The sequence below is a fragment of the Lepidochelys olivacea genome (genome assembly GCF_965140295.1).
Source record: "Lepidochelys olivacea isolate rLepOli2 genome assembly, chromosome: 2".
Classification (NCBI taxonomy): Eukaryota; Metazoa; Chordata; order Testudines; family Cheloniidae; genus Lepidochelys; species Lepidochelys olivacea.
The window spans coordinates 210037923-210151893 of NC_140412.1; the positions used below are offsets into that span (position 1 = coordinate 210037923).

At 42.6% G+C, this 113971-nt stretch overlaps 1 protein-coding gene across 5 annotated transcripts; it reads right to left on the reverse strand.

The window, feature by feature from the left end:
* Nucleotides 1-31113: 31113 nt before the first annotated feature.
* STK31 (serine/threonine kinase 31) lies at nucleotides 31114-111269 on the reverse strand. 5 transcript variants are annotated; one of them, XM_084621981.1, is made up of 24 exons: nucleotides 111199-111269; nucleotides 109883-109921; nucleotides 109751-109803; nucleotides 107820-107918; nucleotides 106946-107020; nucleotides 103538-103696; nucleotides 101638-101996; nucleotides 98818-99013; nucleotides 94593-94708; nucleotides 93246-93405; nucleotides 83164-83286; nucleotides 76614-76793; nucleotides 71719-71835; nucleotides 70488-70607; nucleotides 69898-70029; nucleotides 59936-60037; nucleotides 55098-55178; nucleotides 54142-54267; nucleotides 52887-53012; nucleotides 52536-52622; nucleotides 51644-51793; nucleotides 50132-50257; nucleotides 37084-37152; nucleotides 31114-32775 (listed from the first exon to the last, which is right to left on the reverse strand). In XM_084621981.1, the coding sequence occupies exons 2-24, from the start codon at nucleotides 109908-109910 to the stop codon at nucleotides 32548-32550; spliced, it is 3012 nt and encodes a 1003-aa protein (XP_084478107.1). In that variant the 5' UTR covers nucleotides 109911-109921; nucleotides 111199-111269; the 3' UTR covers nucleotides 31114-32547. The 5 variants fall into 5 exon arrangements, with proteins under 5 accessions (XP_084478107.1, XP_084478106.1, XP_084478105.1 ...); XM_084621980.1 differs by having other exon boundaries at nucleotides 111102-111211; XM_084621979.1 differs by lacking the exon at nucleotides 111199-111269 and adding an exon at nucleotides 110917-111046.
* Between the last annotated feature and the right edge of the window lie 2702 nt (nucleotides 111270-113971).

A 113971-nucleotide genomic window follows, 5' to 3' on the forward strand; every position in this document is an offset into this window, starting at 1 on the left:
CTAGCTATTCCCCAAGAAAACGACTTAACAGCTTTTGTTCCAAAAGACCATACTTGTCTGGCACATTGTTCAATATAGTGCTTTGAAACACAGGTTTCACATCTGTCATCTCCCCCTTTGAGAAGTTACATACAATCCCAGCCCACAATAATACATAAACCATTCATTCAATACAATGGACTCCACAGACACTTTAATTTAATTTAATAAGATCTCCCAAGGACATTGCAGGACATTGCCATATCTGTCACACACGCACCACACAGCAGGAGCCAGAGTTAGAATCCTTGCTCTTTAGCTCCAAAAGCATCCCACATGAGCTAAAGGAGGACCCCATGCAGTGCTCAGATCCCTGTAGAACGCACTGGGATGCCATTCTGGCACTTTTGGAGGGAGCTGGAACAGCATCTCATGGCCCTCCCAATATTTGTGTTCCGACACTTTCTCAAGCACACCACTTGCCTGCTGACTCCACTATCTGCGCGAATCAGTGGCCAATCCCAACCATTTGCTGTTGAAGCCCCCAGTTTCCAGCAGCTCCACGTAAAAGGCCCTGCCCCGGTGACCTACACGGTTATGATTCATCTTCTCTCCTCTCTCACTCACCACAGATTGGTTTTCTATGGTTTTTTCCTCATCTGTATATTCTTTCAGGTTTTTCCTTTTTCTTTTATTCTTATTTTTTCCATCTCCAGGCCCCTTTTCCTCACCTCCCACTTCACATTTTCTCCATCCATTCCCTACTTCCCTTCAAGCCCTCTCTTTCCCTATTTCTCTTCCACTGTCTCCTTCCTCCTCCTAGTTCCCTCCCTACTTCTCTCTCTCCTTCCCTTTCTGCCAGTTCCCACACTCAGTCCCTTCCTTAGTGCTTGTAAATGTGACTTCTCAGCAACAAAGCAGAAGGGGGAAACCCAAGCACCAAGAAAGCCTTAGATTGCTCAGGTCTAACATAAAATAGACTGACATGGGAATGATTAGAATGTAATTTTATGTAATAATAAAATGATTTATTCATTAGTACAAGGCAGGGATAAAAGATTATGGCTGATAGAGCAGCGGGTTTGTTACAGCTGTCACTTCTAGCATCAGAACAAATTAGTCATTTCATTTAACTTTTTTTTTTATAACAAAAGCATCCTACAATTATGTGTATACACCCTTGCTTACCAAAAAGGGTTTGAAGAGAACTCTTTATTTTCAGAATGAAACAGCAACAATTAAAATGTCATGAGATGACTGGATTGTCAACTAATTTGATTGACCCATGTATTCCTAAAAAAAGAAAACAGTCTTTGGCTCAGGAAATTCAAAATATCTTTTAAAGCCTTCACATTGGTAGGTTAGCAACTGCTAGGTATTTCAAACACTATTTACCCAGGATGTGTTACAGTCTCTATTCTGTAGCAGCTGTTTGGCCATGACTCCAGCTGTCTCCTCCGGCCTGTTTTTGAAGCCATTTCAGAAGAGATACCAAGGATTGAACAGATATGGAGATGAATCAAGGACCTCACAGCCCATTTAAAGTTGTCCTTCCAGGTCAGAGCTGAGGCATATTGATGAGGTAGCATTGCAGAGCTTGCATTGCTGCTGCCCTGCTTGGTGAAGAGAGAGGTCTTAAGACTCTTGGGCGATCAATGTCACACGTAAGCCTCGAGGCCGGGAGCTCTAGAGAGCAAGGAGCTCTCTGCTTTCACCTGCTTGTGAATTGAGCGGGGGAAGGGGAAGAACAGCCACAGAGCTGCTTCATCTGCATAAGCTGTTTACCCTGAACTCCAGATGCTCCAGAAGGAAATAGCTATCTGACCTCATTTATTGGTGAACAGAGGGTTGCACACTAAGTTTTGCATAAGCTTTCTATCAAAATCACTCCAGAGATACTTTGGGAGTCTCCACAATAGTAGACAAACTCAGAATTTCTTGGGTAATGGAACTGAACTGAGAGGCATGGAAGGGATACGTATCTTGTGGTAAGGAGTCTGCTCAAGGGTCCTATATGCTACTAGTTCCCCCTCCCCCTGAGACTTATGCACTGTTGAGAGCACTTCACTGCAAGAGCTGCTGCAGAGAACTTTGCAATGGGAGATAACAGAGGTGGCTCCTTGATGGGGTAGACCACATAGAGGGCTCTTAACTGAAGCTGAGCAGGACAGCAGCAGAATGTAACGTTGGTACCTGAGATGGCTGCTAGGAAAACTGGAGTGTGAAAGGGCAAGACAGTTGGTGCTTCAGTGAATGAAGTGGCCTAAAAAAAGCTGTTAACTGTGAGAACACTTCCCACTGGCTGTGGAAAAACTAACATTTTGGGAGGCAGTAACTCCCCAAGGAGAGAGCTACAGTTTCTGAGAAAGGAATTAGTTGGGGAAGGAGGGAGGTCCTCTCCGAAGTGGTCAGGAATAGACTCACTCGTGATTCCCGTGCCCTAGGAGAGGCCAAGCTATTGTTCTCATCCTGACACGGTCAAGGGCAGACAGACAGAGAGCAAGATATCAGGAGTCTCGCAAGGCACCCTGAGATCAGAATAGAAGAGGTACAACGTCTGAAAAGCAGATGCCAAAAGTGATCCTGTTGGACGAGCTGGACTTTAAGTCTGAAGAAGTGCAAGGACGTGTGTGGTCCAGGGGAATTGCGGTCTTCTGTAAGTGCCATTTCTGCAAGGGAAGAACCAGTGACTAATTTCAAGTATAGGAAAGTAGAGTTCTTGGGTTTTTGTTTTTACACAGTATCTGCAAGTTGTGCATGAGCGGTTGTGAGCTGCTGCAGATGGTTTATATCCATATAAATGTGGATGGATGGCAAATATTTTTCTAATTCTCTTTAAAATCATTTGTATTGTGAAGTTTTCTTACCTAAACTTGCTTTACTAATGCTAACTTTGGAGTGGGGAAGCCAATGTGGAAAAAACATTGTACAGTCTCTTGTATTTCTTCTCAGTTCATAAAATCTTCTTTTACACATGTTCACCTTTCCCTTCTCATCCACTTACTCCTGCTACAGTAATGTAAGATCGGAAAGTTGTCTGAAGTCAACAGGAGCGGATCCACCGATGATGATGCATATCAGCACTTACAATGCTGCATTGCAAGATATGCCACAGATTATACATGACTTCAGGGAATCCAGAAGGGTGTGGAAGGAGAGGAATGTCCAAGTGGATCTTGGAGATCCTTCCTGTCCTGCAGGTGAAGGAAGATGGAAGATTCTGGAAGCAAAGATGAGACAAGGGATACCAAGGGGTAGCAGGTACTCCTCAAAAATATTTCCCATTCCCCCCTTCCACTATCCCACCTGACTAGAGAATTGGAATAGCAACAGAGGTGATTTGTTCCCTTACTATAGTGTGTGAGCTGTGGCAATGATTAGTGGAAATACAACCAGGTGGTTCCTTACTTCTGAGATCAAGAAGATTGCTGCTGAAATGCAACCTACAGGACACATGCCAGTGGAAGTGAGATTCAAACTGATGACCATCCTTTGTCTCTGCTTGCTTGGGGAATATCCCTTAAGGTTATGTGGTTAAAATGAACAGTCATACCCACACATACATTCGGTCACACTCTGTCTCCCTCACTCCTTCCCTCTCCCCACCCCAGCAAGCAAGATCCAGTGAATGTAGCTGAGAGGGACCAGCCAGGCCAGGTTCTCTAGGCAGGGAAAGGGCTGGGCGAGTCCATGTGCAGAGGGGTGTAGTGCGTGTATCCTTCCTTTTCCAGGTGATTTCCCCCTGCAGCCTTGGACTATGGGCTGGCACCACACACACACACACAGTCTTTCCTGGAACATGGACTCAGCCAGGAAGAGGAAGCTAGCTTGGGAGGTCTGGCCTAGACTAGACCAAAACAGTACCGTGCAAGAGAGGCCTGGCCTGGGCCCCTGCCTAAGAAGCCCCCCATTTATGAATACAAGTAGTTCAAAAAAAATGTCAAAGTTGTCAAGCAATCATTGACAATTTCAGAAATTTTCAGCAAACAAAATGCATCAAAGAAAAGTAAATACTCCAAGACTTCAACAAAACTTCCCTCAACTTCAGAAATGGGCCGAATTTTGGAAAAATCAGTAGGAAAGTGCTCTACCAGTATTATCTTCCAACTCTGTACCTTACATAATGACAAAGAAGATTGTGTCATAGAAGAATCAGAAGTGGAACATTCAGCATCAGATTCTTCATCAGCTGAAGAGGTGGAAGGAAATGACTGGGCGATATGGAATCATGAATGGAAAGTGGAAGAGAACCCACCTGGCAGTAAGTTAAGGCCAGGGAGTAAGATTCCACAAAGGACAAAGCAAAATTGTATATGATGGCCCAAACAACCACAGCTAAGATCTTATCCTTAAATGAAATGAAGAAAAACTAGAGAAGTTTCAAAAGAGAGTGGTTCTGTTTATACCCCTGGCTTGAATATAGCCAGATAATGAATGCGGCTTACAGCTTCCCATTAAGATTTTTTTCAACATCCATTGCTGTAGAAAAATCTGTGTTTACTGGTAATGGCTTCAGTAACTGGAAGAAAACTCTGGACAAGGAGTCAGGATTCTGACAGCATGAAAACAGGCAGAATCACAAGAGATGTCAAGCGATATGGGAATATTTATTCAGTCAAAAGATGATGGTCTCTCCGTTCAGTCACAAATTATTGATGCATATTTTGCAGTAGTGCACAAGAACCACATGTACACTGAAGTTGTGGCAGATGTCCTGTGACTCACTGAAGTTGAGGGGACTGCTCAAAGAGGAAAAGATGAGAGTGAAAGCAGCAACAACAAGGCCAACTTCCTGGAGCTCCTGAGTCTAACAGCCAAAAACAACAACATGGATAAGAAAGAATATTGCAAGTGGACCACACAATGCAAAATACACCCATTTGTCAATATAGATGATACAAAATCATCCACATTATGTCAGAAATGGTACTTGAATACATAAGCCAAGAAGTGAAAGAGGCTAATAATTTCTCTGTAGTGATTGATGAAAATAAAGACATTTGTGAAACAGAACAAGTGTGAGTTGTGTTGAGACATTATTTGCATGGCATTGTATATGAAAGATTTCTTGCTTCCATCCTGCTGTCACTTGATGCAAAGTCTCTCCTTCAGTATGGTAAGAGCTCATGGTCACAGTATGATACAGATATACAGAACTGTATAGCCCAGACTTATGACAATGCCAATGTTATGAGTGGAAACCTTAATGGTGTGCAAGTTCTCTTTCAGGAAGAAGTACCTCAAATATTGTATGTTTACTGTTTCAATCACAGGCTCAATTTAGTTATTAGCAAAGGAAACAAACATGCATTGAATTTTTTCACTATCCTGGAGAAACTGTACACTTTTCTCATTGGCTCAGCAATACACACTAAATTCATAGCCATTCAAAAGAAAGTACAACCCAAAAATAAAGCCTGAGAATTGAAGAAGCTCTGAGACACTTGATGGGTATGCCAACTTTCTGCTTGTAATGCTGCGAAAAAGACAATTTCATCCATCCTCGTCACACGCACTGTACTATCTTGAGATATGTCAAAAGGTGACAGAGCAGTAAGTGCACGAGTTCTTAGTTCAATATTGGACTGACTTCATTGTCCTCTTAGCATATTCACAAAAATTCTTCAACTACTTAAAGCAGGGATGGGCAAACTTTTTGGCCTGAGGGCCACATCCGAGTATGGAAATTGTATGGTAGGACATGAATGCTCACAAAATTGGGGGTTGGGGTGTGGGAGGGGGTGAGGGCACAGGCTGAGGGTGCAAGCTCTGGGGTAGGGCCAGAAATTAGGAGTTCAGGGTGTGTGAGGGGGCTGGGGCAGGCTTGAGGGCTCTGAGGTGGGGCTGGGGATGAGGGGCTTGGCATGCAAGAGGGTGCTCCAGGCTGGGATTGAGGGGTTTGCAGGGCAGGAAGGGGATCAGAGCTGGGGGGTGAGAGCTCCAGCTGAGGGTGTGGGATTTCGGGTTGGGCAGGGGATTAGGGGTTTGGGGTGCAGGAGGGTGCTCCAGGCTGGTACCGAGGGGTTCAGAGGGCAGGAGGGGGATCAGGGCTGGGGAGGGGGATGGGGCACAGGAAGAGGTCAGGTGCAGGCTCTGGGCAGCGCTTATCTCAAGCAGCTTCCGGAAGCAGCAGCATGTCCCCGCTCTGGCACCTATGCGGAGACACAGCCAGGCAGCTCTGCACGCTGCCCTGTCTGCGGGCACTGCCACTGCACCTCCCACTTGCCACGGTACAGGGCAGCATGCGGAGCCCCCTGCTGCCCCTACACATAGGAGCCAGAGCAGGGACACGCTGCTGCTTCCAGGAGCCTGGTGGAGTGGGACAAGACCCCAACCCGACTCCCCAGTGGGAGCTCAAGGGCTGGGTTAAAAGGTCTGACGGGCCAGATGCAGCCCATGGGCCATAGTTGGCCCACCCCTATAAACAGGGAATCATCATCAAGCAGGTTTGTTTCTAGTGGGATCCCACAGGGATCAGTTCTTGGCTCTACACTAGTGAACATTTTTATCAATGACATGAAAAAAAACAAAATCATCACTGATAAGTTTGCAGCTGAAACCAAGTGAGAAAGATAAATACTGAAGAGGTCTGGTCACTGATATAGAGTGATCTGGATCACTTGGTTAGTTGGGCACAAGCAAAAAATATGCATTTTAATACAGCTAAATGTGAAAGTATATGTCTAGAAATAAACAATGTAGGCCATACTCATGCAATGGGAGAGACTATCCTGAGAAGCAGTGACTGAGAAGGACTTGCAGAAAAATGGTGGATAATCAGTTGAACAAGAGCTCCCAGTGCAACACTGTGGCCCAGGGCTAATATGATCCTTAGATAGATGAACAGGGAAATACTGAGTAAGAATAAGGAGGCCATATCACCTCTGTATTGAGCACTGGGGAGACCTCACTAATATACTGTGTGCAGCTCTCGTGACCACATTTTGATGTCGATAAATTAGAGAGGGTTCAGAGAAGAGCAATGAGAATGATTAAAGAACTGGAAAACATGCCTTATTGTGAGAGACTCAAGAAGCTCAATCTATTTACCTTAACTAAAGAAGGGATAACTTCATTACAGTCTAAGTACCTACATGGGGAACAAACATTCGATAATGGGCTCTTCAATTTAGCAAAGATACAGGGTATAACAAGATACACTAGCTGGACACATTCAGACTAGCAATAAGATTCAAATGTTTAACAGTCAAGGTAATTCGGGGAAGAATTTTCCTCCAGGGCAGATTGGCAGAGTCCCTGTGGGGGTTTCACCTTCCTCTGCAGCATGGGGCACAGGTCACTTGCTGGAAGATTCTCTGTACCTTGAAGTCTTTAAACCACAATTTGAGGACTTCAGTAGCTCAGACATGGGTTAGGGGTTTGTTACAGGAATGGGTGGGTGCGATTCTGAGGCCTGCATTGTGCAGGAGGTCAGACTAGACTATCATAATGCTCCCTTCTGACCTTAAAGTCTATTATTCTAATTAACCATTAGAACAATTTACCAAGGGTTGTGGTGGATTGATCATTGCTGGGTTTCAATTAAAACTGGAAAGGAACTGGATATTTTTCTAAAATATATGACTTACTTAAAACAGGAATTAATTCAGGGAAATCCTATGGCCTATATTATGCAGGACATCAGACTAAATGATCACAGACGCCCCTTCTGGCCTATCTATGAACATAGTAGGTCATGGTGGGTTATTTGAATCTCAGTTCCTGTGAAAGCTAAGTACTCAAGGTAGGGTTTCTCTTGGCAGCGGATCTGGCTAATGGGTACCAATCACAGCATACTGATCCATCTCCCTCTCTTTTTATTTTGTGCCAGGTGAAAAAGGATTGGATTGCAATACAGTAAGACAAGAAGTAACAGAATCTTTTTATTGAGTGACAGGTTTCAGAGTGGTAGTCGTGTTAGTCTGTATCAGCAAAAACAACGAGGAGGACTTGTGGCACCTTAGAGACTAACAAATTTATTTGAGCATAAGCTTTCATGGACTAAAACCCACATCCTCATTTTTATATTGAGTGTAATCAATGATATTACCTACAGCCCAGATGGGCCAAGGTCTGGGGCAACAGTGAGTGGCAGTAACCAGTGCTCAATAAAGAAAAGATTTTTCTCAAATGTTTCCATTTTCATAGTGATCTGATTCTACCGTGTGTTTTGCTATGGCTCACTGGATGCTCTCTGGTAAATTAGACACTGTGTCCAATGCATTCTCATGTGTATCATACACACTGGAGAATGGAAGAGACTTATTTAGGTGACCCAACCCCCCCGTTAGTGTGAGATTGTTCTCTGATCACACACTATTCTCTAGTGATTTGTCCAGGTAAGTTCTAAAAGATGCAGTGAGTGGGCTGCTGTCATATCCCTTGAAGGACTATTCTACAGTCTAACACATTTCACTGACAGGAAGTCTTCCTGATGTTCAGTGTAAGTTTCACACCTTCACTCCTACTTATACCTTCCACCAGCTAGAGTAATTCTTCACCCACTCTTGCAGTGAAATCCTGGCCCTACTGAAGTGAGAGCTTTTCCACAAAATTCTAAAGAGACCCAGATTTCTCTCTCAAGGTTACACCCTTCAAATATTTGTCAACTGTCATGTCTTCTCTCACCCCATTTTGTTTTTCTTAACCAAGTTACACATATTTAGCTTTTTTAGTCTCTCCTCATAAATCAGTCTTCCAGCCCTGCCCCACTTTAGCTGAATCTTCTCCAAAATCTCCTATTTCCCAATATCCTTCCTGATACGCATAACTGAACACAATAATTCAGCTGTGGTTACACCAGAGCCAGAGAGAGAAATACTATTACCAGCCTCAAGTATGTGACATTTTACAGGTACTTGCTCCTTCGACATGATGTCCAGACACCTCATTCTCTTCTCACCCTGCTCTCCTTGACACGCCATACTGCCTAACTGCCTTACAATTTTCTCTCCTGCTCTTCCCTCTTCTGTTGGTGGCTCCCATCCCTGAGAGTGGCTCCTGTTTCCTCTCCCTCTCCTCTTAGGCAACAGGAGGCTACAGAACAAAATCCTAAAATGGCTCATTTTCCTCATCATTCCCCTAAAAAAGATTCAGAGAAGAGCAATGAGAATGATCAAAGGCCCCGATAAACCCTCATATGAGGAGACTGAAAAAATTGGGATTATTTATCTTAGAAAGGGGACATGATGAAAGTATATAAAATAATGACTGGCCTCAAGAAGGTAGACCAGGAACCTGTGATACGAGTTAGGGAGAACAGAACAAAGAGGCATTAAATGAAACAAAGGTGGGAAATTCAAAACTCATAAAATAAATATTTTGTCAAACAACCTCAAATTCACTTCAGGCAACTACTGCAGAGTATAAGCTAGTCACCACTCTATTATGCTACGAAAGAGGACAGGAGTTCATCCTTTGCTGTTACTTACCACAACCACCACTGCAAGTATGTTTCTCAAGGAATTCCTAGGATGTCACAGTGTCTGGGTGCCATATACAGAAGTTAAAATTTTTTTAAAAACCCCAGGCTGTAGATCCTTGTTCTGTCACCCTAAAGTTGTATTTCTTTCAGCAGAACCAGTGTACTTCCTTTGGCTTTGTGTGAAATAAGAGCCAAATCTGACATTGTTTCAAATAAGTTCCTTTGGCAAAAGCAGTCTCTTTCTCAAGATCTTTCAAAACCGATCATTAGCTACGTTTGGTGCAAAGCACCAGGTCTCTAAAACATTGGGTTCTGTGGCAATAAACTGACAAAGCAAGTCATCCCAAGTGTCAGCATTGCTGGTGCTTTTCTGCATAGATTAACCTTGGAAGCCTGATGTTGTCATGACTGAGGACAACTACTGAGTTTACAGCAGGCTGCAGTATGTTAGCCTGCAGATATAGATGTGAATGTGTTGCAGTTCAAATACAAGACAGAACAAGGCTTTAAGCAAGCAAGCAGGCTGGTCTGCCGATAGGCTGGTCCCCTGTCAGCTTTCCACCCTCTCTTTTATTCTTTCTCTCCCCCCCGTGCATTACATACTCCAACAGATAAAAGGAATACACTGGCTTTGTTTAATATTCTTATTTACCAATTTCTATCTACCACTTTCCTTGCTCTCGGGCCTTGAGCCCAGTCCTGGGAGGCTTCCCACGGTTCATGTCATCTGGGTGAGATTCCAAGGTTCATGCCCTTGAGAGGAGCTGTGTGTGCACAGCTCCTACACAACACTCCGGGTGTGCCCTGAATGTTGCCAAGTGCATGAACCTTGAATGTTGCCAAGTGCATGAACCTTGAATGAATGCTACATGTATGTGTCATAAATACGCTTTTTCCGGCAAACAGCACCTAAAATGTTTCTTAACAACAAGAAAAGGGGTTGATCAACATGAAGAGGCACTCAGATACCACACTGAGGGTACAGTATAGGAACCTGAATAGAAGGCCCAAAGGAAGGTCTTTCAAATATCCTCCAAACCTTAAAGCTAAAATAGTCAAAAAAACTAAGAAAAAAAACAACAAAACTAAAATTGTGACATGCTGGATGCATAAAAATAAATTAAAGGAATATAAATTTTATATTGTTGGAGGGCGGCTTGCTCTATTAAACACAGAAGCCTCCTTGGTTCACCATCATTGATATATAACCTGACAAATTTGTCTCAGTTTCTCTCACAGGTGACATGCTTTAGAATGAAAGCACGCACTGTTATTGAAGTGAACAGGTGACATATTGAATTACACTGAAAATGAATAGCCTCAACCAGCCAGAGCACAGGGCTATTAGGTAGTTTTCAGTATCTATGCAGCATGCAAGCTATTATTATTTGTATTGCAAATAGCCCCAGTCAGATTCTGGGGCTCCTTGTTTTGGGTGCTGAACAATACACGAGTCCCTGCCCCAGAGATCTTATGCTCTAATTTCAAACCGATGCAAAAAGTAAGAAAATATAGGAACGGGGGGGAGAAGAGTAACCATAAAAGGATCATACGGTTAGTCTAGCTGCGTGCACAGCCTGCAGATCTACATCAATTGTAGAGTGTATAAATAAATATAAACGTATTTTGAACTGCTGCTCAGCCGAGCCATCATTACTTGTCTGATTTCTCATAGATATCATGGAAGAACCTGCAGTAAATCTCTGTATTCTTATTCATTACAACCTTCAGAATTCCTCATCCAATTGCCTACGTCACCACCAAAGCAGTTTCTCATTTCAGGCAAGTGACAAAAGATAATACATTTTAATCCAATTATGTCTCAAATATTTAGGGCTCAGTTTGTAAACCTGTGCATGTGCAGTTACCAATATAGCAAGCAGAGTTAAAGATTACACACACAAATCAGGTATTTACACACGCAAATGCTCGTCTAACTAGCCAACTGTGTGCACAAATACCCTGATTTTGGATGTCTGGAAATGGGTTCTCTCTTTATTTGAGTGGGGAATAAAACACTCCTGTGGCAGGATGATATATTTGTTTTAAATGTCAGCTGTTGAAGGCTGCTCAGGGTTTTGGAATATTAGACTAAATCCCAGAATGGGGGATTAGCCCACACATAGCCACAAAGGCAGTCAAAGAGGCATGATAAATTAATTTATTAGAAGGTTCCAAATTTGTCACATGCCTATCACCTCCATATTTTTAGACAGACAGAGTACATACATACACATGTTTGTTACTGTTGTGATGGCTGCTTTGACATCCCCAGTGATGTAAACAACTGAGGGTAAAATTAAGCTGAAATGTCAGCTTTCAGATTGGATATTTTTGAATGTCTCACAGTGTCTTTGTCAGCAACTGAGCTTGGAGTTGACAATCTGAGGTGCAAATAGGCTTTTCCCTAACATTTAGGGACTCCTGGAGGAGAATAGCTATATTGAGTCACAGCACAAAAACAGGAGAGAGACATATACTCGTGGGTTCTTAAATTGTCACTCAGTGTGTGACCATGTTTTATTTTTGACATCCTCACTTGGCAAATGCAAAAGGAAAAATGAATTCCCTTCTCAACCCCCCCGCCCCCAAAAGAAAATCAACACTGGTTACAACAAAATTAAATTGCCATTGGGCATTTTATACACATTAAAGCATAGCTGAAAAGATACCAGCTACTGAGGAAATTAATTAGTTCTCTGAAAAACTGTACCAGTGAATCCATGAATAACATTAGTAACTAAGGTCCTGATCCTGCAATGAAATCTGCACCTATGCATAGGCCCGTTTAAGTTAATGGAACTTTGGTGGTCATCTGCACACATGCAGAGCTCCTCTTTGTGCGGTTAGAAATAGTAAAAGAGAGCTCCTGCCCCTAAGAGCTTACAATCAAACTAAAGGTAAGAAGAATGTAGTAAACAATGGCAAGAGTTGCCAGCTACGGGGGATCTCCCAGACGTCAAGTAATCTAAGCCTGTGTTTTTAGAGTCCAAGAAGCAGAATCCTAGTCCCAGCCACACGTGCGTGACACATTTAGTGATTGTCTATGGTCTGTCACACACAGACTTTGTTCACATTGAAGCTAACTTCAGTGGAGGTACCCCACGTTGTCCAGGATTGGGTCAATAAGCCACATGCCTACAATTTTAAAACACACCAGAAATTTAAAACTACTTTCTGGAACCACAGCCAATGGGAGCTGCTGCAGCAGCGCATGTGCATGGGGCAGCGCGCAGAGCCCTCTGGCTACCCCTATATGTAGGAGCCGGAGGGGGGACATGCTGCTGCTTCTGGGAGCTGCTTGAGGTAAGCACCGCTGTAGCAAGGCGATGACTCACCTCTGTCTGTTGTCCTGGGAATTAGCTCTGCCACCCCGGAGCACCCTCTGCATGCCAGTGTCTCACCTGTCACTGGCCCCCATGTCCCTCCTGGACCCCGGTGCCCCTCTACAGCAGGGTTCTGCCCCCTGAAGTAACCCCACAGCTCTGGGTCTCCCCTCCCTGGGGAACCCCCAACCTTCTATCCCCACTTCACCTCAGTCTATGGCTACTGCCAGTCACCATCTAGCCCCTGCTCCCTGGGGCAGACTGCAGTGTACAAGCCATTCATCACTGGCAAAGAGGGTTTGGACCTGCTGCCTTTGCCTACCCTGGGCTGCACCTCTCCAACCCCAGTACCATTCCTGGCCTTTAACAAGGCCTGCAGCCTGTTGGGGGTTTCCAGGCCGGAGCTCCTCCAGCTCCTCTAGCCTTCCCCCAGCCCTGCTTCACTCTCCATATCTTACTCAGCTCCCAAGCAGCCAGCCCATCTCTCTCCACAGCTAGAGAGACACTCCTAAGCTCCTGGCTCACATCCTTTTATAGGGCCAGCTGTGGCCTGATTGGGGCGTGGCCCCAGCTGAGGCTGCCTTCCCCATCAGCCCAGCCTTTGGCTCACCACCCAAGCCCTCTCCCAGGGCTGGCTGTAACCCTTTCAGACCTGGAGCAGGTGACCACCCCGCTACAACCACCCAGAGCCTGCACTCCTGACCTCCTCCCGTGTCCCAATCCCTTGCCCCAGCCCTGATCCCCCTTCTGCCCTCTGAACCCCTCAGTCCCAGCCCAGAGCACCCTCTGCACCCCAATCCCCATATCCCCAGCCCCACCCCAGAGCCTGCACCGCCAGCCAGAGCCTTCACTCCCCTGCCTTCACACCCTCCAAACCCCTCAATCCCAGCCTGCAGCACCCTCCTGCACCCCAAACCACTCATGCCCAGCCCCACCCCAGAAGCCTCAACCCCTCCCCCGCACCCAACGCCTCTGCCCCAGCCCAGAGCCCCTTCCCGCACCCTGAACTCCTGATTTCTGGCCCTACCCCAGAGCCTGCACCTTCAGCCGGTGCCCTCACCCCCTCCCACACCCCAACCCCCAATTTCGTGAGCATTTATGGCCCGCCCTACAATTTCCATAACCAGATGTGACCCTTAGGCCAAAAAGTTGGCCCACCTATGTCCCATGGGCTAAGTATAGGGGTGTCCAGGGCAGAGGAGATGTATTCATTTGAATACCAGGAGATGATTGACAGATTTTAACACACACCATACCAGCTGGCAAGCGTATGGTTATGATATGACAAATATAAATCATAGAATGAACATCTTTAGCATTAAACTAAAAGAGGCTTCAGAGCAGCTATATAAAAGTGTACAAGGACTTAAAGGAGTTAGTAGGGATGTGTGTCCAGGTGAGGTGCTGTGAGACCCACACTAATCCTAGTCTAAAAATGAGACTGACAGCTGTGATCTCTGTACAGAAGGTTTCCAGGTCAATGACCCCCACAGAAAAAAAATATTAAAAGAAGCTCTTAATGCCTAGAAGTGACTTCTATAACTTCTGCTTTGAGGTTCACTCAGTGGCAGCTTGGCTAAGGATAACTCGTTGTCTGAGGTCAGGTCCAGTAACAGGACCAATATTGAGTGGTTAGAGCATTAGCCTTAGACTCGGGAGAGATGCAGGTTCAATTCCTGTGTCACCTTGGACAAATCATCTAGTCTCTCTGGGCCTCAGAGGGAATAATTGTACTTCCCTCTCTCATTCGGGTGTTGTGAGGATAACTAAATTAAAGATTGTGAGATTCTCAGATAATATAGAAATGGGATACACTATAGGCACACAAGTGATAGGTAGCAGAGCAAAGGGGAAGCCTACGGATCTGAGGAAAATGGTCCCTTAGCTGTAACTTGCAATTTCTTGACCACATTTTAGCCACAACCTATGTTCTCACTGGCTAGTCTGCAAGAAATGTAGACTCTGCATGCTTCCCTGGAGTTTCTAATTATTTTTTTTTTTTACTGATAATCTTTAAAGCAGACCAGACAAAGCAAGAGACAGGAAAATAGTTTAGAAAAGGATTGACAAAAATATCAGCAAGAAACCTCCTTTTGAACCATTTTAGTTATCAAAGGTGACAATTATTTACATCAGCTAATTGTTTACTTAAAATTTTTTGTTTACTTATATATTTCTTAAAATTTTTTTAACATTACATAATTTCTCATCCTACTCCAGGTATGTCAGATAGTTTGTTTAAATTACTTGAGAGGCATAACTCAATTTTCACTCTTTATTCCAGCTTTGGAAACATCATAAGAGATCTGGAAATCACCTAAATTATTCCTTTAGTATATTTTCATGAAAAAAATTAAAATTCACCTTTTTTAATCGTCACAAACTTTTTCCAAAATTGAAAGCTTGATCACTGGTGTAAAAAAAAAAAACAGAACAGAAAAATGTTGACAAGTTTCTGGCAACGCCACTCACTGAAATTTGGCCTGGCAGCCTCTCTGTTGTGTTCAGTTGGGTGTACCACCAAAAAATTTCCAGGGGTGCTCCTGCCCATGGACATTAGCTCTTCCTCACCTTCTCCATATAATGAGGCTCCTAAAGTCTGTCAGAGAGGAGTCCTGCTTCTGTTAATACCCAGGATCTCAGGATGTCAGCAGGGAGGGCTGGGGAACTGACCTTGGAAGTGGGAGGAAAGAGATCAAGTGGCCCTCTCCTCTTCAGGTCTGCAGGAGGCAAGGATTCCCAGCAAGGGGTAGATAAATCTTTTACATGAACCTCAGAAGGATAGTAGGGTCTCTCCCACTCCCGAGTAGTGGGAGACACGGCAGCCCTGCATGAATGTGCTGATAGAAGAGTTCCCCATGTTGCCATTGACAAGCTTCCCAAGTGGTCCATTATACTTTGAGGATGGTCTCTGCAAGTAAAGGAGACTACCTCATTTAAAAGAGTGTAATAAGCCTCCAGAAGTTTTTTGATGTATTAGACTTAGCTTGCCAGTGCCAATGTTCCCCAACAATACTAAAAACAAACAACCCTAAGTGTGAATAATTATCATAATTTGACATTCATCAACTAAGCTTCAGTCCTGGCCTCTGGATATCAGCTACAGGTGTCCAGTAAGGAGCAAAAGAAGTTAGACCTTCACAGCTTTTGTCTGACAGCTGGTATTAGACCATCAATGCTCAGGAATTTTGTGGCTAATTCACTTCAAATCTGGCAGAATTTTTTTTTTCTGCAAATCTACCTCAGCCACAGATGTAAGCTACCATCGTGAGGCTAAACTATTTTGTGAACTTTAAGGGGTGGAGCAAAAAATTGGGCTTCTAAATGGAAATTCATTGCAACTATAGCTATGGAGTGATTGCTATTGGTCCACAGTAAAAATCTCTTCCCGTGCCAACTGCTTCAAGTCAAAGGGCACATTAATGCAATCCTATTGTCAAATTGCTCCATTGAACTACGTTTCCATGAAGAGGAGTAAACTGTGGAAACCTGCCTGGAATAAAATGGCAACTTAACATTTCCAGTTTTCCTTTGATTCCTGATGCATTTCTGCAAGCTCCTAGGTTTGGTATAATTAAACCTATTCACACATTAAATGGGTTACTGCAGAAAAAATTAATCCAGATTCAATCTGTTTCACTTATTACTTTGTTGAAGCCATATCAAAGGGATTCATATACAGGTGATAGTTACAGTCTCCAAATCCTTGGAAACCACACAAATAGTATTTTGTTTAATTTGAGCAGAAATTTCATTACCAAGAAGCAGCAAACGCCTGTGGTTGTATGTAGATAAGATTATTACAAGTTCATTTGAGAAGTGCAGCAAAAATAACGTAATTTTAAAAGCTGGGTTTGTTACTTTCCATCTACATATTAAGTATGTTTCATTAGAATCCAGAATTTTTAAACCCGCTTCCCAAGCTTAGATGAAGTTAGAGCAATATCAGAACAGTTGTCCAAATACTGTAGGTGAGAGAAACCCCATACAATCAATTCAAATGACTAGTTTGGAACTGAATACTAACTGAAACGTCATTTTCAAAGATCTGTAAAGGAAGATGTGCAGCTACGGAATGTATCCTGCCCCTATAAATAATTCTAGTATCAATAAAATACTTGCATGTACCTAGGAACACAGACATTTATATCAACATAAAGAAAGATTTTACAGGTTAACAGTACTCTTGTATCACTACACCAGAACCTCCTGGCTGATAACATACAATACTCCCCCCAAAAAGGATTTTTAAAATGTATTTAGTTAGCACCCCAGATCTTTATCACCATGGCCCTCAGTTGGCTAAGGGGAATATACACAGTCCTCACTCCAACTCAAAGATCTTACTTTAGATTTCAAAAGCATTTTTCAGCATAATAATGTTCTCAAATAAGATCAAATGTACCTTTTCTGAATAATAATAATAATAAAGAATGACGCTGTATGAAGTGCCTTGCACAGAACACATCTTCCTTGTTATGATAGTCTGTTCTATGAAGAATGTTACAGAGAAAAGGATGTATTCACAAAAGAGACATCATATTGTATGAGCAGCTCACTGCACGAATGCAAAATTTCCTCTCTGTGCTTTCATCAAGATTATTCTATTTCAGTATGGTATTTTAACAGGCATTTATTGGTAGATCTGCTGTAACAAGTTTAAAGAAGGAGACTTTCCAGCCTTAAACCCCCTTTCCCTCCAAGCACACAAACTTATCCCATGCTGTTTTCTATTAACAGCATGTGAATTTTCCATCTCCTTTTCAATGCTTCGCTTAGTTACCAAGCTTTTTGCAAAGAAGGTAAGAAAAATTACAAGAATGCTGTCTCACTTTTAATCCACACCTAACACCACTAGATTAGCAGCAGAACGATACCAAATCCACAAGAGATGCTGTCCCAGGACTACATTTTTCCTATTTATTGGAGGTAGTGAATTTTAACCTTCTCCAACTCTCAGTTTGATGAGTTGTGATGACAACTCTCAGTTTATTCATTGCTTATATGTGATAGCAAAGTGTATAAAATTTGGAAGTGATCAGAAGAGCCATAGAAAGCACTAGGCTTGATGGGAAAGAGCACATGCTCTACCCATATTGCATTTCACTTTGGGTCAGCAATACAACATCCATGCTACACTCCAGTCCAAAATCCTCTTGAGCTGAAAATGCCCTCACAAACCAACCAGACATCCAAAAATACCTGCCCCCACACTATTAAAATGTAATTTGTAAGGGACTGCGGAAGACTTTGTTATGGCCTATCTAGGGAACTTCCGCTTTCTCGAGGACTGTAGGACATGGAGAACCAGCTATAACCGGCTTTAGGCCGGTTCTGTCTGCCCTGTATGGCCCTTTGCCAGTGTGCGGAAAGCCCCTGTTGGGAAGTACCTTATTATATATTCATGAGCTGCTTTTGTGTACTGCTTATTAGGGCTCGCTGTTTACCCCTTCGTTGGACTCAGTCCCAGGCAAAGCTCCGGTGTGCTGGGTTCTCCGCCTCCGTGACAGCAACGCTTGGAGTCCCCGTTGCGGGCGTGTCACTAACCTTCAATAAAGCCAATAACTCGCTGCTTAGCTGCGTGTGGGTCTCGTTTTTCAGAGTGCCTCTGCCGGCCTTCGGTGCTTTGAACACCTTGGCCCAGAACACCATTTTAGTTCAACATGTTTATGTACGAGGCAGAGGTACATGCTCCATGGAAGGCTACACACAGAGAACTTGGAAACTGATCTAGCATGGAATGAGTTCCCCACTTATTAACGACTGCATCACACAGAAAGCAAGTTACACTGGCACTCCACCATCTATCTGCCCTGGCTAACAATAGGAGCCCCAGGGCAAATCAAGGGACTCATTTTAACCTGCTAGTATAAAGCCTAAAGACCAGAAAAGCAGTCTCTCTACAAGTGTGATACAATCACAACTGCAACGCAGCTGGAGTGGCGACTACCGCAATGAGTTCTCCATGAAGGCCCCTTGATTTTGGGACTCCTTTTCCTACCTTGGTTCTCCAGAGCCAGAATGTGTTAGCCCTCCAGGTACACCACAAAACTGCCATTTTGTACTGAAAATTATTCCACTGTGTAAAGCACAAAAGTACAAGACTGGTGCTGAAAGTCTAAATAAAGAAATGGATGCAGTGTGTAGAGTTCCATACACATAAGATTCAGCATTTTGGGGGCAATTTACAGTAAATTTCGTGTAAAGAAAAAGGTAGGTGAAATGCATGGGAGAATGGGCTGAGTTCATAATACAGGAGACATTATTGGTCTCTGAAAAAATGTGAGTACTACCTAGCGTAGGGCTGGAGTTCAGATTAAAGGCTGTGTCAGATCTCCCAGCCACAGGGCTTGCGTTGCCCAGCTGTGAGCACATGGCATGGAAAAGTGCGGCATAGGCCCTGATTCAGCAAAACACCTAAACCACATGTTTACATCCATCTCTGTTCCACAAGGCTTTTATGTACATACTTAAGGGCTTTGCTGAATCAAGGCCTTAATGGGAAGGAGGAAGAACACTGCACATGCTGCAAGGACGTGGTATGTGGGAATTAGAGCATCCAAATGGTATTAACCTAAAATCTGAGTCACTAAAAGGCCCCATGGCATATGCCCTATTGAAACTCTGGAAAACTTCTACTCAAATCAGTGAACCGCAAAAATCACAGCAGCTATATTCTGCACAGACTAGGTAAAAGTAGTGTCTACAGCAGTGCTTAAGGTTCCCATTAACCCGTGTGTGTGAGAAGGAACCATTTTCAGTTACTATTCACAACACTAAGATACTTGAAAATGACTGAACAAACAGGGCCTTTCCTTCTATCTTTTCTTCGTCCAACAGTTCCCCACCCCTGCTCCTACCCTTGAGTCTTTCAAGCTTTGATTTTTAGACCTCCTGAAAATGAAAAACTAATAGCACTGAGTCAGGCCAGAGATAATAGTTCAAAATACGTTATAATTGACCTCCTCTGGAACTCTTAGCAAATCATTCCATTTAGAAATCATTCTGTTCCTAGATCACATTATGTTTGTGTTGTTTTTTATTTTTATGTGGCTACTGGGAACAGTTGAATGAAAAATAGGATGAAGGTTTCTCAGAAGTTCCTCTCCTGCTGTTCATTTCCCACCTGAAGTCAATTGTGACTAGAGCATCACAACCATCTGAGTTATGCTGTGCCAAACAAGCTAGTTATATCAAGATCGGGGGGGAAGGGGAGATCAACAGCAGAGGCTGATGACCTAAGGAAAAAAAGATCTTTCATATAAAATAGACTTTGTCGTAAAGAAAGGGAATAAAAACAGTCAATATTTTAACAGCTTCTCTCTTGGGACAGAGCTTAGTCTCTGCTTTGATGCCTCTTCACCATCTTTTTTGTTCTATGATCATATTGTTGGATGGTGCAATAGTGATTCAGGTGCACGCCCCCGCCCCAGTGACTAGTCATTGCAAAATGGTGGGATTTTTGACAATTCTCCCCCATGGGAGATTTGATATGCAGGCAGAATGGTCTATAAATAGAATGTTTCCCTAAAAGATTTCCATGAGGCAACATTGGGTGTTTTAGGCACTGCATCAAAACAGGGCACAATATATTACTAATCAAATATCCATAAAATTCTGGCCACAGAAGACAGTTATTACTTGTAGCCAGTCATTTGATAACTCAAGAAAACAGACCTCTGTAAAGTAAATTAAAATGCTGTACAACTGATTTACAAATACATCAATTGTTCAGTCTTATTCAGTGTCTTTACTAAAGTCATCCTGTCAGGCAGGATGTAACATTCAGAGAGATCAGATCTGGGGAAATGTCAGTCTGCCTTTGAGACAACACAAGTCAAACAAACATTCAGTTGCTAAGAAGAAGAGTAAGAAGCTAGACTTAGCTTAGGCTTTTCAGGGCTGTGACCATCTCTCCTGATGTGTTTGAAAAGCACCTAGAAAATTGTGGGTGAAATCCACATTCTAAAACAAACAAACAATTTTGGATTAAATTAAGGAACGATGGCCTACCTAGCTAAAAGGTTACTGGAGTAATTATTCAAATACATGGTTTTGCATACATCTCTGATATAGACAAAACTTGCACAAATGGCAACTTGCACAAATGAGAGTAAGCTGCTGTGCTAGGTTTTTATTTATTGAAATGAGTGAAAGGCAAAAAGATCTTGGTCAGAGTAGCTGGCATTTTGTGGACCATTTCACAGTTAAAACAGAAGTCATTCTGATTGCATAGTTCAATCACAAATTCATACAATATCGCTGGAATGGAGGAAAAAAGTTGTATGAAATTAAAATTATAAAAATAAATCCTATTAACAGAATTTGAATTCACAATGTACACGTATAAAGGGTACTGTCTGAGCTACACTAAATGTCACTAAACAGATGATAGGAGATGGTCCTGACTGTATTTTATAAAACTAGGTTGGTTTCAGTGTAAAGTTACTTTTTGCTGGCACTCTATGATTACATTGTTACTTCTGGCTATCATGGTGTCTGCCAGTGCCTACAGCTAATCCTCCAAGGCATTAAGCTTATATAACAGATTTATATTAACATAAGCTTAGAAGCTTAACAGAAAGGAAATACAGTGACTTTATAAACCTGCCAGAAATATACACACACTATAGACTTACCATGTCTGCCTCCATAAAGTTTACCTTACTTCCCTCCTCACTCCATCCTGGGCTCCAGAAAAAAACAGGGTGCAGCCCATGGCAGATGCTTCTCCTGAATGTAGTTTTCACTTTTACAATTAAAAACAGAGGCCATAATTTTCCAAAGTGACAAGTGATTTTGGTTGGCTCCATTTTTGGGTGTCTAACTTCCTAATTTGAGACACCCTAATGGGAGCCTGATTGTCAGAGAACAGGTACTTGGCATCTTTAAGGCATCTCAAGTTGTCTGAAAAATCTAGTCGCTAGTCACTTTTGAAAATCTTAGGACAAGTGTGAACCAACAGAGAGAGACAGAATATGTTATTTACTTAAAATTTAAGATATTAGCAGCAGCTATTCAAGGGTCCATCTGAACTTTTTCCACAGTGCAGACTTAGCATTAAAGCAAATGTGGGCTGCTTCAAGCTTAGATCTCCACTGACTTGTTTTACATGGTGCTGCCATGCTAATCACTAGTAATAACCCATTTGAGCAAGTGTAAAAACAAAAAGGTCTGAAAATTTTAACAAGACATTTTAAAATTGAATTAAGAAGATCAGTCACTTCGTGCTCTGGAAAGAAAGTTATTTTAAATGAAAATGCCTTGCTGTCCTTGGAAAATGCTATTTTCGAAGAGTTTACAGAGTGACTATATGAAAGCTGGACAGATTTACTGAATAAACAAAGGAACAGGTGAGAACCAAATTCTCTCTTGCCAACAGAGCTGCACACAATACAGTTTTACCATTCTGTAGTTGAGCTATTTATCTGATGACACACCAAAAAAGAAATGAACAAACTTATGAATCATAAAATCATACTAACTGCCGTGGATGATGCAATCCATGACTCACACTACTAAGATTACCATGTTCCAAATTACACTACTTGCATCTTTTATGCGTTCCTTTGCTGCTAGTATAATTTGTAGTTACCACCAATTAAATGACAGCCATAAATGGAACTCCTAAAAGATAAAAATGAATCGTGATGTTCAACAAAATAGCAAATAAAACTGTCAAAAGATTAACTTTGAACTGTACCTCAGAGCAGTTATAAAGACTTCAAGGTATTAACAGAACAGATAGGTCTGCTGATGCTTTTTGACTAGAAAATGTTTTACATTTCCAATAATTTGTTGAGTTCAGCAGTTTGGCTCTTCTGGCAGCAATAAAATGCAGATTCTCACCACAGAGTTCTTGTGAAGGGAAAAAGGATAACTCCTGGGAAATGAATGGCCATCGTAAGATAATCACACTTTCAGAGAGCAACATTTGGCTGCGCATTGAAAGTCTCTGTTACGAGTTGCTTAAAAATATGTTTCAGTGCATATTTCCCAATCTCACTATCAAAAGATAACCTCCCTTTTTAGGGGAACTTTTATAAAAATGGCAATACTGTACTAGGAAGGTATGAAAGGTATTCTAAACCCAACTATTGTGTACAGGTATCCAGAGTCTCCTCTGGTGCAACACGGCATCGCTCTCCCAAGCACTGGGTAAGGAGGCTATAAACAAAGGAGGTTTGAACTTTACAACCCCAATTTTTATTTTAAGATTAGTGGCTTCTATACTATAAGGTGTGTCATAACAAGTGCATAGCACCACACACAGTGCATATCCATCCCATGCTGAAAGCCCGGCTCTCCTGAACTCAGTCTACTATTTACCAACTAGGCCAGACAGCCATCTAAACAATGAATCAGAAATCCACTGATCATTTGTACATTTAACTTCTTCACCACAGTATTCGGTAGCTGCATTCCTGAGATATGAGACAAGCTAAGCAAATAGGGGCAGCTCAAAGTGATGGACAGCACCACTCATTTTGGTCTACGAACAGGGACATCTGATAGGACAACGTATATAATGAAATAATGAAATACTGAAATATAATGTGGTGAAGGAAAGACCAGTGGTATCACAACTATTGCACCTAGGGCTGCATTAGCAACTTGCCAGGAGCCCAAGAGTTGCATCTAATTTCTATATTCTCACACACAAGTAATGCCCACCTTCCCATATTTTATTGGGATCCTAAGTGGAAAAAATAGATATTTCACTGAACATTTCAATGTGAGCAATGCCATGGTGGTTTGGTTAACAGAATTCTGTAAATACACAGTGCTTTAAAATGAGAGAGAGAAGTGGAGGTTACTTACTGTAACTGGAAGTTCTTTGAGATGTGTGGTCCCTATCTGTATTCCACACATGGGTAGGCAAGTTTGCCATGTGCCCACATCCAGAAGTTCTTCAAGCAGCGTCTTTGGCCTGCACATGTGCAGTGGCTCTCCACATGCTCTCAACTGAGGATATCAAAGGCAGCACAGGCTGACACCTCTCCAGTTTCTCTTCTTACCACAAATCCAACAGGATCCAAAGCAGAGGGGATGGAGGGTGGGTAGTGGAATACAGAAATCACATATCTCAAAAAACCTCTAATTACAGTAAGTAACCTCCACTTCTTCAAGTGCTGGTTCCTATGTGTATTCCACATGTAGGTGACTGGCAAGCAGTGTTCAGACTAGAGACAGATGCAAGGAAGCTGGCAGCAAAGATGCTTGCTCTACTGCCAACCCCACCACTTTATCTGCAGCCATGGCATGAACAAGGGAATTGAACAGCATGAATGTGTGGATCAAACTCCAGAGGCTACTGTATAGATGTCCTGCAGTGGAAGGTCTGATAGGGATGCCATGGAGGCAGCTTGTACTTGCATGGAGCGAGATGTTACACTCCCAGAGAGAGGCATGTTTGCGACCTTGTAGCACTCTAATATGCATTCTGAAACCACTTAGAAATTCTCTGGGAGACTATGGCTTGCCCATGTGACCACTCTGTTATGGCAATAAAGAGTTTCTGTGATTTCCTAATAGGTTTGGTTCTTTGCAGGTAGAATGCCAGGGCATGCTGGATGTCCAGGAAGTCTCTTGTCTTCAGAAGAGGCGTGCGGTTTGGGGAAAAATACAGTTTGAAGTGTATCACTTGATTGATGTAGAACTCGGAAATAATCTTGGGGAGAAATCTGGAGAGTAGTCGAAGAGAAACCTTTTCTTTGTGAAACACTGTATAAGGAGGGTGATAGCTACTAACACCGCCACCTTCATGGCCAGATGGGCCATGGTACAAATTGCCATGGGTTCAAAAGGCAGACTAGTGAGCTTGGACAGGATAAGGTTAAGGTCCCATTAAGGGGTAGGTTTAAGCACTGGTGGGAAGGTCCCAATCAGGCCTTTCATGAATTGTACTGTGGCTGGGTGAGTAAAGACAGCTCCCTTTCACTGAAAGGAGGAAGTCACTAATTGCTGCTAAATGTTTGGCTGGATAGAAGGTTCTAGTAGTCTCTTTTTCTATTCTGGTTAAGGATTACCTGAACAGGGGCTGAACATGTTCTATTTCTGATGCTCAACCAAAAAACAGGCCATGACATGGTGTAAACCTGGATTGGGATGCTTGGTCCCCCCAGTCTTGGGCTAGGAGATCTGAGAACAGGCAGATCCTGATTGGTGGATGGGCAGATATTGCTAGAAATTGCTTGAACCAAAACTGGGCTGGGGGGAGCTAGGAGAATAGTGTTGACTCTGTCATGACATATCTTCCCTGCAACCTGTGGAAATAGGAATGGGAGGAAAGGCGTATCTTGGGCTGTTTGTCCAAGACATCAGTGGAGCATCATCTTTGGAGTCATAACCCATGGCTCCCCTGGAGCAAGACAGAGGAAGCTCTCTTTTCATTTGGGATGCAAAGAGATCCCATAGCAGAGTACCCCACTGTGTAAATATCTCGCTCACAAACATGTTGTGAATCTCCCACTTGTGGTCTATCAAGAAGCTTCTGCTTAACTCGTCTGCCAGGGAATTGTCCATACCGGGAAGATATCCGGCTTGTGCATCAATGTGGTTTCTGATGCACCAGTTCCAAAGTCTAACAGCTTCCTGGCAGAGAGGATGAGAGCTTGCTCCTCCCTGTATGCTTACATAGACCATTGTGATCATATTGTCTGACATTATGTGAATATGGAACAAGCATATCAGACAAAGGAAGGCCTTGCACACAAGGTGGACCATCCTCAGTTCCAGTAAGTTTATATGTAGTCTGGCGTCTCGCGGGGGTCCAAGTATCCTGAGCAGTGTGATTGTCCAGGTGAGCATCCCACCCCAGAACGGAGGCACCTGTCACAATGATGGCCCTGAGGGTACAAGGGGCGAAGGGAACTCCTACTATGACCTTTCCTAGTTGAGCCACTAAGTTATAAGAGTGACAACTTTGATAGGAATGACCACCCTGGAGCTGATATGGTACTTGTTTGTTTGATAGGTCAAATGGAGCCAAGCCTGCAGGCACCATAAGTGGATTCTGGCAAAAAGAGTTATGCAGGTGCACATGGCCTAACAGTGAGAAGCACTTATGCACTGTGGTTCATGGTCTGCAAGTGATGTGTGACATCAGGGTGCTCAGTGCATGAGGAGAAGATGCTCTCACAGAAGTCAAGTCCAACCTTCACCCTACTCAGTTTATTGCCTGTGTGGGTAACAAAATGGACTTTTCTTCATTTATGCAAATACCTAGTGCAGTTAAAAGTTGTATGAGAAACCTTGTTGCTGACCTGACCTCCTGACAAGATCAGCCTCCCAGGAGCCAATCATACAGGTATGGGAATACCATCTAGCCATAGTGTCTCATCTAAGCTGCTACCATGGAGAAAACCTTTGTAAATAGTCTGGGTGCTATAACTAGCCCAAAGGGAAGGACTTGAAACTGGAAGTGTTCCTGGCCTACCATAAAACACAGGAACTTCCTGTATGATGGGTGAATATCCACATGGAAATATGAGTCCTTTATAGCAAGAGCCATGAACTACATCCCTTCTTGAAGAGAGGGGATTACACATGCCAGCCTAATCATCTGGAAATTCAGTTTTCAATTAGAGATGTTGAGTTGCCAAAGGTCCAGGATAGGTCTCCACCTTCTGCTTTTTTGGGGAACTAGGAAATATGGAGAGTAGAATTCTCTCCCATGGTAATGAGGTGGGACACACTCTTGTAAGAAGGATTCTGCTTCCCTTTGAAGAATTACCTCATGAGAGTGGTCCCCAAAGGGGACCAGGAAGGGGGTTTGTGAGGTGGGAAGAGGAGAAACTCTGTGGAGTATCCTTGGTGGATTATCCACAGTGATCTTGTTCCAGCTGTAGCCAAAGAATGCAAGACTGCCCCCAAAGGTAAAAGGGGACGAGGTGGTTGGCATCAGTGGTGGTACATGGGTCTCCACCATGTCAAAAGTGGCTCTTGGCTAGTGGTTGTGTGAGAGTAGAGGCTTGAGAGTAAAGAGGACTCAGAAGCAAGGCTGAATCTTCTTACATTTGTGTGACGGCTCAGCTGTGCGCTGGTACTAAAGTGCATAAGAAGGGGATGGCCTTGGTTTATAGGGCTGCCTCTGGTGTTTTATCTTGAGGTCAGAGAAATCCCCAGGGAATGCAGAGTCAATCTTGAGCGTTTTAGTGAGTGCAGGGATTTGTCCATTTCCTCATTAAAGAGACTTGACTGACTATTGCAGCTAGGAGTCTCTTCTCATGACTAGACCAGTGGCCAAACTTCTGGAAGCCATGTCTACCACACATCCACTGCAGCCTAAAGGGCTACCTTTGCCACTAGTTTCTTCATATTAATCACTGAGAGGCCACATGCATTATGAAACACAGACTTGAGTCTCCTACAGAACTGTTGACTTTTAATTTGAAATAAGTTATAAAAGAAAAGATCTGTTTGCAAATATAAGCACTTTCAGAGAAGCTTGCTTAAATAGCCATCTCATGCAACTCTGGATATCTATAAATTGGCAGGCATGTATTTGGGGAAATTCATCATGTTTCCTTCATGACACTTGGATCAAAGCATTGTAGAGTAATCTGTTCTTGCAAAACAATCCCATAGTTTCTCCTCCTTTTCTACAAATTGGACACAGCAATAACAGGTTTTAATTCTTCTCAGATGATACCGTTGTTTTAAGTATTTAACTACGAAGGAAAAATGGTTTAGCTACAGAATTTCTTTCAGTTTCCCCATTTCAGATATTTGATCATGAGCAAACCAAAGAGAACAGCTACAGAATCACTTTGATGTACTGAAGCATCCTGTATCATTGACATCACAAATGAATGCAACCAGAATTTACAAATATCTTGAACAGGGAGTCTTGGACAACTAGTGTGAAGTGAACATCAATTTGCCTCCAGAATTTGTCCCCAAGCATCAATTTGCCTCCAAACACAAGAACTGTTTCTAAACTCCTCCACATTATATTCCTCTGTCCACCTTTCCACAGACGAGTGCAAGACCCAGAAAAAGAGAGAAACTGGAGATATATATCTGGCTTACACTTCCTGACTGTGTGTGAGAGCCAATGTCATAGCTATAACTAGGGCCCTACCAAATTCACAATCCATTTTGGTCAATTTCAGAGTCATAGGATTTTAAATATAATACATTTCATGATTTCAGCTACTTAAATCTGAAGTTTCAGTGTTGTAATTGTAGGGGTCCTGACCCAAAAAGGAGTTGTGGGTGGTTGAAAGGTTATTGTAGGGGAAGTTGTGGTACTGCTACCATTACTTTTCTGCTGCTGCCGGCGGTGGCACTGCCTTTAGAGCTGGGCAGCTGGAGAGCAGCAGCTGCTAGCTGGGAGCCCAGCTCTGAAGGCAGAGCTGCCACCAGTAGCAGCGCAAAAGGAAGGATGACGTGGTCTGGTATTGCCACCCTTACTTCTGCACTGCTCCTGGCAGGGTGCTGCCTTCAGAGCTGGGTGCCCAGCCAACCGCCACCGCTCTTCAGCCGCCCAGCTCTGAAGGCAGCGCAGAAGGGTGGCAATACTGCAACACTCCTAAAATAACCTTGTTACCCCCGTGCAACTCCCTTTTGGGTCAGGCCCCCCAATTTGAGGAACACTGGTCTCCCCCATGAAATCTGTATAGTATGGGGTAAAAGCACACAAAAGAACAGATTTCACGAGGGGGAGACCAGACCTCATGATCCATGATGCGTTTTTCATGGCCACGAATTTGGTAGGGCCCTAGCTATAAGTCAAGTAGTAATCCCCCAGAATTGCCCTGTACCCTTCTCCTGTCTCTAGCAATACATCAGTATCACTCTACAGGTATATACTCACCAAATAATTCATAGTGTCAGATATACCATGGCAAGATACTGTAAGAGAACCCATATTCTGTCTTCATCTGTTGGCGTGTCAGTTCTTGGACATAGCAAACACAAACATTTTGATTGTTTGAATTTAAATATTTTTAGGAGAAGAAAACCTCTTCAAATAGCTTTGACAATACTCAAATTCTTTAACTAAAGCTACACACACATTTATTACAAGAAAGAAAAAAATGGGAAAGACCTGAATCTCCAGCTCCCTAAGAAAACAGTAAAAATGAGTAAAACAAGATCTTGTGAAAGTAACTTTTTAATTCCGTATCAGTTAAACTGTATGGACTATGAAGACAAGATATGTAACAACGAACAATACCACCACCACTGTCTGGCTCTTATATAGCACTTTTTCTCCATAGATCTCAAAGCACTTTACAAGGCAAAGCAGTATCATTATCTCCATTTTACAGATGGGGAAACCAAAGGCACAAAGAGATGAAGTGATTTCCCAAAATCACCCAGCAGACCACAAGCTGAGCTGCGCATAGAAGCCATTCTCCTGTGTTCCAGTCCAGTGCTCTATACACTAGATGATACTGCACAAGTACCTACTTATGGGCTTCATTTTTTAAAACACATCTTACTCAGATTCTTACTATTTTAAATTATAGTGCGTTATACATAGTGTAGCAATTCAATTAGAAGTTGACTGTGCAACTCACTTGGAATAATTTTTTCCCCCATATATATTACATTTCTTTCCTTCATATAGTTAATGTCTATGTCCTTACTGGTGAATCTGGATGCCTGAATAATCATACTAAAAACCCAAAACATCACAGTAGCTGCATAATCAAACGACAGGTAGGAGAATACAATATTCCAGATATCTGAGACTGCATCTGAATTTCTTTTTTTAAATGAATTGCTAACAAGATTCTGTTCTGGTTCTATTTCAGATCTGATTCTATTGCTGAGTGGTCACTGGGGATTAGCAGACAGGTACTTTATTCTGAAGGTTGCTATCATGAGCTCCAGAATCTATGCTTTCACATAGAAAATAAAGTCAGGAATTAAACCAGGCCCCCCCCCCCCCCCACACACACAAAAAGAAGAAAACAAAAGGAGAAAACAAGAGCAATAATACTCTCCCACAAACCAAGTTCCACTTAGCCAAGATGGCACAAATGAGTTGCCACTCTCACTAGATTGTGTAAAAAGTTCTAATATGATTATGCACACTGGTGAGCTTATTAGGCATAGCCCTTTCTTGATCGGGTAAAAATGTTAAGGCAGGTGTCATCAGGTGCTGCTGTTACACAGTCTACCAAGTTCTTCTTAATGTGCAAGCAAATGTTCAGTCTTGGGAAGACATGCTATGTATTACTTTTGGTATGCAAGGTTCTCTGTAGAGGGAACTGAGCAAGCAGCAGAAGACTCTGCTCTCTGCCTAGGTCTCACGGAAGTCAATTGTTGAGGCAGAACTTTTCTGAGAACAGGCCATTGGTGACAGGATGAGATTTCTGAAAGAAAATATTACCAGCATGTTGTTTGTAGCTACCGCTGTTCCAGGCTTGGTATATGTGTTTAAATAAAACAAGGCACATTTAGAATATACTCAGACTCCACATCATTGGCTTCTGCCTCACTGTGATGCAGACCCAACAACAGCTTCCACAATAAGTCGTGATATTCTTACAAGTACCACTCCTCATGGTGCCAGAATGAGATGTTATGCACAATAGATAGAGAATACCATCCAGCCTCTACTCTCTTACATGCCTTGTTCATCAGTGAACTAGTTAATGACATTTAAATTATCATTAGGCATTGATGCTAACTTTCATTAAAACGAACAGGAACAGATTCCCTTTTTTCATACCTTTGTTTCAGGCTAGCTGCAAACTCCATCACCACTACATTGGTCACACTTGGTTCATATTTTGAAGGTTTTCTTCACAACCACAAGGCCTAACAAATTTTTTATTCAAGATGCAAGCTTTAGATTGTAAGTTCTTTGAGGCATAGACCATCTTTTGGTTCATGTTTGTACAGCACCTCACACAACGGGGTCCTTCTTCATGATTGGGGCTCCTAGGTGAACCATAGTGTAAGCAATAATAAGATTACAGTTTAGATTCTAGGGCACAAGAAAGCATGTTGGAGGGAGTTGTGTATATTATACCTCCCCAACCTGAACTCTAAACGCAGTATCTAAAGTAAAACCCAAATATTAGGTTAGCTCTCTAGATGATGCTTACTGCTGCATGTATTTAAAACATACCCCTGAATTAATAAATGCTTTATTCAACAATATGAAAGTTTTTAAAATGTTGTATATTTTGTTGTTTTACTCTAATGATAATACACATTTTAATATACTATGCATCTGTGACTTTTTTGTAATCAAAATTAATTTGTCAACCCTAAACAATTTTAAAACCAAAACCACTTTACAAAGATTTTTCTATCACTGATTTTTATTAGACAAATGTCTGAAAATCAGTGTCCTCTAATCAGAAAAATAAGACAACATTTTAATCAAATATTCTGTAACAAAACAAAGTCAAAGTCAAATATCAATTAAAGCTGAAATACCACCTCCAGCAAAACATTCTTTAACGTTACAGAAGCAATTCCAAGACTGCATCTTAAGTCTAGTATTGACTGTATCATTGTACCTGAAACTTCCTAGTCTTTCCCCAAAACAAAAACACAACACTGTACATTCTTCAAATGGTAATGGCCAATTCTGTTAAAAGTTCCCCTACACACACTAGTCTCTGGCTAAAACGCTGTTCAAGAGCAATATCACCAGTCAAGAGCAACACCCTGTGGCCAGATATATTCTTACAGGAATTATGTCTCTCGCCCTTCTTCTTTTCCATTGCTGCTCCCTCCTTCCCATTTCAGTCTCCAAATACGCCACTGAATGAAAGAGTGACTCAGCAGTGGCTTCAATAAACATGCAAGTCAGGAGTGACTTCTTGCACTCCAGTAATTATAAATAGACTTGTTCCAAATTTTGCATAAAATTGAGTTTTTATTCTTTTGTTCATTCAAACAACCCTCCCCTCCCACCATGGTAAGAATCTGCAGTCTTCAAAATATATTTAGACAAACATTCAGAAATCTTATTTATGTTTGTCATGCATCAAAACCTGAAAGATATTAAATGATTTCCTATAAAAAACACGCCCACGCTCCCCCTTCCCCCGCTTTTATAAACAAACAAGCAGAATACAAGGCATAGTATTTTATTTGGCCAGGCAGGTGGCATGGTGGCAGCACTGCAAAGATGAGACAGACACAATGTCCTCGGCCTTTTGCCAACTCAATCAGAGGAGCTCAAACATACCTTGCTTGGATTCTGGGGAGGGAAAATAGGTTTGATAGCTCTCTCCACTTAGTACATTCTGCTGACCAATTCTCAAGGCACCACAGGTGGTTTTTGTCTTGGAAGCAGCTGCTGTTGGAATATCTGCTTGGCTATCTGACAAAACACATCACTGGCCCCTCAGTAAGAGCAGCAGTCATCTATTTTATCAGGAACATCTTGGAAGGGAGCAGAGCAGAAGAAAGAGGGAGAGGACAGTGGCATGAAAAGGGGTCATGATTTCACACGTCTGATCTCCTGGTATCTGGCTAACAGCTCTACCACCAGTAGATAACATCCCCTCGAAAGGTCCTCAGAATGTCAAAGTGATAAAGCAAAGCGTTGCCAAACTTTAGAGCATTTCTCTTTGCTATTGCCTCAATTAGCATCATCATGCTCTTAACTTCAAACAGTTATTCAAAGAGTTATTCAGCAACATACTTTTTTAAAAGAAATCCCAAGAAAGGGACCACACCTGTAATTACACAAAAATGGTTAGGCTTACCAAACCCTTTTATATTTTGAATATTTGAGTGTAGGACAACTACTTTCAGATCCCATGCAAGTTTTTATTTTTTTTTAGAACTCAAACAAAATAAAAATAACTGAAGCAAATGGCTGGCGAGTCCTCTGGCCTACTGAGAAGGGTCAATCTCCTCATTGTCATCTGTCTTGTTGTCAGAACTGATAATGTCCTCGCCTTTTTCCTCTGTCTTTTCACATTCAAGTTCTTCACCAGGTTCACTCTGCGGTGGAGCTGGGATCACATCCGGGAACAAGAAACACTCATCATTCAGCACCTGCTCAGCTGTCATTCTATTACTGCAGATCAGATTCAAGAGTAGAGATTTAACCTTATTATCCTAAGAGAAAATAAAAGGGAAGAGGGAGGGGAAAGCGAGTGAAAAGAGTTACTTAGCAGGAGAAACACACAGGCCTCCAACTCCATAAATGTCCATTAACAAATCAAATATTTCCTCAATGCTTCTTCCAAGTACTTGGAGCCCAGAGATATTACACATGCAAAAAACAGTGCTAACCTAATATAATTCCAATACTGAACACATTAAACAGAGGTGGTACTTGTTAACAACTTGACAAAAACAAGCACCGTTAACCTTTTAACGCTTGTGAATCTCACACTCGGGCAATTTCTTCAGTAACATGTCATGGCCCACAGTGCCAGTTCCCACAGCCATTATAAATGGATGATTTCTACTGTTTTTATTTGCCATCATCGGGGAAATCCTGAACACCAGTAGGGCAATTAAAAGGGCAATTAAAACGGTCTTGTGTCCTCCACTACATTCATTTTAGTTACTGTAATTTTTGTCATGTTCAAGATTTACTTTTCCACTTGTTAGTCCCACCTCTGACAGATAAAGAAAAAATGGAAAGTAAACCAACAGTGGCTAAATTTATACTCAGCCCTGCATTTATACCTTAGACTATTTGGACTCTACAGTCCAAAGCTTAACACATTAAAAGTTGCTGAGGAATAGAACAGAGTCTTAGGTTTGAGGAAGTTATCGTCTCTGGCTTGCTGAGTGATGGCATAGTAAGTTGCAAAGGTACAGACTAAAGACCACATTGTTGCTCCACAGATATCTTGGATGGGAACCTGTGCCACAAATACACCTGAAGACGCTTGGGCCTTTGTGGAATGTGCCATCAGGATCAGAACAGGGACTTTCAGCAGGTCGCAGCAGACGCAGATACAAGAAGCGATCCACAATGAAATTCTCTGGGTTGAGACTGGGAGGCCTTTCATCCTGTCTGCCACCGCCATGAAAAACTGAGTAGTTTCCTGAATGATTTAGTCCTTTCTATGTGAAAGGCAAGTGCCCACCTGACATCCAACGAATGGAGCCTTTCTGGCTGTTAGCATGCGGCTTTGGGTAGAAGAACGGGAAAAAAATGTCCTGACTGTTGTGGAATTGCAACACCACCTTTGGGAGAAAGGCTAGGTGAGGGCGCATTTGGACCTTATCCTTGAAGAAGACCATGTATGGAGAATCTGACATAAGAGCCCTGATTTCCAAAACCCTTCTGGCATAGGTGATAGCCATCAGAGCACGTTGCCAAGGGCTCCAATGGGGGATCCTTGAGTCTTGACAGCATCAGGTTAAGGTTCCAGGGCAGGATCAGCTGTCACCTATCCAGCCCCTCGAGAAAGCAACTACCAGAGTGAGTATGCAAAGATGAACCTGCTCTCCCATGGGTGAAAAGCCGAGATTGCTTCTAAGTGGACTCTAATTGAAGACGTTGGTAGCCCTTGCTGCTTCAGGTATTCCAGCAAGTAGTCCAGAATACACAGTACTGATGATCACATGAGCGAGACCCCTTTCTGGCCGGATTGAGAACCTTTTCCACTTCGCCAGGTATGTGACCCAAAGGGATGGTTTTCCGCTCCCTAGAAAAACCTCTTGAACCGGTGCTGGTGAGGTCAAGCTGCACTACCTGTCTCTCAGAGAAGCCAGTGCACTTGTCACCAAAGTAGAGGTGCTCAGTGCCAAGATGGCTTGGCTCAGCTCTGAGGGGTGGAGAACTGCTTCCATAATGAGGATTTTAAATCTCTGGTCTTTGTCCTTGAAGATACAGTGTTTGAACAGTTTACAAATCCTACAGCAGTCCCGTAGGTGGGCCTCCCCCAAGCACTTAGGGCAGCTAGAAGGGGGATCAGTAATGGGCATGGGCTTATGGTAAAACACACATAGTTTAAACCCCAGGCACCGAGGCATGTCCCGGTACCGAGGTAACCACATTTACCGAGGTTCTAATCTAATAACTACTAAGTAACACAAAGTTGTAAATTCTAGTTACTATAACTAACTATATACAGGAAAAAAAGACAAAATCAACTGAGGAGAGTACTTGCGTGAATGCAAGGACGAGCAGAACTTCATCGGCGGTAAGAAAAAACTCAGGGGGCAGCAACTCGACAGGACACTATATACCAGCACTATGAGAGTGCAACTCCAGGGGGCAGCAGAGCCGACCCATTGGATACCACAGGGGAAAACTTCCCAGCAGTGGTGCACACACCTTCATTAGAATAGACATGAGCAAGCACTCGAAGTTTTCTTACTGAAATTCTTGTAATCCAAGAGCAGCATGGATGACTTTCCCTCTGGACTCAGATGCCTCATGTACAAAACACGGAAGGGATGAATCTCAAACTGCCCATGATAATATACCGATTGGAACCATATTGCCTGGTGCATTCTAATTTATTCACTGATGAAAGGAAATCTTGCTCTCTAACAGCTAAAAACTATAAAAGGAAATTATACATTACTATTCTCAAGGATTCTTAATTGGTTTTGGGTAGAAAAAGCATTTCTTCACATCTCCAAATGTATTTAAACTATTGGATCAGAGGAAAGCAAACAAAGTTTGGCAAGCTGGAATCACCCATTTGAGTCTGGATGCACGTAATTCAGAGTACATTTGATAAAATTAGTATTTTATTACAGCAGATATCATATGACAGCTACTGTTGACCCAGATGATGATACTGTTGATCTCTTGAGGATTTTGTTATTTCTGTTTTCCTGAAAAATTAAGGTTTTTCTGTACGCCTTAAGTAGCAAGAGAGAAGTTAATTTTTTTCAGTATTTAAGGATTAAACAATGTTACAGGTTTTAGAGAGGCTGGGATGATTCTCCACTGCCTTGCACTCTGGATAATCATGTATTTCTGTGCAAAGTGAGTGCAACCTGATACAGAATCAGAATTCTCCACTCATATCTGTGGTAGCGTTTTTCCACAGATGCAAGTGATTATGCAAGGTGCATGATAGTGGATAATCATGCCTGCTATGTGTTGAACTGCAGACAGATTTCTTTATCCTGCTATGTTAGCCTTCCTGACATTGGGTGTGAGGTGTTTCAGCAAACTCCCATCTCAAAGAGACTGTCTCCTCTCGCATAACAATGTGCTGAAATATACACTGGGCAAATGGTTCTGGGTAAACTCTGGGTTTTGTTTTGCTTTTTAAATCCTTGGGCAGTCAGAACTGATATTTCCATGTGAAGTAATCAGTTTTGTTTTTGTCTTACAATATTGTTTTCACAACAGCCTAATCGCTTTAACTGTAATAAATCTGCACAGCTTTCACACATGATATGCTAAACTTGTTAGTTTAAAGAATGCCTTCTCAGCCAAAGTGAAGTTTTTATTATTATTCCCCAGTTAATGTTTCACATCTGTAATAAACACTGTATTGCTAGATGACAGTCACTTTTGTACGCATAATCATTACATAAATACAGCGTGAAACTTTTTTTTTTTTTTACTTTTACTAAAGCTGTGACAACAGCAAACAGGCTATTGTGAATCAGGCACAGTACTTTGCTGGGAGGATGTTGAAAACTTAGGTAAAAACAAGTATATGGGGAAACAAATGCATAGGAAAGAGCGGAAACAGAGGGACAGAAGGAAGGAGATCAATGAAGTCTTAAATTGAATAGGGCCAGGCTATTTCATAGACCACCTCTTCAATTCTGGTTTGCAGTTTTTCAAATAGATAGTAACGGTTTGTTAAAATTGACATTACCAATAAAATAGTTGAATTCCTGTTTATGGCTAATATTAATAAAATATTAATTTAATATTCATTTAAATTAGTGTGTGTTTGATAGTGACAGCTAAATTACATGGTGAAGGGCACAGAATAAATTTTTGTAACAGCAATAAACATTTTTAAAAGATTAGGCAATGTCCATTAGAAGTATGGGGTAATCCTTCAGCATTAACATGAGAACATACTTCTTAGAGCTGTCAGGAAGCACTAAAGCCAACATTTTCAAATGTAGGTGTTCAGCACCTCTGAAAAAATCAGATCCTTATTTAGGTGCATAATTTAAGGCATCCACATTTGAAAATTTTGCCCTAAACCTGTATGTATGTAAACTAGCTTTATTAGATTAACACATTTGAGGCAAGTGTTTTACTTCTCATGGAGAACAGGGTCAAATATGAAGAGAACTTCAGCCTCTTCCACCTTTTCAATAATGATTCCATTTGTGTATGCTATTGAGAATTCTTACAGCCAATTAAACATTTTATAAACATGGCATTTTAAACAAACATTTAATAAAACCAGCTAAACAGCACTGGCCTATATTCTGTATGTCTCACTCAGCTGCCAAATAAGGAAGTTCACATACCATATTAAGTCCATCCACTTCAGGGGTTCCATTTTCCTTAATTTTAAATTCTTGGTCTCCAACAAACAGCTGCAAGTTAAAAATACAATCCCTGCATATATTCAAATGTGACTGTGTATTGTTCAGAGAAAAAAATTTAGAGTTCCATCTCTAAAACATGCTATGCTAATATCTCACCTCTAGTTTTACAGAGGGGTAAACACTGGTCAAGGAGATCTTTTTTTCCAAATGAAGTGAGAATACTAGCTTTGGAATTAAGAGTCTCCAAAAATCTTAAGTACAGATTCATAGTACTGGAAAACCCACACAGGGGCTTCCAAGCCACCTACATTATCTGTAAAGATATAACAACCACTAGAAATTTTACTTTTAGTATCAAAAGTACATAAAGCCATCAGAGGCTCCAAGGAAAGCTGAGCAGAGCCTTTTAAAAATGAGATTCAAACTCCAGAGTCCTGGATCTGGTTGTATATGTACTACTAGAAGAAGCCTTACTAGTATATTGTAAGATGATTAGCCCTGTCTGCCACCCCTCAGTCACACATATATCCTACCCATAAGAGCAATAAGATTCTTGTCATGACTGCCTTGTAAAGACCCCTGAAAGATTTTCATTTCGTCTTCATTTCCTGCTTCATTTCTCTGGACTGGATTTCTAACAAGGAAGCTTTAAACAAGGACTGGTGATGCCCAATCTGATTAGAGAGTGACTTCTGCAAGCCAGTAGTTTATTCCATTACTGCTGTGATCCTGATCTATGAACACTGAAAATCACTTGTATGTCTATGATCCTTTAACTATTCAATAACTCTCTTCTTTTCCCTCTTTTTTATATTATTAAACCTTTAGTTTTTAGCTACTAAAGATTGGTATCAGCGTAACTGAGTAAGATCTGAGTTATATATTGACTTGGCTATGTGGCTGATACCTTGGACTTGGAAAGGCCCTATATCTGATAAAACTGGTTTTCAATAACCACTCATCATGAATTCCAGCATCTGGGTGGTGAGCCAAGGGCTGGAATGCCCAGGGCTGGAATGCCCATGGAGTCTGCATTTTTAACCTCTTGTTAACCAGTCTGGTGATACAGAAGTTCACTTTTGTTATTGGCTTGTGTCACGGCTGATTGCCCTCTCTGGCACTTCGAGTGCAGAAGGTGGGGGCCCACAAGGATTTTTAAAAATTAATACTGGCCACTCCAGGCTTGTATTAAACTCCCAAGGTTACAGCTTTTTTCTGACCTTGGCTTGGTAAACACTGCCACCACCCAAATGCAAAACCCATTTTTTTGGAACCCAGGAAGGCACACTTCGGAATTCCTTCCTGTGGGGTACCCTCAAGCCCTTTCACACACACCCCTCTGGGAAAGAGCTGAGAAAGAAAACAAAGGAAATTAGCTGTTGCCACCAACTAATTAAACAACATATGCAGAAACCTCTTAGGACACCAAAAATCCAATTCTGTTCTTAAAAAATGTAAATTTTATTAAAAACAAAAAGAAAGAAAATACATTTGGAACTCAGGCTTTTGATAGATTTTAAAAGAGCAATTCCAAAAATTAAGTACCCAAAATAGGTTCAGCTTAAAGGTTACAAGCAAACAAAAGCATCTGGGGTTAGCACAGAGGAGTCCACTAGCCATAAGAAACAAACAGAAATAAACCTAATCGCGTCTTTCTAAACATTCCTGATCTACTTACACATTTGGGGGTTCCAGATAAGTAGTTCTAGGTATGATCTGATGATCTACGATCATACCTGTTGTCAAGGTTCCTCCCCCACTCTGAACTCTAGGGTACAGATGTGGGGACCTGCATGAAAAACCTCCTAAGCTTATCTTTACCAGCTTAGGTCAAAACTTCCCCAAGGTACAAAATATTACCCCCGTTATCCTTGGAATGGCCGCTACCACCACCAAACTAATACTGGTTACTGGGGAAGAGCTGTTTGGACGCGTCCTTCCCCCCAAAATACTTCCCAAAACCTTGCACCCCACTTCCTGGACAAGGTTTGGTAAAAAGCCTCACCAATTTGTCTAGGTGACTACAGACCCAGACCCTTGGATCTTAAGAACAATGAACAATCCTCCCAACACTTGCACCCCCCCTTTCCTGGGAAATGTTGGATAAACAGCCTCACCAATTTGCATAGGTGACCACAAACCCAAACCCTTGGATCTGAGAACAATGAAAAAGCATTCAGTGTTTTACAAGAAGACTTTTAATAAAAAAATAGAAGTAAATAGAAATAAAGAAATCCCCCCTGTAAAATCAGGATGGTATATATCTTACAGGGTAATTAGATTCAAAAACATAGAGAACCCCTCTAGGCAAAACCTTAAGTTACAAAAAAGATACACAGACAGAAATAGTTATTCTATTCAGCACAATTCTTTTCTCAGCCATTTAAAGAAATCATAATCTAACACATACCTAGCTAGATTACTTACTAAAAGTTCTAAGACTCCATTCCTGTTCTGTCCCTGGCCAAGACGACTACAGACAGACCCACAAACCCTTTGTTTCTCTCCCTCCTCCCAGCTTTTGAAAGTATCTTGTCTCCTCATTGGTCATTTTGGTCAGGTGCCAGCGAGGTTACCTTTAGCTTCTTAACCCTTTACAGGTGAGAGGAGCTTTCCCCTGGCCAGGAGGGATTTCAAAGGGGTTTACCCTTCCCTTTATATTTATGACACCTGGCTTCAAGCTTCTCATAGTATAACTGCTCCTTGTTCCCCTCTTTCCAGGAGAACCACAACAGAGACAAGGGGGAAGGTTTTCCCTCCCCCACCCCATTTTAAAAAGTTCTAGCCTTCCCATTGGCTCTTTTGGTCAAGTGTCCACTCTCTTTCCTTTGCCTGGGGGACTTTATTAACCCTTTACAGGTAAAGCAAGCAGAGAACAGCCACCAAGAGGGACTTTATAGCTAACTGGCTGGCTGGGTGTCCATAAAAGGGAGCTAACCCCCCGACCCCTTCATTTATCACACCTTGGTATAATCTAATGATAGAATAACCATCAGTTTGGGATGAGTCTGCCCTATTTCTCAGAAGTCTGTCCTGAATGTGGTATTCTCAGCTGTGATCCAGTGAGTTATAGTGATACTACCATACCAATTTGAATTACAAGGGGGCAATGGTATGATTAGATGTGTATTAACCAACCTGGAATTTGGGCAGGAAACAGATAGCTGTACCTATGGAACTGATGAGATTTCAGAGGGCTGCTATTGTCACATCATATTACAAACCTTTCTTTATGCAGAGCCAGCCTTCACCAGCCAATTCTGCACCTCTTTATTCACCTTTCCTTCTCCTCCCATATTGGTCACTTTTTCCTGCCTCTTTCCAGGGTCACTGGTACAGCTGCAACTGTTAACCATGTTACAATCTGTCTGCCACTCTTCAGCACACACACACACACCTTTTTGCTTCACCCTGCCAGCCACCACTAACTCCTGCACCCACTAGGAACACCCTAGCTGATTTTTCCTACAGCTATGAACAACATATTTAAGTGATTAGGGAGTAGAAGGGTTTCTTTTCTTGTGAAAAGTACCAGGCGATTTCCCTCCCCTATATACACTCCCAGTAGTTATGCAGGCCAAGGACACAGAATTTACAATTCACCAGGAAGAAACATCGCCGGTACCAAAATTGTTCTTTAACAACATTCCAGTGGCCACTGGCACTGCTTAGCAGTCAGTGCTGGATAAAGGCACAGTAGATGTTACCCCTCCATGCTTAACTCCATCAATGACCCTCTTTCCACAATACTGAGAAATAGGGGCAACACCTGCTTACGTCAATGATGAATTTAGGATTGAACTTGTTTTGGCCTAAAGCTTGTGTTGCATTCTTTTCATTTCTTCTAAGAATGGTGTGTTTTGTATACAAAATTCACATTACCCCCTACATGCAGGAATACATGTATTTAACCTATTTATTATGCCAAGCGCCCCCAGCCCTCCTATACAATGAAAACTATTTTTTCAACCACCTTTAATGTGACTTTAAACTCCTGAAAACATACATAAGCCCTATCGCATTAATACATTACAACTAGCTGCTGTCATGGTGATTAAACATTTGTTAGTTTTGGATTTAAGAATTTCTTATTTTACTAGAAATAATCCCATTTACAAACATGGAGACTGCTTCATTTTTACCTATCATTTCCTAAATAAAATCAAGAAGAAAACATATTGAAAAGTGACATTAACTAACCAGTCTAACCACTAACAGCTTTGTATTAATCTTTTACCTGCTCAGCACAGGGAATTAAGATCTCCTCATTGCAAGCATCCATGCAACAGGTCCAGGGTCAGTTACCAAAGTGAAGTCTATAATTAAGTCCTCTATGATGCTCTGGCATAGAAGCTATTATCAAACCTATCACACTGCAACTGATGGAGTGGGACCTCTTTAACCTGCTGAGAGTTGTCAGGAATGCCCAGTTATTTACCGCCAGTTGTAACTGGCTCCTGGTGAGGCAGTTATGAGATGTCAGGAACGTTCCTACTAAAATCACAGCTTGGGAACGTGGATGCTTGAAATTAACCCACAGCTGTTTAATGTCATTTTTCATATTAAATACCTGACCATTGCTGCAATAATCTTGGGGTTCATTAAACAACAAACCAGTGAATGAGACAGAAAAAATAAAGGTTTCATTAAAGACAAAGTAGAGAGCTTCTGTGGTGGACTGCTGAGCAGAGCTACACTGTGTTCTTCATGCTGCTTCCAGGGCATGCCTCCAAATTCCTATATTCATAAAACTGACCCTTATGAGGGAGCCTTGCACAAACATATCTCTACATCTTCCCCCTTTAAAAAATTAGCTTTATATATGTGTATATATATGTATATGGCTTTATGTATATTATATATAAACACACACACACACCCCAACTATCTAACAACACATACATTAAATAAGCCATCTAGTACATTTCCATAAACCCAACAACCCAGGGGACGTTATCAGCACATCACTCTAGAGTGAGTCTTTACCACTCACTTTCCTCAAATACTCCTTTTTTGCAGGTTATCAAGTCTCCACAAGTCTTTTAGGACTTTAAAATCTGCCTCTCTGATCTTCTCTGTATCAGCCTTTCATTAGAGTCTGAGTTGTTCTCTTGCTGATTGTTTATCATCAACAGATAAAGGAGAAATTGGCAAAAGTAGGTTTGGGAAATGCCAGAGTCCACATCTACTGTCGATGTTTTGTAACTTTCTGGGATTACTTTTAGCTTCCTTTAATTATGCTGAAATGTGTCCCCTTGGTCTTTCTGGACTATGTAAGGCCTTGGATGCAGCTGCTATTTAATGGTACCCCTTTGGCCCCAGTATTGTAAGTGTGATTCCTCAGGCACACTATCACTTAGGTTAAGAGATAGGACATCATGGGTCCTTTTGTCAAAATAACATTTCTGCTTCCTCTTCTGATTTAATCTTCCATGTGATTTCACTGTTATGAGATTTCAGCAAGATATCAGTACTTGTTAAATTAGATCTGATCATTCTTCCCAACAACAGCTGAGCTGGAAAAGAGGCATTCTTCAGAGGTGTACTTTGGTAAACCAACAAAGCTTTATACAAATCACCCCCATTGTTAAAAGTCTTTCTTTTAAAGTTCTTTACCATCCATACCGACCTTTCCACAAGTCCATTCGACTGGAGGTAATTTGGACATGATGTTTTATGATGAAAATCCCAATCCATGGCAAATTGCCTAAAATCTGCACTGGAAAACTGCATTCCATTATAGCTAAAGACTTCATTTGAAATTCCATGTCTGGAGAAGAGTCCCTTCATGGCAGCTATCACTGACTTAATATTAGTACTATGCAGTGTGCAAAATAATCTGTGACTATTAAATAATCCTTTGATTGCCCGCTAAATAAATCAAGGCCTACCTTCTCATAAGCTCTTTGTGAAACTGGTTGAGGTCTTAGTGGCTCTGCCTGTTGGCATGACTTATATTTTAAGCATGAAAAGCTGTTTCCTACCACATTAGTAATGTTGTGATTGATCCACAGCCAACACATCACCTCTCTCTTGCTCGTTGTAAACAATTACACTTCTCAATTCCTAAATGATCCTCAACAATCTTCTATAGCATTTCTTCCCAGGAGGGAAGGTGGTGGAATGGACGTGAACATCACATCTCGAAGAACAACAGTTACGAGAAAGTAAGTAATCGTTTTTTCTTCTTTGAGTGCTTGTTCACGTCCATTCCACATTAGGTGAATCACAAGCTTACCTCTGGAGGAGGGTAGGAGTCACGGAACAACTGCTCGGAGGACTGCTCTGCCAACCGCCACATCCTCTCTGGCCTGCTGTTTGACCGCATAATGGGTCGTGAAGGTGTGCACCGAGGACCAGGTGGCTGCTCTGTAGATCTCCTGGATCGGGACCTGTGCCAGGAACGCCGTGGAAGTCACTTGCACCCTGGTCGAGTGGGCTGTGACCGCCAGGGCCGGAACACTTGCGAGCTCATAGCATGCCCGGATGCAGCTTGTAATCCAAGACGAAATCCGCTGCGCCGACACTGGGAGGCCTTTCATTCTCTCGGCTACAGCCACAAACAGCTGTGCGGATTTGTGAAAGGGCTTGGTGCGCTCCAAATAGAACGCCAGCGCTCGACGCACATCCAGGGTGTGCAAGCTGCGGTGACTCGGGTCCATATGCGGTTTCGGGAAGAACACTGGCAGACAAATGTCCTGGCCCAAATGGAATTGGGAGACCACCTTAGGGAAGAACTTGGGGTGTGGCCGGAGCTGCGCCTTGTCCTTGTGAAATACTGTATACGGTGGCTCAGAAGTGAGGGCCCTCAGTTCGGACACCCTTCTGGCCGAGGTAATGGCAACCAGAAATGCCACCTTCCAGGAAAGGTGGAGGAGAGAACAGGAAGTAAGGGGCTCGAAAGGAGGTCCCATGAGTTTAGAGAGGACCAAGTTAAGGTTCCATGGAGGGACTGGGGGGCGGGAGTACAGAAACACCCTCTCCAACCCTTTAAGGAACCATCCCACCATTGGGTGGGAAAACACCGAGCCCCCCCAAGAACCCCAGATGGAAGGCGAAGATGGCTGCCAGGCGTACTCTGAGTGAGGACAGGGCTACTTGAGGTATAGGAGGTACTCCAGGATGGCTTGCACCGCGGCCTGGCATGGCTGCTCCTGTCGGGGTTCACACCAACAAGAGAACCTTTTCCACTTGGCCATATAGGTCACCCTGGTAGAGAGCTTTCTACTGCCAAGCAGGATCAGCTGCATGGGAAGGGAGCACTGGCTCTCCAGGGCATTTAGACACAAAGCCTCCACGCCATCAGGTGCAGTGACTGTAGATCGGGGTGGAGAAGCCGCCCGCCGTCCTGCATAATGAGCTGTCGGTGTAAGGGGCAGGACTACTGGGGCCTCCACCGACAGCTAGGAGCGATGTGTACCAGTGCTGGCGGGCCCAGGCTGGGGCAATGAGGATCACCATCTGCCTGTCCCTGCACACCTTGAGTAGGACCTTGTGTACCAAGGGGAGCGGTGGGAAGGCATACATCAAGCCCCCACTCCACGGGATCGCAAATGTGTCCACAAGCGAGCCCGGACTGCGGCCCTAGAACGAGCAGAACCGTGGGTACTGGGCGTTGGCCCTGGTGGCAAACAGGTCTACCTGGGTAAACCCCCACCTGCGGAAGAGCGAAAGCACGACATCCGTCCTGACCATCCACTCATGCATGTGGTATGACCTGCTGAGGGAGTCTGCCAGCTCGTTCCATACCCCCGGGAGATGAGACTCCTTGAAGTGAATTGCATGGGCTATGCAAAGATCCTAGAGGAGGAGAGCCTCGCGACAGAGTGGTGAGGAACGAGCCCCGCCATGTTTATTTATATTAAACATGGCAGTAGTGTTGTCTGTCAGAACTGTCACGCTGTGACCACTCAGAGTGGCGTGAAAGGTCTGGCAGGCGAGACGAACCGCCTGAGCTCCTTCACATTGATATGGAGCGATCGCTCTGCTCCGGACCACAACCCCTGCATCATGAGGTCCCCCAGGTGAGTCCCCCATCCGTGGTCTGAAGCGTCCGTCACCAGCGTCAGGTCCGGTTGGGGATAGCTTTGCAAACCACAGGCTGGGACTGCCACCACAGCAGGGAGTCCAGCACGTCCCTTGGGGCTGTCACTACCAAGTCCAGGGCGTCCCTGCCTGGGCGGTACACCCGAGCAAGCCACGCCTGCAGAGTCCTGAGTCTCAGTCTGGCATGCCTGACCACGTGCGTGCATGCTGCCATGTGGCCCAGCAGCCGCAGGCAGCACCTGGCCGTTGTCGTCGTAAACTGGTGCAGGGAGGCCACTGCTTGCTGGATAGCCTGGAATCGGGATACTGGAAGGCTTGCCCTGGCCTGCACCGCATCCAGGACTGCCCCTATGAATTCCACTTTCTGCGTGGGTACGAGCGTGGACTTGGGGACGTTGACCAGGTGCCCCAGCTCGCGGAACAATCTCAGGCCCACCTCCACATGGCCCCGCACTTCCGCCTTGGATCAGCCCGCCAGGAGCCAGTCGTCACGGTATGGGTACACCCGGATTCTCTACCTCCGTAAGAAGGCCACCGCCACACACCTCAGGAACACCCGTGGGGCCGCAGCTAGACCTAACGGGAGAATCACAAACTGGTAATGTTCTTGGCCCACAGTGAGGCGTAGGAACAGCCAATGTGCTGGGTGGATGGCAATATGAAAGTACGCGTCCTTCATGTCGAGGGCAGCGTACCAGTCCCCTGGATCCAAGGAAGGTATGATGGTGCCCAGAGAGACCATGCGGAACAGGGCCTTGACCAGGAACGTGTTGAGCCCGCGCAGGTCTAGGATGGGGCGAAGACCCCCTTTGGCCTTGGGGATGAGGAAGTACCGGGAGTAGAGCCCCTTCCCCCTTAGGCTGTGCGGCACCACCTCTACCGCCCCCACCTCTAGCAGTGAGTGGATTTCCTTCTCTAGGAGATGCTTGTGAGAGGGGTCCCTGAAGAGGGACAGGGAAGGGGGGTAGGAGGGAGGCGAACTGCAGCGAGTACCCGTTCTGCACCGTGTGTAAGACCCAGCGATCTGACGTAACGGTGGACCACACTCAGGAGAAACGGGACAGGCAGTTACATAAACAAAGGGACACATCCGGTGACTGGTCTGGTACGCTGTCCTCGAGCACACCTTCAAAAGCCTGGCTTAGTGCCCAGCTGGGGTTTGTGCTGGCCTTGGTTCTGGCCCGGCGCATTATTGTTACTGTTGTTGCGCTGCTGCCTGTTATCCCTGCCTCACCTACGGTAAGGCTCATGCCCATGGCAAAGCAGGTACTGGTGTTGAGGGGGAGGCTGCGGCTTAAAGGGCTTCCTCTGGGTCGCCGGGGTGTGCATACCCAGTGACTTAAGCGTAGCTCGCAAGTCCTTAAGGCTGTGCGGCCTCGTGTCTGTCTGGTCTGAGAAGAGTCCAGACCCTTCGAAGGGGAGGTCCTGGAGTGAATTCTAGACCTCGAGTGGCAGGCCTGACTCCTGGAGCCATGCCGAGTGCTTCATGACCACCCCGACGCGACTGTTCTAACCGCTACATCTGCCGAATCCAGGGAGGCCTGGAGAGAGGTCTTGGCTACTGCCTTGCCCTCGTCCACCAGGGCCATGAACTCCTGTTGGGAACCTTGTGGTTGTCCTTAAGGTTGTCCTTAAACCTCCCCACCGCCGCCCAAGAGTTGAAATTGTGCCTGTTGAGGATAGCCTGGTGGTTCGCAATCCTTAATTGAAGGCCCCCAGATGAGTACACATTTCTGCCAAAAAGGTCCAGGCGTTTCGCCTCCTTGGCCTTAGGGGCTGGGGCCTCCTGTCCATGGCGCTCCCTTTCGTTTACCGCTGAGACCACTAGGGAGCATGGACTCGGGTGGCAGAACAGAAACTCAAAGCCCTTAGATGGGGCAAAGTATTTACGCTCCACTCCTTTGGCCGTTGGAGCGCTGGGGTCTGCCATATGGTCTTATAGTTGGACTGAATGGTCTTAATGAGTGGGAGCGCTATTCTGGATGGACCTTTGGGGCTTAAAATGTTCACCATGGGGTCCTCCTGCTCAACCATCTCCTCAGCCTGCAACCCCAAGTTCTGGGCGACCATACGCAGGAACTCCTGGGGGGCTCTATGGTCTACCGGTGGAGGGCCGGACACCTCTGTACCCGCCACCGCCTCATCCGGGGATGATGAGGAGATGAGCTACTGCTCGACCCCCTCTGGTTGGTCCTCCTGCTCCCCTCCTCCTGTGGGAGGGGCCTCCGGCTCGGGCCGGGACTCCATAGGACGGCACCAGACTCGGTGCTGGTCTCTCCGGTTTATCCTAGGGGGATGCTGGAGGCCTGGATACTGTAGCCTCCGCCCAGGGTGTCCAGAAGGGCCAATGACCTGGCAGCCCCCATTGGTGTTGCCAGCCCACCTGAGGGTCCCTGCTGTCTGGGGCCCGGTGCGGGTAGCTTTAGTGGCCGGAGTCTGCACCGGATTGTGGCGACGCTGATCACAAAGGCCACGGCAGTACCAATGATCTGCGCCAGCAGGAGAACAAGCGGCTCCTGGCTGAGAGGGAGCAGTACCGGTATCCCCGGGACCTGGACCGGGACCATCTGCAGGAGTCCTCTGGCGAGGGCCGTCTCAACTCCTCCCAGTGACAGTCTCTGGGTGGTGCCGGAGAGCAGTGTGCCCTTTCCAGTGCTTCCTTGCGCGGACTCACTCCCGGTGCTGCAACCTCCTTCTGGGCCGCTAGCAACCGTGAGTCCGCAGAGTCGGAGCTCAACCAGGACCAACTCTGGGAGCAGTGCCGGGATGGTGTCCTCGAGCAGCACACCATTGCCAGCTTACCCCTCGACGGCACCCAAGGCATGGGTGCCAGAGGGTTCTCCCCATACGGGAGGGGGCTCGCTGCCAACAGGTCAATGAGGTCCTTTGCAGCCTCAAAAGGTGCCAGGTGTAGAGGGCTGATCCGTTATGCCCTCAAGCCCATCATCCACACTGAGCTTACTTAGGTCTGGGCTCGGTGGGGCTTGTGCTGCCGGGACCGCTGGTGTCGGCACCAGTACCACAGCCTTCCCGCTCTGATCAGCGCTTGGGGCCTTGGAAGGCGCCAGCCTCCTGTGCGGAGCACGACTGTGCCTTCCTTTCGGCTGCACCGGGGGCTGCACTGGGGAGGACGAACGGTGCCAGGACCTAGCCTGGCGCTCTGGGGCCGACAGTTTACAGTGCTTAGCTGGTGCCGGGGCACTACGCACCGAGGAAGCCTTAGCTGGCGTCGGGCACTCTGGGCCCGGTGGCTGCAATGCAGCCTCCATCAACAGCTGCTTTAAATGAAAGTCTCTTTCTTTCCTTATTCTTGGTTTAAACGCCTTGCAAATCCTACACCGTTCAGTTTGATGTCCATCCCCCAGGCAATGTAGACACGAGTTGTGGGGGTCACTAACTGGCATAGGTTTGCAGCACATGGCGCAAGCCTTGAAGCTGTGGGCCTGTGGCATGCCCGGGGTGGGTGCTCGAAGCCTCCAAGCACCTAATCACTTAAGCGTCCACAATAAAGGTATGTTAACTAACTGATAACAGCTACTCTGAAGGCTAAGGGACTACTCTTCTACGAGAGAGAGAAAGAGAGAGAGAGAAGTTGTTCCAACGCCACCACGGACGGGAAGAAGGAACTGGAGGGGGTCGGGCCAGCAGGGGTATATACGCACGGCACAGTGGCGCCCCTGGGGGGGCCCACAGGGAGCCGCTAAGGGAAAACGTTTCCAACATTTGTGCACACAGCGCGCGCACACCTAATGTGTAATGGACGTGAACAAGCCCTCGAAGAACTTAACATTGTTACAAATATCCAAAGCATCCTCACCAACAACCTTTAAAAATGGATGATTTCACTTCATAATTTTTGGCCTCTGCCTCTGTGGCTGCTTAAGCAAATCTGTTGGAATTTTTTTCAGTTCTTTGAAGCATTGCCTGTCAACTGCAGACTGGATGGAGGTTGCAACACATCCAGTTTTGGCTTTCTTCCCTTCTTAAGCTAGCTGAGCTACTTTTGTGCTCATAAAATACATACAATAGCCTTTATTCTTCTCTATTTGCTGCTCCACGTGTTCCCCTTTCTGTTTCAAACACAGGAGTAAACCTCAAAATTATTAGTGTCTCATTTTCATATAGCACTTCTGACACCATGTAATAATCTTGGGGTTCTCATTAAACAGAAAATCAGTGAAAGAGATAGGAATACAAATTTTATTAAAAACAAACTAGAGAGCTTCTAGTGGTGGATTGCTGGGCACAGCTACACTGTGTTCTCCACCCCTGCTTCCTAGACATTTCTCCAAATTCCTATATTCATAATACTGACCCTTATGACTGAGTCCCTCTAAAGTAGAATTTTGCACAAACCTCTCTCTACAACTGCCACATTTATGTCCTTAGAATCCTCAGAACCCTAAGCAAGGGAGCACAGAAGTAAAGCAACAGAAAACCAGGGTGGATGAGGGCAGCATGAGTTACTGCAGAGCATATTACCTAACATAACCCAGTAACTAACTGAAAATGGGGCATTTTCTCTTCCTTGACTTAATACCAGAAGATGGAAATCCAAGTGATACTGCAGGAAAAACAGCACCTGACAATCCCATTCTTGATTCAGATCACAGGAGGGATGGAAAATGATGGCAACTATCTACTGACTTGCAGATGAAGCTAGAGAAAGCAGCTTACATAGAAAGGATGAGAAATATAATACTACTGACAAGCTGCAGTGTACAGAACAAAAGCCTCATTTTATTAAGTGCTGCTGTTTAGGGAGACAAGCCACACTGTAAATTGTACTGAAAAATGCATTCTTCTGCTCACAGATCTAATTCCCATTCCCTCTGCTCACAGCACTCAATTTAAAATATGAGCATTCATTACAATAGGACAGATTAAAATAGAAGAGGGACATAACATTTATTGCTATTTATAATGCCTACTATATTTTCATTATATTAACAAAATGTCATTTTCATGCACAATAACATACCCAGAATAGAAGGCAGCCATAGGCATACATGTCAGAGGATGGAGATGCCAGGTGTCCCATTCTTAATTCAGGGGAAATTAAGTTCAAGTTACCAACTACCATAGAGTTCGCAGAGGCACGTTGATCCTAGAAGGGACAACATTACAATCAGCAATTTTAAGCCGAACTGGCAATCCAGTAAAATGAACATTCCTTCCCATTCCCCATGATCTCACAGGAACACCTTTGCCTTACATTTCTTCCTTCAATGATGGCCCAAACGGGATTGTAAAGGCCTCCTACTACGAAAAATGGAGCAGAGGGGGAATAAAGGCAATGAAGTATCACTCTTAAAACACAGGACTAGGCGATTCTTGCTCACACGTCATGAAAAATAACAATTCTAATACCAGGTTTCGGAGCAGCAGCCGGGTTAGCCTGTATCCGCAAAAAGAAAAGGAGTACTTGTGGCACCTTAGAGACTAACAAATTTATTTGAGCATAAGCTTTCGTGAGCTAAACTACACATGAAAAGATACTCCAGTACCATGAGAAACGACTGCGATGTTAAGGTTGAAATAAAGAAAATTTGAAAAGCTACTGTTTTCCACTGTTTCTCTAAGCCATTCTAGACACAGACATAACTTTGATAGAAACATACAACTCCAGAACAAAGGGTAGGTAACCACAAAGCAGATTAACAGACTACAGAATACAAGACCCACTCATCAAAAATGTAATTTGCAGAAATTTGAAGAGGTATGTAGATATCCAGCTGGCTGCCTTATTGTATATAACTCTAGAGGGGCAGCATTCCTTCTCAGCCCAGAGAAGGAAGGTGGGCCTTGCAGTAAAGCACTGGACTGGGACTCAGAAGAACTAGGTTCTAGTCTCATTTCTGTCAGGCTTCCTGCTTTTTCTGTCTCAGGTCCACATCAGAGTCAGTTGCATGTCTCCTCCTCCTCCGCCTGGACTCCAGGATTAGCTAGAGCACAGCAGAGACAATTCCTGCTCTCAGTTCTTGTGCCCAGCACAGGACTCCATGAGTGCCAGGAGTAATAACTGCAGCTCCTGCAGCCCCTGGATGGAACATGGTCAGTGCAGACACAATCTTCAGGGAATTTAACTGCCACTGTTGGAGACTGGATACTGGACTAGACAAACCTAGACCTGGACAAGGCTGATCCAATACAACAATACCCATGTTCTTTTTTAACTGCTTTGCTGAACCAGGGCCATACTCAGTAAAGATCATATTTTTTCAGGTTATAGTGCCTATAGAAACTTATTCCACCAGTACTTATAACACTATATTGGAATTATTCAGAATCATTGCATACACCATGCTTTCACATTTGAAGTAGTATGCAAAATACACTGGCAAATGAAGAATTTGTCAATAAAACCTACCTTTAAATTGTCACAATAAGGGGTACCAAAAAAAATAGCAAAGGCATTCATGCTATAACTCATAATGAAGAATTCTGAGTGAGATTAAGGAAACCCCTGAATATACTTGAAAAAAAAAATTACCACTGATTTGGTGAAGTCAAAATCTCCAACAATTCCTTGTTTTCGATTCAGAGCAAACACATTATTTGTATGCAGAGATCCATGAACTATATTAGCTTTGTGCAGCGTATGCAGACCACGAGCCACTCCTTCCATCACTTTCAATATTTCCTGATGAAAAGAAGAAATTTTAGAAACTGAAGGAGCCAAGTGAAAAAACTCAGCATGCTTCCACTGCAGAACCATTGCAAGTATTCTGAATGGGAAACTACACAACACTTAGTAAGATTCTGAAGAGTTGCAGAGCCAGTCAAAAAAGAACCCAGGCACACCTGAATTAATCATTTTTAACACACAATGTAAATACCCATTTGGATATATGGATTCATACCTGGCTCTGTCCTGACAAGCAATGCAAGAGAAAAAGCCATTCACAAAACTTATGACCACTTATTTAAAAAGAAGGCTATGCGTCCAAATGGCTTGTTTACAGTTGGAAGTCATTTTGGGGAAGGAAAGGTAAGAAAGAAAATGACAGGATGAAAATGCAGACAAGAGTAATCATGATCATTTTAATCATGATTAGAATTTGCTTGCCAATATTTTTTAAAGGATAGCAACAACAACAAAGGCTGGAATATTGAAAGGAGCGTGAGTTAGGTCCCCTCCTCCAGGGTCCTTTGAAAATCCCAGCCCCAGTGACTGGACACTAAATTGAGGTATTCATAAAAACACAAACTGGCCTATTCCTTTGCAGGGTTTTCTCAACAGTGCTCACCGTGAATGCAAGTTACATTGCCATATCACTGGCCAGCAAAGAAAAAGGTGAAATAAGAGAAGAGAGGATCAAGTTGGTTTAAATATTTGTTGAAAAACTTTGCTGAGATTTTGAATAAATTACCCTATTACTTACTTCTGAAGTTAAAGGTGTACTAGCTTGCAGTGCTCCTAGACTTGCTCCTGGGTAATATGGGACCATCAGATATACCAAAGGATCAGACTTAAAAAACAAAAAAAACTCAAGGACAATAGACTGATAAAGAAGGGGATTTCAGTTAAAATATCTATTTACTGCGAAGTCAACATATAGCACATATTAAATCCTCACTAAACCAAATTAATTTTATTTGACTGCTTATGTAAATTCTGCATGGCAGTTTTTCTATGCAAAGCTTTGGTTAAAAAACAAAAAGCTTTAACAACAAATTATGAATCTTCTAGATGAAAAATAGCAATCAAAGAAGGATGTCAATCTGGAATTTACCTTGCACAAAAAAAGGAACATCAACTGTAATAATCCAGATTTCTCCTTAAATTCACTCCAAGCTCTGTGATATTTGGCTGTTCTTTCTATCACTTTTGCCTCTGTGTTCACATCTACAGAATAGCCCTGAAAACAAAGAATTTTCAGATGATTCCTAATTTAACATTGTTAATGTGGAATTACTATATTTTATGTTTTAGAACAATTACAAGACAAATTCTATTGAGTGACCTCCTGTTACATTGTATTATAATGCTCAACCTGGGATCTGAGAGATAAGTCCCAAATTTTCTTTGTAAACGTTTAAATTGTTGGACTAGCAATACAGGTCCAGTGTTCCCATTGCGCAAACAGTATCATAGCCAAGTTAACGAGCAGTGTTTACACCAGTGGTGGGCAACCAGAGGCCCATCAGGGTAATCCGCTGGCGGGCCATGAGACAGTTTGTTTACATTGACCGTCCACAGGTGTGGCTCCGGTTTGCCGTTCCCAGAAAATGGGAGCTGTGGGAAGCAGCAACCAGCACATCCCTGAGGCCCGCACTGCTTCCCTCAGCTCCCATTGGCTGGGAATGGTGAACCGTGACAACTGGGAGCTGTGGGGGGCCGGGCATGCAGACAGTCTATGTAAACAAACTGTCTCGTGGCCCAAGAGCGGATTACCCTCAGGGGCTGTGTGCGGCCCATGGGCCGCAGTTTGCCCACCACTGGTTTACACTGTTCCACATTAACTTCATTACTTCTTGATCTCCCGAACGCTGGTGGGTAGGAGGGGGAAGCGTGGCAGTGGAAAGCAGAGGAGACACCTGGAAATCAGTAGGGAAGGTGTTAGTATGAGTAGGATGGAGACTGAAGTTGGTCCTGCTTCGAGCAGGGGGTTGGACTAGATGACCTTCAGGGGTCCCTTCCAACCCTGATATTCTATGATTCTACGAATGCACCAAGAACAGGGAGTGATAGCCAGTAAGAGGAGGGCCCACTGACTCACAGGAATGGCAGTCAGCAAAAGGAAGGAACACGCTTGCAGCTGCTCCCAGAGAAGTGAAAGAGGAGAAGAGAGATGGAGACAAACAGTAAAAAACTAACACTGCTTTGGTTGTGATCCAAGAGTCTAACCCAAATTAATTAGCATTTACAAGGGTACTACTGAAAGTAATAAAGAAGCAGTTACTGAGTACAAGCAGATCAATATACTCTTTAAGTTACCAAGAGCTCCACATACAGCTAAGAACTGAAAGTCAGTGACAGAAAATTACCTTTAAAAGAACCTTCTGTTCTTGAACTTCTGAACACACTAATGGGTGCTTCGTGCTCAATTTCTTCAGGGGTTCAGCATCGAGGAGGTCCCGTTCTAAGCTGACTGTCAGAAGTCCACCAGAGTTCTGGAGTACACATGCAAACACAACTGAAATGCCACCAACTACCTAAATAATCCAGACACTGCATATATTTAAACAATCTTGGCATTGTTGAATGCTTAATATTTATCTGCCACCACAGATAATGCAGGACACTGACCATAATGTAAGGAAGGTCAAACTTAGGTTTAAATTAAGTACTCTTTTTTAAAATAAAGAGAGATTCCATTTGGTGATTTTTTTCCTCCCCTCTGTGTTAAACATATTAACGTGACCTTCATTCCTTCAATGCACATAATTTGGATTTAATCTGTCAGTGTCATTTACATGAGCCACTGACCGGCCATCTACTTTATAGACATTAAAAACCTACACTCCTGACATGCATAACACATGGTTTTTGTTTTCTCCTCCCTTCACCCTGCCCCAGACACTGCCAGTCTCAGCATTTCAAGCTGGGCCAGCATTTAGGTGTTACTGTTGGTGAATTAAACCATAACATGACCAGTAAAGCTGAATGTGTAATGTAAGTAAATGAAGTTTGAACACCATATTTGAAATTATTTTCTAGTTACTGGCATGAGTGGGTGACATTGCAAGTGTGTGTGAGACAGAAGTCTCTTTGGGATGTGAATAATAAAATCTCTCATTTATTGTTTAAAGTTTTCATTTGGTCCATGACAATACGTTCAGTTGTTTAACTTGTAATCTGACTACTGCCCTTAAAGACTTCATCACTTACTAGAATCTTTGGCAGCTCTTGCTTTAAGGCATATTTAATGAAGCTACTTCCCTTACTCTCAAATACATACTCTCAGTTCCCTGCCCTTAGAAACACAGCAGGGGCTTCTTACCATATACTTCAGAATTCCTGCTTCCGGGTGAAGGAGTGGCAGCTCAGGGAACCATTTCTGTACCAGGCAAGTAAGCCTCTCCTGAATTAGGGATACATTCATCAATGCCGACCGCCTCCGCATGCAGTACATACAAGTATATACCAAAAAAATACATTAACTGAAGTTTGGACTGTATGCCCACAAAACATCGATTTCTGAAAATATGAAGAGTGGAATCTACCCTCTTCCAGTCACATCACTCAGAATGCAACTGGCTTTCACTTTTTCACAGCATCAGTACTATAACAGCCCAATTGGATGTATTTTTAAAAACAGGGTTTGTGTGGTAATTTTAGGGACTTCTGGATGCCCCCATCCTTTAGAAAAATATGATCCACCCCCTACCATAAACTGAGCTTCCTCATCAAAGTAGCAAGGGGAGGGCAGCTGGACTTACTCTCCTCTCCTTCCCCAACCTGAAGATAGTTCAAAGGACAAAGGGGGAAAAACAGTTACTCAATTCTCGCAACTGTTGTTCTTCGAGATGTGTTATTCATGTCCATTCCAATCAGGTATGTGCGCGTGCATGTACACATTGACCGGAAGATTTTTCCCCAGCAGCATCTGTCGGGTCGGCCTGGGCACCCCCTGGAGTTGCGCCTTCATGGCGCCCAATATAGAGCCCAGCTGACCCAGTACCCCTTCAGTTCCTTCTTGCCACCTACTCTGACAGAGGGGTAGGAGGGTGGGTATTGGAATGGACATGAACACCACATCTCAAAGAACAACAGTTACGAGGAGTAACCATTTTTTCTTCTTCAAGTGCTTGTTCGTGTCCCTTCCAATCAGGTAACACCCAAGCCAAATTCAGGAGGTGAGGTCTGAGCTGTCCACTGATTGGAGTACTGCTCTTCCAAAGGCCGCATCGTCTCTGGACTGCTGGATGATTGCATAGTGCGCGGTGAAAGCGTGTATGGATGACCATGTCGCAGCTCTGCAGATTTCCTGGGTGGGAACTTAATCCAGGAACACCATCGATGAAGCCTGTGCCCTGGTAGAGTGCGCTCTGACTGGAGGCGCAGGAACCCGTTAGATTGTAGCACTCGCTGATACAGGCCACAATCCATGATGAAATGCGCTGGGCTGAAACTGTGACCTTTCAGCATGTCCGCCACTGGCACAAATTGTTGAACCGACTTCCTGAACAGTTTTGTTCTCTATGTAAAAGGCCAGTGCTCTGCGGATGTCCAGTGTGTGGAGTCTCTGCTCCCTGCTGCTCGAATGAGGTTTAGGGTAGAAAACTGGGAGGAAAATGTCCTGGTTGATGTGGAACTGCGACACAACTTTCGGGACGAAAGCAGGATGGGGCCTGAGCTGAACCTTGTCCTTAAAAAATACGGTGTAGGGCAGCTCTGAAGTTAGGGCCATAAGCTCAGACAGCCTCCTGGCCGAGGTTATCGCCACCAGGAATGCGACCTTGTAAGAGAGGTAGAGCAGGGAGCATGTTGCTAAAGGCGGGCCCCATGAGCCTAGAGACGGCCAAGTTGAGGTCCCAGGCAGGAACCGGTTGGTGCACATGTGGGTACAACCTGTCGAGCACCTTCAGGAAGCGGCTGACCAGGGGGTTAGCAAAAACCGAGCAGCCCTGTGCACCCGGGTGGAAGGCCAAGACGGCAGCCAAGTGAACTCTTACAGAAGGCAACAAGAGACCCTCCTGTTTCAGGTGCAGAAGATAGTCCGGAATGTGCGGCATTGAGGCTAGCATCGGGGGCGCATCGCGCTGCGCCGACCAGACTGAAAATCTCTTCCACTTGGCAAGGTACGTGGCCCTCATTGAGGGTTTTCTCCTGCAAATGAGGACCTGTCTAACCTGGTCTTAACCGGAAAGCTCTGATGGATTCAACCATGGAGTTTCCGTGCCATGAGGTGGAGCGACTGCAGGTTTGGGTGTTGGAGATGTCCGTGATCCTGTGTGAGAAAGTCTGGGAAGAGCAGCAAGGTAATTGGGGCTCCCACAGACCTGTCCAGGAGAGATGTGTACCAATGCCGACATGGCCAGGCCGGTGCTATCAGCAAAACCCAAGCACGATCTATCGGCGGGAAGGCATACAGAAGAACCTCTCCCCAATGGAGGAGGAATGCATCCGCTATGGAGCCTGGGCTGCGATTCTGTCACTGACAGTGCTGGGGCTATGGGCGTTGGAACAGGCATCGGCATCAGTCCTACGGGAGGGAGCTGCATCGGCACGCTCACAGGAACCACTGGAAGTAGGGGGCCCAGTGCCAACACCGGCACTGGGCCAAAGGTGCCTGCATCGAGGTCAATGTCGACAATGGTGCAGGCGTGGGAGACGGGTGCGTCAACGCCATGAGAGGCTGTGCGAAGGTCGGAGCCGAGCACCATGCCAGAGTCAATGATGGAGACTGAGGCAGAGGCATCGGGACCATAGGCGCCGAGGGCAGATGCGCAGCAGAAGGTGGCAGAGGCAACGGAAGATGTTGCTGAGCATGGACCTGGTTTCCTTCCTGGCCCTGGTGAAAAGCCCAGGGGGTCCAGAAGGGCCATTGAGGCAGGTTCTGCCACTGCAGAGGCCATGCCTGGGGCTCTCTTCTGTACCTCAACCTATGATTTCTGCTCCTACCAGAGCAATAGGAGTCGGACTCTGACACCAAAGTCTCAGACACTGAAGACCATGGAGGAGCCGATCCTTGGTGCCTCCAACACCAAAAGCTCAGGGAGCAGGTAGGCTCTCTGTCGGAGCAGGCAGGCGCCAAGGGACATGGCGAGGGGGAGCATCTCAACATTACAGGCGGCTTCCCCTTCAAATGCACCCGAGGACGCGGGTCCGCTGACACTGAGGGCTCCTCCCTGGCAGGCGAGAAAGATGCCGTCAGTTGGAGGAGGTCCTGAGCAGCCTGTTATGCTTCCGGCGTGGACAGGAGCTGCAGGTGCCGTGTAGGCACCGGTGATCGAGGCGGGGCCGGACTTAACTGCCGCACCTGGGCAGGAGTCAACACGGTCCCGAAAGGAGATCCTGAGTGGCAGCCCACCTGGGGTTGCACATCTCGTGGCTTCTCCGGAAAGCAATCGTCTGGCTTTTTCTTCTTTTGAGCCACTGGTAAGTGGGAGCAGAGCCTACTCTCAGACAGGCCCTGCGAGGAGCAGTGATGGTGCCGAGGGTCTCAGGAAGAGTCCTTTCTTGGCGCTGAGCTCGCCAACAGCGCCGGAGCACTCCACAACGAGGACGATGTAGAGGGGTCAGGTCTCCTAGTCCAGGTTGGAGTGGGGGCGTAGAGCTGCTGCCATAAGGATCACCTTGAGCCGCTGTTCCCTTTCCTTAAGAGTTCTTGGACAGAACTTGCAGCAGATCTTACAGTGATCTTTCTGATGGGTCTCCCCCAGGCGTAGACACAGAGAGTGTGGGTCACTCTTCAGCAAGCACTTGGCACATGCCAAACATTTTTGGAAACCCAGGGATCACAGCATACCATGGCTCCTCGAACTGGAGTGGGGGGGGACACGCCCAACAAACACTATACTAAAAACTCTAAAACTAACAACTAACTATATACAACCGGATAGAGAGTGAACTTGCTGAGCAAGAGCTAGGGGAACTTCCAGCCACCATCACTGGCAGTAAGGAGGAACTGAGGGGGTGGTGGGTCGGCAGGGATCTATATTGGGCGCCATGAAGGCGCGACTCTAGAGGGCGCCCAGGCTGACCCGACGGATGCTGCTAGAGGAAAAATCTTCCAGCCAACGTGCCCGTGTACACACCTGATTGGAATGGACATGAACAAGCACTCGAAGAAGAACCCCAGTACCACCACCAGAGGCAGCCCAACCTCAGCAGGAGCAAGCAGGGGAAATTAGAAGCCAAGTGGCCAAACCTTAGAGTTGGTGAAACAGGCCACAGCTCTTGCCACCTCCAGCCACCCCAAACCTGTAACATTTAGGAGTTACTGTTACTCATGCTCAGCACTGCATTACCAGAGGTCCTGTTCCTGCCCTCCCCCTTCCTACTTCGAAAGAGGAGTGGCCACGGATTCTGGATTCCTCCCTCCAAACAGAGTATTTAGGAAGTGGGAGATCACTGGTGTCAGTCTTGCCTTCAACTTGGAGGAAGAACCTCCCTCTTCACTGTCCTGATCCTATCCTCCATATCACACAGATAAAGGCCTTCTTCAGCCACTGTAAAAAGAAAAGGAGTACTTGTGGCACCTTAGAGACTAACAAATTTATTTGAGCATAAGCTTTCGTGCCTCCGATGAAGTGAGCTTTAGCTCACGAAAGCTTACGCTCAAATAAATTTGTGAGTCTCTAAGTGCCACAAGTACTCCTTTTCTTTTTGCAGATACAGACTAACACGGCTGCTACTCTGAATTCAGCCACTGTGCTGCCTGATCATCTTCCTATTGCTCTGCTGAGGGGACTGGACCTCACACTTCCAGATTTTTGTCTACAATTCACTTTGAAAAAAGCTGTATCAGGTGGAAAAGAGGAAAAAGAGATGATTATCTCCGTCCACCTCAGAGAGTACTATTTCATTTCAGAGGCTTTACTGAATATGAGTGTGTCTTTAGTCTTTCCATTCAGTACTGTAACATTCATTCTTTAGATTTTACTGAGAATGAATGTATATAATAAAGCAATTGAAATGTAAATAGGTTTCAGAGTGGTAGCCGTTTTAGTCTGCATCAGCAAAAACAACGAGGAGTCCTTGTGGCTAACAAAGAGACTAATAAATTTATTTATATAACAAATTTTATAACAAATTTATTTATTTATAAATGTATATGTAAATGCAGCTCATATAAACTACATAGTTTAAGCTGCTTACATAATTGATACTTACATATTCTTCTTGTTCATTGTATATTTCCTGAATGAGACTATTCCTCAGTCCAGTGATTTCTTCTTTTATTTTTGTTATTTCATACTCACTGTAATCATCAGACTGAATGCAGAAACAATAAAATTACCATCGTATATGCCTCTCAAGAAATTATCATACTATATAATGTAACCTAGTACATAAGACCTAAAAAGTAGCTTCCATATCACATTATAATTTGAGAATGCAGTTTATTCTCAAAAGTATTCTAGGATGAAGGAAAGTTACGAACATCATCAGACCTCTTTTTTTGCTTTTCTAAATTACCTATTTGCTGTAATTTTCTTCATTCTCCTTTTTGGAAATCCTCTGGACACCAATAAAATCTAATGATTAGAAAGGGCATTCAGTTCACCCAGGTGGGTAGTCTAAATTATTGTTACAATAAAATTAGGGGTTTGAATGACTGGACAAGATGCTACACTAGATTTAGATTTTATCTGAAAGTTCCTGGCCACTGGCTTCATTTTAGAAATAAACTTTACAGAACCTGGACAGGAAGAGAGATGAAAAAATCAGACTGGAGGGTGTGTGTTCACTTCAGTAGCACACACTGGAGATCCGTCTCTCTTTCTCTCTGAGGAGGAACTTTTTTTTCCCATAGGATTCCTATAATTTTTTTTAAACCATTCTCTATCAGATACATTACTAGAACCTTTGAGTCCGATTTTCAGACCCAGAGCAGGCACACTGGCCTAGAAAGACATGTGAGGGACACACAAACATTGAAAAAAGAAAAGGAGGACTTGTGGCACCTTAGAGACTAACACATTTATTTGAGCATAAGCTTTCGTGAGCTACAGCCCACTACATCGTGAGCTGTAGCTCACGAAAGTTTATGCTTAAATAAATTGGTTAGTCTCTAAGGTGCCACAAGTACTCCTTTTCTTTTTGCGAATACAGACGAACACGGCTGCTACTCTGAAACAAACAGTGAAACTTTTCTTTATATTGAAAACCACACAGATGGATGCAAATACGCAAATCAACATTTGTGTATCTACATGGTTAAGCGTGAACTTATCAAGCCAGGTGGTACTTGCTCAGTAGGAACGCAAACACTTGCCTATCTGGCAACAGGAGATTAGGCCTGGAATAGGAAATGTTTTAAATAGACCTGGGGAAAGAAATGCAAATTCCATTTCACAGAGGAGTCTGAGATTTCAAACTCTGTTTATGTTCCAATTTGGAACAAAACCTGAAAATTTCATAATACTTTGTGAAAGAAAATGTGTTACATATTCACTTTGACTTTTTAAAATTTTATATTATAATTCAGAATATAAAACAAAAAAATAGAAACAAAAAGCCCTTTCAAACGGACAAATCAAAATTAGGGTTGTCAAGCGATTATAAAAATTAATCGTGATTAATCGCACTGTTATTCAAATTAATCGCGATTAATCGCACTGTTAAACAGTAAGGCCCTTAGGTGTTATATTTGCCAACACCATCTTCAGAATGTGAACAGATTGTAAACTGATGCAGTTTTAGTACATAGTTCTGAGAGGTGAGTTGCTCCAGTTAATCTCAATGTAGTATTACCTCTGGATCTAAAATATGATTTAAATATCACTTTTGTTACGACTAGGGCTGTCAAGTGATTAAAAAAATTAATTGCGTGATTAACTGTGCTATTAAACAATAGAATACCATTTATTTACATATATTTGGATGTTTTCTACATTTTCAAATATATTGATTTCAATACAAAACAGAATACAAAGTGTACAGTTCTCACTTTATATTTATTTTTATTACAAATATTTGCACTGTAAAAATCAAAAGAAACAGTATTTTTCATTTCACCTAATACAAGTACTGTAGTGCAATCTCTTTATCATGAAAGTTGAACTTACAAATGTAGAACTATGTACAAAAAAAACTGCCTTCAAAAATTTTAAAAATGTAAAACTTTAGAACCTACAAGTCCACTCAGTCCTACTTCAGCCAATCGCTCAGACAAAACAAGTTTGGTTACAATTTGCAGGAGATAATGCTGCCCGCTTCTTGTTTACAATGTTACCTGAAAGTGAGAACAGACATTTGCATGGCACTGTCGTAGCCGGCATCGCAAGATATTTACGTGCCAGATGTGCTAAAGATTCATATGTCCCTTCATGCTTCAACCACCATTCCAGAAGACATGCGTCCATGCTGATGACGGGATCTGCTAAATAACAATCCAAAGCAGAGATGACCGACACATGTTCATTGTCCTCATCTGAGTCAGATGCCACCAGCAGAAAGTTGATTTTTTTTTTTTGGTGGTTCGGGTTCTGTAGTTTCCGCATCGGAGTGTTGCTCTTTTAAGACATATGAAAGCATGCTCCACACCTCATTTCTCTCAGATTTTGGAAGGCCCTTCAGATTCTTAAACCTTGAGTTGAGTGCTCTCGCTTTCCTTGGAAATCTCACATTGGTAACTTCTTTGCATTTTGTCAAATCTGCTGTGCAAGTTCTTAAAACAAATATGTGCTACGTCATCATCCGAGACTGCTATAACATGAAATATAGGGCAGAATGCGGGTAAAACAGAACAGGAGACATACAGTTCTCCCCCAAGGAGTTCAGTCACAAATGTAATTAACGCACTTTTTTTTTTTTTTTTTTTTTTTTAAAAAGAGCATCATCAGCATGGAAGCACGTCCCCTGGAATGGTGGCCGAAGTATGAAGGGACATATGACTGATTAGCATATCTGGCACGTAAATACCTTGCAACACCAACACAACACCAACTACAAAAGTGCCATGCAAACACCTGTTCTCAATTTCAAGTGACACCGTAAATAAGAAGCAGTCAGCAGTATCTCCCATAAATGTAAACAAACTTGTTTGTCTTAGCAATTGGCTGAACAAGAAGTAGGACTGAGTGGACTGGCAGGCTCTAAAGTTTTACATTGTTTTGTTTTTGAGTGCAGTTATGTAACAAAAAATCTACAACAGAGTTACATTTTCATGATAAAGAGATTGCACTACAGTACTTGTGTGAGGTAAACTGAAAAATACTATTTCTTTTATCATTTTTACAGTGCAAATATTTGTAATCAAAAAATTACATTAAGTGAGCACTGTACACTTGGTAGTCTATGTTTTAACAGAAATCAATATATTTGAAAATGTAGAAAAACATCCAAAAATATTTAATAAATTTCAATTGGTATTCTATTGTTTAACAGTGTGATTAATCACGATTAATTTTTTTAATCACAGTTAATTTTTTTGAGTTAATTGTGTGAGTTAACTGCGATTAATTGACAGCCCTAATCAAAATGTTTAGTTCGAAAAGTGCAGTAACAGGATGTTTTGACATTGCAGAAAAAAAAAAAGAAAAATTCCATCACACAAAATTTCAGTGAAATCTACACAATTTCAAGAAACCTTTTGGTTTTGACTAAACTGCATTTTCTGACCAACTCTAATTTTAAATCAGTTTGGTCTCCTCTCTCATTCTCCTAAAACTTGCTAGTACTTCTACACATTTAGAAGATCCAACCTGTCCTTGATATCCTGACAGTGAAAACACTCATCCATACCCTAAACATCTCTCATCTCAACTGTTACCTCTACCTTTCCTCTCTGATCTCCACCCCCTACATATCACCATCCAGTCCACCCAAAACGTGACAGCTAAAAGTATCTTCCTAGCCCAATTAAACTACATCACCCTTTGAATTTTTCCATTAGCCTCTACTAAAATAAATGGAAATAATCTGGTAACAGATTTACCAGATCAGTTCTTCTACTGATCTCACATTCAAAAATATATGAGCTGCACCTATCTTCCTGCAAATAACTAAGGCTAGAGAGTAAGACTTATTCTTGAGGTGCCAGTGCTTGGCTAAACCGCTTCTGCCATCTCTCCAGATGATGTGGGTGAGGTAATATCTTTTATTGGACCAATGTCTGTGGTGAGAGAGACAAGTTTTTGAGCTACACAGAGCACTTCCTCTGACACCTGAGGAAGAGTTCTTTGTAGCTCAAAAGTCTGTCTCTCTCACCAACAGACATTGGTCAAATACAAGATAGTACCTCACCCACCTTGTCTCTCTAATATCCTGGGATGAACAACACTGCATACTCTCTCCAGATGACTATTTCCCAGTGTTGAGTGGAAACACTAAATTCTTATGAACAGATTAAATATAAGCTTCATGGTAAAGCCTTATTCCATTATATTACTGACATGCATGGAAGAGGCCATCACAAAGGATACTTGAAGGCCTTATCTTGAGTGGGACAAATTTGGGGGGAGAGGGCAATAAGGGAAAGGTAATACATTAACAATTGTCCATTCTGGATCTTACCCTCCCCTCCATGTGGGATGTAGCACTCTGTAAGGAAAAATTAGAAGGAAAGAGAAATGAGATTAGCCAAAGCATCTGTCCCCAGTGATCTTGTACCTCCTTCCCCACAGATGACTCTCGCTCTTGGGCTTGGATTAGATATAAATAGGTAAACGGGAGGAAGGTACCCCAACTACTTGAGTATAGCTGGAAAACTTATTGGTTCAGTGACCATTTGAGTGGTTCATCTGTTGACTGCAGAGGTTGTCTGCTTGTGTGTTCAGCATCACTTTTATGTGGAATCTCTCTAATGGAGACATTCTGCTCAAAGAAGTCTGTGTGTTACTACAGTGTTTAAACTTGACCTCCTTGTGCTCCCTTGCCATTTTATGTATGTCATAGTCACTGAGTTGTTTAACTGAGCGAGTGCATGGTCGTCCTTCAGACGGTCCTGGAAGTCTCAAAGAATTAGCACCTCTCTGATCTCTAGGAATTAGTTTCTCAGGAGCCTCTCTGACCTTGATGACTTCCCCTGTGCCCCATGGTGTGTCAGCAACCTGCAACATCAATATCCACGGTAACAATTTTGGATTCTGGATTGTGGAGGAAGGATGCTACCATCACATGGATTTGCTGTTTCCACCAACTTAGGGACCTGATCACTGTATGGTATCCTCACATTCCTTTCCATCTCCTGTTGAAAACTGTTACAGGCCTTTAAAATCAATCCTTTAATCTTTCTCGTGCAGCTTTACCCAGGGAATAACCCCTACCGCAAAGAGATTGGAAACCCTAGGAGCTGGTACGGATGAATACACATGGTATTCCTCGACACCCAGGAGATCAGTGCCTGAATCTTGTCACCCTTTCCTGTGCTATGTTCATGCTGTCTCTGCATCAAGCCTGGCAGATGGTTCTCTGAAAGGGAATCAGAGAGCTCTTCTTTAAGTTTGACACAGACAAATGTCCCTACAGCATGCAGGTCTGGTTAGGTTGCTTCTTGTAAGATTGTACGAGGTAAGTATTTAGTTTAAGAAAAGATGCACCTGAGTCCCTAGACTCCTCAGACAGGACACTATCTCTCTCAGTAGATTTGTTAACATTCTGTGTGTGGAGGGCAGACCGCATGGTAACACTTTATACTGACAGTGGCTATTTTTATAAGCATCCTGAAGGAACTGCGTGTACCAGGGCCTTCCACGACTATGCAGATAAGCTCCTGCCAGGTCCATTATCAGCTCTCCAAGGGAGAGTGTAGCAAAAGGGAAGTGAAAAGTCTGCATCCTGTATTCAGTCTTCTCCTCCAATCCACTCAGCCTCTTAAAGTCTAACTGCACCTGGACTCAGTCAGTTCTTTTTCTTTCTGTGAAGAAAAGAGATTAGAGCCCTTGACTTTTTTGCTCTGAGGAACAGCCTCTGTCGCAAATAATTCTAGAAGGTGTGAAATTTCCTTGAGGGTGCTTGTCACTGTCTATTGAGGCTGGAAAGAGTGGAAAAGAAAGGATGTGCAGGAGCCTGAAGCTCCAGAATACAACACAAGATACTTTTTCACTAATACACCCTCCAGCATGGGACAACTTGAACCCCTGGGTACTAGAGACCGGGGGGGGGGGCAATGCCCCCCCATTTAAACAGGGGGACAAGCCCCCACCTTTTGAGAATCAGAACTAGGCAGAGGCACACAACATGAGGGGGTCCCCACCCCTCCCCAGCTGGCCTCTCACCAGATCTGAGTGGTGTAACAGACGAGCCCCCTCCCTGCTGGCATAATGGAGAGGCAGCCAGACCATATCGGAGTGATATTGCAACCTGGCACATGGGGTCACAAGAGCACTTAAATTTGGTTGTAGTTTTCTGTGCTACTGCTTGAACCAGGAGTCTAAGAAGTAGGATGATCCTGCCTGATGGCCTGGAAGCTGGATGGAGGTTGGCGCTCAGATGCAGACATACTGACTTTTTGGACTGGTAGGAGTTGGCACCTGACTACTTAGTTTGTTCTCATAACTCTTGCTGCCAGCCTCACAGAACTGATGGCTCTATCCTCCATGAACACATCATCAGGGATATTTTATCTAGTACTGACATGTTTTTTTTGTTTGTTTGTTTGTTTTGGGGGGTGCGGGTCAAAGCTCTTTAAGGGCATCCCATCAAAATACTGAGGCTGCACAAAGCACGCAATGACCAATGAGACTCAAAGGGCTATGCTAACATTTCTAATTTTCTTCTAAGGGCAGCTTCCATCTTCCTGCCTGAAGGTATTGAAGACATCTCCCCTTGGCAGAAATTAACATGTCCTTTACAGGGACACCACAGCTGAGGAAGTATGAAGAGAGAATCTTGGAATTCTAGAACCTGGAAGGCTATCAGACTCAGCCTCTTCCCTTTGTTGGCCTTTTTCCAGCTCTTCCTTGTGATCTTCTTGAAGGAGAAATAAGGAGATAGCAAATTATTAGTTTTGAATTGAAGAAATATTACCCTTTTCACGTCCTCTTTCTCCGACTAGATGTCAGTAGTGCCCACCGACCTTCAGGCCAATCTTCAAGCACATCTGTTCCTCGGTGTTGTCCTGATCCAAAACTAACAGTTCCCCTACTTCAGGGTCCCCCAAGGAGCTGAAGACCTGCTGTGCTTGTTTCCAGTGTTATTTTAAGCCTTTTTTGGATTTCTAATGTATTTTGCAGAGCAAGAATCCCCAGAGGATCAGTCTCTCCTAGCCTAGTGTTCTCTTTGAAGTCTTAGCCTGGGCAATGACAATTTGTTTTGAGCCCAGTTGTGCCTCATCATGTAATACAGAACTGAGGAGGAAGTGGAGGGGACTGCCCCTAAGAGATCCCAAATCCTCCTCTTGGGAAGAACAACTGTCTGAAAGGATGACGGATCCCTTGACTGACAACTCAATTAACCCATTAAAAACCTGAGATGCAAACCTGAGATTTTTTTCTCCCTTTGAGGGAGACTGGATTAGGGGCGACTTAGTGCCTTACCCTTGAAGAACTCTTAATCAGTGACAACACTGATCTCTCCAGACTCCCAAGAGCTGAGTAGGACCAAGCAGTGGAGGTGTTTCTGGGGGAGTTCTGGCTGGTGTTGAGAGACACAGAAGCCTCAACAAGCTGTCTATAAAGAGCCTTTTCCTCCTGACTCAGGGAGGGCTCTGGGCTGGGAGCAATCACCTCAGAACTTCTCTTCTGTGGCTCCACTGAATATCTTCTTGCAGACAGACAACGAGGTTGATCTTCAGCTCGATTCCTTTGGCCAGCTCTGCCATGCTGGAAGAAAGGAGAATTAACAGAAGAAAGGTGCATGGCAAGTGATGCTATTCAGAGAAATAAGGCCCTGAAATTTTGGCTCAATAAAGAAGAGAAGACAGTGATCTCAAAATCATCTTTAAATGCTGGGCTGTGATAGATAAGGTGGGAGTGCTGAATCGCTCCTCTGTCTCACAGTCCAGAGGAAGAGAATCTGGTGAGACGGTGGAAGGAATGTAGACAAAACCGTAAGAGTATCGTGGAAAAGTCTGAACTGCCTCAGGTATCTGCATGACTAGAGTTCTAAAAAACTTATGTCCTCCTTTTCAAGGCCTTACTTAACTCTTCCCTTCCAATTGCCAAACCTTCTGTCTCTTATAGTGTAATTGCTCCACCTTTCTCTACCAAGGACGCTAGTCTTCATAGCCCATTCACCTGTTTCTCCCATAAGCATCACTTGGTGGGGGCAGGGAGTATGCCATTCCCTATATATGGAATCATCTTCCTTCTCTGGTCCATTAGCCTCTCTCATTTTAAATCTCTCTTGAAAGCTCGACTCTACGGTGCTCACAATCACTGAGGCATATGTGGTTTAAAAAAAACATCAAAATGTGCATATGTGTAAACTGAATATATGCACGATGGCATTACTGTAACCATCATCCGACCTACCCAATTACTTTTTGGTGTGTCACTCTCACCTGTGCTACATCTAAAACTCAAGATTGTAAACTCCTGGAGGTAAGGATGGTGTCTTCTGTAAATAAACTCTTGGGAGTAGTAAGACACATATATCTAGAGTTCTTGTTCTTTCAGATAAGAACAGCCATACTGGGTCACACCAATGATCCATGTAGCCCACTGTCCTGTCTTCCAACAGTGGCCAATTCCAGATGCTTCAGAGGAAATGAACACAACAAGGCAATTATTGAGTGATCCATCCCATCATCCACTCCCAGCTTCTGGCAGTCAGAGGCTTAGGGACACCGAGAGCATGGGGTTGCATCCTTTACATTCTTAAGTAATAGCCATTGATGGATCTATCCTCCATGAACTTATCTAATGCTTTTTTGAACCCAGTTATACTTTGGTCTTCACAATATCCCCTGGCAACGAGTTCCACAGATTGACTGTGCGTTTTGTGAAGAAGTACTTCCTTTTGTTTGTTTTAAACCTGCTGCCTATTAATTTCTTAGGGTGACTCCTGGTTCTTGTGTTACGTGGAAGGGTAAAAAACACTTTCTTATTCACTTTCTCCATAACATTGATGATTTTATAGACCTCTATTGCATGCCCCCTTAGTCATCTCTTTTCCAACATGAATATTCTTTTTAATCTCTCCTCATAAGGAAGTTGTTCCATAGCCCATCTTTTTTGTTGCCATTCTCTGTCCCTTTTCCAATTCTAATATATCTTATTTTGAGATGGAGCGACCAGAACTGCATGCAGTATTCAATGTTTGGGCACACCATGGATTTATATGGTGGCATTATGATATTTTCTGTCTGATTATCTATCCATTTCCTAATGGTTCTTAACATTGTTAGCTTTTTTGACTGCCACTGCACATTGAGCAGATGTTTTCAGAAAACTATCCACAATGATTTTAAGATCTCTTTCTTGAGTGGTAACAGCTAATATAGATCCCATCATTTTCCATGTATAGTTGGGATTATGTTTTCTAATGTGCACTACTTTGCATTTATCAGCATTGAATTATATTTGCCATTTTGTTTCCAAGTCAGTCAGTTTTATGAGATCCCTTTGGAACTCTGCAGTAAAAAGTAAAATAAGAGGTTAGAGACAAACGGCATCCTTTAAAAATTGGAAGACAGCAGACAAAGGGTAGGAATAAGTGGTCAGTTTTCAGAATGGAGAAAGGTAAACAGTGGTGTCACCCAGGGATGGTTTCGCACACTTAAATAGGGGAGACACAAAATATTCATATAAAAACCTGAAGTGACAGATGAACACCAAAGTATAACCCACAGGAAGGTGAACAAAAGTGGAATCTGAGAAACCAAGTAAGGTGAAAGGGATCACATAGTGAACACTGGAAAGTAAGATAGATGATATTCTTGCTTAATATGACATGAAATATGACTGGGTCACTACACAAAACTCTCTCCCTTCCCAAAAAGGGCTGACTTCAAAGCTACCCAGGCCTGGACTATGGAATATATTTGAAAAGCTCCACAGCTTTTTGAGTCAAAACTACTTAACTTAAAATTGGTCTTCAAATAAATGCCTGTTTAGTCAGAACTTAAAGGAAACATCTCCAATCTAGCAAACTATAACCACTGGTTACCACTTAACTGGGATAAGCAATTTAATGTCTCTGTAATATGTTTCCAAATAAAAAAAAAAAAAGGGGGAACATTTCCATACTTCTTCCAAGTTGCTCTTTTCAACCAACTTCCATCTGAGTCGTGCCTTTACATTTTTCAAAGTCTTCTTAATTGAGAACAAATTGTCAATGTTGGGGCTTTTATTCAACCATTCCGCAATCTGCTTTTTAAACTAAGTTTAAAAAATGAAATAGTTAGTGAATGTATTTACATACATGTCCTAATACATTTAGAAAAGACTGGCTGAAGTCTACTATTTAATTTAGTTTTTGTAGGACAGATTACTACTTGCCTATAGGAGCAGGCTTCTTTACAAGTACAATCTTAAATCATCTTTCAGGAAAAAGTCATCTACCAACAGTCTCCTTAAAGTTATACTTCATGAATTTTTAAAAAGAGTTTGTAGACTCAGATCTTAAGTTACTTATTTATAAAAAGCATTTCTAAATTTTAAGTTAAGAATAGGAGACGAGCAGTTCTTATTTCCAAAATAAAAAGCAAATTACCACCAGAACCAGACACACATAATCTTCAATATAAAAAGAAATGTTAAAGAACACCCTAAAAAAGAAATGAGTTCAGAAAATATCGAACAGTGTGACAGACAAGCAGGTAAAGGGGTAAACTGACCTCAACACTGGTTAAATACTTGCTCTGTACTACAGTGATTAGATGTTGCTCCTGACGGATCTTCTGTATAACTTTATTGTAAGCATTTAAGATTATTTCCTTATCTGCCTCATCTTGCGCCTGGGTAGAATTACACATAAGAAGTAGATAAAAGGCTTGCAGTTATTTTCAATTTGTAAGTGTCAACATCTAAGATATAAAATTCTACTGAAAATACCAATGTTAATGGAATGGCTCTAATGTCAGATTTTTATCTCTTTTCTTGAGGAGACTGGAAATGGAAAGTTCACAAGTCTTACAAGTTCACCAAAGAGTTGCAGTAAAATAAAGACTGATTGGCATTTCCATACAAAAGCTTCATTTTTGTCATGTTATATTTTGTACTGTATAAGAAAGCCTAACAGCTTAGTTTTTATGGATACTAAATGTCAAGATGTGCATCATCTTCACCTCTAAAAAGCAAGTCACCTGCTCTGTTGCAGACTGCAGTCAAAATAAGTGTTGACTGAACTGATGTTCTAGTAGCATTATGTTATCAAGAGACTGATTCAATTTCTGTTCCTGGCTGTTTCTCTTTGGTACAGCAGGGACTTGTACTGTTGAGACAGTGCAAGGAGTTCAGAGAAGAATTATCAAAATGAAGAGAATGGGGCAATCCTCTTTATCATGAAAGACAAATAAGTGAAGTGATAAAACTAGGCTGAACATCAGAAAACATTTCCTAATCAGAGCAGACTGGAGTAAGTCTTTAAGGAGAGGTGGTGGAAACCATTTAAGACTGGACAAAGCACTAGAGAATATACTGTAGTAAGAGCTAGCATGGAAACAGGCTAAATTATCTAAATTACTACAATACTTAACGCACTTAACATTTTCAGAGCACACTTACATTAAACTTAACAACAGCACTCTGAAGTATTATTCCCATTATACAGATGGGGCACTGATTTTCACAAGGCAATCCAGCAAGCTAGAGATAGAGCTGAGATTACAACTCAGGAATTCCTAGTTCCCACTCCTATGCTCAGGCCACTGTACAATGCTGGCACTTACATCACCAGAGGACAACCTATGTAACACTTAATACGCCTTCTCCACCTCATTTCTGTGAAAAAGATACTGCCTAAGTTGCAATGATTAATAGCAACCCATACATAAATTAAAAGTTGTAACTGGGATCAGAGTTGTGTAAAACATTCAGAAGTACGCACAAATAGAGATAAGAACTTACAACTAGAGAAATCTCCAGCTCTTTGCAGATATCTGACTCAACCTTCTCAAGAACTTCATCCACGTTACCAACCACTTCTTCTGACTTCAAAGATACTTCTGATGTCAGGTCAAAAAACTTGAGGGGAAAGAGAACTGAATGCTATAATTACAAGTTAATGCACAATACCAGCAAAGAATTAGTACTTCCTATTAAAACAGGGCTTCGGCACAAATGCCAAACGCTTCTGGAAATCAGGCCATCAGAGTCTAATGCCAGGTTCTTATTGGCTGATTGAGACTTGTAGCTGATACAACTCCTAGAAAATGTACACCATAGACTGTGCCTCATCACTAGAAAAGAAATGTAAACTGAATCCTGCCTCCCTCCGGTTCTTTTTTCCAAACCTCATCCCGATTTTATCTAAATTACAAACTAAAACTAATGTAAGTGGCAGAGGAATCACAAATCCATCACCTGTTGAGTCTCTGATGTTGAAAACAACATATTTTCTCACTCACACAATGAAACAGAAAATGACCAAAACAAAACTGGTAGGTTAATCCAGTGGTTCTCAACCAGGGGTATGGATGCCCCTGGGTGTAAGCAGAGGTCTTCCAGCGGGTACATCAATTCATCTAGATATTTGCCTAGTTTTACAACAGGCTACATGAAAAGCACAAATGAAGTCAGTACAAACTAAAATTTCATACAATTTATTTTTACTGCCCTAGATACTATATCAGATTTTCTCAACCTGAGGGTCAAAATGTACTTTATAATCATATGGTAAAAATGAGAAAGTAAGCAATATTTCAGTGCTTGTGTGCTGTGACACTTTTGTATTTTTATGTCTGATTTTGTAAGCAAATAGTTTTTAAGTGAGGTGAAACTTGGGGGTACAAAAGGCAAATCAGTTTCCTGAAAGGGGTACAGGTTAAACAACCCTTTAGTTTCTCTAACAGAGCCTTTCATTTTGTGTTTTTAATCATCTTTCCAGAGAAAAATAAAGAGGATGTCTTCAGTTAAACCCATTCCCTTCCCCATCTTCATGTTTCTACACAGGCACTTTTAGGTTTCATTATTGAGAAACCTTTTGACAACATCTAGTAATGCTTAAACAGCTGTTAGTTGGCTTCTCCCTCTGTAAAAATCCAAAAAAAAAAAAAAAAAAAAAGAGATAAAGCAACATCAAAGCTAAATTAAGCAATTTTTGCCACATGTGAAAAAAGGATAGTGGAGATATATTTGCAGGGGAGAGAGAGAGAGAGAAAGAAATATTTCTGAAGCTGTTAATTGCTCTAAGTTGCTGTAAGATTTTTTTTTTTTTAAAAAGCTCCAACAGCAAAAAGCACTTCAGAGCCTTTGGTGCAAAGTGGCCAAAGATGCTTGTTTCTGCCTCATGCTTAACAAAACACAAGTTTTGTACCAATAGCCCAGGAATGCACACCTTGCTCTTGCATAGTGCTTAACTGTAAGTGAAATGGACACATGGATAGCTGATGTATTCTATTACCCAGACCTTTCATTACAGAAACAAAGGCTGTAATCAGAGCTTGCTTGGTTACTGAACTCAGTGTGGTGAAACTGTGCTTAGCGCAGCTTTTTCAATGTACTATCACCACAGGATTAAAACATTTTCACTAACAAATTAGCCCAGTGGTTCTCAACCAGGAGTAAACATACCCGTGGGGGAACACAGAGATCTTCCAGGGAGTACATCAACTCATTTAGATATTTGCTAGTTTTAACAACAGGAAACATAAACAGCACTAGCGAAGACAGTACAAACTAAAATTTAATACAGGCAAAATAAGAAAGTAAGCAATTTCAGTAATAGTGCGCTGTGACACTTTTATATTTTTAGGTCCGATTTTGTAAGCAAGTCGTTTTTAAGTGAAGTGAACAAAGCAGCTGAACCATTTTAATGAAAAATAAGAAGCAGATTGTGCACAAATGTATTTTGGGGTCCATGTTACATTTTAACAGCTGGTGGATCGGGGTGTGGGGGAATGAAAAGAGCTGCATACTTCCAAAATTAAAACATTCTAGTGAGCCCTGAGGTAAAGGAGCTCTCGAGGTGTTATTCCGAAATAGGAGGAATTCTGTACTTCCTACACCGAAGGCTGTTCCAGAGATCACAGTAAAGGAGCACACAAGTGACTGGTTTGTTGTGCTATATGAACTCCTAGATGTGCACAACATGAAGCACAGGCTTTTCCTGCAAAGAAAACAATTTAACTTGCCCCTGTGCATGAAGTTTAGGGTGCCATAGAGCAGAGAATAAATCAATGGAGCAAGATTAGCCTGTGGCTACACCAAATATTAACTGCAATGCCAAATATTTTAGATAAATAGCTTTCTCTCTCATTGTGCATGTAGGAGTATTAAATTAACAGCAGCGACCACACTAACATGGGAATCTGATCTCTGTAATTAATACACAGCATATGCACCAGAGATAGAAAGCTATACTACATACTTGCCCTATTCAGATTCATTCAATCAACCATCTCATAACAGTGGATATTCAGTATAACTGCAGATCTTGAAAATGTGTTATTGCTTTAATTTTAAGAACTTCACAAAATAAAAAGCTAAAATTATAGTAGGTATGTAACAAAATTATAGTAGGTATGTAACAATGCAGGCCTGAAGAACACATTGGCTCAAAAAGTCAGGAGTAGTACATTTGAAAATGACCACCCAACCTCTGAAAATGATAGCCACAATGTCTCTGCTGTGGTCTGCCATTTTCATTGTAGGTTTCATGGAAACAGACATGGATTCATATTAAGAATGGATTTGCAGTGAAAGTAGTAAACATTTGAAGGAACTTAAAAAACAAAACAAAAACAAAAACTAAAATAGTTTCTCTGTCCAGTTTGGTCACCCTTTTTTCACAAAAACAGGAACTGTAATATCCAGCCAGTTGCAATGGAGAAATCTTGGAATCACATCTGAAGCTGATGAAAGGTCTAGGGGCTGAAAGCTCCCTCCCCCATCCAAAACCACAGCTACATCAATCTGGAAATTCCCCAACTCCCTGAACTATTTTCAGAGTTTAGATTTGAATGAATGCATCAGCTTGTGCCGTCACACCAGCACACAAAAATACCCCTTGATAATATTACTATTTTGGATCATACATAATATCAGTCACGTAACTAAAACTGCTTTAACTGTAACTGTGTTTCTAAGGTCTGGTACACTTGAACTGCAACTCAACACAGTTGTGAATAATTATGTTAACTGACATCATGCTGAATGCAGCCCACTCCAGTCTATATTGACGACCAAAAAAGCATTCACCATGTCAGGTAACCCAACTGTTCACAGCAGTACTTAGGCATAGTAAAATACTATAGTGTGGAGTAGGCCTAAGTGGCTGAAACGATTAATGGTTAATAAATGGCTCACCTTCATAATATTCTCCTTCCTCATCCAAGCAGACTGCGTTTTTCACTTTTAAATCATCCTTGGAAGTTCAGGTCATTTTTATTGTCTTAGTCTTACCTCTCCCTGGCCCCAAACCATTGTCCAACTGCTCCTAAGAAGCAGTTGTCTTCAGGCAGCCACTGCCTGACACCTTCCAGACTAACGGAGTATGTCTACACAGCAATTAAATATCCACAGCTGACCAGAGTCAGCTGACTGGCTCATAGGGCTCAGGCTGCAGGGCCGTATAATTGTGATGTACATGTTTGGACTCAAGCTGGAGCCCAGGCTCTGGCACCCTTTTCTCTCATGGGGTCCAGAACTCAGTCTCCAGTTAGAGCCTGAATGTCTACACAGCAATTTTACAGCCTGAGTCCTGCAAGCCAGGCCAGCCACTGGCAATTAGTGGCTGTGTAGATATATCCAAAAGGCTGCTCCACAATATTATTGACTAGTTCCCAAAGAGCTTAAAAGAAAATGCTGCAACAGCACCATTCAGGAGCATCTTCTAAACCTCTACGGCACCCACTACCACAATTCAACAAGGAAAATAAACCTGACTGCCAGTAAAACAAAATAACGCTCTATTTCTGGTATGCACTTAAAGCACATCATCTTGTATCAGCGGTGCAAGGGTCAGTATTCTGATCTGGCAAAGTTCTAAAGAGGATTCTCTGATTTCTTTTGGGGGTGGAGAAGGAAGGGGAGGTAACTGAACCCTACCCAATGTACTGTGAGTAAACTGCTGGATATAGACTAAGCACTGTTGTAAGAAGCTATAAGATAGCATTAAAACAGCACATCAGCTCAGGAACAATACTACATAAAAATAGAATACCAAACAACCTTCCAATTTGAATTAATTCCTCCATCTAACATTCAAGGCAAGAAAAAGGTAATCTGTACCTAGAGCATTTTAAAATCACAAACAGCCTGTTCTTTTATTTGGTAATCCTTGTTTTTGTTTCTCTCTCCTCAGACTATTTCAGCACCGATGTTTGATTAGATTCCTTTAATTTACCTTCAAGTCTTTAGTTCAAAAGTAGTATGAAAGGAGCAATGAGGATGTTTTTGTTTAATCATCAGAAAAGTCTGAACAGATTATTTTAATGCACTGAGCAGTTCTTTCTCCCCCCATGATATGCTTATATTAGGTCAGACCAGGAAAACACTTAACTGAACCACAAAACATGTCCTCTAACCCAAGAGCATGCATTTGTATTTTGTACCAGCTGACTCCAATACGTATTAGGTACTGAGCTAAAATAGTAATCTGGTCCTCACTGAGTGCTGTCCTTTTTGCACTGAAACACTGGCAGCAAATCACACTCTTCATAAGTACAACTATGGAAATTTGTATTTAGCTCTCCCATAATGTCAGCCTATCAGGCACAAACATCTATTGCACAAGATTACTGTCTGCATGCAGAACTGTCTTTTTCACATACATTACAGGATAGAAGTAAAGTCTGTTCTACCTTTATCATGCCACTGAACCATGTTGCAAGAATCTGTAGGGAAGCATTTGTACCACTTCTGACACGACTGAATTCTTCCCGTTTAGTTTGCTTCCACTCAAAAAACTGCTGAAATGCCTCCTCAGAGTCATCTGCTTCACTAGCTTGACCATATACTGCCTCCAGAGAAGCAGACAGTTCCTGTACAGGGTAAGCAACAACAACAACAACAAAAAACAGCAGGTATGCAAACAGAAAAGAACTTGATGGACGTCCTATAAATAGGCCATTAAAAGACATTTAATGTATGATCACAAATGAAAGAATTAAGCTTGTGTGCTGACTCACTACAGCACTTTTCACTTCTGAAAATCTAGACCCACACCCTACTCAAGTCGCAAATTACACTATTATTTACTACTAAGTGTGTAGTCTCCTCCTTTCCTCTCAGAACTGGCTGTGCTATGTCTCACACCTGCCAGAGGTAAGATGTCAAAAAGTCTGTGAATCATGGTGGCATCTACATAACCAGGCTCCTGCCTTTCCAATCAAGCACTTTCAGACATATCTAATAGCATACAAAAGACAGGCGAGAGCAAAGCAGGATTCAGAAGGTGGGGGGAGGGGGCGGGAGAGAGAAGAGACTACAATAAAGTAATTTTCCCTTTCTCAAATCTCTTCTTCCCTGTGACCAAGAACTGGATGTGGATGTGACCAATAGTACTAAGAAAAAAGGAGCTCACCTTAGATTGCTCCCTACAGAGCGGTCCAAATGCAGAGAACAAGTGGGTCGTGAGATGTGTCAACCACATAACAGCTCTGACATTCTAAACTGATGCCAGGAGACACAGGTCTCTAGTCAAATCTCTCCTGAGCTCTTTTGGTCATAATCTAAGAGAACAATCCCACACAGAAACTGCAGTATCTGAGGCGCCTACCCCATGCATTTTCAAGACCCTAATAAACAGGGCTTTTCCAATCCTGAAACTTCCAGTTCAATCTAAATACAACATAAATACTTGAAACGTGGAGTTTCCCTCCATATATGGAACTTGGGGGGGACGGGGAGACGACTAAGTCAGCATGAAAGAGATGGTTTTCAGGCCAAAGCTTAGGGAGCAAACCCACACTTTTAAATAAAAAAAATCTGACAAATAAATTGAAGAAAATGCTAGGTCAATTGTCTGCTGATACATCCTGGCAAAAAGCTATTTTCTGAACCTAGGGTTGTGCACCTAGATAAGAAGTTCCATGCTGGGGAATATTTGTGCGTTCCTTTTTGATGATGGCATTTGATTTTCTCTGACCAAAAGATAAAGTGCTCCCCAAAAAAGGGGATTTGAATGGCTGACAGTATTTTTTGTGCTAAACACCTTCCCATCAGCTTGCAAGCTCCTACCATGAGCTCTAAAGGTGGTGAACTGCTGATTTTACTTGTCTAGATTGTTCCCTGCATCAAAAGGACTTAATATAACCATGAGAGAATGAGGCTGAAAGGCTTGCTTGATGCAGGGTGTTTTGGAAACTGAGACAATGGGTTTTCCTAGGCCTCAAAATGCTCAGGTTATATTACCAAGGCCTTTTCCAAAGAGTTCAGCTCCTTTAAAAAGAATCTGGCAGCAAGCTTTATCTCTGCAGGTAGGTCATCCTTCTAGTCCCAGAGCTAAACTCGCCTGCAGCCAAGCTTGGAGACACCAACAGAGCTGACGGCCAACTGGGCACTACCAAAAATGACATTACACAAGAACTATGTCACTTGCCTGGAGTCTTCCAATGACCACTTGATCACTTCTGTGGCCCTGACAGTCAGCTCTGTGACCCAGTTGCTAAGACCAGACTGCAGCACTCGAGCGATCAATGCTAAATGGTGACAACCAGGACAGCAAGGAGAGCAACTGCAAATCTCGCCCAGATTCTCTACGGATGAATAGCATCACTGGTGTGATGAGAAAGTAGGCAGAGCAGATTTAGAGGCGACACCCACTACTTTGACCTTAAGGTCAGAGAAATACTTATTGGCCACTTGGGGAGAAGTAAGACACTTACCAACAGTGACAACCTTGCAAAAAGGGAACACTATGGGGAACTGAACAGCATCTCTTAGAGATGGCTGTTTTCCTCCAAAGATGCTAATATCCTAGCAATAAGAGCTTCTGCTTGATCAGAGGCATAGTACTTCACACTGCCACCCCAACTCTCCCACTAACATGGCTCCAGCAAGCTGTCCTCTTCCAGGATTCAAAGAGGCATGCCAACAGGGTCTCTCCACAAGAATCAGGGAGCAAGAGGGACTGGAGCATCAAGAGGGTGGGAAAGGAGAAATTGATGAGGGAGCACAGATCGGAGTCTTAAAACTGGGACTGAGGAAAGAGGGATGAAGCACTGAACTCAGAAAGTTGTTGTGTGCTGAAGGAGATTCCCTTGGCTGACTGATGATCCGTCCCATACAATGTAAACCGACTACAGTCAGAACAACCCCCCACACATACACACATTGCCGTGGATGCAAACAATGGAGAAAGCAGGCAAAGAACCCACTGTGGATGAAGAAATGCATGGATCTGTATGAAGCCAGAAGAGGCTGGCTCTGCACCTGCTCAGTAAAGGGGTTGGGTACCCTTGGCAGAACCCAAGGCTATCACAACAAAGGGCCCAATGGCACAACAGGAACCACAGGAAAGGGCAACCTGTATAAGGCTTCCTGCTGTAGCAGAGAACTTAGGCAGCTGCCTGCCATTATACGTTTCCAAGTGGCAGAAGTCACTAAGAGGTTCCCCTAGCTCAGGAGTCACCAAACTGTGTGGCGTGCCCCCTTAGGAGGCATGGAGGAACTTTCAAGGCCGAGGTGCCCAGACCAGCTCCACTCTGCCCCCAGCCACAGCTCTGCCCTCACTCCCTCTCCACCCCCAGGCCAGCTCCACCTCTAGCCCCAGTTGCTCCCCCAGGCCCAGCTTCACCCAAACTCCTCTGCTGAGCCAACTGGGCAGTAATGGAGGGGGGATACAGCCAGATTCCATTACTGATAAGAGGGGAGTGTGACCGGAAAAGTTTGGTACCACTACCCTCGCTGCTGACAGAGCAAGCTGGAGAGAAACCAGGATAGAGGCATGTATGTACCTGATCCAGACCTCCCTCTTAGGAATAAGCTGCTACATGAGATGGGGGTGGAAAGGAGCCCAAGATCACCAGAAGCTATAGAGAACAGAGGAGCCTATAGCTGAAGTTCTCCCATCACACCAGTGATAGCTGAGGACAGGCAGAGGCGAAGCCTGGGCTTCCCCCCCCCCCCGCCCACACGCACACACAGGGTGGCAACATTAGAGGCCTTACCCAAACGTAGCAGAGGTGTTCCATGCCACTGGTGAATGGAAAGAGACAGCAGCATGGGAAGAAGATTATTCCTAGGGGGAGTCTCAGCCAGTGCCTCAGACCTGGATTTAGCTATAGGCAAACTATCCCCTCCAATTATCTTTCATAACATACTTGTCTCTTAACTGTCCTTCATAGATCAGAAGGTTGAAGCATCACCTATACATTCAGGAGGTTAAAAAAAAAAAGACTGAAGAGGAAGGAGACTAGCCGGGTACCCTTCCCTGAATAACAGCCTTTTTTGACTCCTTACCTTCTTGCAGGTGTAGATCACACAATTCTGATTGGTTGATCATGTCCAGTTCCCCAGTGATTTTGGAAACAATAATATATACTAACATTGCTACAACATAACTTACAAGGTTAACGTACCAGATGTAAATCTTTGTTGAATGCACAAGATACGATAACATATAATACTGTAATACAAAAAAAAATTATGCAACAGGATGGCTGAGAATTTAGATACACAAGAGACAGAAAATACTTATTCCAACAACTAGAATAGCCTCATTACATGTACCTAGCATTGTATAGGATTATATTTTTACAATTAGACTCTTATACTGTAAATGTGCAGCATAACAGATTTCTAGCTGTGGTAGGGACCGTAAATAAACTTCCCAACATTAAAACATGCAACACTGCTACAGTTTGGGACACTGAATTTATTTTGTTATTTAAAAGTGTGCCTGACCACTGTGATAGTAGTGAATAAGATTCACGCAAGCATAACAGATGGTTTTCTACTACTTCATTCTAAACCAGACCTCTTCAAATATGCAAAATATGCTTCTCTTAACTAAGGGGTAGGTCTATGACAAATTTATAGCAGCCATTTGAATTATTTGAATACACAAAAGTCATCTGAAGAATTTCTGCCTGATGAAAACCCTTTTTTACACTTTCTCAAGAACAGCTGGACAAGAATTTACCACAATTTATTTTGTGCACAGGGGTTGGTGAAGAGATTGGAGAAGTAACCTCTGGGTTGAGAGCAGACAGAAACAAAACAGACATTTCATCTGGAAAAGAAAATTAATTTCAGAGTGCTACTTAGCACCTGAAAACAGGTCTGTGTAACAACATACTTTCTGAACTGAAATAGTTTTATTGCAATATTATTCCCAAACCTGTAATAAATACGTCTGGAACTAGTCACATTGAAAAACTAGTTAGAAGAAATAATCTGTATGAGGAATCAGGCTATCAAGGAAAACTTTCCTGTTACAATCCTGTAAATTGAACCTTATTTCTTCATAATTGCTCTTACTGAGTAAACACAGTAACTGAAAACCCAAGCAGCTATGTGTTAGACTAGTCTATAACGAAGGCAGTGTTAGCATTTGGAAGTATTATTTTAGTCTTTCACCCTCCGTTTTCCAATACTAGTTGAGTCTGTCAGCAGACTTATCTTAAAGAACAAGAAAAAAGTTTATTTTGTTGAACACATATAATAGGAGAAGGTCTGAATGCACTCAACATTCAAAACACTATTAACTATCTGAAAAAAATCTCGCTGCAATTCTATTCTGGTGCAGAATCTAAAAAATGTTTAAAGACTACCACCTAGTGGAGCTAAAGAAGCACAATCTTGTAATGCATCTAGGAAAATAATCAGTTTTATTCTAATTTGAAACTATTAGATCAAGACATTTCATTCTTTCCAATGATGCCAGACCCAGATAATCTCTTTATATGACTTCATTTTCTAGTGAATCAAGAACATCCAGTTCTGCAGTAGAGCAGCAGAATCAGAAAAACAAGTATTTTTTAGATATAACTGTACTTCTGAATGCACTATTTAAAAACACTCCCAATTCAAATGTTTTCAACTAATGCTAATTTTTATTGACATGTTGATCAGATCCGTGCCAGACTTGAACAGGTTGGCCGAAGTTTGGGTTCTCATTTCTTTGCATGTACTCAGATGACTCATTGTTACTATGATCTTGAGTGGTACAGCTTAATGAAGAAGAATGTATATTTGCTTGTCATTATTCACTACAATAAAGTTTCTTCATTAAAAATCCCTCAAACATACTGAAATTTTGGTTATAAAAGAATTTTTTGCAAATGTAAAACTTAGTCACATTTTCAAGTGTGTCTATCACAACAGAGTAAAAAAGGAAAAAATGGGGGAAAAAAGTATTGCAGATGTGCCCTAGGTGGCCATGAGCTAATATACAATACTAGCACTCACTTTCACAGGCCAGGTTTCAAAGCCATCATGTGTTACAGGGGAACTGAGCTTGATCACCACAACTTATTTCTTCTTGATTGACATTCATTCACACATGATGTGAAAAGTAGCACACACATTAGGGTTTGTCTGCCCCAGAAAAGACAACCCATTGCTAACCACTCTTCCCCACTTCAAATGGTGTTGAGAACATTCTAGCTGCTAACAGAGATCAGACAAAGTTGTTACAGAAAGCATGACTGAGATAGCATGACTGAAACCAAGTTTCGCTGGGTTTCTGTGAATGTGCTGAACACTGGTTTGCTCTGCCTAAACCCTTTTCAACACCAAATGAAGATTTCCTGGGGTTACAGGGACACACTGCTTACAAACAATCAGCAATTGGTCATTTTCCTAATGATTTATGGGTCAGAACAGTAAACTGTTAAAGGCTGAGGCTTAATACAGAGATGAAAAGTGTTTAATGATTTTGGATTATAGCAATTCTTAGTTTTCACATTCTTTTGTCTTCAAATGAAAGAACTCCACAAACAGGAATACAGGTTTGATACCATTTTTCAGTGCTGAACTGTTTTTGAATATTTTAAAATATGTCTGTATATGGTTTTAAGTAATTTCCCACTACCTTCCCATGTGGAAAAAAAAAAACCTTCCCATGTGGAAAAAAAATTTCCCACTACCATGCGGAAAAAAAAACAAAACACTACAGGGAACCTCAGCATATACACTGTAAAAGTACAGGACTAATTACATATTTTGAACAAAAATGACTAGAACTTTTAAAAAGTGTATTGCAAGTTGCTGTGATTACTGAGTAAATCAAATGATAGAGATAATTTGGCAGAAAGGTGTAGAAAAAGTTGTACTGCCTAGTCATGTAATACACTAAGCTCAATTTATTGCTGTTGAAACCTCCAATTCTAACACACTGAACTTCAAAAAAAATTGAAGAGCAGATTAGAGGTGTTTAATAATAATAGCAAGAAGTTTCTTTCCAACCTGCAAAATAGTTGAACGCTCAGAGAGAGGTAGCTCTTCTACTTCCCGAATGAATTCTTCCACTGCAGAGTACAAATTCTGTTGCACTTCATTTCTCTTGAGAATTAAGACATCACTTTCATTCTATGTAGAAGAAACAGCACTCAGAGATCACTTCTAAACTCCTTGCAAGCACAACATAAAAAGAAATGATATCAAGATATTTGCCTTCAGATTCCTTATGAAGTAAAATTGCTTCCTGTTTATAAAAAGTGAGCTTAACTAGTTAGGTTACAATGCATCACACTAGAATAGGAATGAGTGACACATGAAATTACAGGCTTTAGGCACTATTTCAGGGATCAGCATTCCTGTTATATCCACCGCTGGAAATGCTGTATCCATCACATCTAAGCATGCCTACAATACAAGCTAGTAGAGTACAAACACAGTGGTTGATTTCCGTATGATTGAGTTCATACCTGGTGGATTTTGATTGCTATTGAAACATCTAACATGTACAAGTTTTCTTTTGGATTATTTATATTACAGTGGTACTGAGAGATCCCTTTCAATGATTAGGGGTTCCATTTGACTAGATGTAGTACACACATTTACTATGTCAGTCCTTGCTCCAAAAAATTTACAACATAGGAATATTTAGAAACTGTCTTGTGACTGTGGAACGTAGAATATTGCAATTCCACAGTTTTACCTCAGCTTTCTCTGACCCACCTTTCTAGTAGAGTGAGAAGAAAAAACAGTTACTAACCTTTCCATAACTGTTGTTCTTCAAGATGTGTTGCCCACGTCTGTTCCATGTTAGGTGTGTGCATGCCGCATACACTATTGCCAGGGAGTTTTCCCTCAGTGGTATCAATCACACCAGCTCTAGTGCCCTCTGGAGCCGCATGAGCATGCGTCAGTATAAAGGGTGCTGCCAGCCACTCACCCTCTCAGTTCCTTCTTGCCGTTAACGCTGACAGAAGAGTAGGAGGGTTGGTTGTGGTATGGACATGAGCAACACATCTTGAAGAACATCAGTTACAAAAAGGTTAGTAACCGTGTTTTCTTCAAGTGCTTGCTCATGTTCATTCCATGTTAGATGACTCTCAAACAGTACCCCAGAAGGTGGGCTCAGAGTTCATGGACATGCTGACAGCAACACTGCTCTCCCGAAACTGGCATCGTTCTGGGCCTGTCGGGTAATGGCATAGTGAAATGCAAAGGTATGCACAGATGACCAAGTTGTGGCCCTACAGATGTCCTGGATTGGGACCTGTGCGAGGAACGCTACTGACGAAGCCTGGGCTCTTTTGGAGTGAGTGTTTAAGATGGATGGAGGCGGGACATTCGCTTGCATATAGCAGGCCAAAATACCTGCAGTTATTCAGGACAACATCACACGGAACCCCCTCATCCTTTTCGCTATTGAGACGAAGAGCTGTGTTGATTTGCAGAAGTGTTTAGTCCTCTCAATATAAAAGGTGAGGGCACGCCTAACGTCGAGTGAGTGAAGCCTCTGTTCTTCAGAGTTCTTATGAGGCTTCAGGAAGAAGACTGGTAGAAAAATGGCCAGACTGTTATGGAATTGTGACACCACCTTTCTAAAGAAGGCCAAGTGGGGGCCAAGTTGGACCTTGTCCTTGAATATCGTGTAAGGCAGTTCTGATGTCAGGGCCTTGATTTCAGAGACTCTTCTGGCCAAGGTGATCGCCACCAAGAAGGCATCCTTCCAAGAGAGAAACAGCAGGGGACATGATGGTAGCAGCTCAAAGGAGGGACCTGTGAGTCTCAACAAAACCAGGTTTAAGTCCCCTGGGGGGATATCGGCTCATGGATTTGAGAAGAGAGCCTCTCCAGCCCCTGTCACTTCATGGGAGAACAGTAATCTACTGTTCACCAGTGGGTGGAAGGCTGAGATGGCTGCTAACTGCACTTTGATAAGTAGAAGGGCTTGGCCCTCGCATCTTAAGTGGAGCAAGTAGTTCAAGATAGACTGAAGGAAAGATTGAGACAGAGAGAGAGCTTGAGAGACTCCCATGTCAAGAAGAGTTTCCAATTAGTCAGATAGGAAGCCCTCGTGGACAGCTTTCTACTACCTAGCAAAATCTGCCGGACCTGTTCCAAGTAAGTCTGTTCTTCTGGATTCAGCCATGCAGCATCCATGCAATTAGGTGCAAGAAGGCAAGGTTCGGGTGAAGCAACCGGCTGTAGTCTTTGAGACTAGGTCTGGACAGAATGGGAGATAGAGTCAGGGCTGGCTCCAGCGTTTTTGCCGCCCCAAGCAGCAAAAAAACAAACAAACAAAAAACCCACGATCAGCAGCACTTCGGCGGCAGCTCTACCACTGCTGCTTCTCTGAGGGGGACTGAGGGACCTGCCGCCAAAGAGCCGGACGTGCCGCCCCTTTCCGTTGGCCGCCCCAAGCACCTGCTTGCTGCGCTGGTGCCTGGAGCCGGCCCTGGATAGAGTGGAGCTGCTACTGACAGGTCCAAGAGTGTGTCGAACTAGTGTTGGCGTGGCCATGCTGGGGCTACCAGAGTAACTCTTGCCTTGTTTCGTTTGACTTTTAGAAGGACTTTGTGGACCCAAAGGATTAGAGGAAAGATGTACAATAGGAGATCTGCTTCCATGGGAGCAGGAAAGCGTCGGAGGGGGAGCATGGGCTGTGCCCATGTACCAAGCAAAACTGATGGCATTTCCTATTCTCTCTGGTAGCACACAGGTACACCTGGGGAGGCCCCACCTTCAGAATATGAACCTGGTGACCTCCAGATGAAGGGACCACTCATGTCAAGAGGAAAAGGATCTGCTGATGTGATCTGCCTGTACATTCTGGGCTCCCAGGAGATGGGACGCCTTGAGATGAATAGATTGCTTTGTTCAGAAGTCCCATAGACGGATAGCCTCCTGACACAGGGCTGAAGACTGGGCACCTCCCTCCTTGGTGATATAGAAATGGCCACGGTACTGTCTGTCCAGTCTGTGAAAGAAACTTACTGAAACATCTCTAAGGGTGAGATTTTATCTGTATTCAGTTTTTATTACTGTACTAGACTTAGACTGGTGTGTTTTATTTTATTTTGCTTGGTAATTCACTTTGTTCTGTCTGTTACTACTAGGAACCACTTAAATCCTACTTTCTGTATTTAATAAAATCACTTTTTACTTATTAATTAACCCAGAGTATGTATTAATACTTGGGGGGGGGGGCGGCAAGCAGCTGTGCATCTCTCTCCACCAGTGTTATAGAGGGCGAACAATTTATGAGTTTACCCTGTATAAGCTTTATACAGGGTAAAATAGATTTATTTAGGGTTTGGACCCTATTGGGAGTTGGACATCTGAATGATAAAGACAGGCACACTTCTGTAAACTGCTTTCAGTTAAGCCTACATCTGTTAGGGGACATGGCTCAGACCTGGGTCTGAGTTTGTAGCAGGCGGGTCTGGCTCAAACCAGGCAGGACTCTGAAGTCCTAAGTTGCTGGGCAGGAAAACAGGGGCAGAAGTAGTCTTGGAACATCAGGTGGCAGCTCCCAGGGGGTTTCTGTGATCCAACCCGTCACAACCACCCTAATAATATCTATTCTCTGAGCCGGAACAAGAGTTGACTTTTGTTAGTTCAGCAGCAACCCCAGCACTCGGAAGGTGGCTTGGACCGTGTTGTTGCTGTTCTGAATGTGAGTCTGTGACCAACCCTTGATCAGCCAGTCATCGAGCCTCGAGATACGAGCAGACTTGGATGCCTCACTGTTTGAGGAAGGCTGCTACTACCACTGCTTTACACTTCGTGAGGACCTGGGAGGCCACCAATAGGCCAAAAGGAAGAGCACTGAATTGATAGTGGCGCTAACCCACAACAAACCTGTGAAATCTTCTGTGGCCACAGAAGAGAGAAATGTAAAAGCATGCATCCTTTAAGTCGAGGGAAGCATACCAGTCTCCTGGATCCAGGAAGGAAATGATGGAGGTCAGGGAGACCATGTGGAACCTCAGTTTCTTGAGATATTTCTTGAGGCAATGCAGGTCCAGAATAGGCCAGAGGCACCCTTTGGCCTTTGGGATTAGTAAATATTGGAAATAAAACCCCGTTCCTCTTGTGGAGGAGGCACAAGGTTTAAAGTCTGGAGACTGGGATATGCCCGGCCCCTGGGGCGAAAGAGTCCCTCAAATAACAAGATCTATTTTCATTAACTATGTACACTAACTACATACACACTAGAGTGATGAGGCATGATGACTTTGCCCTAACAAACTGTGTTTATGTGTCTGCTAATTCTGTTCTTTAGCATAGTTTCTACCAATTTGCCCAGTACTGAAGTTACGTTCACTGGCTTGTAATTGCATTCACTGGCTTGTAATTGCCAGGACCTCCTCTAGAGCCCTTTTTAGAAATTGGCATTACATTAGCTACCTTCCAGTCATCTAGTACAGTGCTACTAAAAGTGGTGGTCCACGGACCACTGCCGGTCCATGAGCCACCGGCTGAGGGTCTGCGTGCACATTGGAAAAAAAGAAATTGCTGGTCCCCCACATCAGATAGCTTAAGAAGCACTGATCTAGTACACAAGCTGATTTTCGTGATAGGTTACATACTAGAGTCAGTAGTTCTGCAATTTCATGTGCACACAGTTCCTTCAGAACTCTTGGGTGAATGCCTCTGGTCCTGGTGACTTATTACCATTAAGTTAATCAATTTGTTTCAAAATCTCTGCTAGTGACACATTAATTGGGGATAGTACTTCAGAACTGCTGCCCAAAAAGAATAGCTCTGATGTGGATCTCCCTCTCACATCTTCTGCAGTGAAGAGGGATTAAAAGAATTCATTTAGCATCTCTGCAATGGCCTCATGTTCCGAGTGCTCCTTTAACACCTTTGTTGTCTAATGGCCCCATTGCCTGTTTGGCAGGCTTACTGGGTCTGATGTACTTAAAAAAAAAATTTACTGTTTTTGCATCTTTAACAAGTTGCTTCTCAAATTTTTTCTTTGCCTGCCTTATTACACTTTTACATTTTGCTTACCAGAGTTTGTGCTCCTTTGTATTTTCCTCATTAGAATTAGACTTCCAAATTTTAAAGGATTCCTTTTTTGTCTCTAACAACCTCCATCGCTCTACTGTTTAGCCATTCTTTTTGGTCCTCCTGTCTCTTTTGATGCTGGGATGTATATTTACTCTGAGCCTCTATTATGGTGTTTTTAAATAGTCCTCATGCTGCTTGCAGGCATGTTACCCTTATGATTGTTCTTTTTAATATGTCATTTAACTGCCATCCTCATTCTTGTGTAGCTCCTATTTTTAAAAGTTAAATGTTACTGTGGTGCGGGGGGGGGTTGGGGTTATATCCCCTCCCTCAACATAATAAGTCTGGGAAACCAACAAACGGCTCAAGATCAATAGTGTTAGTATCCCCAAAATGTCTACCATTTAATTGGTCACTTGTGCCTGTTCACTTGTGCCAGAGGCAAAAAACACCAAAATTAGAGACTTTCCACATGGAGCACTAAGGCAGAGATATAACTCTCAAGGCCCACTAGGAAAGGGAAGACCTTCACAGTGTACATAAACCCAGTCCTGATAAAAAAAAAATGGGGTCAAGAACTTGCCAAACTGCATCTAGATACATCTCATTCCATATCAGGTCTGCTTTACCTTACACTTACTATACAGGCTCAAAAGCCACCCATTGCAGGCTGTACACACAAAAATTGGAAGAATCTAGTTAAGTCAGTCTAAAAAAACTGGGGGAAGTAAAGATGCTGAAAATTAAGATCATATTACATAATTTGCCCTGCAACTAGCATTATATTCCTCATGCAACCAGTCCTGTATTGGGTTTACTTGTCCATGTGTTATTTACTATGTTATGTGCCTGCCAAAAAAAAAAAGAAAAAATCCTTGCCTCAGAGATCTTACAAACTAATTAGAGATGTGACAAGATAAAGTACCAACATAGCAGAGAGGGTAGAGAAGGAAGAATTGAGGAAATATCAATAATGTTCCTAAGGCTAGTGCATAGCATGAAGGAGCTAATAAAAATTGTTTTAATGAGTTAAATGGACAGAATGAGCAAGTAGACATAATCAACAAATTTTCTGTCCATTGCCTATTTGGGCTCACTGGGTTTTTATGCACTTCATTTCAAACTGCATATGGAATTAAAATCATCAGACAATTTTGAAGACAAATATTTCTCAATCTTTGAGATCTGTTCAACTGTAGATAGATTAAAAGTCAACATTTAGAGCAAAATTATTTAGATGTATGTAATGATGATTAGGTGTATATTAATCAACCTTTGAGGTGCATGCCTTGTGTTTTCATCAACCCAATAGAGGTGATTTTTAACTAACACTCTATGGAGTGTGTTATTCCACTTACACATGGATTTTAAATTTAGGTAATTCATTAGAAAAGTTCTATGTCCTTTAAAAACAAGACAGCTTTTGTTAAAAACAAGATATTTTTTTATTTAAGAAAAGTGTTTTGGTATTGAGTCACTACAACTCAAATTCTTTCTTCTACACTTCCCAAAGACTTCAGAGGTACTTGCCCCACTGGAGCTGCAAAATTTTCTGCCTCTAGCTGCTGCTACTTCACCTGGGGAATTGGTGTCTAAATTAATTCTTCAGGCTGCTCTAAGCCTGAACACACTTCCCCATTTGTATGTCCTCTGCTCCTCTCAGGCCTGCCTGTCCCCTGGCACTATTACCTGTCTATTCAACTTTTCCTCTTCATGCTACTTGTAACCCTGCCGCAGGAACTCTTGTTCTCTTCACTGCACAGTCAGAGCGCTCAAACAAGATTCCAAACAAGATGATAGCTAGATTCTATGTAATTGGAGACATATCAGGTCAAACATGATCCAAAGTATAGTTTTGTAAAAAGAAACTTTTCTACTGGGTGTGTAGCATTTGTCATACTGTTAGCCATCCACAACAAGCAGGGAGTGGAACCCCAATGCTATGTCCCACCAATTAAAGCATATCAGGATTAACAAAAAGTTGCCATGTGAAGAGATCTTCCCTTCATGATGTTTATCATGTAAGAATTCGGTGTGCTGTAATACACTATTACAAAATCTCTTCACAGAAAATTACAGGCTGGTTGCAGACAGTTCCAAACTTATCCAATTATCTCACAGAGAACGAACTTGTTGAGACTAGAGAGATCCTCTTCACGCATCAGGTCACTTCTAGCATTTGCTCAGCTTATTTTCCCTAAGTGATTTTTCCATAAATGAATTGTAGCAAATCAGAGATGGTGAGAGAGGGAGACCTTAAAATGAATTCTGCAGATCACTCAAGTGCTGGTTTCACTCTTAGTCTGGATCTTTGTTTTATTTGTCCTCTGCTGCTCATATTTGATTAACCCATGTATCTCAAAAAGATTTCAACTGCTGCTGCTTCATCTGGGATGAAGGATGTTCCCAAGGACAAGTCACTTAAATAAATCCTTAAGACTGCTCTAGGCCTGTAAGCTCCTTCTTTCTCTTTGTTCTCTGCTGCTACTCTTAAACAACTTTGAATATCAAAGCAATGGCAACCAACCTATTTCTCTTCATTACTGACCACCTCTCTTGTAAACAAATTATAACAAGCTCATTTGTTTTACTGTTAACATATGTGTTCGTAGTGGGTGTTACTCACGCAGAGCAAAGTTAAACACTATTTTTAAAAACAAATCTCTTTATGTTGTTTACAATTAACCTACTGGATCATTAAAAGCTGAAAATTTAAAAAGAGTTTCTTTTTAACTATTGTTTAGTTTAAATATTGCTCATGCATGGTGAGGAAAAGGGACTTGTTTCTCTTCTATTTACAGTAATTTTCTAGTCCATTTCATGAGCTAATGCATCAGTATAATTCTGCAGTGCTTGGGAAGTAAATAGACTTACTTCAAATGTTTTTTCTTAAATTTAGGAGAAAATTCATGACACATTGTCTACTGGTCTCACATTTTGTAAGATAAAGTTATCTTTTCTAGCAATGATGAATCCTGAGGGTTCACTTTATCTGCAGAACTGCTGAACTTGGTCATAGTGATTCTCCCAGGTAGGTTATACAGAAAGGGATAAATGTATTAATAACAAAAGTTACTTTGCACTTATGATACTCTTACCTTGCTCTGCAAAGTCCTTTGAGATAATGGATAAAGCTATATTACAGCATCCTCCATATAAAAAAAACTCAAGACTCCTTGCAAACATTATTTTAGCCTCTATAGCAGAATTATGAGGAAGGTAAACATTACAGAACATGCAGCAGCACAAGCCAGTACCAAAGAGGGATGTAATGCACAGGAAGCCTGTAAGGGAAGCCTAAAGAAGCTGCCACTTGGGAGCGCAATCAGGGGAAAATAACGTGTGCGCGCACATTGGAGGAGAGAGGGGTGCTGTGTGAATAACGGCTCCTTTCCCCGTTCTCCTGGGTAGCTTTGGAGAAGTACCTGAGGTAGAAGCAGCCTCCTGCTAGCGGAAGTATAATCCCCTCATCTTTGTCCCCAAAACATATACACACCATTGATTTCTCTTGCTCGTTCCAAGGACTCCAAGGAACACTGGTTTCAACCACTCCTCTCTTTGATTTCTCCCAATGCTGGAGCCATACATGGGGGACATGGAGAGGGGGATCCCCCTTTTCCACCCTGTCCTGCCCATCAATCACCAGTAAAGCACATAACTAGAACTTTCCCTGACTTGGGTCGGCTCCAATCAAGTTAACTGACGTAAAGAGACTGCCAATGGCTATGCTGGGTGGCATGCTCTCTCCTACACTAGATCACCACACCCATTTCTGTATCATTAACACTTTTGTTTTCTCCCTACTACACAGAGGGAACATAGAGCTCTCCTGTATTGAGCATACTGTCTCAAAGATCACTTGTGGGGTGTGACAGAGAGACACAATCTCCAACGTTATAGGAAACTAGTTTCAACTTTAATAACAACACAAAAGAGCCCTGAGCCTAGGAAGGGGTGTGTTTTGATGGCTAACACAACAAGAGGGGGCAAACAGCAGGGAGTGGATCCCATAAGACTGCCAGCCTCCTCAGAACTTCCAGGGTGGGCTTACGGTCTCACGGGATTTGGCACAAGATTTGCAGCCATGATAGGATCCCCGTGCTCAAGGCCACTTCTGTTTGCTGGCTTCCAGCAGTCAACCAACATTCCCTCCCTTATCTAGGTTGCTGCGGGCTGTGGTAATCACCACTTTGGGGCTGGGAAGGAATGTTTCTACATACCATAAACTGGCCAAGGTTGGTGAGGTTTTCTCACCTTCCTCACAATGAAATCTAGGGGTTGAGTTTTGGGCAACCAGAGGGCTGGGATTCTCCCTGTCCCGGAGGGCAAAGTTTGGATCTATTGGAGAGACATTCACTTGCCACAACTTTTGGCAGGTACCCAGTGCAGGAACTTGCTGATTTAGGCTCCAGATCCAAAAAGGTAACATAGCAGCCTCCCAATGATGGGGCATGTGTCTAACCCCCAGAGGGCAAGTAGAAACCAGGGGCTAGGATACTACCGCAGGGGGACTGCCCCATCAATGTGCTTGATAGCAATGTTGGCTGGGGGGGAGAGGGGTGCCAAGGTCCCCTCTCGCCTCAACCACCAAAGGGGACATGCTAGAGAGCGAGTGGAGGCGCACAGAGAACTTCTTAGTTTGATGATTGGCTCCCTCTGTAGTGGGAGCCCCAAGAAAAGGCAAAAGATCAATGGGGTGCAAGTCACTGCACTGGACTGTTCCCCAATGGGAACCTTGGATGTAATTTGACTAATAAAGTTGCAGCCTGGTTAAAACCCATACCACATCTTCTCGCCTTCTGAGCAAGGAGCATACCAATAACCTTCACCTGCCATGTTCTGATGGCTCTGAATGCCCCAAAAGCCTCATTTAAGTCAGGAGTGTCAAAAGTTTAATTTTCTTCAAAATGAAGCAAACAATCCAAATTTATCATTCCTGGAAAATGCTGCAGTTTCCTGAGGCAAGGTAGATTTTTCCATTCTCTATTCATGATACCACAGTTCACTTTATAAGACTAATGTACTCTATCAACATGCTATAAATTACCGCTCTGAGGAAAAAACATCCAACCCACCACATTTTTGCACAACTGAATCATCTCTTGAGCCAAGTTATATTCTGCCCAAATCTTCTCCAACTTTCCCAAGGAAGACGGAACAATGAAACACCTTTCAGTAACCTCCTTTACAGCTCTGAAGAGGTCATCTCCAAAATGAACATTCATATTTGCACACCTGGGTGGTGAGGAGAGAAAGAATTAAACAAGAATATTTAGCTGGAAAACACTTTTCTTCATAGCTTGAAACAATATTAGAACAATATTACTCAATAGTGGTGCACATAATTGTTTTTTAAAACCTGCCACATTAACCTAATTTCATATCCAATAACAGTGAGTCAGCAGAACTTTCACTTGTCCCTGCAGGTATTCTCACCCACTCCCATCTCAAAAAAGAAGATAATGAAACGGTATGACATCTGCCAGCAAGTAACACAATATTGCAGGAAGTAACAGGTATATATGAATATTCAATAGTATAAGAGGCTACACTTGCGTTTTCTCTCTTGCTCTGTGCTTTCTCATTCTCTCCCTTTATATTTTGTCTGTTCATTTTTCTTAGATTTATTCTCTACCCTAGGCACCTCTCTCTTTGAAAAGCTCATCCATTTTATCTCTTAAACACACTATAGTGACTTCCTTCTCACTAGAATTGATGTCACTTCTATCCTAGACTTCTCCCAGCACAGCCCCTTTCCACAGCTGCCCTGTACTGCTTCATTTTGTTTCACTCTGCAACCTACACACAACAAAAAGGCAACACAAAACAAAGCAGCACAGAGAGAGAACCACAGGAAAGACTTATGTCTACACTGCAATCAAAGGTGTGGCCACAGCACACTGCACCATACCTGAGTTAGCTCTGATCTAGCTAGCTTGAATAACAATAGTAGCATGCGCTCTAAAAGCCCATCCCAGATAGAGGGTGTGTAATTTGAATGGCTAGCCGATGATCAGCAGTGAAAGTATTTCACTGTGCTCATACTTTTTAACAACTTTAATCAGAAACTGCCTGAGGACTCTGAATAGGAATTTCAAACTGTTTGCTATGATAGTAAGAAAGAAATACTAAGATCTTAACTAAAATCTTCAGATCTATCCAACCAACATTGGAAGGCAGGGACTAGTCTACCAACTTGACAGCTGGATACAAAAGCTGCAGATTTCAGTCAAGGATTGTAGTAGCAAGTCCAAAAGACTTCTCTACAGCTTTTCGTGTTAGTTTTGTTAAAAGGAAAATAGCAGAATAAAATAATGACTACAAAAATTAAAACTGAATGAGGGAACAAATAGCATGCACTCATTTTAAAAGAAAAAAATACAGCAGTGGTAATTTGGTACAGTTAAAAAACGTGTACATACCTAACTTCTTTCAGTACCTCAACCTGGGCAGCCAAACTTCTCAGTTTAGTTCCTACATACGTATGCAGAGTTTCCCCCAAATGTTTAAGAGTTTCCTTAGATGCTTCCTTTTCTTCCTGCATTATTGATTTTTTGGCGGGTGGGGACAGAGAAGGGGTGACAAAGGACACAAATAATGGTTAAATCATTGGCCTAGATTACTAAAACACAGTATTATTGGGATTTTTAACTAGAAATGAAATACAGACACGTCTGTGCCCAGCACAGACAAAATGGCTATATATGATCATGCACCTATGGTGGATGAAAATAATGGTTTTAAAAAATTATATTTTTGTATTTAAATATTGCTAGTTCTTTACTTTCTTCCCCTTTTAGTCTTAAATCGTTGAAGGGGATGCTTTGTACTTCTTCCGTTTCCTAACTGTTTGCAGAATTTCAGATTTTATTGAGATTTTCCTCCCACTAAGAAATATTACACTTAAAACGCTCATCGATGCTGAAAAAAAACAAGTCCAGGACCCCATTAACATTTTTACTGTCAGAACACCACAAATGCAAACACCAATTGATAAGCAAATACCCTGTGCTATATTTGCAATCAATATCACTCTTCCAATATACTGAACTTCCACAAATCAATAAAGATGAAAAAAACTCATACCAGGCTACACTCCTTGATCAGGGTTTGCAGCTAGCAGTTAACTGGACTTGTGCACATAAATCATTTAGGTGCTTTTAAAAAAAATCACACTCAGGCTTCTAAATCCATGTCTTGGCACCTAATTTTATCCTATTTTTGAAAACTTTGGTGTATGTATATTTAAAGAATTAACCATGAAAAGTTATTTAGAAGCTTATTTTGAACACAGAAATTTTGTTTTGAAGGGTCAAAGGCTAAGTACAGTTTTTAATAAAAGCAATTTAGCCCTGGACGCTGCAAATACTTATGCTCATTAAAATGTCATCAACAGGAACATCTGTAAGTAAATTATATACCTGCTTAACTATTAGCAGGATCAGGTCCTTTACTTTCAGCTTTTTTTTGGGGGGGGGGGCGTGCGGAGGGGAGGCCTGTACCAGTTTTGTAAAACTTAAATAAGATACCCTACTAGGAGTGCCATTCAGAACAAACAGCATATATAGTTGAGTTCATATTAAATTTTAATCTAAAGTTGCAATAATAATCATTTTCCAATTAGTTTTAGAAAACCTCAAACTGATATAAATCAAGAGGATTTTTTAAAATCAATTATCTAAATTGCTCCACCCAGCATGCAGCCATGGGAAGGGAAGACTTGTCTTTTATGTACTATGTCACAACCTTTTAATTTAAACATGGTTATGTCCTCAAGGAAACAATTCTGAAGAACTTAGAGGAGAAGAAAGTGACCAGGAACAGTCAGCATGGATTCACAAAGAGCAAGTCATGCCTGACTAATCTAATTGCCTTCTATGACGAGATAACTGGCTCTGTGGAAAAGGGGAAAGCAGTGGACGTGTTATTCCTTGACTTTAGCAAAGCTTTTGACACTGTCTCCCACAGTATTCTTGCCAGCAAGTTAAAGAAGTATGGGCTGGACGAATGGACTATAAGGTGGATAGAAAGCTGGCTAGATTGTCGGGCTCAACGGGTAGCAATCAATGGCTCCGTGTCTAGTTGGCAGCCAGTATCAAGTGGAGTGCCCAAAGGGTCGGTCCTGGGGCCGGTTTTGTTCAATATCATCATTAATGATCTGGAGGATGGCGTGGACTGCACCCTCAGCAAGTTTGCAGATGACACTAAACTGGGAAGAGAGGTAGATATGCTGGAAGGTAGGGATAGGATACAGAGGGACCTAGACAAATTAGAGGATTGGGCCAAAAGAAATCTGATGAGGTTCAACAAGGACAAAGTACAGAGTCCTGCACTTAGGACGGAAGAATCCCAAGCACCACTACAGACTAAGGATCGAATGGCTAGGCAGCAGTTCTGCAGAAAAGAACCTAGGGGTTACAGTGAACAAGAAGCTGGATATGACTCAACAGTGTGCCCTTGTTGCCAAGAAGGCCAATGGCATTTTGGGATGTATACATAGGGGCATTGCCAGCAGATCGAGGGATGTGATCGTTCCCCTCTATTCGACATTGGTGAGGCCTCATCTGGAGTACTGTGTCCAGTTTTGGGCCCCACGCTACAAGAAAAATGTGAAAAAATTGGAAAACATCCAGCGGAGGGCAACAAAAATTATTAGGGGGCTGGAACACATGATTTATGTGGAGAGGCTGAGGGAACTGGGATTATTTTGTCTGCAGAAGAGAAGGATATGGGGGGATTTGATAGCTGCTTTCAACTACCTGAAAGGGGGTTCCAAAGAGGATGGATCTAGACTGGTCTCAGTGGCACCAGATGACAGAAAGAGGAGTAATGGTCTCAAGTTGCAGTGGGGGAGGTTTAGGTTGGATATTAGGAAAAACTTCTTCACTAGGAGGGTTGTGAAGCACTGGAATGCGTTACCTAGGGAGATGGTGGAATCTCCTTCCTTTGAGGTTTTTAAGGTCAGACTTGACAAAGCCCTGGCTGGGATGATGTAGTTGGGGACTGGTCCTGCTTTGAGGAGGGGGTGGATTAGATGACCTCCTAAGGTCCCTTCCAACCCTATGATTCTATGCATGATTAACACAAAAAGGCACTCAACCTTTCATCTTAGGAAGTGAGAAGAAAGCCAGCAGAACTCTTAGAAAGCAGAGATTCTATCTCCTTTAAAAGGGCTCATCTGTACTCCAGGCATTCAAACAACTTCACTTACAGGCCACTGGCTGCCACCTTGTTTGTTAAGGGGTATGCGTACACTGCAATTAGACACTTCCAGCTGGCCCATGCTAGCTGACTCAGGCTTCCACAGCTCAGGCTAAGAGGCTGTTTAATTTTGGTGTAGACATTGGGCTTGGGCCAAACATCTACACCACAATTAAACAACCCCTTACCCCGAGCCAGAGTCCACTGGTACCGTGGGTTTTTAACGGCAGTGTAGACATACCAACGTTACTCCGACTTATCTGGAGTTACGAAGATCTGATAAAAACGAGTACTACTTGTGGCACCTTAGAGACGAACAAATTTATTTGGGCATAAGCTTTCATGGGCTAAAACCCACTTTGAGTTTTAGCCCATGAAAGCTTATGCCCAAATAAATTTATTAGTTTCTAAAAGTGCCACAAGGACTCCTCATTGTTTTTGCTGATACCGACTAACACAGCTACCACTCTGAAACCTGTCAAAGATCTGATAGTATCTTCAGAGGACAGAAGCGCTGGTGATGACTTTTGCATACTGATCAGTCATGGAGAGATGAGGCAAGAAAAGCTGCCCTCCTAAAGAGAGGCAATTCACCACAGGATATGGCAGTGCTACTGGGCAGCAAAGCTGGGTCTGAACATTCCTGCTCCCTCTCACTTGCACTCCCAGTCCTGAGTTCTCCTCCCTGTCTGTTTCAGTTTGATCTGCTGTCCAGTAGGAACGGGAGAGGAGACAGGCGCCTGTGTGCCAGTTACTCTATCAATACCCCAAAACCTGTATTCACAGTGGACAATTGGCCTCCATAAATGCACATCTCTGGAAGAATGGGACGTAGACACGCACCCACCTCAACTGCCCAACCTCAAGGAATCAGATCAAAGGTAACCAGCTCTTTCAACAGTTCTGAAATGTACATATCTCATGTTATTCAAACCTGAGCTAACACAAGATACATTTAACATAGGAGACACGCTCTCATTTTGATAATTTGGGTCAAGCATCTTCTTTCCCACCATATTCCACTTATCCATTTTCAAAATCAATCAGTAAGTCTGGTACTAAGTACTATGTTTCTCAATTAGAACAAACATCTTTTACTGTGGAGTATAACACACATACACTTCTGTTTTATTTGGCACCATAGTTAGAGAAGCAATCTATTTCATCCAGTTATGTGACTCAAGTTGTGGATGAGTCAACATAATCTGATGTTTTCAAAGCCAACGTGACCTCTCCTCTGTACGAAAGAAGTTTCAGTCTATATGCCAGAAGCAAGATTCAGTCTACTGTGGAAGACAGATTTCCATAGAAATTAATCAGATAAGCTTAATAGACAGGTGAGTAAGTATCCTACTACAGCAAGATTATGAAGTTACCAATCTAAAGCAATCTTAATGGTGAGGATGGAAAGGGCACCAGGAGAATCTCCCTCGCTTTTTCACGTACCTGCACTTGATGGTTCAGCTGTGCAATCGTCGATTCTAGTTCTTTATAATTGTGGAGGAGAATGTGATTCTCCTCCTGGAGAATCTCTTTCTCCTTTTTGAGCTTTTCATTCTCTTCAATCAGTTTCTGATCCTGTTTTATTTTTGCCAAACTGATGTTTGACCCCATAATAAAGTCACAAGCCATCAATTTTTCCCTATTAAAAATAAATGAATATTAACAGAATCAAGATGCTTATTTTAGAATGGTACGACAATTCTTTAATCATGACTGTCAAGAACACCTTAGTCATACAGATCAAGAATAGAAATCTATTGTATAAGCAATTATACATGATTAAATTATGCCACATCTCTTTGGAAGTGTGACCTTCCCACGCTGGTCTTCAAACAGATTTGTATACATCAATGAAAAAAGGCACACACACCCCTTTATTTGGTTTCACTTGCTTGGGACAAACCTTCTTCTACATTCAAGTATTTTCAGTAAAAGATTTTAAATCTAATTCCTCTCTCTTCCCCCTGCCCTCCCAAAAAACAAAAGACTCAGTACATCACATGCTGCACTGGGAAGTCTAAACCTGCTGTAACTCAGATTTTCTGTCTGTAAAATGGACCCAAGCACTTTACAATTAGTGGTCATGTGTAAACCTCTACAAAGATGGGCAAGAAATATTATCCCCCATATCTAAGAACAGTGATTTGAAACAGTTTATCAGAGATCAAAGATCTCAGTTCTGTTCCCACCTCAGCCATAAACTACCTTGTGACCTTGGGTATGCCACAACCTCTTTGTGCCTGAGTTTCCTTCATGGGCATATATGTACAAAAGACCTCATTAAATAAAGTTTAGGATATGCATAGTGGACATGCATATGCAACACATAACATGGGGGAAGTCATGCCCTTAGATGCTTCAGTGATGGGCTCTCTATAAAATTCCTAAATAGACAGAGGAGATCAGGAAAATATGAACAGCCAGTGAAATTCAAATATATATATTTTTAGAAGACATTAACTTATTCTGCTGTCTAATATTTTCGGTTGCTGAGCAGCATCTTTCCCACCCACATTCCCCTTCTTCAGCAAATTGTAACCCTGGAAACTCTAGTTACCACGAGTGTCTTTTTAAAGATTTATGACCAACATCACCAGCTCTTGTCACTGTAAGCACAAGAGGTACAGACACATACCTACTTCCAGTTATAATACTTGGCTTTATTTCATCTGAGCATAGCTCTTGTACTCCCTTCCCCAACAGACAAAAGATATACTTTTATACTCTATTTTTAAGACAGTGAATTTTTTTAGTATTCAGGAAAATTAACATGGACTGACTAAATCAGGTAAGCTCCAGCGCAAGTAACCAATATGCTCTATCACAAGCTGAAAACAACATGTGTGAGTGCATACTTATATAATGTATAAATGTGTGGTCTCTTTTGCAAAACTATGGCAGGGAACCTATGCTTTGCAACTTCAATCCTCAACTAAACCTTTGCACATCATCTTCTCCCTTACCTTGGAACCACTGTCCCAACTTTCATCAATGTTTCTTAACAGCCAGGCCCCAAGCTCTTCCAAGAGCAAGGGGGAAGGGGGAAGAAGGGACGGACATTCTTCAGATAGTTAATACATAGAGAATTAGCTGTGCTCTCACTGCATGACCCCTCTCTCTCTCTCTCTGCTACACAAGTGTGCAGATTAATAAAATAGTAAAGATAAGAGTAATAACACTGAAGAGAATAAAAGCTCAAATGAAATGAGTCACAGAGAAGAACCATCTTTAATAAGAAAGACAAGTTTCAGCTAGAGAAAATAAAAACAATAATTAAGAGTATCAGGCAAAGATTTGAAATGTGTCCAGTAATTCTGGATGACCAACTTGAAAGCCCTTAAAGGGGCTGGAGTTTCCTACACGGTGCACTTTCCTACACTAAGCACTTTCTCAAGAAGGATGGAATCTTTCTTTTTTTTAAAATACATAAAAGTAAAGAAGGAAAGAAAATGAAGACACGAAAGAGGAGTGAATTAGGAGATGGAAGAGAACAATTTACCATGCCTTCTATATTTGGTTCTATTGGATGCCAAAAAATTTCTGTTTTCCAACCTGATTCTGTACAGACCTCTCTTCGGAATTGTGTAAAGACTTTTGGCCTGATTTTCATACCAGGCTTCCTTTTTTGCAGGGTCAGTTTTGTACCCACGTCCACAGGTCATTCATAAATTTCCCTTGCAATTCACGGCAGCAGTAATATACAGTGGGAGAAAGAGACACCATGTGTACATAAACACAGCCCAGTTTCAAAAAGCCAGCCCTTTGAGTGCGAACTCCAATTTAATCAATCATTTAGAACAGGCTATCTTTATAACTCATTATGTTGCTAGAAAGCCCAAAAGAAGTGCAGCATTTTTAAAACTAATAATATTTTTGTGCAAATTATAGTTTGTTGTATGATGGCAGTAACATCTCTTGCTTTCTAGTATATGCAGAACATATGGCTTTTGGGATTAAGCAAAGACAAGGCACATAAATGGCTTAATCTCTGCAGCGATTTATTGTTTTGTGCAATATAAAATAATAAAAGTTATCCCTTAACTAACCATTGGACATATAATCCACAAAAAAATTCCAAAATGTTCTCTTTAGTAAATGGAGCTTTTAGGAGACAAAATATCCACTTAGCAAGGGCTGAAATTTATTGTCTTTAGTTGCTCACTTTTTGCTTTTTCCACTTTCCTCTCCTACATACACACTGCTCAGTAATGAGTCTATATCAAAACAGTGACACATTCACTATCAGACTCCACGCTGTCTTACTTCGCAAAAGGCATATGGTTCCCAGTATGATTTTCATTCCTCATATTGGTACCTATCTGGTCACCAAAACGCCCTTTCAGTCGATTGGATACTGAAGGGTTGGGTCTGTTCTCCCATGCTGGAGCTGTAACTTTTGCATTCCAGGGTTTGTACGGAACGACATCTATTTTTTTCTCTTTGCAGTTGTTAGCATTTATAGGGGATTTGCATTTTTCAGCAAACCCCTTCTTAGCCACCTCTTCCCCAATATCCACTTTTCCATACTCTGCCTGGGCAACAACGGTACCATCCTGGTATGTGGCTTTGTGTCGCATTTTTATTTCTTTTTCAAAAATTAAACTGCATAAGAACTTTCTCCCCTGTAAAATAAATGTACAGAAGTTATAAAACTGCTCATAGTGAATAGTTTCTCTTTGCTTAACTGAACTAACTTTCCATCAGCAAACAGATCTGTTGAAGACTTCAGTGGAGCCTAGAGGAGTTAGACTTTCAATGGAAGTTGGGCACCAAACTACATTAGGCCACTTTGAAAATCCCAGGCCAAATATTTAACAGCATTATAAAAAGGTTAACCATTCAGTAATACAGGAAAAGATATTATAAATAATAATGTGATTTGTGCCATTCCTCTAACCCCTTCCCCCTGCCATTTTAGCTGTCAACATTTTATCCACATTGGTCAGAGTCACTTAAATGAAATGGCTAAAGCTGAACCACAGCACTAAATATCTCCCATTTAAATAAGTCCTTACTACTACAGAGCAAATTATATAAAAATGCATGATCAGCTACATATCCACCACTGGAAATGGAATGCAAATGTAATTACATTACTACATATAAAAATCTACATTGTGAATATCAAAATTGAAATGTCAAGACTGAAAAATCAAGCATTCAAAAGTTAGGAAATGTCAATCAAACCAGAAATGATAGTTTGATTGCTAGTGTCAGACACTGGCAGCTTTGAAGGCTGAGACGAATGGGATGTGGTACAGCCCTTCAAAAAAGTGGCTGAAAACAAGCTGAAAACAACTTAACAGAGAAAAAACTACCCTTAACTCAGCCATTTCTTTGAATAAGCTGTTTTTGCTGATTTTTTTTGGGAGGGGGGTGAACAAATTCAGCCTGAGGCAGAGAGCAGATATGGAAAAATTTAGCCCTAACAGTTAAAGTTTGGCACAATTATAAGTAACTGGAAACAGTGGGTTACAATGGAATTTTTTAGGCAGCCTTTACTAGAGGCATTGTTACTACCTCCAACTATAAGATTAACAACAATCTCCAGATTCTCCTCTAAGCCACCAGTTGAATGTATAAGTGCCAAAGACGAAGCAAATTCACGCTCACTGATGGCAAGAGGGCAGGTATTTTCTAGTTCCATCCATCAACCCAGCATTCTTTCCTCTGAATTTAATTTATTTAAATATTTTCTGTGGCACTCATCATCATCATCCTTGAGCAACTCACAAACATCAATGGATTCATGATCCACTCCAACAGGGAATACTTCCCTGTTGATTTAGGGAAGTATTATTTTCTGTTAAAGATGGACACTGAAACAGAGAGAGAGAGAGCCATATCACTTAGTCAAGGTCAGAGAGTTTGTGACAGAGCCAGGAACAGAACCTAGAGCTCCCAAGACCATCCTTCATCTACTACTGGCTATCTAGATAGCATCTTCACTGATTTTTTTTAAGATGCCCATTTTGGCTTTTAAAGTTCATTAACAGTGAGAGATGTGACTATCTTACAGATATCCCCCATGAGTCTCAGCTTGATGGGTAAAGACATTCTCCCCATTCATCTTTTATGGATTCCTAAGCATGAAAATTTGTAGATAGTTGGCTTTATGTGTTACACAGTTCATCATCCATGCATTTAGAAGTCTATCACTTACCTGGTCAAATTGATTTAAATCTTGGTCAGGAGGAATCTGTAGTCCCCAGAGTCTATACTTTTTAGCAATGCTGGGAAACTGCAAGTTCTTTGGAATCTCAACTATTTCTGATCGATTTAGAATCTCAGAATTTCCATAATCAATGTATAATACTTGACACTGTGGCAATAATATAAAACATAAATAAGCATAGCTAATATGTAATACATATTACATACTAAGTAATATGTATTAAAGTATACAGTACTTAGAGGACTATATATCACTTGTGATGCTAGTGTGTGAGTCCTAAAGGGAGTTCTACATCTGATCAAGGGCAACATACAGAAAAGATAGCTACGCCCTTACAGAAGCAAAGCTACTAGGTAGGAGAAGTCACAGCTCAAACTATCCCATCAAAACTGAAAATTAAAATAAAATCTTAATTTACAAATATAAAATTTGTTGTCCTAAGTTACTGTGCCATTTTTATGGTCAGCATAATGTGTTTTCAAGGTCAAAGCTCTTCCATTTTCTGTTTAAAAATCCTGAACATTTATTCGCAAAAAAAAAAAAGGAGTACTTGTGGCACCTTAGAGACAGACTAACACGGCTGTTACTCTGAAACCTGAACATTTATTATCCTCATCTCTTCCAGTGTAAATCTATTCTCTATCCAGAATAATCATTGTTCATAGCACCCCTTACCTTAAGCTGTGAACAATGATGTCATTTAGAGGAAGCAACTGTCACCTCTCCTCAAGTACAAAACTATCAATTTCAGTGCAACAAGCTCCCAATTGACAGGTGTCAAAAGACCTTGACAAACAACTAAGAAATAGCTTACAGTTTCAATATATGAAGAAAAAATGGTATCAAATATTAAAAAAACAACACAGTAAGATAGAGATACAAAAGGCAATAAGCGTGCCTGAAATTACAACGGGCTTATCAAAGGAAATCTTTGGCAGTTTTATTCTAATATCTTGCATAAACAGCTAAATATTTACTAAGTAAGTATACGATTTAAAAAAATTCTGAACAATCTTTATAAATATCCATTCCTTGTTTCATGAGTCCACTTCAGCCCATTCAAGTCTCACAGTGCAGGCTACAGTTTTTGTGGTATTTCCAAGAAGGAGATATATTTGATGATTAAAAGCAGGTCTGAAAGCAGGACATTTCAAAGGTTAAGCAAGTTCCATGGTGTTTTTACAATTTGCTTATGTTAATTCAACAGCTCATGTACCAATGTTTTTTAAATGAAAAAACACATTCAGTCTTACTTTTCTTCTAATAATTAAAGTGCTGGCTTGCTAGCAGCTTGAGCTTTTGGGAAGGAAGTATATGTATTGGTATATGTATTCATATTACATTTGGAGTCTGGGATGCAGGAAGGGGGGGGTCTGAATTTGGGGGGGCTCTGGGCTGGGGGTGCAGGCTCTGGGGTGGGGTCAAGAATGAGGGTTTGGGGTGCGGGAAAGGGTTCCGGGTTTGGGGGGGGGGGATTCAGTGCTGGAGCAGGGGATAGGGGCACAGGGTTACCTCCGGCGGCTCCCGGTCAGCAGCGCAGCCTGGGTGCAGAGGCAGGCTTTCCGCCTATCCTGGCACCGTGAACTGCATTGTGCCCTGGAAGTGGCCAGCAGCAGGTCCGGCTTCTAGGCAGAGGCACGCAAGCCTCGGGGTGGGAGCAGCACACGGAGCCCCGTGGCCCCCTGCCTAGAAGCCAGACCCGCTGCTGGCTGCTTCCAGGATGCAGCGCGGTGTTGGAACAGGTAGGCACTAGCCTGTCTTAGCTGGGCAGCACCGCCAACAGGACTCTTTAACATCCCAGTCAGCGGTACTGACCAGAGCGACCCAGTGCCTTACATGCCGCAACCCAGTACTGGGTCGCGACCCAAACTTTGAAAAACACTGAGTTAGGGAAAAAATCCCAAATGTAGCACCTCACTCTAAATTTAAACTTTATTTTTAAGAACAAAACAGCTTTTCACTGATAATTTTTCCAGTTTTAAATCTGGCTATGAAATGACATAGGAAAAGTTGTGAAATCAGACTGTCTTTGAGTGCAGAGGTGAAATTAAAGGAAGCTCCCAAATCATGTGGACATCACCATTTCAAGTGAGGGTAATAAATCTCTTGTGTTTGGACATCAAAATTACCAAACAACCCTAGCCTGGGAGCTTTAAAAAAAAAAAAAAAAAAAGGGGGGGGGGGGCAGGGGGAGGCGGCACCTGAAAGCCATCAGTTTCAGCTCTAATATTATTTCAGTGAATGTTATCAGCCAGATCCCAACTCCCATTTTCTCTTCTTAGAAGTTCTGAAGTGAAATGGTGCTGCTTGATAACCCTGGCAAGTGTGCATGTATGACTTCAAAAGGTATACACAAACTGTACCAACCTTCCCATCAACTTAAAGCTTCCAAAAGGACTTATCACTTTAACACATGGGTGGGCAAACTTTTTGGCCTGAGGGCCACATCTGGGTATGGAAACTGTATGGCGGGCCATGAATGCTCACGAAATTGGGAGTTGGAGTGCGGGGGTGGTGAGGGCACCGGCTGAAGGTGTGGGCTCTTGGGTACGGCCAGAAATGAGGAATTCAGGGTGTGGAAGGGGGCTCTGGGCTGGGGCAGGGGTTTGGGTGCTCTGGGGTGGGGCTGGGGATGAGGGGTTTGGGGTGCAGGAGGGTGCTCCATGCTGGGATTGAGGGGTTCGGCGGGCAAAAGGGCATCAAGTCCGGGCCAGGGGGGTGAGGGCTCCGGCTGGGGGTGCGGGCTCTGGGGTAGGGCTGGGAGGTTTGGGGTACAGGAGGGTGCTCCAGGCTGAGACTGAGGGGTTCAGAGGGCAGGAGGGGGATCAGTGCTGGCGCATGAGGTTCGGGCATGGGAGGGGGTCAGGGGTGCAGGCTCCAGGCACTGTTTACCTCAAGCAGCTCCTGGAAGCAGTGGCATGTCCCCCCTCCGGCTCCTACGTGGAGGTACAGCCAGGCGACTTTGCATGCTGCCCCATCTACAGTCGCCACCACTGCAGCTCCCATTGGCCATAGTTCCCAGCCAATGGGAGCTGCAGAGCTGGCGCTTGGAGTGGCGGCAGTGTGCGGAGCCCTCTGGCTGCCCCTACATGTAGGGGGTGGAGGTGGGACATGCTGCGGCTTCCAGGAGCTGCGCAGAGCAGGGCAAGCCCCTGATCCTGCTCCCCGGCGGGAGCTCGAGGGCCAGATTAAAAGGTCTGACAGGCCGGATGCGGCCCACGGGCCGTAGTTTGCCCACCCCTGTTTTAACGTATGCCCCAGGCAAGTAACCACAGATTTAGATTTTTTTTAGGCAACGATACGCCTCAGAAGTATATCATTTTTTGTTTCCATATATTTGCTTTTAAAAGTGATTCAGCAGTAAAGAACAATAATATCCTTAAGTGTATTTCCTGCCTTTTCATCACTGATCACTTGCTGTACTTTGCATCTATACCAGCATTTATCTTCAGAAAAACATCCACCGTAGATCTGTAGATCAGAAGAGAAAGTGGCATTCTATAAGCATAAGTGCACCTCAAAATTATATACCACAGTCCATTACAACACTTATTTTTCAAAAGTTTGTAATCTGGATATTTGCACAATATTGAAACAAAGTGGCAGTTCACCTAACTCAGTATCCTGTCTCCTATGTTAGCATACGCTGCATGCTTCAAAATATATAATCCTCAATAGATCTTGTTACACAATACGATACTTTGAAGAAATGTTTTATCATGCTGCAAAACATGTTATGTATTGGATTCATGGAGCTTTTGCTATGTGCCATGCTACACAGTTTTACAGACAATACTAAATAAATAATAAATAAAAATAATAATAGACATGAAGAAGGTAAATGCCAACCACAATATCGTAGAGATTTCTGGATTTTATTTTTTTAATGAAATCAAAAAGGTGATCATAAGAATAATCTAATTTACCTGCACAACCATATGCAGTTCAGGAGATGAGGTAGTCTACTATGAAGCAAGTTATAGGTAAACTTAAGTAGCATAAGTGTGGGCATGCGTACTTTTTTCATGTACGTATATAAAGATATACGTACACACACACCCCCTAGAAAATTTTCACTATTACTCTATTTTGCATTTTTCCCCCCCCCCCTGAGTATCTGGGGTTTATCTTTTAGTTGACAGAATAAAAGTTATATTACAAAAAATAATAAAAAAAAAATCTAAGAAATCAGTTGTGTAGAATAAAGATTTTTACATATGTGTAAAAAAACTATAAATTCACACACTCCACACGTACACCCCCCCTTTACCTTAGTAAAATCAGGATTGCCAAAAACTGAGTTGGCCTGAGGACAAACTTCAGCCAGTGCATGACTTAATTTCAAGATGTCATTATTTCTACTGATGTTCTAAGAAGTAGGAGGGGAGAGTAAAAAGTGTTAGCTATCATTTGAAAGCCTTTAAACATCTGTTTCAAAAGCCAATAAATAAGTCAAAACATCTACTAATCCTGACACCACTGCACTGCCCTGACAAGTTTCACCTTCTAAATCTTGAACTGTATATACAAGCTTGTTTGCAATTTATTTCCAACACTGGAAAGCGACTTTCAGGGGTTAGGGAACATACTATGGTGAGATGTCACTCTAGCAGAAAATTGGTCTGAAAAAAATATTTACTTTAACAGCTTAACTTTTTTTTAGACATTTTGTGAAAATGACAGTCATAAGACCTTGCAAAAATCTGATTTTAAAACTCATATAATGTAAGCATTCATGTATTTTTGGGACGAAGTATGTAGCACTCCTCTTCCAACGTTATGGGAAAAGGTCACAACTTTTTTAGATCTTGTTTTCCTAGTTGTAGGAATAACTGTTTGGTTTGACTGATGTGAACAAGTCCTTTTAATTGTATTTTGGTCTATCAAGTTGTAAAAACCTGTATCAACTACAGATGATGAGACATCTATTTTATTTTAAGTTCAAAGTGTAGAAAATAAAGAGTGTGGAGAGGGAGAGAAAAAATTAGTGTAATAAAAATGACTTTTGCTTATTCACTAAAAGAATAGTAGGGTACAGAACACTAGAAAAATTCTTGGATTAAGTTCAGAATGAATAAATTCAAATTCTAAAGAAGGAAATTATTACTAGTGATAGCTCTAATGATCTCCTTAGAAGAAAACAGTCAATGCATAAATTTATAAGTAGTTTAAATAAACTCATGTATCATAATGAGTCTGTGAGTACACATACAGTTAAGCCAATACTTGAAAAGACTTCCAAGTAATTAAGAATACTGTAATTAAAAAGGACACCATCAACATGATATCTAGTGAATTAAAAAAAAAAAAAGTTAAAAGCAGTTTCAGGTAGCACATCTGCCACTGAGTCCCCCTACCAGTTTTGGGTTTTACAATCATTTACTCTATTTTAAGTGTTGCTTTTCCTGCCACTGTGTGCCCACATGAAGAATTAGGGATATTGGCCATATACAGGAAAGTGAAACTAACTATAAACAAAGTCCTGTCAAATTCACAAAGTAAAAACAAGACAATCTGAATATTTTTCCTAATTTTTCAGTTATCTTAAGTGTTACTTGTAACACCACACACCTGACAAAACACATGTATCACCTACATCCCCAAAAGATAGCATGTCCATTGTTTAAAGTTATGTACCTGGGGATGGGCAACACAGACCAAGTTCTCATTAAAAGCCACAAAAAGTTACAGAAACCTCCAACCTGGTGTGCTGTTTCCCATTCTAACTTGAGAATCACAATAGATTTTTCCATTATTTTTGTTTTGTCAGAATGTTAAAGTTAGTCATGTTAAAAGTTTAAAGGCCCCAAGATCAACTTTCCATACTATTCCTGATCCAACACTGATAGTTCTAACATTCAAGCTTTTATGTAGGACCTACTGTACACTGAATAGAGTAAGTCCATGCAAAATCCAAGTTGGCTGATGGTCAGTAGTTTTCTAATCCAATTCAGAAGGCAATATGTGACTCCTGTTTATGTGAGTATTAAGCAACTGAACAGCTGGATGGAATATTTTAACCACATTGTTGGATGTTCAACTTTGGAGCCTAAGGAGTTTGTTTTTTACCCCAAGTCCCATTCATATATCCATCAGGCATTTCAAATTTTGTGTAAGTACATCCCTGCCATTTTTGTGTGAAACTAGAACAAACAAACACCTTATTGGAATATCTTATTCAAGAAGGTTTTTTTACATCACCTGCGCCCAAAATGTCACAGCGTCTTCAACATGACAACCAACCACATCTCCAACTGGGAGGGAAAAAAAAATATTTTAAATCAATTCTGAATTTCAGTGTTAACAAAGAAACAATCTATTTTCCTTCAGTACCTTTATTGTATCCTGTGTCTTCATCCATTACGACAAATCCTGAAACAATACAAAACATCTAGAGTTTAACCTAATAGTAGAAATTAAGGAACAAATAACCACTTTACTAGTAAAATCAATCTGGAATTCACGGAGACATGCATGGAGCCACACAATGACATTTTCCAGTCTCTTTTCAGACTTTAAATGCAATTTAATTACACTGTAGATCTGGAAATAGAATCTGTCCGCTAAATAGTGCGATCAGAACCAACAATGGAAGGAGAGGACATTTTTCCTAAAGACATCAAAACTAATAGCGGCGCCATTCTCCTCTCCTCCCCCAATATATATGAGAGAGCAGAGGGCTTTGTTCTAAGAACTGTATTTAATAACCTGGAGGATTTTTCCCTGATTAGAATTGTATGAATATGGTTTAGGATCGCCTAATAGAATCTAAAGGTTACCATCAAATCTACAACTGTGTGTAAAGAGGGCATATTTTAAGCATGGCCCTATGGAAACAACAACTTTGTACTGTACTTCTGATCTAGATGGCAAAATGGCAGCTTCCCCAGAGAAAATCCTGCTTTACCTAAACTGTTGCTAGTATAGGTACAACTGTAACGTGGAAAAAGTCTAATGGTCGTCAAGAAATCCCATCAATAAAGAATTATCTGCTCATCTTAATAGTCCTAAACCACTGACTCAACTGCCAACTTCCAGAAAATACATTCAAGTGTCTGATCATTAATCTGCATTTCAACTTTTTCCAGTTGGGCCTTCATCTGACTATGGCAGCTCCACCAGTACAAGCTCCAAGCTGACCTAGCATGGTTTACAGCAATGCAGTTTACCGTGATTTGCAACCAACTGGTTTTTACATGGAAAGGGCCCCTGCAGCCTGGTTTTTAAGTGCTGAACCCCAGGCTGCTGTGAGCATTTAGTGGGAGTGGATCCCGGAGACCCGTGGCCTCTTGCCAGGGGCCTGGCTCCCAGAACTCATGCAAGAGGAGTTGCAAAAAGCCGTCCCCGCTGCTGCCCTTCACACCAACCCCAGTGCCGCAGGCCAACGGGAAGAAGCATGCCCTGGTCTTACACCACCCGTGCCCCAGCACATATTGCACCCGATCCCCGGCGACAGCGGCCAGGATTAACCCCAGGAGCGCTGCACCGGTCCCGCCACCGAGGAGCCAGCCCGTGGCTGCAGGTATCGGATGCGGGGACGGGGGAAGGTTACCCGCAGCGCGCGCTGCCCGTGCTGCGAGCCCCCCGCGCACGTGCAGCTTCAGCCTCCAGAGGCAGCCGGGCCGGGAGACTCACACACACCCACCTACCCCGCGACCGAGGGAGGGAGCGCGCCCCTTCCCGCCCTGCGCATACGCACGGGAACCCGCCCACGCCACGCCGGTGCCCGCTCTCACGAGACGCGTCAAGCGGCGCGCGCGCCGGGGGCGAGATGCTGAGAGGCCTCGTGGCGCTGCGAGGCGGGAAGGTCGCTGCTGTCAGCGGCTCCGCGCCTCTGGCTCCGCCGCGGGCCTCTGGCCTCAGCGGGGGCTGTGCTAGCAGGGGCGAGGGGCAGAGACCAGGGGGCGGCTTCGCGCCCCTGTCACCACGGGGATTTAATTCAGAAACAGAGCAAATATTTGGATTTTTTAAAAAATCGTCTTCCCCGCCCACACCAGCAACGGGCTTCGCACCACCCCTAGCACGAGGCCGTGCCTGGTGGTATCCCCGGCCCGACACTGCTGCCCCGCATGGCCCCGGCTTCGCCAGCGCATGGCAGCCTCCCTTACAAGTCTCTCCCCTGCAGTGTCACTTCCCAGCACCCGCTCCCCCGCCCACCCTTCGGCAGGCGCCTGGGTCTCTCTTCTGAGCCCTTCCCTGGCGTGTCCCTTACAGAAGATGCTCCTTCCAGTTTGAAAGTCTTTGCTTTCATGTGGTGTTACATCCGTGCTTAATGTAGGGTAGCCAACCCTCTGGCATTGTCCTGGCGTCTCCAGGAACTAAAGTGTGCATAATTAAATCTTCAGTCAAAGATTATGTGGTGAGGAGACCTCCAGGAATACCTCCAGCCAAAATTGGCAACCCGAATACTTAACCCTGGGTGTGACACGGAAGGCACTGTGGCAGACACACTGCCTTACGCTTATGATCACGAGAGGTCAAATGTAACTGCCATGTTTATGTTGTGGATGTTTTTGTGAAAAATACAGCAGTTTTTTTACTTGACCAGAAGAACAACTCCTACTAGTAGACAGAAATGTTACCTCCTTTTCAGGGAGACAACAGGCTTTTTCTTTTCTCTATGTTTGTACAGCACCCAGCACAAGAGAGCACTACCATAACATAAATATTAACTGAAACTACCCTGTTAAAAGTTCCCATACAAGTATGTTCTCATACAATTAATCTTTTCTTTTAAAAGAAAAATATTAAGACTCACACCTCAGAAACTCATCACTATCTTAACATGTCTCATCCTGATTGCATACAGGAAAAGAACCCCTGGATAATACTGTAAAAGAAGAGCATGGAAACCTCTAATCATGTAAAAACTCACACATGACTAGACAACAGGACCCAGTACAGGCTGATGATTTGGTTTCCATTTTTGGAATATGAATAAAATAACTTAATGGAAGCAGTCAGACTCCTAGATAAATATTTCTTGTACACTCTTGTCCAGATAACATATGAATGTGTGTTGCTCTGATCTCTGATTTCTCTTCTACTAGCTGTGAAATAATTATTTCATATACTTAGTTGATTTATAATTGTGTTGCTTTGTTATCGCCTATCATTTTTTAAAATAATTAACATTAAAAAAAGGATGGACAGGTGCTAGTAAGTCTGAAACCAGTTAGGGCAGAATATGGAAGGCTCTGTGGTTCCTGAATTCTGAAGATGGCTTTTTTTCTTTTTAAGTTCTGGCTATATGCAAGAAGCGGACAAGCCTCCAGAATAGGTTGTCCTGTTCCACAGCCAGTGTCTGCATACAGCTATCCAGCACATGTGCTTTGGCAGGCTATGGATATTTTTTAGTGGAAAAGACCCCATTGTTAGCATGGCTGTACTGATTTGTTTAAAAATGGGTCCCTCAGTCACACTTTAGCTATATACATACATGATACGGTCTTTGAAATTAGACAACTGGAATTCAGTCTTGTATTAAACAATGTCCTAACAATGATGTAAAATTTAGAACTCTAATTCTATCCTACCAAACAATCTCTTCCAAGCAACCAGAGTTATTTTTCAGATGAGACATTCCAGAAACCCTAAACACACATAGACCCCAATTCCCCAGACAATTACACATGCACAACTTGCCTTTAAAAATGGACAGTGTAAATTAAAAAAAAACAGTTATGACTAGGTATCTCTACTTGAGGTGAGATTGCATAATTACTCATCCTACATTTTTTAAAAGCCCTGAGATAAAAGCTTTAGGAGTGGGAATAGTTACATATATTGGTTAAAAGTCATCAAAGCAGTGGTGGTTTTACCCTATTTATAGCATAATAAAGGCAAAAGGTTTTATTTTATTAGAAAGAAAACTATTTGAAAAGCATTCTTCAGGGCTGATTAAGGGTTGTGAAATGTATTGAATAGCACCACTTCCAGGATAGCAAGACACCTCTCCCACTCCAGATTCCTTTGAATTAGCCACAAACTTTTAATAAGTCCAGGTGAATAACAGAGGAATTCACAATAGTACACTGATGAGTACATTAAAGTGCCTATAAAGAACTAATGTAGCTGGTCTGACAACTTCAGAGTGCGCTGGGTGAGTTCCAACGAGACTAAGGGCATGTCTACCCAACAAATTTAAGTCAATTTAAGTTATGTTGATGTAAAGCCACCACTATAATTAAACCACTGGTGCATGTCCACACTATGCTCCTTGTGTCGGTGAACAACATCCACATTAGCAGCACTTAAGAACATAAGAACAGCCATACTGGCTCAGACCAAAGGTCCATCTTGCCCAGTATCCTGTCTTCCAACAGTGGCCAATACCAGGTGCCCCAGAGGGAATTAACGGAACAGGTAATCATCAAGTGATCCATCCCCTGTCGTCCATTACCAAACAGACGCTAGGGACAT

Coding starts and splice junctions, on each gene's coding strand:
- STK31 (XM_084621979.1), bottom strand. CDS start 110,947: ATGCTTCTTCCCGTTGGCCTGCGGCACTGGG. Junction 107,919..109,750: donor CTGTGACATTTTGGGCGCAG/GTGATGTAAAAA, acceptor CCTACTTCTTAG/AACATCAGTAGAAATAATGA. Junction 70,608..71,718: donor AGCTGGAGATTTCTCTAGTT/GTAAGTTCTTAT, acceptor AATTCTACCCAG/GCGCAAGATGAGGCAGATAA.